This window comes from Sorghum bicolor, chromosome 3, assembly GCF_000003195.3.
Source record: "Sorghum bicolor cultivar BTx623 chromosome 3, Sorghum_bicolor_NCBIv3, whole genome shotgun sequence".
NCBI classification, from domain to species: Eukaryota; Viridiplantae; Streptophyta; class Magnoliopsida; order Poales; family Poaceae; genus Sorghum; species Sorghum bicolor.
Genome location: NC_012872.2, coordinates 65601709 through 65721786, shown reverse-complemented (window position 1 = coordinate 65721786; position 120078 = coordinate 65601709). Strand labels below are relative to the sequence as shown.

Below are 120078 nucleotides of genomic sequence, written 5' to 3'. Positions count from 1 at the left end.
GGATAGAGTACTAGAATGAAAAAACCATTACTTATATAAGGAAGAGCCCAAGGTTCTCGCCCGTTCTCATTTCTAAATCAACAATTCGTAGTTTCTTGTGTACTCCTAGTGAACCAATTGTTAGCCATATTTTTAGGTCGACGTGAAAACACATGGATAAATGTATGATTTTGATAAGAAAAAGGAATGGATCTAAAGGTCCTAAATCAATCCGCTTATTCAATGAAAGATATATCTCTTACCTAATTAAAAAAATTCGCGAACTAAACAAGGCCTAATGAATGGGCAAACAAATGCCAGACGCACAGGTACAGTAGAGGATCGGGATTGAATCGAGGGGACTCTCCCTCATTGATGTTCCAACGGCCAGCGCTCAAGACGGACGGACGGACGACCACCGGGGCCGGAGTGTCCACGCTGCCTACAACGTCGAAGGCTCCCCGGCCCACACGTCTCTCAACAGCTCATCACCAAGGTTCCATCCATCACCCATGCTGCCAATTCATCGCGCTACTGTTTGCTAGTAGTACTGCTACTGCACAGCATTTGCTACCTTGTCGTCTTGTCCGTGCGTGGATCGTGACTCGTGACATGTGACCCAGCGAGAGAGAGACCAACAGTACCGGCGACATTGAACTGCATCCGTAGTAGAAAGATACCAAGACGATGCTACGTACTACTAGTACATAGCGTCACGAGCTCTAGCAAATTACAGTACAGGACCCCCAAGGAATTATTACAAGGAAACAAATCCGGAAGAATCTCGTGCTTGGCATAGTTGTTTTGTACGTGGTAATAAGTATCATAATAATAAATTCATAATGCACAAACATATATGTGTTGTAAGAATAATGAGGAAGGAATCACAAGTCTGATTAAGACGACGACTGGCAACAAACTCTGAGAGATGGTCTAGAACATAATCCCGGCGGCGGCCGTCACGGCGAGGGCGATGATGAGGCCGCCGGCGTTGACGCGTCCCGGCACGTGGCTTGAGGATTTGGCTGAGCCGGCCGGCGTGTTGGCTGCACAAACACAACAGCGATCGGAAGTTATCACAGCAAGTAAGATTCTAAAATGTGTGAGCGTGACAAACTGACGAATACTGATCGAGGAAACCTAACAGCACAATGAAACCAGTACAGGGCTTGCATCGGTTAACATCAGGAGTACAGAAATTAATTAAGAACTGTCACTGATGGATATTTAGTGCTAATATTCTCTTCTCTCTAATAGCATGCTTGCTTAGAACAAGTATTATAATGAATTGTAAGCTGACTAAATGTTGCGGTGGAGGAGAGAAGGGAGGAGAGAGAGGAGAAGCAGAGGCTATGTATTAATAGTGAATAGCTAATTATTGTATGGGTGGGCTGGGAAAAGGCTACAAAGAACCTTACAGCCAACAAGTGGGCTGTAAGGGGATGTATGGATTAGCGAGCAAGAGAGAGCTCAAAAGGGGTCTGTTTTTCAATATTTTTTAGCACATATGCTGGCATCGAGACCTATCTCAGTGTCAGTGCTTTCAGTGCTTTAGTCCTACGGAACTTTTTTTTAAAAAACTGTTAATCCTACGGAACTGGTTTAACAGAGATGTGCAAAGTGATACATCTTCAACAGAATCAAGTAAAATTACAACTTACCAGGCACTTCTGGGCCGCCAGAAGATGGAGAGAGGCCTGACACGGGCGCGGCAGTAGGCACCAATCCCGCGGGGATAGGGACCCCGAAAACTACAGATCAAAATAGTTCACTCAAACTTAAACGTAACCAAACCACGGTCTTAGTTATGTGAGATATCTGAACATAATTAGCTAGAGGAACTTCCATTTCGCAACTGTATCGTCGTACAACAACAAAAAAACAATGCATGGCTTGACACGCATGAGCAAGGAGGGGATTTTTTTATGCTATTGCTCCATCTGTTCTGAATAAATAGATTTCTAAAGCTATTTTAAGGCAGAAATTTTAAACTTAAAAAACATTCAGATTTATAATATTAAATTAGTATCATTAGATATATATTATAGAATATATTTTTATAATATGCTCATTTATATTATTTATGATAATTACTCTTTCGTATAAAGTTAGTCAAACTGAAGATAGTTTGGTTTGCACGGATTCTAGAAATTAGTTTATTTAGAGACCGAATAAGTAGTATCTGTTTTTTTTCATATTTTTGTAGGAACACTAAGCAAATTTCAGCTGTGCGAATTGATTTGACTGGCTGCATGTGGTTCATGGTAGCAGTGCGCGCGACCGCGCGTACGTACCTGCGCAGGCGGAGACGGGCGGCGCGGTGAGGCGGCAGATACCCGGGAGCGCGAGCGCGCGCTTGTAGTCGACGCTGACGCCGTAGGACTCGGCGCCGCCGGCCAGCAGCTGGCAGAGGCAGACCGGGTGGGACTCGAGCAGCCCGGCGAACTCCGGGCAGCAGGGCTTGTCCGGCTGCCGCGTCGTGCTCCCGGCCGTCACGTACGTCAGGCAGTCCGACATGTTGAGCACCGCGTTGAAGCACTCCTCGCTGATCCCGGCCGCCGGCCCAGGGGCGGCGGCCGGACCCTGCGCCGACGCCATCCCGAACGCCAGCGCCACGGCCAGCGCCGCAACAAGCACCGCCGTAGGCCGCGGCAGTATTGCCATGCTATGCTCCTACTGCTAATGGTAGCTAGCCGGCCGAGGCGGTGGTGTACTGGAGCCCTATGCGCTGCTTATGCTTGCGTTTCTGGAGCTTGACTCCTATATATGCAGCTGCCTGTCCGTGTGAGTGTGACTCTGACTGACGGCAGCGTGCGTGCCGGAGTCGTGCGTCCGGCCGAGGTGAAGCGAACTACCGATCGAGCAGGGCCGGGCCTGGTCGAGCTGCAGTTTGTGGCAATGTAGTTGCAGCGTGTCTTTAGCGAGCTAACCAAAGCAACTGGTGTCACTACCGGCCCCTCCGAAGCATAGAGTGTGCCTGACCGGTGACCGCGAGTTTCAACACATCAGAAACGTTGCCAGGTAGGTTACGTGCGAGGATAAGGATCATATACAGTAGTTCATAGGAGCCGGTGAGAATCATCAAAACTGCCCGCGATCCGCGATCGCGATCTCCATCTGCCACTGCCAGTGCACTGCAACTGTTTGCAAACTCGTGGTCGTCTCGTCGCTAGCCAACCGGCGGCGGCGCGGGAATGAATGCGGCTGCCCCTGTAGGCCGTGGCGCACCCACCGTGGAGCGAGACGGCGGAACCGGAGCCGGAGCCGGAGCGGGCGCCGGTGCCATGTGCGTGCGTGCAGCGCTCGCGCCCGACTTGAATGCCGCATCAATGCGGCGGTCCCAGTCCAGAGACCAGAGTCCATAATCCAGGCATGCCTGCTTGCTCGCGCACAGCGATGGCCGATTAGCGATCTACTACTACTAGGCTGTATCCAAGTGTGCGTCGCCTTTAGTGTGCTCTGAAAATCAGTTGAGGCCATGAGAGGGGATCAGGCGAGAAATCTCGGCTCCTCCGTCCGCCGGCATTCAAGCGCCGTCCTGGAGAGGGTGACTGAAGAGTGATGAAGACGGAGTAAAAGCACTCGGCATGGCATGTCTACACCACGCCACCGCGCCAATAGCGTCCGGCGTGCGGCGTTGAGCGAACAATATGGCTCTGAGCCTCTGATCATGCCTGTGTGTCTGTGCGTTGCATTTCGGAGCAGCAAAGCAAGGATCCATGCTAGTGCTCTTTTGAATCCGTTTAGGAACTATTTGGAACACAGGAAATTTACATGATTCACTCTGAATTTTTATAGAAATCAGTTGAATTTCACATGAAAAACGCATGAACAGGAACATTTTTTTCTCCCCGTGTTTCAAAGAGGCCCTTAGATTTGTATGTCAGGGCTTAGTATAAGATGACCTGAATTGGACTTGGCATGGTCGTCAAGAATATATTTTGACCTATAATTTCTCTTATGATATACTACAAAAAGTTGAATCACAAGAAAGTATTTCTGAATATAAATATAATATAACTGCTTTTATAGTATAAACTTCTTGTATGATTAAGCTATTTTTTAGTCAAAGACAACAAAGCTTAAATTTTAAAGTTCGTACATACATGCAACAAGCCTTACATGTAACTCTTTGCGCAGAATGCTGGGAGACTGTCCTGCGAGGGACGAAGGTCAGAGCATTACAAAGAGCATGCTGCTGTGTTTTGTATACATTCAGGGAAGGACAAAGAACACGTCCGCGCATCGACGAAATGTGATGTACATATATTCCTTGGAGACAACATAACAATTCAACTACAACAAAGTTTCTTTAAACACCAGACCTCTCCTGGAATATGCGAAGAGCTATAGAATGTGTTGTGCAGAGTCACCTTTACACAAGGAGAAGCGCTTTGTCTTTTTAATTTGGATACCCAGTTCAGTAAATAAAATTTTCAGACTGCAGTATCATCTTCAGGCTCATTAAACTGCTCTTGGTACGCATCCTCCTCCTCGGCCCCATCCTCAATGCTGCTGTCAGCACTAACGCCATCGACGTCTTCATCGTTGTGGTTGGCACTATCAGTATCTTCTTCATCAATCGAGCTCAACTCTTTACAATCACCATTTTCATTTACACCAAGGATGCTGTCGTTGGCCATCTCGGCATTATCCAAGTCATCTGTACCAATAGTACTTCCTATTTCAATCTGATTCACCTTAACACTAGGAAACTGTAGAGGCTTATCAGGCCAGTCCTTAAAGAAATTGTTCAAGGTCATGAATTTGAACACGTGGAGAAGTCTATGTCTATCCCTCTTTATATCAGAGCTAAGAAGCTTCTGCAGGAGGGTTGGTTCTCTGCTCTTGGCCATTGCATCATCAGCACAAGGAGTACGGTTCCATACCTTAGATCTTTTAGACTGAAAACCTCCACGCTCATACCTTGGTCTTTTGTTATTATTGGAACGATTTCCAAAATGAGAATCCCTGCATTGAGCTTTCCTATTATTTTTATTTTCAATGCATTGATCCCCAGTTTCTGATAGATAGCCAGGTGGTAGCTCAGGTAGGTCAAAACCCAGTTCTTGCTGCTTTGCTAGGACTTCCTTCAGTTCCTGCAGCAAATAAAACAGTAGCATCTAAGAGCCAGACCAACATACATTTCCTTATTGAAATAATAGAATCATACAATCAATATTTATGTGCCCACTACTCGAATGCTGTGGACAGCACTTATACTCCCTCCAGTCACAAATAAGTAACATTTTGGACATCAAGACAGTCTTCAAAACACAACTTTGACTAGTACCTTTTGCTAAAAAAATGTTTTATGAAACATTTCAAGACAAATCTACCCGTATCATTTTCGAATATCCAAACTCAACACATAAGAAATAGTATGAAAATTTTTTTTGTAATGGTTGACTTGTAACCCCAAAACATCAGACTGGAGAGGGAGTAATTAGAAATCATTTAAAGCCAAACCAATTCCATTTTCCTTCAAAAATGAGAAGGTACATCATGATCATAAATTCATAATAACAAATATAGGATAACCTGACGTCGTAGCTGGGCATCTTTGTCCTTGTTTTCATTATCTGAATTTATCTCAGACAACTTCTGCATTTTTTAGTATATAAGCAGCTGGTTAGTAAATGTTCCTTTCATGCAGACATGAAGTTGGTCAGGCCTAGTAAAAGGACGGTACAAGCATGGACCTTATGTACGTTGACACTTGTAGGGTAGTTCTTCTTTCGTGCCTCTACCCATCGTTTAACTTCATTTGCATCATAAATTATTCGAGGGGGCCTGCAAGTACATGTTTTCCGTAAGAAATAGGAATCTGTAACCCAATGATTAATTTGTGTTTGTACAGCAACAAAGCACGGGACGCTAGGCAGAGATACTACAAAGACACAAATAAAATGCACCAATAGAAAGTGAATGCAGAAAAACTATGAAGTTGAGGCTCTCTTTTTCAATGTCTTGTCCAAGCATATCAAGCTGTTTCTAGACATTAATAAAGGTATTAAAAAATCACCAGAGAAGCATGTGCTTCAATTATTCTAAAAATAAAGGCATATGAAGTTATGAGGGTTTGATGGCAACATAAGCATACTAACTGAGCTGTGGACGTTGTATCCAAGCTACCTAAGTACTACCTCCGGTCAAAACTACCTAACACATTTGACTTTGAATGGTCTTCCATGCATATCCTTGATCACTAATTTCTTCTAGAATAATATTCTTTGAAATCCTCAAAATTTAAGAGGTTTTGCAAGTATTCTGGATAGAAATACGCATATAAATTACATGTGCCCAAACTAAATAATGTAATAGTTATTGATGTTTGTAGTTTTCAAGTTAGACCAAATCTTGTCCGCAACAAGCTCTTGTGACTGGAGGGAGTACTTAACACGAAAATGTGGTAGAAGGCATAATAAAAAGTCATTTTAACTTCAAACAGACTAGAAGAGATGCCAACATCGCTAACACATAATCTGGTTCTTCTCAATCAGACACCTCTAGCCGGCTTCTTACTAATAGCAATGATATTGACAGTAAAATACACAATTTGGTAACTCATACTTTCGGCGTCCTCCAGATGCTGGAGCTGGAATATCACTGCAATGCCCTGATGCTGAACTTTTGCGCCCCATGAAGTTTGATTTTGTTTCTCCCCAGTTGGTGCTTCCTGATAAAGTGATGAAATAATCATGGCAGTTAGTTGGAGAGATATTATTCAATATGATAGACGATGAAATAACAGTGGCAGATATTGGAAGGGTACAAGTAAAATGGAGCTTAGAAAGATGTTTTCACGCAAAAAGATTCAAGGTTAAGTGGATGTGCATGCTAGTTTTACATATTGTAGGAAAAAGATTGCATTTCAGACTTGCAACGATGAAATAGGCTCCAGCTTGATGATTAACATTTAGCTTAGCTTCAGTCCAAAACATACGATGCCAACTCCTTGAATACAGAGAGAAGGTAGTCATTGTTTATGTTAGAAGAGTCAAGGACCTATTGGGCCTTAGCCCATTAGGGTTAATTAGTCGCTTTCTTAGGGGTCAAGTAAGTCTTGTTTGTAAGTAAGTAAACCTCTCTATATAAAGAGAGGAGATGTATCAATCTAATCAAGGAAGAGATTAGAAGGAAATCCCTTCTCTCTAGCCGGCCGTGGGCAGAGCCCCGCGGCTGGCGTTCCTAGCGCCCAAAACCCTAGCCTCCTCTCTCGCTCTCACAGCCGCCTCCCTGTGAACAGTACCCGCGGGTACTGTAGCGCTGGTACTGTTCAAGCCATCAGCCGCCGCTCCTTCGATCCCAATCCATCCCCCTCGATCCCCACCAGCCACATAACAGTTTAATTTAGCAATCTTAATGTATATGAATGTTCAAAAGCAAGAGGTGAAAAAAATTATTGTGTATGATTAACAGCATGTCATAGATCACACTACCTCTTCCACGACTTTGATTAGGGTGCCTTCCTCTGCCCCTCCCTCTAAAGGCACCAAATTGCCTGCCACCTCTACCATCTCTTCCAGCGCTAAATCCGGATTTCTGGTCTGTTATTTTGTTCCCACTTTCAGAGGCAAAATTAGATATGCCATCTGCTTTATTCTCAAAGTGATACACCTGTAATATACAACAAATCAGAAATTAAATGAGTTGTATATTCTTTAAAAAATGAAAAAAAAATGTCACTGAAAAGCAATAATCTAAAAAAAACAGAATAGGTTATGGCTGGCGATGTTAAACTTATCCACACAATTATTAACAGATGGTAATAACATAAGATGATACAAACACTTAAAAGGAACAAGGAAGTAAGGAACCAATCTAAGAAAAGTTAAAGAGCGCAAGAGGAACAGAACTAGACCACCAAAAGGTTCAAATAACCAATGTGCAAATGAACAAAAGGGCCATTTGGTGGAAACATCGATGGGAGAGCATGGTTTATCTCTACTGAAAATCGTGCTTGGAATCCAGCACAATGATTGGAATCTTAAGCATATGGAGTCGCCATCTTAATATCATCTCCTACTAATATCCATAGAGAAAAGGGTCTGCAGAAGAGAAAGCTATGCCAATGCAAATGCCTAGTGTTAGTTCATACCCATAGATCAATTTCAACAAATAACGGCACATGATTCAATCACCTCGCCATTGCCGTCAGCACTGCAATTCTGGTCCTTCCTCCCAACGTCGAGAATTGGCCCCGGCGTGCCACCGCTGCCAGCTTTGCTGTTGTGGTCCTTCCTCCAAACGTTAAGAATCGGCCTCGATGCTCCCCCGCTTCCAGCGTTGTTATTGTTGTTGGAACCGTTCCCCGCAGGGCTCATCATGGGACTGGGTGGCCGCGGGCCACAAAACCCAGGACCGCCAGGCCGAAACGCCCCGCCGCCATTGAAACCGGCAGGCCGCGGGCCGCCCGCGAAGGGCGCAAACTGATTGGGGTTCGCCGGGAACCCTCCGGGGAAAAACGGCGCCTGCTGCTGCTGCTGCTGCTGCTGGAGCGCGGCGGCGGCGAGGAATCCGAGATTCTGGAGCTGCTGGGCCTGGCCGAGGAGCTGCAGCGCCAGGAAAGGGTTGGCCGCCGCCGCTGCAGCCATTGGGTTGGCGGCGGCGGCGGCGAGGTTGGGGACAGGCGGCGGGAAGGCGGGGTGCATGGGGGTACCCGGAAGGTGAGGCGGGCCCGGGTCGCCGCCGGGCCGTGGGCGGTGGTGTTGGTTGGGGTTGGGGCGGGGAGGGTGGAAGGGGCGCATGGTTGCGCCGGCGTTTTTGGTCGGCGAAGAGATGGCCGCCGTCCAGTAACGGTGGGGGAGAGATTTTTCGTGTAGGGTTTTAGGCCTCGTGGGCACGTTTGATAGCTTTCCTGGCTCTCTCTGCTCTTCCTTTCGCGGAAAAGAACTGCCCAGTGCCCACCCTGCAAAAAAAAAATGTTATCTCACGCTGATAAGTCGAGCATCTCCTATTTGTTTAGTTTACCGACTCTCAAAATGATATATCAAATAAAAAAATGTCATTTCTAAATGTTTGACATAATTGACTTGACAAAAACTAAAATTATGAACCTAACCGTATTTGCCGCGATTTTTTTTCGCGTTGTATTTGGTCCCGCGTTTTTGATCGCGCGTGTTTCTTGTTCGCGGCATTTTCTCGTCACCCGCGCCGCCAGTTCGCGAGCATCCGGATCACCGCCGTTTCCTAGTACCTGTAGCCGAGACGCTGCAGGTCGTCATCGAGGGCTTGCGATGTCTTGCGGCACAGAAAGGCAGCGCGATCGACTTTGCCAAAGAACGACAGCGTGAACCCTTGCGGTACATAACAACGGCGCGGAGGAGGAAGTTTCTGTCGCGACAAAGTATGACTATATACGGCGCGAAGAGTCCTCCACGCGCGGGAGTAGCGCAGGAGGAGCGCCCGATCGATGTTTGCCAAGCGGTCCACGGCTTTGCATTTATACCAAGTTCCCTCCCTCAATTGCCAAGCTACCCAAATTACAAAACACAAATGCAAAACTATTGGATACCTTATTTCGATAATTTTGGCAAATTAAAACTCCAAATGCAAAATTGTTGGAGATGCTCAACTTGTTTAGTTCATGAAAAAATTTGGATTTGGTTATCATAGTATTTTCATTTGTATTTAGCAATTATTATCTACTATGGACTAACTAGGCTTATGAGATTTGTTTTGTAAATTACAGACAAGTTGTGTAATTAGTTATTTATTTATATTTAATATTTTATGTATACGTCTAAAGATTTGATGTGATAAGAAATCCTAAACAAGGCCTAAAAATGCGCATGAAAGCCGTCGGTTTAGCAGGAGTATCCAATAATTTTTTTCTAATCTATGATTTTTTGTGGAAAGAAGAACCTACTCTAACAATTCCAAAAAATTTACGAGAGTGTATGGTACGAAAACCAAGCTATTGTGCAAACTATAGAAACTCTAATGAAGACCACAGTTTTATAATCTGGTGGCTAGAGGTAAAGGTGAGTTATTTTAGCACTTAAACCCCCCCCCCCACCACTTATCCCATCCTAATCCTATTTTTTTGCAAAACGCCCCAACATGTCGAGGTAGCGCCGTTTCGGTTCCGTCTCCTGGCCGTCGCGATCTTGCGATCGTTTTCCGCGTGAGGATGCCATCACCCTGTTTTAGTTTTCTCAGCTTGATGTTAATAAAAAAAATTCACAAACAACGAGCTAGTAGCTAGGATGCTATTATGGGTAGATAGTACGTGTGTTGTTCCTGCCTGAAGCTAGCCGGAGAAAGGCCTCTCTCGTCGTGCCAGCGTTCCAGTACGGTGGCCTCTGGTAGCAATTCTGACATCGACTGACATAGACGACAATTCAAACTCGACTACGTTTTTTCCATCATGGTGTAATTCACGGCGACAGGGTCCTCGTCGTCGTCGAGGTAGTTGCTGGGGCTTGCTCTCGTCCCGGGGCAAGCTTCTTGGCGGCGGCGCCCTGGTGCTTCCGAAACTTGTTATTGCCCTGCGGTGATCCTAACGCACGAGAGCACGCCGCCGTGGAGCGGTGCTAGCGGGTCACTGATCTCGTACTCATCCATGATGGTCTCCAAGGCAGCAGCGGCAGCGCTGGTCTCCAAGGCAGCGCCGGTATCCATCGTGAGGGGCGCGGCGGTGGCCTCGCGCCGGGCACCGAAGAAGATCACCGCCAGGGGGCGACGATCGCGAGACGGAACCGGCTGAATGGCGCTAGGTCTGGGAGTGTTTTGCAAAAGCTGAGACTAGGATGGGATGAGTGAGGGTTTAAGTGCTAAAAGAACTTATCTTTAACTCTAGCCATCAGATTAGAGTTTTGTGATTTTGATTAGAGTTTTCATAGTTTCTATAGCTCCCTGGTTTTCATACCATACGCTCCCAATTTTTACATCCTAATTTTTCTAGCATTTGGGAAAAACCTCTCTAGCTCGTAAAGATCCATGGGCTCAAGGTCGCGCATATCTCTTTCGTGCACGTATAGGTCAGTCACTCAAAGAGCATAAGTGACTTCATATCTTTCCTAAATACGAGGAATTGAAATTTTAGTGAAAAACTACTCTCCAATAACTTTTTTAAATAGTTATTCAAATATAATCATCTTCTATTTCGATTTTTTCTTAGCCAAATATAGAAAATGAGAATAGCTCTATGAAATACGCATGAGATAAAAATTATTAGAGAGTGAAAAGCAGAAGGCAATCTTTATATAAATAACTCTCCAAATGATGATTTAGAGAGTGAGATGTCTATATTAAGTGAAATTGGAGGATCATCTCTGTGCCCACCTCTCTCTCCACGCGTGCATCCCTTGGTTGTCACTCCCGTAGCCACCCTTGTTGGTTTCCTCAGCCACCGATCACCGCTCCGACTCCTCTATGTGTGCACCCCTGCCCTTTCACGCCTCCCTCTCTATGCTTTCCCCTAACCCTAAAATTTTTTTGCAAAATAAACACCATATCACTTCGTTTATATTTGACAAATATTATCCAATATAGACTAACTAGACTCAAAAGATCCGTCTCGCAAATTACATGCAAACTGTAGAATTAGTTATTTTTTATCTATATTTAATGTTCCATGCATGTGCCGTAAGATTCGATATGACGGAAAATCTGAAAAAAATACAAAACTTTTTAGAAACTAAACAAGGCCTAGGAAGCGAGTTTTGTGAAGAACTGACGCAAGATGTTAGTCCTATGTACCCTATATAATCAGCTCATAAGACCCAATATAATATAACAACAATACAACATCCTACTTATACTCTCCTATACATGGTGAAAATGCAGCGTAACTAGCTGAATCACAAACACAAGGCAACACTTGCAGAGTTGCAGCGAATTGGTTATGCAGTGAACAAGCAAACATGGTCCTTTAAAAGGAAAAACGAGCAATTTTATGAAGAAAGAAAAAACATGGGTAAATAAAGATATTATCATAATTATCTTTTACTATGATGAGCATTAATATTGCCGAGAGTCGACATGCCCCTTTAACATACAAAGGTAACACCCATTTACTGAACAACACAACATCTGACACCAATATGAAATTATCTTTTGATGAACATCTTTTTACTATATTTTTAAGGAATAAAAAAGGGTAATGAACCAGTCATTTGATGTAAAAATGCCAACCCTCATTCACAACAGGGTTTAACAAGAACACAACCCACGGGCAAATGTTGAAATGGTGAAATAAATTTTTTATGCTTGACCCGCACTGCCTGCCAGAGATACATCAGTCCATGGGAGTATAGGACACAAGCTTTTCCTTCGGGCAAAAATTCCAGCACTCCTGCCATGTAGACTTCTATGCAGTCCTTTCTGATATACAAGAGAACGCGGACAATGAAATCCAAGACACATATTTACCTCAGGGTTTCAGATCCGATGCACATTTGTTTTCAACGCATCTAGTATAGTACACCTGAATATCCATTTGAGTTTCGACCAGTGCCGATTGCCTTCCTCTTCTGTCACCACTATCCAACAAAACACTCTTTACTAGCGCTCACTCAAATGGATTCCTAGGTGGAAAAGCTCCTTGATGTGTTGAACTCCTGTAATAAAGTGATGATTTAGAAAGTAATGTGCATTATCAACTATATGTGCAAGTATCAAGGAGCTTACAACATGTGAGAGTCGTGTCCTGCCACATAGGATAACCCTCCTGGACCAAAAATCAGATATGGTATTAACAGTGAGAATTTTCAGTCTTTCTGTGACTGTATATTTGTGCATCAGTGCATGAGGAGTTATATGAGCAAAGATTAAGTACCTTGAGGCCCAGAAGGAATATATGACATAGTGGAATTTTGAGAAATCCATGGCTCTGTTAAGGTTCCAGAATAATCTGTGGGAGTGTGAGGATCTGGTAATGTTTCTTGCAGTGAGGTCAAATCCATGAACTGAAAAAGGGAACCAAAAGGTGTCAGTGAATAACGAGAACAAAAAAAAAAGAGTATTAGGCAACATGGGAACAACTGCATTCAGGTTAGCATGTCAAGAACCAAAGAATAATGTACAGACTCTATTCCTGGGTTTGTATTCACAATATAAACGAAAGAAAAACTAAAATCCAATAAATGGTTTCCTTTTAGTCTGAACTTGTGTGTTATGAACAGTGTTTTCAAGACGTCCGATTAATCGCGACTAATCGTCCTGGACGGTTGGAGGTACTCGACCAGGGCCTCCGACTTGGCCAGAACGACCAGGAAACTGGTCGTCCGATTAGTCGTCGTCCAATCGCGATTAATCGTCCGTCCAGGTTGTCTGGCGTCCAGTCAGGAGATGGTCCAGTCAGTAGATGAGCTGCATCTCAGAGTTTGAGCCTAGCTAGCTGCCTTATATTTTGGCCCAAGCCCATTAGGGTTTATGTTGTCTACCCCTCACTCATTTCAACACAACACATTCATTCCTCTCCTCTCCTCCCGTCCAGCAGCAACAGCCACCTCCATTGCTGCCCTCCTCTCCTCTCCTCTCCACTCCTCTCCTCCCTTCTCTCTCCCAGCTCCTCCTCCTCTCCTATCCTCCCTTCCGTCTCCCAGCTGCTCCTCCCTCCCTTCCTCCCTTCCAGCTGCCCTCCCTCTCTTCCTTGCAGCTGCTGCTGCAAGCGTGCAGCTGTGCAAGGGAGGAAAGGGCTCTGCAGCTTTATTTTTCTATAATTTCAGTTTGGCAGCAGCAGCCAGCAAGACAAGAAAGGGCTCTGCAGCAGCCAGGTAAGTGGCCAGCTGACCTATCTAGACTCTAGAGCCTATATATATATATATATATATATATATATATATATATATATATATATAAAATGTGTATTGTATATAGCTACATAATATATGTGGTATATATCAGTCCCCATATGTGTAGGGGACGACCAGGACGTCCAGGGGACTCGTCCAGGTTCGATTAATCGTCCTGGACGACGACTAATCGTCCTGGACGACCTGGACGGTCCCCCGGTGTCCAGACACGACCAGCCGTCTTGAAAACATTGGTTATGAAGTCAAGACAGGGAACACATTTCTTCCAACGGCAGCCGAAGTCGCTAAAGGGATACTACATCTTAGGAAACTTTGGAGACTGAAAGTTCACGGTAAGTCTTGCATTAGGAGGGAGCCTATGGTCAAGGCCATCAAGAACTCAGATTTGAATTCCTTATAGCTCTGTTTGAATAATTGTAGGCTGATGTAGGTTAGTTGGCTCTTTTGCTTAATTTATTTTGTATGTTCATATTCCAGCCATGAATACTGTTGTTTCAAATAAGAAGCTTATAAATAAAAGGAACAAAATTACTAGCCCGCATTATTCTTAATACTATTGTAAATCTGAAAGAAAAAAAAATACCATGTCATTGGCGTCAACATCAGATTCAAATGCCATGTCAAATGGGTTTGTTGATTTTCCAGGATGAGAGACCATGCCACCCTGAAATAAAATTCATGAAATTGTTACCACAGTAAAATAATCCTGTTTTGACACTTGGGTAAACTGGTTCCAATTATGCACCAGCACTATGACAGGCAGATTACAAGAAATAAAGGGCATGCAAAGAAGTTAAATGACATTCGCAGGTGCCCATTAGGGTGATGTATGCATTGTGGGAGCCTCAGAATTCATAGTCCAAATTGTCTTGGTAAAATGTTCCCTCAATGTTTATCATAAGCTAGATAATGCCATGTCAGGTAGACCCCACAAACAAATATACATTATATGTTGAAGGGCACAATTTTAATATGTCTGTTCATGTTTGCGCTCAGTAAAAATGGAACTGTTGCCAAACAAGAAAGCTAACTGGCTATCATAGAAAAGAACCTTAAATCATGGATGAAACATACCAAATGGGGCTGGAGTGATGAAGGAAACGATGGTCCAACCACCTCAACATGTGAAACATTGAAGCCAGAAAACATATCCCCAGGAGTTGGCCTTTCAGGCTCACCCCTAGCTAAATCCTAAAGAATGATTCAGAATATTAAGTCCAGTCTTCATTGAGAAATATGCTTTTTGAGTCATTAACTGAAACTTATGTACCTGTGGAGTTCTGGCTTCAACATATGGACCACTTGGCATAGAGAATTGATGAGCTTCTACTTGAGGCATAGTATTAAATGTGAACAGATTATTTGATGTGCTCTGAGTAGATTCACCAAAAGCATTCCAAGACTATAAACAAGCAGGAGAAAGTTACTAAACATGTGAAGCTATAATAATCCATTAACAGCCTCATATGTCAAATGACAAAATTACCTGAGAATTTTCTTTGGGGACAGGGATCTTCACTTCCTCAGCATTTAAACTCCAGTTATCCATCATAGCTGGAGAACTTTGTGACCCAATCACATTTGGTGGCGAAGTTGGTAATGTTGATTGACCAATTCCTTTACCAATACCATCAGATGGAGGGGAAGGGGATGCAGCAGGCACCTGACCTTGCACATTTGAAACAGATGTCAACGATCCATGTTGCATGTCCAAGAAAGCCCATCCATCATTAGCAGGCAATGGAGCTGCTGATGGAATTTTCTGAACAGTAGAAAAATGTGACAAATGTTGGTCAAAGTCAGCAAATAGATCTATTGGCTGAGAGGATGAGGATGTTGCTGGTTCCTGCAAAATTGACAGACTGAATAAATCTTGGTGCACAGCATGAGACGTGGCGAGTGCTTCAGCTGATGGTACCATGCCCTTCTGAACAACACTATGGGCAGGTTCTTTAGCAACATCAGAATGACTGGATACATTATCTGTATTATGAGAAGCTGGTAAGTGTTCATTAAAGCCAGCAAACAGATCTATCGGTGCAGCAGATGTGACAGGCTGTTGCACAGTTGATTGGTCAAAGAGGTCAAGAGGTGTGGAAGTCATTGGCTGTACTGGAGCATGTGCTGACACCACAGCTTCAATCTGAGCGCCACTATGTTGCACTGGTTTCCTGGTGGCAGCAGTTTGGCTACCTAAATCAGCAGGTTTCTGAGGTACCAAGTTGTGATTGTTGGGTGGCGAGGCATATTGTTGTGTCGAACAAGCCTCGGGAGAAGCCACAGTCTGATTGTTTACAGCACAATGGGCTGACTGTTCTGTTGGTGCATCAGGCGGGTTACCTGATTCAAATGATTTGTTGGAAACTGAGCTACCATCAAATGATCCAAAACTTCCAGAAGAAGCTGTTCGCTGCACATGGAAAGAATGAATGATTTATGTAATCTCCACTATACTTGGACGAGTTTTCTAAGCCCAAGAGGCCAAGATGCATTTACTAGAAAGGGAAGAGAACAGAAGAATCAAAAACCTGTGAACGCCGAACTCCATTGAAATCTATTTGCGAAGCTGCATTAGGGTATTTCTGGGATTGAGGATTGTCAGCAGAGACATTTCTTGAATGGTGGACTGAGGGACTGCTGTAGCCTGTCTCCTGAGAGCTAGGAGAAAGCACATCATTTCTAAAGTCACCAGTGCTTGAGGCTGAGAAGTCAGAAAACCTTGATCCTGAACTTTCATTAGCAAAACGGTCTTCATTCATCTGCTCTCGCAAACGACCTGGACTGAATAGTAAGTTGCCAAGTTTCCCATCGAAGAGCGCTCTATCTGAAGGCCTTCTAGCAAGTGTGTCGACTTGCTTACCATATCGTCTATCTTCATACTGAAAATCATAGGGCGGGCTCTGGGAATACGAATGATAAGAGCTAGGTCTTCTCATGTCATTGCCGTTGCCCTTGATACTCTGCCAGAAAAAAAATGGAAACTATAATTAAAGCATATTCGTGGACTATGATGGTTTCAGAAGGTATATGTGGACAACTATGGGAATTAGTTGGAATAGCAATATGGGCTATGGTAGTTCAAAGGTTACATAAATACAGCGCAATTACTTATATCTCCATATCTCTGTTCAATAGACTTATACAAAGGATAATACAATGTACTCGCAAGACACATCAGCTCATTACCTCACTATCTGTGGCTGGTTTGTTAGAGGATCCACCAGCATACTTCTTATCCACATAAACAGACCTGATAAACTCCCTTATCCTATCTGGATTGCTGAAGCAAAATATAGATGAGAAACATATCATTCTTCGGATAGCATAAAACATAAGTACCCATAAAAAATCAAGAATGAAACAAAACTCACGTATTGGCAGGCAACCTCATTCGTTGCCAATCCCAATCCTTTAGGTAGATGTCACGTGCTCGCTGCAGTCATGGCCCCAACTTTAAGTCATAAAAGGTGAATGGGGGGGCTCTAGAGGTACCAGATAAAATAGCTATGGGTTTTGTTTTACCTGGTTACCTCCCTGTTCAAGGGCCTGCACTTCTTGGGTAGTAAATTTGGACATTGACACCGACTTAACACGGTGAGTGAATTCACGGCTGTATATCACACCACAAGACGTCAAGAAGGTAAGAACATCAAGAAGATACATCAGAACTAAAAGCAGACTAAACAAACAAAGGTTAACAATGCACAACAGGACTTGATTATCTGCTTCTCCAGTTGAAAACTGATTGCATGTGCAAGTAAAATGTCCAGAGACTAGAATTGTAAAGTGGCATGATGAAAATTTCCATTTGGGAACTAACCAGAAAATAATGTGATAGCCATTAAATGTAGATTTTCAGCCATGCCTGGGCAGCAGACAATACCATTTTGTTTTTCATCTAAAGCACATTCTTATTATTTGCCTTGTTAGAAGTATTACATACCAAAACCATACATTTCCTAGCAAAAGTCAATAAGGTAGGGAAAAAGGTACTCACTGGATTCCACTACATGACAGGCAAATGAAGGTCCAGAAATTGGTACACACATATTGTGGCCCCTATATAACAAAACAAAAGTGGTTCAGGTGAAATCAAGAGAACAGTATATAGAAAACACTTGGGCAAGAAACTGAGACAAAATGCATCACTGGATAAAGTTTTGTGCTGAACATCAAAGGTAGCAATAACAGTTAACCAAATGGGAAAATCAACTCTACTGCCACACTATATATTACATAAACCGGTAAATGCAACACAAATAGTACTTACTGACAATTAAAATACTAAAAAGCTCAGCAATTCAGTCAACTAAGCAACTTAATTCTCAAACATAAACAGAAGGTGCAGACAAAAGTAACGAAACCATAAGTAGCCCAAATAAATCAAAAAACTACCTATCAACATACGAATCAAGCAATTGTGTATTAGGAAACAGTAGCAACATTTAGAGTTTCACAATCCAGAGCAGACCAGGGACGAAACAGAAGTACCACAAGTGATCAAAGTAAAATAGCAACGAATACGTCATGTTCTGATGTCGGAAACAACAGATAGAAATAATAATAATCTTCCAGCCAACAGGTACAGCTTGAAAATATAAACCAACGAGACAAAGTTCACAAAGAACTCTATATTTTTTAGCAAATCTGAGCTAACTGTGTAACATTCCAAACGACAGACAGACTCCACTGCCGCTCATGTCCGATCCGCGAAGTAGAACAGCAGACGCCTCCCAATCAGCTTAGTAATTAGTGAACCAAAAATGCGAGAGAGGGTTACCACACTGTTGCAATTGATGCACTTGCGGTTGGGCGGCAGCTTCATGAGGCCGCGGATGATCTTCTCGTTCCTCTCCTCCTCCCTTCTGCTCCCCATCGTGCGCCGCAGAAATCAAAAAAATCCCCTCAGAGTAAACCGAAGGATTCACCCGAAAAGACCGGCCGAAATTTCAACGGGCCCGGCCAGAAATCGGCGAGCCCTAGCTCGACTGAGGCCGGGATTCGGGCGCTGGTAGGGGATTCGAGGGGTCGGCGGCTAGGGTTTTGCGGAGGTGGAGAAGAGGAGGAGGAGGCGAATGGGAATGGCGGCGATGGCGAGCCTCGTCGAGAGAGATGGGAGAAGGAAAGGCGAAACGAGAAAATTGGCTTTGGAAATTAGTGGCTGAAAGCCGACGGATCCGGGAGCTTTTTTTTATATATAAAACTGCATGGAAAAAAAGGTTTTAACGGCGTCGTGACGTCAAATTGAATTCCTACGAGAAACCACCGCAACGTCGACAAGAGTACGCTCCGTGCGATTCCGTAAGCATAACGGTCTAATGCGACCATTTGTCCGTTTCGTCTGGGACCATGATAAGCAAAGCTGTACATGTCGGCTGTTTGTTTTGCACATGATGAGTATCTTCACCAACAGATTAACGGGGTGTTTGAAACTGCTCTGCTACACGTTTTTCAGCTTCGCTTCACGTTTTTTAGCCAAACGGTTTTAGCTTCATGCACTCAGTTTGAGGAAAAAGAGTGGAGTTGTGAGAGCGCCTAAAGAAGTACTCCACGAACTCCAGTTTTTTGTGGAGCTACTCTATGATGGAGTTTGTAGAGCAGAGTTCGTGGAGCAGTGCCAAACACCCTCTAAGGAAACAATTTCTTATATACGCAGCTAAAGAGGATTGACAAAACAGAACTTTTAGAGTGTAAGGTAAGTAGGTAACTATGCTCCAATAAATTGAGAAAGGAAAGGAGATTGGAGAAAAGGTTGCTAAATTGAGAAAGTAAAGGAGATCGGAGAAAAGCGTGCTCTCCTCTATTTAAGGGAATCAGGATCAAGAAGAGGTTTTGAGTAATGGAGAAAAATATAGGAAAAATGATTGAAAGATGAGATCTGTTGAAATAGAATTTTTTCACCTCTTTGTATGACAGACTTTTTTTCTTGATCACGCAAAAAATTTGTATGTCTTTGTATTAAAAAAGAATAGTTTAATTAAAATGAAGATGACTTAAGGATTTTTTAGCAGGCTCATGGTCTCTCCGATACAACGCGCTTAGCCTATTGTAGAAGACAACAAAGTGCGGAAGACAACCAAGTGCTTGGTGGCCTACACCCACTGCCCTGGCTTGATGACCGCCATTAGTGCTCGGACTTGAGTGTTTAACCATTAGAAGGACCTTGCATTCATTTTTTTTCCAGAGCTCCCAAGTAATCAAGTCAAAAAGAGAGTCTGGACCGCTCCTGCAATTTCTTGTCCACTACGAACACCAAACATCCCACCAATCAACAATGGAGTTGGACGGCAAGAGCTGATGTGTCTCACCTAGGCCTTGTTTAGTTCTAAAATATTTTACAAAATTGACACAGTAGCTCTTTCGTTTGTATTTGACAAATATTATCCAATCATGGACTAATTAGACTCAAAAGATTCGTCTCGTCAATTTCGACCAAACTATACAATTAGTTTTTATTTTTATCTATATTTAATACTTCATGCATGTGTTTAAAGATTCAATGTGACGGGGAATCTGCAAAATTTTGCAAAACTTTTTGGAACTAAACAAGGCCCTAGTGTCGTGCCGATGTCGCGTCAGACTTGTCTTGACAAAGAGCAGGTAACCACAATGTGATCGATCGTTCTAGCTCTTGGTCGCAGAGGAGGCATGTGTCGTGCATGTCAAGTCCATGTCGTCTTCTTTGGTCAGCAGTCCAATAGTGTCTTCGTTGAACACCAAGCCACAAGAACAACTTTACTCTTAGGTGCGCCCATGACTTCCTGACGCAACCTTGTACCGAGTGAAAGGCCGAGTGAAGCACTTTATACGTCAACTGTACTATAAACTTCTTGTCTGATGAGTGATGACAATCTCTAGATGAACTAGTCGGGTGCATCTGAAAGCGCCATTATCTGAATGGCTCTCCAGATGTACAGGTAGTCGGCAATGGCTAGGACAGAGATGCATTCCCTGATCTATCATACCCAACTCCTGTCGATGAGTGCCTCAATGACCATCTATCCGTTTATCACCCTCGTAGGGTAGGCTCTAACAGAGACTGAGAGACTCTAGATCTAGTTGTCCATTCATAATAGTGTATATGTGCCATTATCGATGACAATGTAGGTGGACATGCGGAAGAATGTGCGAACTTCATCTGTCATCTTTAATAGTAGTTCAGTCTAAGCTTTCTCTCGATCAGTCTTCAGCAACCAGAACCACTTAGCTTTGAACGCTGTCGTGGCCATGCTACCATGAGTTTTCAATTGTTCTAAATCCTATCATTTTAAGTTTAATCATTTTACTGAAAAAGATTATTAACATCTTTTATATTAAGGAGATAAAATATAAAAAAAACATAGGACTATTTTATAATGTATCTTTTTTGCAAAGTTTTTTATAACGTGTCTAATAATGAAGCTTATTTGGCAAATACCTAGTTCCAAATTATAAGTCTTGCTTATACTTTTTCTAAATACCATCATTTATCTGTAGGTTACATATTTTTTTTCCTATGCAGCTAAATATACGATATTTTTAAATACATAATAAAAAATTATGTACCTAGAAAAGCTAACTTGCGATTAACGTAACCTGTGAACATTTCTGCTACTCACATTGCCAAGAAATACAATTCCTATTTTTTGATAAATTAATTATTTTAAAATTTAACTAAATTATACAGAACATTAACAGTTATTATATAAAATAAATATTATTAACTTGGTTATGTAGTATACGTTTATAGTAAACTTTGTTAGAGTTACAGACCTTAGTATTATTCTATTTATAATAAATTTGGTTAAATTTAAGTTAGTTTGACTTTTATAATAAACTATGTAATTGTATTCTTTTTGGATGGAGGGAGAGAGTATTGCATTATCCGCTGGGGATCGTGAGAAGTACTCATACCTACGAACCACACATGTCAATTCTCGAAATTTCTCACAAGACTGAAGGCAGGCGTTGGCCTCTGCCTCGTGTCATTGCCTTCTAGTCGAACTGACGAACTGGCAGAGAGCTTTCAGGATAGACACATGGCTGCCGCCTTTACCGTCATCTCTCTCCTGCTATCGGTCTGCGTCCAGGGCGCGGCTCCCGTTCTCAGCTTCACAAGGAGCGACTTCCCTGAAGATTTCGTCTTCGGATCCGCCACCTCGGCTTATCAGGTAACGGATGAACCCGTCCGGGACTCCCGTGTTCATGGGGCTTTCTAGGCAACTAATTTTTCTAGTTATTTTTGAAATGAATCGCTGCTGCAGTATGAGGGTGCTGTTGCTGAGGATGGTAGGAGCCCAAGCATCTGGGATACCTTCACCCACGCAGGTTCGCGCGTCACTCGTCAGTTGGATTTCTGCCACCGATGAAAAAACAAAAACTGGATACTAGTGACGGTGATTCATGTTTAATAATCATGCATTGATTTAGTTACCGAGCAGCCTGAGTACCTGACTGGAGTATTACTGTCACTCTTTTTCATCCTTGATAACAGGAAACATGCCGGACAAAAGCAATGGTGATATAGCCGCCGACGGGTACAACAAGTACAAGGTGAAAAACTCTGGCTGCTATCGAGGTGCTGGTTTCTTTTACTATGCCTATCAAGTATCAACTAACCTTTTGTCTGATCTCTAAATATTTTTATTGAAAACTCTGTCATTAAATATAAAAATTGATGTCCTTAATCTAAACATATAATTTGTGGCATTGAAGTACTCTTACTACTGAGATCTGCTCATCTCTGCACGCTGATTGTTTCAGCATACGGAAAGGAGCATTCTTGTTTTGTTTCTTGCTTTGACCTTAACAATCTAATGTTTCAGGACGATGTTAAGCTCGTAATTGACAGTAACCTGGAGGCATATAGATTCTCTATCTCCTGGTCCAGGCTTATACCAAGTATAACCATCTTTTGTGCAGAAACATTATCATGTACAAATCAACAAATTTCTAGGATCTTCGATTAAACTTTCTTAAATTAAATACACAGATGGACGAGGTGCTATTAATCCAAAAGGGTTAGAGTACTATAACAATCTCATAGATGAGCTAGCTACACATGGTATGGCTATTGCAAATAAATTTTGAATGGTATTTATATCTGGTAATTGTATGAACATAAGCAATATCAGTAACTATTGGGTTCTTCAGGTGTCCAAGTCCATGTTATGATTAGCCAGCTCGATCCCCCTCAGATCCTGGAAGACGAATATGGTGGATGGTTAAGCCCAAAGATTGTGTAAGATCCAGTGACTTTAGCTGGTAACGATATTTTTCCCAAAATGAATTTATCTTGATCATCCATGCTACCACAAAATGCAGGGAGGATTTCACGGCATATGCAGATGTGTGCTTCAGGGAGTTTGGTGACAGGGTTTCACACTGGACCACTCTGGATGAAGTCAATGTGGCTGCACTTGGGTCCTATGATATTGGGCAAATTGCACCAGGAAGATGTTCTGATCCGTTTGGATTTGGAACAAAAAAATGTACAGTGGGGAACTCAAGTGTGGAACCATATATAGCAGCTCATAACATGCTACTGGCACATGCGTCAGCTACCAGACTGTACAGAGAAAAATACCAAGTGAGTAATCTTGTACCTGAAAACATCACAGGTCTCTTAACATTAGTCCTGTATTGTTTCTTTTTTCTCGAACACGCAGGAGAGCTAAGCATCATTCCATTAGAAGAAGAAATGCACATAGTGTACAAACACACCCACCCAAACACCTGTAAAATCAGAATCTTATATCGTGACATCTGAAATTGATCCTTATAAAGATCTTACATTTGAATACGTTTTGCTCATGAGCCAAGGCATCAGTTTCTCTTCTAACTACACCAACAACATTCCCTTTGGTTTCTTAAAATGTTTATCAGTCATATATTTACACGAGCATAAAATGACTGACTTGTAGGCTGTACAAAAAGGAGTTGTTGGCATAAATATATATACAATGTGGGCATACCCACTAACAAACTCCACTGCCGATTTAGAAGCATCTCAAAGATTTCTGGACTTCTATTGCGGCTGGTATCTTTTTAACTCTTGTTGCCTCACAAATATGGAACATTTACAGAGATAATTGAAAACAAGATGTATCAATTGTAGGATACTAGAACCATTGGTGTTTGGAGATTATCCAAGTGTAGTGAAGAAGAATGTTGGTTCTCGCCTTCCGTCATTCAGAAAAGTTCAATCTGAAGCCATTCGTGGCACTATAGATTTCATTGGAATAAACCACTATCTTTCTGTCTATGTGAATGACCACCCTTTAGAAAAAGGCATCCGTGACTTCGTACTGGACGTCGCTGCTGACTATAGAGGTAAAGCAATTTGTCACTTGATACAGGATTATCCTTTTACTGCTTGCAATTCTTTAGATACATCCCTGGGACTTTTGATTCATTCATCTAGTGTCACATACACAATGGCCTACGAAAATTCAACATGGTATCACATGGACCAAATAATTTGCTGATGCTTCTGAAGCATATTTTGCAATGTTACGAAACCTACAAGCTAAATGCTGCATCTAACCAAAAGATTATTTGAAGCAGTTTCGAGAACGGATCCGCCAGTAGGTCAGGTAAGGTTTTTCATCGACCTTGTACATAAATTTCTTTCGTCTTAATTGAGCAGCAGAGCTCTTTGTTTAAAAAAAAGGGTTTTCATCAACAATTTTTCAGAAATGCTGATGACTTGAAACTTTTCAGACATTAAGCTGTGCAATTAGGAATTCCTGTCTAACATGGGAAGTTAGATAAAAACACACTGAATGGTCCTCTTATTTGAGTGAGTAATATTTGGAACTTTTCAATGCTGTGACACATACAGCCTCTTCATTTTACTGCAGCATGCCCCAACATCTATTCCGGCTGATCCCAGAGGATTGCAACTTATGGTAGAGTACCTGAGTGAAGCTTATGGGAACCTTCCCATTTATATCCAAGAGACAGGAAAGTCTATTTCCGAGCTGCAGGCCTCAAAATTCTAGTTCAGATAGTCTTGAGAAGTACCTCTAAATGACTATGCAGATATCTGTTCTGAAAACAAAAAATGACTATTCAGACATCAATGCGTTCTATATACCTCTCTTTCTGGAACATATACTTTGTCTGGTAAAAAGTACTTTCATGTTTTTCTTACTTTTCATGATCTTCAATGGCTACTTTGACCACTATCATATATTTTAAAATATATTTATAATATAACAAAGTTATAAGACTAAAGTGCCTTTTAAGATAGGTCTATGTTATTTATTATGTTTTCAATCTAGTATATCAAAAGTTGTTGACAGTTAAGTTTTCTCGTTTCAGAAAAAAATATTGACAGTTAAATTTTAAAAAAGTTGATCACATCTTGTTCAAAACATCAATATTTATGAATTATGATCAGAGATAGCATTTGATTTATACTTTCTTCCCTCTCCTTTCTCTCTTCAGGTTATGCAACCAGAAACGGTAGCCTCCATGATACTGACAGGGTTGATTACATGAAGAACCACATAAACAGCACATTGACTGCTCTAAGGTGAGAGATATCAGATCACAGAGAGGTTTTTATGGTTCCTAGAAGGGTACCAAATTATAACTCGATTAGCAGCTTTCCAAGGACGGTAAAAAAGGCACAATAGTGGAACTCAGCAATGTGTGTCAGGCAGTCGACGACTTTTCACTAATTGTTCGATACATTTTTTTTTCAGGAAGAACTATTTTCCAGAGATTTATCCTCATCCTGTTTTGACGTGCAGGAATGGGGCCAATGTGAAAGGCTACTTCGCGTGGTGCTTCCTGGACGTCTTCGAGTACCTGACAGGGTTCAGTTCGCAATACGGCCTGTACCGTGTTGATTTTGAGGACGAGGCGCTACCAAGGCAAGCAAGGCTATCTGCTCGCTGGTACTCTAAATTCCTCAAGAAGGGGATCCGTGTAGAGGATGAGCTCGACGATGCGGGATCACATGTTGAGCAATAAGTTTTCTACAGCGATCCATTGATTTGTACATCCTTTAGCAAGACTATTGAGTATTGTGCATTGCAATGGAAGAACACTTGGCCATGTTTAGATGCAGTCAGATTGATATCAATCCACATGTATTAGAGTGGATGGTGGAACTTATGTTTTACTTAACCAACAAGGAGTTGTGGGTAAATTTTCATACAGAGACCTTCATCTTATTTGCAACATTCATCCTTCAGATCTTATTTCAGTCAAAACTGCATGTAACAAAGCGGGAGGTCGATGCATTGGTGCCACCAACTTGATCCTGGATTCTGATTCCTATACGGCACAGACTTGTTGAAATGTAAAGTGAATTGTCCATCTTCCGTTTCAACTTACTCTTTTTAAATTAAAATGGTTGATGCGTACAATTCAGGAGGTGTTTAGTTCTCTATAAAATACAAAATACAAAATACCAACTATTTTGGAATGATGGAATGCAAAATGTCAAAATTTGTAAGATTATGTTTAATTCTATCCAAAATATAGAATTTATTATCATCACGAGGGCCTCCTGAGGCTCTTTTTCTTTGAGAGGGGGGTGGCCTCTTCCAAAATGGAGACTAAAACTTTTTCTTTGAGAAGGGGAATTGCTAAAGGATGTACAAATTCTATCATTCCAAAGTAGTTGGCCTCTTCTAAAAATTTTGGAATGAGATTTTTTTCTTTGAGAGGGGGGTGGCCTCTTCTAAAATTTTTACATAGTGTTTAGTTTTATGATACAAAATGATGGACTAAAACTCAATTTTTTAAAAAATAGAAGAGGAATTAAACACCCCTTAATATAATATCAAAGTTAGAGGTCTCGAGTTAGTACAATTAAATTAAAATAATTATTGATCAATTGTTGATACTATGTATTAGTAATTAGAATTATTAGATCTATAACTTTTTGAAGTAGCGACTCAGTCACCTTTTGAAGTAGTGACCCACCTTGAGGTGTGGTAACGAACGCGGTTTTTTTGCCCTTAAGGGCATATGCCCTCACTCTCTCACCTATTGGATTCGCATTGAGAAGTGTGCAAACACACGTCTTAAAGCAGATTCGCATTGAGATGCGTGTTTTCACACTTTTCAAAGCGAATCCAATGGGTAGGAGAGTGAGGACACATACCCTCAAGGGCAAAGAAAACTTTACCGTATGGTAACTCTTCGCATGCTATTCTTCTTTGCAGTAGCGATCCAACCTCACTTTTAGAGCAAGCCCAATAAATCAAGCCATGTTATTTGGAGACTACAACTAATTTGTACAACAATTAGTCTTATCATCACCTCTAAAGTAAGTTATTTTATTTGAGTGGGGCCACTTGCATTTAATTCTTTATCTCACGAGTACTTCTGGCCTTGTTTAGTTAAAAAAAATTACAATTTTTTTCAGATTTCTCATCACATTGAATCTTGCGGCATATGCATAAAATATTAAATATAAATAAAAAAATAGCTAATTGTATAATTTACCTGTAATTTGTGAGAGAAATCTTTTGAGCCTAGTTAGTCTATGATTAGATAATATCTGTCAAGTATAAATGAAAGTCCTACGGTGTCTATTTTACCTATAAGATAAACTGATATGACTTATTATACCTTTTCTTCTCTTTTTCACGTCAGATTTTGCTGAGTTGTCTTGCCTAAACTGATATGGTTTATTACACCTGTTCGTAAAGTAAGAACCCACCCCGAAGTGTGATAACGCATCACATGCTTCACTCCAAATGTTAAATGAAACCCATCAGCTATCCTCCAGATAATTCCATCTTTAAACAATTGAGCCCCTTTAAAAAGTATACCACGCCATGTATGAGAAATATCTCGTTTTGCCTTTTCCTTCAAGATGGTTTTGCCTGGAAAATACTTAGCATCAAGCGCATAGAGTATTTGAGGACAGAAACCACCACGTTTGCCTTACTAGCATGGCAATGTCGAAAACATGTAGATCATTTCATAAAAAAAACATGTAGATCTCGAAAATCCCAAGCCCCCTCCACTCAGCACTTGGTCCACGTATAGTATCTGAGAACAGAGGAATCGCCACGCTTGCCTTATCAACATCACAACATGAAATCTTGAAAACATGCAAATCTCAAAATCCCAAGCCCCCTCCGCGCGCTCTTTGATCTTGTTATAGTTCCTCCCAACAGACCCAATAAATTCTGCTTGTCTTATCTTGCTTGCTCCACAGCGTCATATTATGGTTAAGATGTCTTACAAGACTTTTGGTCAAGTCAAAGCACGACATATCAAATATGGGTATCACTTGTGCAACTACCTTGATTAAAATTTCATTCCTGATTTTGGACAATAGCTTTTCTTGCCAACCTTGGATACAAGCCCATACCTTCTACTTGATGTGCTCGAACATGTGCTTCTTTTGATTTCCCTATATACACTAGCAAATCCAAGCATTTATTGTTGATTTCTAAATGAGATCTACTGCACCTAATAGAGGCATGGCGATGCGCATGATTGTGTTTACCTCGACGGTGGCTCCATTGTTGGGTTGGCGACCAGCCAGAGCCCGCTAGTCTGGATGCAAGTTTCATTTATATTGGGTTATTGGGTTAATCTAAAATTTAGGGAGAGGTTATGCCGGAGAGCGCACCACGGTTGCAGCCCACGCTCCTTCCTTCTCATCTCTTCCTCCTCGCCTCGCGCCACCCCCGCCTCCTCCCCCGTCGCCCAGGCCAGCGGCCAACCGCACTCAACATGATCCCATTGCTACGCTCCGTCCCACCCTCATCCCTATTCTCGCCCCGCTGTTGGCCACCACGTCCGCCTGCATGCTCTAAGATTCGCTTTCGCTCCGGGAGAACCCTAGCGCCCGTGGTGGCTGCCCTCTTCCCCTCCCCCTCCCGCTGGAGCTCCACCATTCCATGCTCGTCGGCGACATGGAGCTCGAGCTATGGCCATGGCGCCCTCACCCCTCCCTGGCTCGTCTGCTTTCGCCGCCACTAGGGAGGAGCTCGAGGGAGGAAGCGAGCGCGCCCCCAATCGCGTGACCTGTCACATAGTGGAGTTTTCGTAAAATTTAGAAAATGAAATATAATAGCATGACACGTAGTTAATTTATTAGAAGAGAGAAATGAACTAAAGTCGCAAGTCAACATAAATAACTTAGAGCATCTCCAACTATTTGGCAAAATTCATTTCTTAAATCTTGTTGTTTGCTAACTCCCAAAATAATATGAGGAAGAAAAAAGATCTCATCTCCAACAGCTTGACAAATTTCGTTTCAAAACTCAAAAACCCGCTAAAGAAACGAAGAGGCCCGCTAAGCATGCACAATGAGAAAGACCGATACCAAGCACGGAGCCCACACGTATATCTGCGCGCTGATATGCCAAGTTAGAAAAGGTGAAAAATTAAGATGTCAAACTGTTGAAGAGGATTTTTTCTCGTTTTGCTAAAAAAATTATAGATAGAAAATATGCTCTTCTGCAAAAATAGGGCCTTGTTTAGGTGCGAAAATTTTTAGAAAATCGACACTGTAGCACTTTCGTTTGTATTTGACAAATATTGTCTAATCATGGACAAACTAGGCTCAAAAGATTCGTCTCGTCAATTTCGACCAAATTGTGCAATTAGTTTTTATTTTCGTTTATATTTAATACTTCATACATGCGTCTAAAGATTCGATGTAACGGAAAATGTAAAAAATTTTACAAAATTTTCTAGGAACTAAACAACAAAGAGAGTGAAGGAATGGAAGGAAGAACTATATTCTGGGCATTGGCCGCTGCCCACTACCGTGCTGTGCCCGCACGGAGGCCGGAGCGGTACGCAGCCCCTCCAAAGTCCAAACAGCTCTAGTTTAGCACAGGAAAAACCCAAACACACCACAGCACCGTCGCCATGTCCGCCGCCGCAGCCGACTGGCTCCCGTCAGCGTCCGTGACGGCGTCCGGCCGCCCGGTGCTTTCCACTGGCGAGGTGGAGCGGAATCTCCTCCCGCTCGTCGACCTCGAGCCCGAGGAGAACCCGGGCCTCGCGCCGCTCCGCGCCTGCCTCCTCGCGCTCACTTCCCACCGCCTCATCTTCCTCCACGAGCCGTCCCGCTCCGCGCGGGGCCTCCCGCTCGCCACCGTCGTCCATGCCTATCCTCCCCACCGCAGGCACAGCCACAACCCCCTCCGCTCCCTCTTCTCCTCCTCGTCCTCGTCTTCCTCGTCGCAGCATCACCGCATCCGCCTCCAGATCTCCATGCCGCCCGCGCGATCGGAGGTCGTCGCCATCGTCGTGACCTGTAAGGCTGACGTTGATGTGTTCTTCGGGAGGCTTCTCGAGGCGATCCGTGCAAGGGCTTGGGAGGTGGCCCCCGTAGCCGCTCCGTCGAGCGGCACGCCGGTGGCAGAGGGGGCCGCGCCTGCGGAGGACATCGCGATCCGGATGCCCGTTGTTGGGGTCTCGGGGATACTGCGGATGGAACAGGAGTCATGGGAGAGCGCCGGGCAGAACTTGCAAGATGCGTTCCAGGATCTCAATGCCCTCATGGTTAGCATTCCACAGCTGCCTATCATCTGAGATTGATCACCATGGTCTAATCTGAACTCAATTATTGTTGTTTTTTATGCTCCAGAGCAAAGCTAAGGAAATGATGCAGTTAGCAGAGAAAATGAGGCTCAAGCTATTAATGAACTCATCTACTGAATCAAATTCCAATGATGAAGAGATGGGTTCTAAGCAAGACATGCAGGATTTGCTATTGAGTGTTGGCATTGTGTCTCCTGTGACGAAAGAAACTGCCGGTGCGTTGTATCATCAGCAGTTGTCACTACAGGTAACATGCAAATGCTTTCTTATGTAGCTTATTTTGGACTGTAAATTGGCTTCGATAATGCACGAATTTTGTAAGAAGTTTGTGTAGATTAAATCAATATTTTAGTTAAGGGTGTCATTGCCATATGGCTCAAGCACAATAATATATTTCCAGGACAATCTTTCTCCTCCATATGGTGGTAATCACAACTTCTAGTGATTAATAATTACAGATTTACAGTTCGTTTTCATATGTCAGCTAAACTCCTAATCCATCTGGTAATTTACTATTACTAGAATTTATTCAGGAGCTCTGGCCCCATCTTGTCAATGAAGATGTGTACATAGATCAAATATTTAGTTTGAGGTTGAGGTTCATCACCATATGGATTATGCATATAGTATATTTACCGAACAAATAGCTTGTGTTCACAGTTATGGCCGTGTTTGGCAATCCTGGTTCTTAGTTTATGTTTTTTTCAGACACAGTTCAACCCAAACGCACAGCTTATTGTGAGCTTGTCCCATAAGTGCTTCCACTGGTAGAAAGAGGAACATGAAAAGCTAAGGGCCAATTAGGTAGACCTCCGCCTGATTCTCGAGCGTTTTTTAGCTCCTAGCTTATAGTGTAAATGGAGAAGTGATTCTTGTCATGTCCCCACCAGAATCCAGTTGCATTTGAACCGAGCGGAGCTCTACTAAACCAGCCCAAGAAGTCGTCGTAACCCCGCTTCTCAGCTTTCTCCCTCAACTTGCCACACCTCCCTCCTCTACCCTGCTCTCCTCCCCGCGCGCTCCCTCTGCATGACTGCATCCACTTCCTTGTAGCACCGCCCCACATCGGCCTCCTCACAGTGCCGCCACGACATCCTATCCACCTCACCACAGCAAGCTTGCAGAGTCGTGGTCAACGCCACTGCCGCCAGGAGAAGGCACAACGTGCACCTCTGAGCTGCTGGCGACACAGCTTCTCCGCTGGCTCTTGCCCATGCTGCCCCTTCACCTCTTCTGCTCCTCTGCAGGCCAAAGCTCCTCCAGTGGCTCACTTGGGTTTGATTGATCGGCAACAGGCTCGATTTGTGTATTTCTTTTATTCGATTTACTGCTAGGTGCTCAATTTGGTTGCCTGGAAGGTTGATTTGGGGCAGCGACGATACCAATGTGGTGTCAACGTCAAGGTCAGGAGCTTTTGCTTCGCTCCCATGATGCCAAATCGGCAGCTTTTCCTATACAGTGCTTCTTAGAAAAAAAATGCTTACAGAGAAAACCGGCTTCTGTGAAAAGCACCTAAAAGTTAAGCTCTTCCAAACACCTATATCTTTCTCCTCCATCCAGTGGGAACTAGAACTTCTGGTGAGTAATTACAGTTCACTTTCATATATGAGTTAGACTACCATTTAATAATTTACTATTACTAGAACTTATTCAGGAGCTCTGACCCTATCTTGTCAGTGAAGATGTGCACACATATAGGGTAAGGGCTACATTAAAGGAGAAATATCGAGAATATTATCATTTACTACCTTTGTTTCCCTATGTTTGTCCATGGCCTTGGGATAATACATCCTGCAATGTTTATCAAGCGAGGATATCAAGAGTTTAAGTTGTTGCAACATTTCGAATCTCTATCATTAATTAAATGCTTTCAAAGAAGAGAAATAGTTGTGTCATGTTTTGTATTACTTCGATTTTTTTCTTGTAATTAGTACTGTCTTGGTAGTGTGCATGATGTGCTATGGACAAACATAGTGAAATGGAGGGAGTATATTCAATTGGCAGGAGGCAAGGATAGGAGTTTGTGCCCTCAGAGAATCAGAGTTTCCTTTTAATCTGAGAGACAGTTCCATATTCTCCATTCCCCCTTAAGTTTCTAGCTGCATTATACTACTTGTTATTTGCCAATGATCATTTTGTCCGTTCGTTGTCAGCTGGCGGACTTCGTAAGAATACCGCTTGAGAAAGCAGGTGGTATGATGGCACTAGTCGATGTTTATTGTCTCTTCAACCGTGCTAGGGGAACAGGTCTATTTTTTTCCTGTTAATAATATGTATATAGGATTCCCTTGATATTGTGTTCTGAAATGAGTTTTGTTTATTTGTTTCTAGAGTTAATCTCACCAGAGGACCTTTTGCAAGCTTGTTCGCTGTGGGAGAAAGTTGATGTGTATGTATATCATGCTTTTGATGATTACCAAACTAGCTAAGTTTACTTTTATGAAGACAATCCAGGATGATGGGAATAGCAAAGAGTAATTCAATGCCTTTCCAGCTGGCTCGTCACCAGCCATTGATCATGGTTTTGATGTTTTGCTTATAGATGTTGATTTGTAATGAGCAGCCCAGTCATGCTCAGGAAATTTGATAGTGGAGTGAAGGTGATCCAGACCAAGACACATAGTGATGAAGAGGTAAGCAATCACGACAATAAGTGCATACTGAATGCCCTCTAAACCACATATTGCAGCCAATCAGCATTGACTCTGTTAGTGGATTATACAGCCACCACTGATTCTGCAGTTGTCTATGTTTGTACTATGTACACTTGCCTCTAGATTGTTTTTAGCACTGCTACTAGGCACTAGCAGTCGCTGATTTTTTTTTCCTCTACGAACATAGGTATTTGCGAGAATCTCATCACTTGCACAGAAGCCGGATGCTCTTCAGAAAGGGATTAGCCCAAGTGATGCTGCATTCACACTGGGAATTGCTCCAGCATTAGCAAAGGAGCATCTTCTAAATGCAGAAAACAAAGGTACGTGTGGCTGTAACTTTCAAGTATTTTGCAAGCTACGTGTATGATCTGAAAATGAAACTGACTACCTCTATTTCTCTCAGGCCTGTTGTGCAGAGATGTTAGTCCAGATGGATTCCGCTTTTTTATCAATTTATTTAATGAAATTGATGCCCAAAATATTTACTCGTAAGAAAATCACAGCCCTGGCCCCCTGCAAGTTCCTTTTCAGATATTACGCGTTTATTGATTGTGAACTTTGCAGGCAAAAACCCCATGGGCTGTACAACGCGTGGATCTCCGTTGCGATGGCATCTCACTGACACTGGTTAGATCGACTGGGATATATGAAGACACTGGTTGATCAAGCTGGACATTATAGTATATTCTTTGAAAAAGTTCGATCAAGCCTGATATTGGTGCGATCATAATGTATCCTTTGAAAACGTTAGTCTGCATATCTCGCCATTATGTACCATAGCACCAAAAGATGTCATATAACAAATCCATTTATTCTGTTTAATGAAATAGCATTTGAGTGCGATGTATGAGGATTCGGGCTGCATTGGTAAGTGTATTAGCATGCGACCAGAGCAACATTTCTGTACTGCCTCCATCCAAAAATAATGCAACTCTGGTATAGTCCTAAGTTGAACTGCCTCAATTTTCATCCAATTCATTAAAAAACTATAAAACAAATTATGATACTAGGTATCGCTATATCTTTTGATAAAAGACAGAATCAGTCTCAATCCTTAGGAGATGTACATAGGATGTGTACGTGGAGGGTGTCAATCTCAATCCTTCGGATGTACATAGGGATAGAGGGTATATCCGTGTGTTTGTAGGGGTGAATGTATAGACATATACGAGCGTATATGTTGTATTGTGATTAAAAAACAATTAAAAACATCTTTTTGCAATGGACATAGTCAAGTTGGGCAGCCCTTCCGCATTGATAAGCTCTCCCCGTCTCTTTTTAATTGTCGCTTGCGCTTTCAAAAAACAATTACTGGCAATTATATGTTAAAAATATTAATATTTATAATATATAATTATTATCATTAGAAAGATCTTTGAATCTAGTTTTTTAACAAATTTATTTGGAGATGCAAATGTTGCACATATTTTTTACAAATCGAGTTAAACTTGTGGCATGCACACTAACAACGACAATTAAAAAGGAATAGAGGGAGTATATTTGTTATAAAAACCCTCCTCTGAGCTTCATCTAGATCACCAAATGCTTTCATCCTCTTCCTGGTTTTTCGTTCGCTGAAAATAGGAAGTGAAATTTTTCCTCTAAAGTATTGAACAAGATATAGTTTGAGTTGGCACATGTTTTGTGAAGACGTATGAAGAAATCTTCAGCGTTAACCTTGGTAATATGCAGATGTTTTGTAAGCTATTCTCATCGGACGACGACGTGGGTGCGTGCAAGCAGCGTCGCCGCCATCGCCACCCGGGCTGTCGCTGCAATTCGAGTTGATCAGTGTCCAGTGTCCAATGTAACAGTATATATTTCAGCACACTAGGATGGATCTGAGTGTCTATGTACAACTCTTTTAACCTCCTACCAGGACGCCCTTATGTTGTGTTGTATTAAATTTTCTTTGCCTTAATGTAAACAAGCAAACCTTTTGCATGATCGATAAAAAAATTAGCACATGTTAATGTGCGGCAGATATCTCCTCTTTCTCTTTCTGAAAAGTTGGCACATGTTAGGCCTTGTTTGGATGTTGTCGAATTCACCCTGATCCACATGTGTTGGAGTGGATTGGGGTGAAATTTAGTTCAAGTTTCACTCTAACCCACCCTAACACATGTGGATTAATGTCCGATTACATCCAAACAAGGCCTTAATATGCGACAAATATCTCCTCTCTTTCTGCCCGCTTTGAATTCCTCACCTGCGCTCCCCCGTCCCTCGCTGCCACCTCCAACGCTGTGCTCCATCAGACATCACAACCATCCCTAATCCAAGTATGTTCGACCACCTAACCGGCTACCCCCGCCACCCTCCACCGCCCCTCTGTTAATCCAGAGCCTCCTAAAAAACTTCTAAGAGTATCTCTAGGAGCCTTTTTAAATTTCACTAAGTTATTTGTATAAAAAATTACTTTCTATATCTTTTTACTCTCCAAGAGCTTTTCTAAATCTCATACGCACTTTAGAGAGTTATTATTTTCTTTTTTTGAAGAGCAAAAAATTCAGAATAAAAAATAACTATATTTAAGTAACCATTTAGAAAGACTGTTAGAGTGTAATTTTTCACTAAAATCTCCATTCCTAGCATTTAGAAAAAATATAGTCTCTTGGAGTTGCTCTAAGCCAGCAACATGGAAACCACCTAATCCCCAAAGCCTTTAGCTATCTTCGCCTCCCAAGTGTTTAGCCAAGCCTTCAACTAATTGTTAGCCAACTAGTTAGCCAACCATAGCTAATTCAAGCTAATTTTTTTGACCCATATAAGAACAAAATCTAGCAACTCACATGTCACATCTGGCACAGCACTGGATCGGTGAAGACATAAGGCATGTTACCATACCATCTCCGAACATAGGTAAAATATATGACTGACAGTTTTGTGAAACCGAACAGGCGATGATACCGACCCAAAAACAAAAATACAATCCAATCTAGTATCAATCCCTCAAAAGAGAGCTCTGAAGTTTTTTTTTCCAATAAGCACCCACACTATCTACTGTAGATTGTCTCAGTAATAATATGTAAAAAGAGCAGCCATAAGTTGTTCAGACGTCTTCCTCTTGCTAGGAGCCCAGCCGAAAAGCTTCAAGACTGCAAGCAGATGGAATGGAAACAGTCAGTTACCAGCAGCAAATTTTTTTTAAAGCAAAGCCACTAACAGCTATAGCCAATCATCATGTCCTAGGAGTTCTATGCCTACGCAGAATTGTAAGCATGGTAGTGCAGCCCCTCAAAATATATCAAAATAAAAGTATGGTAGTGCAGGATAGAGGAAAATGACTGCCTAAGACTGCAACTTTGTTCTATGGCTATCAAAGCACTGAAATCCCAACTATACTGAGGCAGCAACAATAGAGCATCTGTGTATGTCTATGTTACTTCAACTTCTAAGGACCATAAAATCAGAACAGGCGCATTATTTCACATATCCACATAAGCACATAAGACATTAGCATGCAGCTGATGTTACCTTGTTGGCGATGTTGTTGGAAAGCCAGTCAAGCCCCTCATACAACCCTTCGCCAGACGTAGCACAAGTGCTCTGGATGTACCTGCAACCCAGGAAACAAACACATTAGCATGTGTACATCTGTTAAATATTGAAGGCAATTGTGATGTTGGCAATTATTCAAGACAAGACAGTAATACACCAGTTGCAGAACGGAGATAAAGATTCAGCTCAGTCACAGTATCTAAAAGCAACTCCAACAGCTTGGCTATTCTTGTTGTGGAGGCTATTTTAGAACTTGTGTAGCAGAAAAATAGGCTTCAACAGACGTGTTATTTAGTTTTGTAAAATAAAAAGTTGGCTATCCCTTGATTTTCGGTGGCCATATATAGCCAACCACTAGCACTAGCTATCTGATTTTGTAAGATAGCAAGGTTTTTGTGGACTTCTTTTTTAAGAACTTATCTATTTTATAAAATGGCTAAACAATGGAATTTAGCTACTAATTTTAGCCAAGTTCTTGCTCTAAAGGGGTGCAGATTAATGCATCATTTGTGATCCCATACAACCTCACATCATGAAGACATGATGACTAAAAACAAGTGCTTCAAAGATATGCTATATATACTTGCAAATATGTCCAGTACAGATACACTAACAAATATCAGAATGCCAGGCAACATTGATTCAGATACAGGCAGGTAAAGGGCTATGAAAACAAAATTTCTTACCAGTGACGCTGGCGCAGGGAATGCAGACCAAGCTTGTCAGTAATTTCAGCAGCATTCATAGCATTAGGAAGATCTTGTTTGTTTGCAAATACAAGCAGCACGGCGTCACGCAGCTCATCCTACAAAATGGAAATATATTTACATCATTAGAGATTAGGTCAGTATGGATACAGGAACTGAAAGTTAGCTGTGAAATGGTGCTGCTTAATGTTTTAACATCCCTATGCATGTCTCATAAGCTGCTCTGACTGCTTTAAAAAACTTTGTTGGCAAGCAAGCTCATATAATATCCAAATTCATGATTCTAATGTTGCTGAAATACAAACTACTCATAGAGAAAGGATAGTTGCAGAATGGAACCTTTTGGGACTACTAAAGTCTAAAATAACACTACTATATTACCTCATTCAGCATCCTGTGGAGCTCATCTCTAGCCTCAACAACACGTTCCCTGTCATTGCTGTCTACAACAAAAATAAGTCCCTGTGTGTTCTGAAAGTAGTGCCTCCACAGGGGCCTGATCTGTTTGACATAAAGAGTAAAGAAACCGGTAAAGTTTATCACAACAGAATAGGTGCTATGGATCTTGAGTTAAAACACATTTGCAAAGAGTTGATACCACCATGATGGTCCATGGAGATATATATAACTCAATTATAAGCACATATGCTCACCTTGTCCTGGCCACCAACATCCCAAACGGTGAAGCTAATGTTCTTGTACTCAACAGTTTCAACATTGAATCCTGCAAGATTCCAAGATAAGACAATCCTGTCAATGAGACTACACTATAGTAAATACATACCATGCATTAATCAGTAACAAATGTATATATTTCATATTTACCAAGTTCCAATATACACAGAATGCTCCTAAAAAGATGACATATCATTCAGAAGTCCACTTTTGTCAAGTACTCAAGCTACTAACCTAACAATACATTTTTACACAAAAATGATGTAACGCAGAGGAGCAATATTCAGGAATCAGGATACAATTTTGCCAACTTTTATAGCTCAAACCAATATAGCCAGATTAGATTACTGTGAACAGATTCATTTTAACGAATTGATAGTAAATATACGCCCGAATGCATGGCACTACCTTCGAGGGTGCATTTCACATTTCGGAAATTGCAGGCCCTGTGCAGTTTTACTAGCAATTTCCCACGGTATAAGTTTAGCATGCAAAGCAGAACGATATGATGGAGGAAGGGCTCACCGATGGTGGGGATGGTGGTGACGATCTCGCCGAGCTTGAGCTTGTAGAGGATGGTGGTCTTACCGGCGGCATCGAGCCCGACCATGAGAATCCTCATCTCCTTCTTGGCGAAGAGGCGGCTGAACAGCTTCCCAAATGAGAGCCCCATCTCTTCCCAAAGGAAATCCTACGAGATCCAAAGCCAGGCGCGCGGGATCGAATCGGATTCGCATGAAAAAAATAAAACAGAGACACGCGAATGAACATACTCGCCAACGCTAGCGTCCAATCTAAGCTAATCATGCAGCAACCCGTAATCGCAGAGAAAAAACACCACTCGATCGGACGATCGAGACGATCAGATCCGCGCGGCGCGGGCGCGGGAACGAGGCGGAATTCTGAGAGGCGCTTCACCGGGAGCACTCACCGCGACTGTGGCGAACGCCTTCCTCCTCCGCCGCCGCGAGCTCCCTCCCTCCCCTTGGGCTCTGCGCCGCCGGGCTTCGGCGATCTGCGTGCGCGGATCGGCGGAGGCGGGAGCTCGTGGTGGTGCGGTCCGGTCCGGTCCGAGGGGATTGTCCCGAGGCGGGCTTCTTTCTCCCGATAAAATAGAGGAGAGGTGCGCTCGCGCGGGGCCCGGCTGAGTCGACCCGCATCGGCATGGAGCCAGCGTCATCAGCAGCCGTGGATGATGGATCCGTCGCTCCTGATCGCGACGCTTGGATCCAACGCGAGACCAGATGAAATGGGCCAGTTTTGTGACGCGGATTCGATCCTATCCGCGCAGCATTCCGTGGGCCGCGGAAGTGGCCAAGTTTGGTTCGATTTGGGCTTATATAATACGCGTATACACGTTTCATTTCGCCCGCTTAGACTGTGCTGCATCGGTGCATCTTGTTCTTTTGACCGGCCGTCAAAATTCAGTTGCCTCCGAGAGCATCTTGTTCTCCTTTGCTCTATTTCTTTTAAAAAATAATAGTTTGTTATTCTCATTTCTGTATGACTTGTGCACTCAACTAAACAAAATTAAAAGTTTCAGCCTCTAGCTGAAAAACAAAAGGTAGCAAAAAGCCAAACATTTTTTTGACCACAAAGTACAAATTCAAATAATAGAAACTAAACATTGAGCCTTTTAAGAAGACATCCACCTGTAGTTGGTGAAAATTTCCATGACAACTGTTTCCAACAGATTTTGTACGCACTGTGCCCACTCCATAACTGGTTGAACACTCTCCTTTTGAAATTAGGTCCAGAAGTGAATCCAGTAATAGCCCCGAAAATGACCTGCATATAAGATTTTTTTGTCAAGTGCAACATCATTTTTACTTAGCTAAATAGACCAACATATCGCACTCACCCCCACCCAAATTTGGGAACCCAACTTTTGGGTCTATTGTTTGTAGCCAATTCTCAAATAATTTGGCTACGTTATGAGGCAAGTGCTCTCCAAATAAAGTGGTAGTTGAGAATGAGATGGTACTCATGGTATTAAAGCAACTCCAAGAGCTTGACTATTCTTGTTGTTGAGGTTATTTTAGAATTTACATAGCAAAAAGTAGGCTCCAATAGATGTGCTATATGGTTTTGTAAAATAGAAAGTTGATTATCCCTTGATTTTCGGTGGCTATATATAGCCAACTACTGACACTGGCTATCTGATTTTGTAAAATAATAAGTCTGTTGTACGCTTCTTTTTTTAAGAAGTTTTTTATTTTACAAAATAGCTAAACAATATAATTTGACTACTAATTTTAGCTAAGCTTTTGAAGTTGCTCTCAGGGAGTTGTATCTTCTCTTTTATTTGAAGGAAGGTAAGAAAAATATTGGTGGTCATAAAAAAAAGAAGATGTAGTACTGGGGAACTACTGAAGTAAAAAAGTATAGCTATCATCTGCATGACAACCTTATGGGAATAGGAGGATGCATTGGGAAACTGCTGGATTTAAAAGATTTGTGTCTCATAAATTACAGACAAATTATATAACTAGTTATTTTATATTTATATTTAATGTTCCATGCATGTGTGTAAAGATTTGATGTGATGAAAAAATTTGAAAAATTTTGAAACTAAACAAAGCCTCAGTAATCTTTATACTCCTTAATTACTACTAGTACTTTGTAGATAGGTGTGTTGATTTGACAAATCAGTAATCTTTATACCATCTTCAGTTACTACTTTGTAGGTAGGTGTTTTGCATTTAACGAGCCATCAAAACGTCTGGACGAGGACGACTAACGCATTTTTTTTTCCAAAGCAATGATCGAGAGCGGTCACTTTACGATCGAGAGCGGTCATTGCACTTATTTAGTTTTTCCACCTAAAAACATTTTATTTATTATAGAGCACTAATATAGATGAAAAAACTAATTGCACAATCTAATTATAAAGTACGAGATAAATTATTTAAACCTAATTAATCTATAGTTAATCATAATTGCTATAATAACCTGCGTATGCTAAATTGCTAATAATATATTAATTAGACTTTCATCAATGAGTTTCTAGACAAACTATATAATTTATTTTTTAATTAATCTATGTCTAGCTGACATATCTGATATGGCTTTGTGCACCGAACATTGGTTGGGAGTTTAAAGTGTTAAAGTTTGACATGTAGTATAGCATTACATTATCTGATAATTAGTGTCCAACTATAAACTAATTAAGCTTAAAAAATTCTATCTTGTAAATTATTCTCAAATTATTCTCTAGCAATGTTTTTATCTATATATTTAGTTTTATAAATAATTTATATTTAATACTTGTGAGAGAGTTAAAGGTTAACAAAACCAAACAGGATGAGGACACGACATGGAGTATCAGAAACTTGTCATTTCAGTTGAGCCTATCAGTATCTTAGCTACTCCTAGGCCCTAGGCTAGCACTTTCGTTCGTTTGTGACAAATATTATTTAATTATGGACTAACTAGAATCAAAAGATTCGTCTTGCGATTTACAGATAAACTGTATAATTAGTTTTTACTTTCGTCTATATTTAATGCTTCATGCATGTACCGTAAGATTCGATGTGACGGGAAATCTTGAAAACTTTTTGCTTTTTGGCTGAACTAAACAAGGCCCTAGCTACGGAGAACAGAGCATCGTGCGCACACTTGTCACGGCCTCCAACTTGGACAGCCGGATGGCAGCGTCGTTGGCCGAAAAGTTACAAGTTACGACGACTTCCACAGTGGATCGTCCAAAAGTAGGAGCCCAACTTTCACGTACCCCAAAAGGTGAACTGCAGAGCGAGAGCGGCCACATCACCCGCATTTACACGCCAAAAGCACACGCTCAATCGCTGCCAAAACGGCACCCAAGCCCCAGGAAACCGACACGTCGTCACGGTGACCGAGTGCACGCCCCGGACGACGCCGCGTGGCGACGCAAGCTCATGGCCACCAGCGCGCGGACGCCAGCGAGCTGATGGTGGCGGCCGCGTCGGCGTCGACTCCAGAAACGTCAGTCACGACGGCGTGGAGCTGCACCTGGACCTCGCCCGTGCCGCCGCCGGGCGCGTCGAACAGCGTCTCGATGTCGTCCTCGAAGCGCACGCTGTCCGGCAGCGCCAGGCCGCGCAGCAGCTGGTCGTCGGGCGGGCAGCCGCCGAGCGCGCGGGCGCGGCGGGCGGGGTACCGGGCCTCGAAGTCGGCGGGGTCCATGCACAGCGCCGGCAGGATCTCGGCGATGGCGTGGTCCACGTCGTCGGCGTCGCGGAGCACGGGGCCGGGCGGCAGCGCCAGGGGCTCGCCCAGCTCGTACCCCGGCTCGGCCTTCGGCGTCAGGAGCGGCGGCGTCGGAACCGGATGATGAGCCTTGGGCAGCGGCGGTGCCTCGTCCACCGGCTCGTCCTTGGGCTTCAGAGCCGGCTTCCGCTGGACCGCCGGTTCAGGCCGCCGCTGGTCGTCCTTGTGCGTGTAGTTGCTGGTGTCGAAGTTGGTGACCGCGGCGTGCCCCCGCAATTCCAGAGCTGCAAGGTCGTATGCTCGGGCTGCCTCCTCTTGGCTCCCTGCACCAGAAGAAACATCCAAGAGGACCAGGGCCTTGTTTAGTTCACCCCAAAAAGTAAAAAGTTTTCAAGATTCTCCGTCACATCAAATCTTACGGCACATGCATAAAGCATTAAATATAGACGGAATCAAAAACTAATTACATAGTTTAGCTGCAAATCACGAGACGAATCTTTTTGATCTTAGTTAGTCCATAATTGGATAATATTTGTCATAAACAAACGAAAGTGCTACAGTACCGAAATCCGAAATCTTTTCGGAACTAAAGAAGGCCCAGCCAACAATTCAGAATAGTACATTCCGTGGGCCTTCACAAATCACAGCAGCAGTGGCATGCACAAAGGAAAGCCTATTGCAAGAATCTCAATGATCTTCAGAACAAAAGGCAAATAAAATAAATCATCCAAGATCATACATTGCCATATAAGAAATGAAGATATCAGAATGCAAAATGCAAGTTAATCCAGACGGATAAGACTGCTGAATGCACGATCCTGTAACAGTGATCCTGTATACATGGTCTTGTAATTTTTCGCGGTCAAGCCTTTGGACCCGTTTTTCATTTAGAATACAGTGATCTTGTAACAAAAATGCGGCTTCTTGCGATCATCAGCACTAGCAAAATACAGTGGAAAACCAGGACAAGAGATACATACCGAACGTCCCCAGGTAGAGGTATTTCTTGCCGCAAGCGTAGCCGATCCTGGCCTCCCACCTGCCATTATGGTGGTGCCTGCGAAAGTGCGAAGCAAAACTCTCATCAGAACTTCCCTAACTCTCAGCAAAACCATTCAGATTTGCTGCATGGCTTCACCGAAAAGAGTGGTGACGGCAGAAAACTGAAGATAAGAAGACAAAAACTCCATCCTAGATAGTGGCTTTGCTCAGTAAAGAATTGCTAGCTGGGTTGGAAAGATACAGAGATCCAGTGATATAGAGATACAGTGATATGCTGATCGGCCTAAGCACCGTGTGTGTTCGTGCTTACTTGGCCACTCCCCTGTACCCGGAGGCGCCCCTCGAGAAGCAGCTACTCTTGCGCCGCAGAGTGGCTAGATACGCCTCCCTTGTCATGCGCTGCATCTTGTCATGCTCATGCCTGTACGATTCCAGCTGCATTAATTTACCACCGTGAGAGTTTGGCCTGGTTTAGTTTCAAAAAATTTTGTAAAATTTTCCAGATTCTCCGCCATATCAAATCTTTAGACACATGCATGGAGTATTAAATATAGACGAAAATAAAAACTAATTGCATAGTTTGGTCGGAATTAACGAGACGAATCTTTTAAGCCTAGTTAGTCCATGATTGGACAATATTTGTCAAATATAAACGAAAGTGCTACAGTATCGATTTCCAAAAAAAATTGAAACTAAACAAGGCCTAGCACAGTTAAGATTATATTAAATCTTTACTAGTAAGCAAACTACTAGTACTACATTACTGAGAGGAATTCCATTACTGAGACAATGACAGATGCAGACTGAACTATCTCAACTTACAGGGAAGTTGAGAGTGCTGTCTGAGCCCCAGTACTTGAGTGCTGCGAGATCATAAGTACGGGCCGCTGCCTCCTCATTGTCAAATGCTCCTGAGAAAAAACAAGATCAAAAAAATTAATTCATGTATAACTGCCATATATGCAAATACCTAATGGTTTTGTGTTGGAGCACGTTTCTTAGGGGCCCTCTTGGAATTTAGGATTGAAAATTTTAAAATACGTAGGAAAAACACATGAACGGGATAAATGCATATGCAAATCAGAGAAATAGCCAAGAATTTTTTGTTGGAATAGATGTTTGAGTCAACGGCCAAAAAACACGTTGGTTTTTATTGTGGAATCAAACACCAAAAAAAAAAGATCCTAAAATTTTCATGTAAGCTATTTCTACAAACCAAGTTTTACCTCTCTCTCTCTACCGGGCTAATACTAGAGGGCTGTTTGTAGTCGCAAGAGTTAAAGTAGTCTAAAGTTCTAAATTTTAGACAGTGGGATCCAGACAGGACTTTAATCTATAAGAATGAGAATCCTACATTTTTTCCAACAATCCAAAGGGCCTTAATTGTGCAGCATAACAGGGGACAAACAAAATACAGTCCAAGTCCTTTCAACTTTATCCAAAAAGCATTTTTTTTCACCGCACTTGATCTCTCTTTTTTTGTTGAAAAGATGGGATAAAGCAGTTTTTTGCAGATTCCAAAGCCGAAATCAGTCAGAACAACGCAATGCAGTTCATTCGCAACCAGATCAAATAATTGCTGAATCATAGCGTGGGAAAGTTTATGAGCTTTTTTACAGATGGGAAAGTTTATCTTGACTCACCCAGATAAACTGTTGGAAGCGAGGCGACAATCAGTCATGGAACATCCACGTATCACACGAATGTCGAGGTAGCCGAGCACATATAAAAAAACCAAAACAATCAAGGAAAAAAACAGAGAATAATGTCAGCACATTTTGCTACAGCGTGAGAAATCAAACAAATGAAGATCATAGAAGAGATAAAAAGAATCATTTGTTCATCAGAGGGACAAGTAAACAAAGACTCCACCTTGCCGGCCCTTCTTGTTCTTGGTCCGGCTCCAAGCGTTCTTGTCCCACAGGTGCGCCTCGTACTTGCCCGTTCCCCTGTGCCTGCAGCACCAACGAACGCAACGACGCGACGCACGCTCACTCAGAAATCACAAGCGCAGAACCCAACCACATCGCGGACGAAGAGGAAGATTGAAACCTTGGCCGATCACGCACCTGGTGACGCCCCTGTAGATGGAGCTGGTCCTCCTCGGGGTCACCGCGGCGCCATTCTTGGCCCTCCTACGGCTGCTCCTCTGCTTCTTGCTGCTGCGCTTCGGCGACCACGGCGGCGGCACGTCGCAGGAGGCCGAGGAGGAGGAAACGCAGGAGAGCGAGGAGGCGGCCCAAGAGGAAGGGGAATGCGGCTTCGTCATTTCCAGTGTGGCCCAGGGCAGGGTTAGCCTGGAGCCCTGGACGGCGGCGGCCTCGCTTTCCACGGCTCCAGGCCCGTGGCTGTTGATCGCTCTCTTTGCCTTTGTTTGGACGGCTTGGTGAGGGTGGTACAGCGACCGCAGTGGAGAGTGGAGACTTGCAGTGGTAGGTGACTGCTTGCTACTAATGGCAAGGAGATGGGAGGCAGGTGAGGAGCCTGCCAATATATGGGGAGAGCGGAAAGCCGGAAAGAAATGGCCGACCCCCACCGCCAGTAGAAGCAGAAGCTTTTAGCATCCAGGAGGATTATGATTAGCTAAAAATATTTAGCTAGTAAATTATTACTCAATCCATTCTAAATTATAAGATATTTAATCTTTTTTATATTAAATTTAGTCACTTTTTTATTTAAAAATTTACGTAAAATATTATTTCTTTTATAGTGGCTTAGTTTATTAATAAAATTTCTTAAAAATGACTTAAATTTAATTATGTTTGCATAAACTTTTTTAAAAATAAGATAAATGGTGAAACTTAGAATTTAAAGACAAACGATTTATAATTTTAGAAAGAGAAAGTAACTTTTTCTTTGATATATAAATATTTTTAATTTGTTTTAAACTTTAGGGGCGAGCCTAGCCGGTCGTCCGGGTGGTCGTGTGGTGGCTCTTTCACCGGGAAAAAAAACAGGGCATTGTCTAGTTCCGAAAAAATTTCGGATTTGGCTACCGTAGTACTTTCGTTTTTATTTGATAAATATTGTCTAATCATAAACTAACTAGGATCAAAAGATTCGTCTCGCGATTTACAGACAAACTGTGTAATTAGTTTTTATTTTCGTCTATATTTAATGCTTAATGCATATGCCGCAAGATTCGATGTGACGAGGAATCTTGAAAACTTTTTGGATTTCGAAGTGAAGTAAACAAGGCCTAGTACTGAGCAACCTCGCTAGGACACCGTGTAGGCTGTATAGTTGACATGTGGGCCTCTGTCTATTTATTAGAGTCATTTTACTAAAAATAATCTCTACGAATAGAAGTTATCGAAGCTATAGATCATTATTTTCACCTTTTTTTCAAGCAAGTCTAATTAACTCAACCATAAGCATACAGTTCCTTTTACTATTAATTTCTCCTTGATCATTACGTACGACTCTAAATGACTCCAAATAGATGGAGGGAGTAATATTTTTCATTCACTACCCTGTCCACCACTCTTTCTAGAAGCTTGGACGATTAACCATGTTTGGTTCTCGCCCGTCTCATGTTGTCTATACGTGACTAGGCATCTTTCGTCAGTGAGACCAAAAACTCACATATTAATTTTAATTAGCTAACTAATCATTTTAACATACATGATAATTTTGTAGTTTCAGCTATTTGTCTAGAACAGTCTTTGTTTGATATGGTAGATGACTTTTCTTTTAAAAACAGAGTTCATCCTGACAAAGCCTTAGTGGTGCCCCTTCCCTTCCTCCTCGTGCCTCTCCCACTCCCCCTCTCCTTCACCGCCCCCTCTCGCGTGCGGATCCAGAAGGAGTACAAAGGTGGATCATGGAGGTGGATCCCGATGGCCACCATCAGATCCCACGAGGAGACTGGGTCCGGTGGTTGCGCGACCCCTACAACTAGATCCGGCGACAGTGTGCCCCCTACGACTCTCCCACAACCACCAGCGCTCCTCCCTCGGCGGCGTTAAGATCCGGCACCCCTCCCCCAACTGCAGGCGACGACATTCGGGTAGGGACCTATCCAGTGGCACTCCTCCCCCAACTCCAGCGTTAAGATCCGGTAGGGGCGGGAGGGACCTATTCGGCGGCGGATCCATAAGGCGTGGGGCAGATCTAGGGGCTGCCCTGGTGAAAGCCCAAGTTTGGTTTTGGTAATTAATGACACCAAGTTGCTAATGCCTTGTGTTTAAGTGATTTGAGTTAGGCATAGCAACACATGTGATGAAGGTACATGGTGGCATGGAAAGGTGGCCACATGATTACAAAGAGTTGAAGCATGATGTGGAGATCATGATGATAGACGAGGAGCAAAGTTATCAAGGCAAAGGTATAAACATAGGGTTTTACTTTTGCCGGTCTAAGATGAGTAAAGAAGTGATTGACCGGGTTTAGGATAGATAGCCGACTATCAAGAGGGGAAATCACGGTCATCTCTCGAATCAAGTGCTACTAGGTCCATATCTTGAGCATATGCATTAGGATCTAGTAAAGTGCTAACTTAACTCCTTTGGTGAAAATGTTTGTGAAAAGCTAACACACTTGCACTTTGGTGGTGGACACTTGTTGGTGTTAGCACATTTACAAAGGAGGTGGAGTTCCTCTCGGCGGGATTCGGCGCTTTTGAGAAAAATAAGTGTATATTTTCTATTGCGCCGGTGGAAATTTTGGAGAAGTCGCGGGAGTGTTTTCTCACTGAGAAACACTCACCGGACGCTGAGTGCGGAGGCACCGGACGCTGACCTCAGCGTCCGGTGTGCTTGACCCTTCTAGGGTTGAGCACCGGACGCACTCTGGTAGTGTCTGGTGGTTAGCGTTCGGTGTGAGGGTTTTTGCAACCCTCTCTGCGCACGAGTCCGGTGAGCACCGGACCGTCCGGTACCCATCGTCCGGTGAGGTCGCGAGTTTGACAAACTCTCTGCGCACGAGTCCGGTGAGCACCGGGCCGTCTGGTGCCCATCGTCCGGTGTGTTGCAGGTAGCCGTTAGAAACTGACACGCGAAATCGAGGAAGGACACGTGGCCAACTCTAGTGCACCGGACGCAGGGTGTCGAGCGTCCGGTGCTCACTTAGTAGCGTCTGGTGCCCCCGTTTTCAGCCCAGTGAAAACAACCAACGGCTAGTTTTCTTGAGGGGCTTATAAATAGTTGGTGGCCGGCTTTGGGAGGTTCTCTCTTGCACATTTGATTACTTGAGACATACATTGAGCTAGAGAACACTCCCTCCACTCATCTCCTTGCTTGATTGCTCATCCTAGTGATATTGAGTGAGATTCAAGTGCATTGCTTTGAGAGTTGCATTTAGTGGCACTTGATTTTTGAGTTTGCTGCGGATTTCTTGTTACTCTTGGGTGTTTCCCGACGCCCTAGACGGCTTGGAGCAGCGGTGGTGTTGAGCTCGTGATTGGAGATTGTTTCGAGCCTCACCAAGTGATTTGTGAGGGGTTCTTAAGCCTTCCCCGCGGGAGATCGCAATTGGCTACTCTAGTGGATTGCTCGTGGCTTGGAGGATCCCCATCTTATGAGTGGATGTGCGGCACCCGCTGAGGGTTTGGCTTTGGATTGCCAATTAGCTCGTGATCCATCAAGTGGGTGTATCGCCACAACGAGGAGTAGCTTGCCGGGAAGCAAGTGAACCTCGGTAAAAAATCTTGTGTCATCTCTTACCGAGGATTCTCTTGTGATTGTGAGTGATTGATTGGATATATTTCTACTCTACAACGTCGGTATAACAATCACTCTCCTCTCCTTTACCTTTGTGTATACCTTCTAGTTGTGCTTTCTTGTTGTAACTAGTGTTTAGCTTTCTTGCTAGACTTGTGTAGGTGGCTTGCATAGCTTAGTTGTGCTAGTGCTAGAATAGCTTCGCCTTTTGTTTTACTAATCAACTTGTCTAGTTAAAGTTTGTAGAATTTTTAAATAGGCTATTCATCCCCCCCTCTAGCCATTTGGACCTTACACCTGGCTGTTATGGCACACAGAGACAGCGGCTGTGGTGGCACGCAAGTGTGATAGCGTGAGGCTCAAGCCCAGGTCCAGACCTAGTTAGGGTTGGACTGTGGGCTTTTTCTTTTCTTTTTCTTTTTCTTTTTCTTTTTCTTTTTTGATTAACTGAGCCGGGTAGCAAACCGCCTTAAAAAATAGGCCATTTATCGTGACCTTTGATTCGAGGCGGTTGCAAAAACCGTTTCGGTTAATCGTTTTTGCCCACTTCTGTAAAGATTACTGTAGTAGTGAGATTTAAATAATATTATGCATCCTAGTGAAAAGAGTCTCGGTCCCTCCTTGTTTATCTCGTATAAATAATTTATATTCTCTTGTCAAACAATATGGTTTTATGGCTTTGGAGTATGCTTACACTTAAGACAAATAAGCACTTCAACATTAATATGTTGTTTCTCATATTGCACTTGGAGAATCTTTTAGGCACTTTCCTTGTACCATCATGTCTTGGCCATTAATAGGCTTTCTCTCATGTCGCAGGAAGGATACAAACACTCTTCTTTGAGTTTGGGTTGTCTCTCCATTCAACGGTTATTTTGTTGACACACACAATTATTGCACCCCACATATGCAATGATATAGGGGAGGCTTTCATTTGATGCAATATGTGCAATTGTCATTTGAGGGCATATTTATGAAATTCATTCATATGCACGTATTAAGGGGAGCCTCACATATATAATTGAATCCAAATTTTGAAATTTTATATATCATTTATTTCTTTATCAACCTTTAATTGAGGGTTGCAATCAATCACAAAAAAAAAAGAGAGAGAATTCGTGCATCTAGGTCCTAGATGGGTTGTTTTGATGGATCGAATAACAACACGAGTAAGGAACTAGTGAATTTCATGAGAATTGCAGCTATTCCATGGTTCAAGATAGCTTTTGTCACCAATCCAAGTCATTGATCTCTTCGTCCAATCTTCACATCAACCAATTAAACCAGGAGGCAAAGGAGGTGATCAAGATTAGAAGAGAGACATACAAAACCGTAGACTAACTCACAAAATTATATAAGATAGGCAGTAATTCCTAGCTCCTGCTTGTACTCTTGCGAGTCTTAGTCCATCTTACCAAGCTGTAATGTCAAAATGGCTCTTCACAGTTTTAGTTGGGGAGCTCTCACTTCACTCTGATCTTTACTCTTTACTCTGCCAGTAATGAATCAAGTTTGTCATTAAAAAAAAACAGAAACAACTGTGACCGTGGTTAATGAAATATAATTCATTCATTCATGGGTTTGGTGACTAGAGAAAGGGGATGTTTAGTTCTCCTTTCATCCAAAAAAATCTAGATTTTGATCCATCATTTTGTATAATAAAACTAAACACCATGTAATTTTTTTTAACAAAATTATTATTATTCTTCATTTTGGATTTTAGCCTTAAGAGGCAAAAAAAGCCCAAAAAAGCATCAAAATGAGAATAATAAATTCTGTATTTTGGATAAAATTAAATATAATTTTAAATATTTTTACATTTTTCATTTTATTATTTTAAAATAATTGATATTTTATATTGTATTCCATATATGTGGAAAACTGTCCCTAAGCATAGCAGAGAGCTCGACGAATGGGTACGTTGCCTGCATGGGTTTACGTGAGTGCGCGTGGCGACACTTGGAGTTGGACTGACACCACGTCAACCCATGGTGCCGATCGGAGGTGAGCCTTTTGATGCTAAGGTCTTAGCGACAGCCACGTGCACCTGTATCCACGCTGCAGGGAAGCACAGACAGGCAACAATCGCGTGTGGAGCGTCTGTGCCACAAAATTCTTACTAAAAATTTTCAAGATTTATTATCATATTAAATCAAAATATTAAATAAAAATAAAAAATTAATTATATATTTTTTGATAATTTATGAGACTAATCTTTTAAATTTAGTGAATTTATATTTAAATAATAATTATTAAATATAAAAAGTATTGTAATAACTTCCTAAAAAATTTCGCGAACTTAACTGCACATCGAGCTCATGACCAGGTATTGCGTACTACTCCCCATATCTCAAATTAAGCGTCGTTTTCGGTTTCCGTAACGCAAATTTGACTCGATTTATAAAAAATACGTGTAATATTTGTATCTCTAAATAAATTTATTAAAAAAACTAGATTTAAAAATCTTTTTAATAATACTAATTATGTAACATTAATATTAATATTAATATTTTTTTAATATATATTTAATTAAAGTTATTTTTGAAAAGTGAGAACAACAGTTATTTCAAAAGGAGGGAGTATGCAGCATGCTTCGATTCACGCACGGTTCAGAGAGAGAGAGAGGGGGAGGGCCGGAGGGGAGGAGAGGGCGAACTCTCTGCGCCGCAAGCTGACACGTACAACCGTGTGGGTACGTACGTGTTGTGTTGTGGACAGAAGGCACAAGTATACTTTGCTTATTTTATTTTGGCCTTGTTTAGTTTACCTCTAAAACCAAAAACTTTTCAGGATTTCTCGTCATATCAAATTTTGCGGCACATGTATAAAATATTAAATATAGATAAAAATAAAAACTAATTACACAGTATTTCTATAAATCACGAGACGAATCTTTTAAGTCTAGTTACTTCATGATTAGATAATGTTGTTAAATAAAAACAAAAGTATTACAGTGTTAAAATCCAAAAACTTTTCGAATCTAAATAAGATCTTTATAGATGTACATCACGTCACATCACATCATGTATTTATCACCAACCCGTGTAGACGGGAGATGATGCTAAGATAAGAGTACAGTACAGACTAAAGTTTAGGTCTCTATCATATTAAATATTTAGATACATATATAACGTATTAAATATAAACTATTTAAAAAATAAAAAAAATACATACTAAGACTCATTTACAAGACGTAATTTTTAAATCTAGTTAGTCTATAATTAATAATAAATTAATTTGTAAGTGCTACAGTAAAAATATGTTAAAAATAAATTAATTAGGTTTAATAAATTCATCACCCTCCTTGAGCCACCCATGTGACGCCGTCCATATACATCCAAACACCGCCTAAATTGTACCGTGTTTGAATAAGGAATGGACTGAACACCAGTGAACTCCTACAACAGAAAAATAGACCTTGGTTAGCTATAATTGTGTTATTTGTTCTACAGCCGTAGAAGAATCACTCTTTCATCTATTTTTGGGCTGCTCTTTTTACGATCTCTTGCTGGAATTAGATGCATTTAGATATGAATAGTTACAGGTGCGTAGGGTTTGCTCCGATCCGAAACGGGGGGAAAAAATGGTCGTTACTAAATCTTTGTCGAGTGTTGACTGTTGACGGACGCTGCTGCAACGAGGAGATGATCACTTTCCTGAGGCGCATGCGAAAGTGTCGAGTGTGCGGATGCAGATCATCACTTCATCACAAAGCTGGAGCTGGGCCGGCACCTGATGCCGAGCCCACGTTTCCTCGGCACCTCTCCTCGCGCGGAACAAGGCCGGTCCACTTGGACTTTCTCTGACAGCCTGAGACCTCCTATAGCGCCCGGCCGGTCGATGGGTCCAGGGCCGACACTTGGCGACAGCCGAGTGCGGGAGGCGGAAGGCCGGAACCGGAAGCCTCCTCGCCGTGGTGGGGATGGTGGCAAGTGGCAACCGCGCGATCGCTGTGGGGTTGTCGATCACTTGTCAGCTCACGTCCAAGGCCTTGTTTAGTTCACCCTAAAAACCAAAAAGTTTTCAAGATTATCCGTCACATCGAATCTTGTGGCACATGCATGAAACATTAAATATAGACGAAAATAAAAACTAATTACACAGTTTAGCTGTAAATCACGAGACGAATCTTTTGATCCTAATTAGTTCATAATTGGATAATATTTGTCACAAACAAACGAAAGTGCTACAGTATCGAAAACTTTTCACTTTTCGGAACTAAACAAGGCCCAAGACGCGCGATCAAGCTCACAGTGAAGCAGGAGAGCACCACCAGCGGTGGAATGAGGCGCAGCCACTGACACCGGAGCAATCATTATTCTGCCTGGAGGTGTCTAGTGCTAGCTCGCTCGAATGGCCGAGGAACTTTTCCCTCTATGACGATGCATGGAACCAGCTACATAATCAGTGCCTACAACAAGTTAACCACCTCAGATCAGCGATTTCCTTAAAACCTGACGACCGCCCAATAATCTTATAGCCAGGAGGCATGGGACGCGATGATGATGCCTCTCAAAGCCTCACGTCACGTGAAGAGGCAGAGCCAGATACGCATGCATATGCTTTGCTTCCCCGGCCCTTTCTCTATTCCAATACAATACACTAATACTAGTACTTAATCGTACATCGTCACCACCCTGCTTGGTGCTCTAGCTAGCTAGCCATTCCTACTGGGCTGGTTTAATTAATTTATAATTTGTCTAAACAAATAAAGCAGTACGTGCCGGCCGAATTTTTAAGCGCAATGGCTTATTAACAGTATTTATATCTTGATCGGTCATAAGGAACAGGCCGGCCTTTAGCCCTTAGTATTTGCTTATTAAGCTTCTCCTGTACTAGCAGCTAGGAGGTAGCTAGCAAGCATATATGCATGCCCTACGACGACTACGATATGTCATTTCGAGGAAGCAACTTTAGGCATCCAGCAAATGACGAGTGGCCATATATCCAGTGAAGTCAAGGAGGACTGCAGGACTAGCTAGGCAGCATCAGTAAGCACTTGGCGCCTTGGGGATTAAAGAGTTTTTGTTTAGATGGTCACCATCATTCTGCCACCAAGCCACTACTACGCTTTATTGTATTGCGAGTTTTGCGCTTGCTTTTCTTTCGTGATGATTGATGAATATTGTATTGTACTGTATCACCATATATCGCTGTCACTCTGTATACATTATTAATTTATTATTGCCAATGGTACGCATGACGCATAATTTAATGCTGACAGTCACAGCTCGCTTCTTGCCGTCTTGCCAAGTCTCCATCATGTCCCACGAGAAAGTTGCACCACCACCGGTCGGACAGAGATTTTTTTTTTAAAAAAACACACCAATCAGTCAGCTTAGAACGAGTATCGAACAAAAAATCCAATTTACATTAAATGCATTAGCAAATACTCTGCGTATTGTTTATTGAGATACATTAGTAAACACTCACATACATTAGCATACACTTAAATATATGAAAGTAAACACTCACGAGCCTATTCGTTTGTCTAAAAAGTCATAACAAAAGTATTGTTCTCTGATTTATTGTAAGAAAGAAAATATCATTGGCTAACGGAAAAAGTACGAGTTATAGAACAAGTGAACGAATCCCACATCTTCGCCTTAAAAAAACTACTATGTACTAAAAGAATAATATAGTTAAATTCTAGAATAAAGTTTAATAATATAACGTCAAGGTAAGTATTTGAAACCGTGCAAAAAGGTGCAAATTGAGCCGTATGACGTACGAGCTTAATAATTAATATATATATTGTTCCTAACTCTTACTAAGAAACACAATATACATCATCAGGAGGTGCTCACGATTATTTACCGTGGATATTGTTTGTCTAAATGTCAGTTTATGCAGTTTTCATGGTGTGCACAATAAACAAAGGTTGACCATATCGGTTAGACGCTAAACGATCCACAAAGATACTCCATAAATTATGAAAATAGCCTAGACAAAATGAGGTAATTAAACATGATTAAATGGGTTAAACAACCGTTTTAATTACCGTGTAGTCAACAGGAGAATTTGAGCCGAGCCACCACATTAGCTGATAACTAATAACTAATTAAGAATGTAAATATGTGAAGGGGCTAGGATTTAGTTTCTTTACCCAAAGTTTTTTCTTGCCAGAGTGCTTATTTTTACATGCACAAATATATATACTTGCTAGCACATTTAATTTTTACATGTAGAAATATGTACTCAATTTAGGCCTTTTAACTTTATTATGCTATTTAAACAGTATACACAAAACAATATATTTTAGTGGTACTATATAAAAATAGTTTAGGTTGTTTTTGTATTTATTAAACATTGTCTAAATGGTAAACAAATAAGAGTAACCGACTAACTGCAATTTGTGTTTAAGATAACACTGCCAAAAAAAGAAAAAATGGTCCAAGGATGCGCTGTCCCGATTATATTGGCAAGGGATCTAACCTAGAACTTCCAAACTCTTCGTTTTATACTACCTGTTGCATACATACCGAAAAGGCACAAAGATCAAACTAACAAGTTGGCATCTCGGAAGTTTGTTTTAGTATGGTTTAAGGAATCTAGAGTGGGAAGTCTCTACTCCCCCAGATGCCATATGCATATTACTTATTAGGAAAACTTAAATTAGCCATACACACAAAAAGAGACTGCTAGCAGCAGTATAGAAAGATATTTCTGATCTCCATATTCATGATCTTTATTTCTGGCACGTATTTTTACAAGATTTAATCATCGTATATATAAACTTCCGAATACATAGGGACCAAGAATTGAGTTGAGAAAAATGCTCACCCATGTTTTGACCAAACCACACGCGCGCAGATGTTTTGAGACAAAGAGAATAACAATAGGATTATAGGAAGTTGTTTGCCTTATATAAAAAAAACTATAATCTTTATAGAACACGTAGATAATCTTTGACATCCTTATACTAAATAGGGATACATATCCATGTCACTAAAAGTATAAGGAGGTTTAATTTGGAGTATGTAAAAGCAATAATTGGGCTAGTCCAATGAAGCTACAAAAGGAAAGACATAACATGTTGAGCCTTAAATATAGTGGTCATATAAAGGGGCTTGATTGATGAGCTCTTTGCTACTAATTTATCCGTGGTAGTGGTTTCATGGTTGAAATGATTCGTAGAATAGATTTAGGAGAAACTAGTCTATGTTTCCAGCTCTTAACTCCTACGTTCCAACTAGTTCACATAATCGACGTAGAGTCAATTCTCATTAATATAGTATTTGATATAACTCCTCTAAAGATTCATCGTGGAAGGTGCTATGGGATCTTTGTCAAACATGTTAAGTCTCATCGAGAATGGATCGCAATTTAGTCATAGGATATGCAGTTAAGGCTAATGTCTCTCTTGTTGCCTCCTTTTGCCATTCAAATGAAACATTGTAAGGGCGGTTCCTACATTGACTTATAAACTAGTTCTAAATATATTATTTTATATTCTAATAGAAATGAGAGAAAAACTATCCAAATACTTTATAGACACCATCTACACTTGCATCTAGCCGTGTCGAGAAGATCTTGGCCTTGTTTAGTTCAAAACAAAAATAAAAATCGTCACATTGAATCTCACGGCACATGCATGAAATATTAATATAAACGAAAACAAAAACTAGTTGTACAGTTTGTCTGTAAATCGTGAGATAAATCTTTTAAGTCTAGTTAGTCCATTGTTGGACAATAATTATCAAATAAAAACAAAAATACTGCAGAGCAGCCAAAACCAAAAGAATTTGAAGACTAAACAAGGCCTTATTTTCCAAGCCAGGAAAAGACAAAAGCTTGAACCCCATTTCAATTCTATTTTTTCTTATTCTGCTGGTGGGGCCCACGTCTTAGTTCTTATAGTTAACCATGTACAGCAGTTTTATTAAGGCTTTAAGTTAGCGTACTACCACTGCTGCTTAACACCAAACAAGATCTCTCAAGCCCCCGGTTTCCTCGCACACCCAACCAGCCACCACATGGCCGCCTCCTCCCTTTCCACCTCCGCCCCTAATGGCAGATGCTAGGCGGCGGCGCCCTTCTTGAGAAGTAAAAGGGAAAGATTTTTGCCGCCCGCCCGCGCCCTGCTAGGGCGCTCGGCCTCGGTCGGGCCACGGCCACACAAAGCGCCTTCCGCCTTGTTGCCTGACCCACTCCTGTTCCGTTCGAAGGCCCCAGACCGACGCAAGGCGCCGAGGCCAGTGGTCGACGCCCGCGGCGAGCTGAGAGGCGGTGTCGTCACCGACTCCGGCGCCGGCCAGGGTTGCGCGTCTCACGTGCAGGTAAGGTCGCTTCTTCCCTTCCCATGCCTCGATTGATGATTCATAATAATATTGACCCTTTTTCCCATTTTTATCCGTGTTGGGTTCAGTGGCAGCGGCCTGATGGCTCCCCCCTGTATTTTGGATCTGCAGGTTGTGATCTTTCTGCCCGTATATGTGCGATTTGTCTTCGCTTGATCTGAGTGACAGTAAAGCGGAGACCGGCTAGCGTTGTTCCTGAAATCTGTTGATTGATGGGGAGTCAGACAATGGCATCACAGGCTGGGGGAGGTGGTGGAGGCGTGGGTGGCAGTGGCGGTGCCGGCGCAGCGCAACGTGGGCAGATGCAGAGCCTGGCAAGACAAGGGTCTCTGTATAATCTCACCCTTGATGAGGTGCAGAGTCATTTGGGAGAACCCCTTCACAGCATGAACCTTGAGGAGCTGCTGAAGAGTGTCTTTCCTGATGGCTTGGACCCTGATGGTGGCACCACCAGCCAGTATGAGCAGAGTTCGGGCCTCTATCGACAGGGGAGCATCACAATGCCGCCTGAGCTCAGCAAGAGGACTGTGGACGAGGTGTGGAAGGGCATCCAGGATGCACCAAAGAGAAATGTTGGGGAGGGTGGTCGGCGGAGGCGGGAGCGGCAGCCGACGCTTGGGGAGATGACGCTTGAGGATTTCTTGGTGAAAGCTGGGGTTGTCACCGAAGGATATCTGAAGGACTTGAATGACGTCGGCAATGTGGAGCAGGTCGGTAGTGCTGGGGCTGCAGGTTTGACTGCTGGGGCACACTGGTTAGACCACTATCAGCAGCGGATTACAGCTATCGAGCCCCATCAGCACGGGCAACATAGTTTGCCAGGTGCTTACATGCCGGGCCAGTTAGCCCTTCAGCCTCTGAATGTTGGGCCAGGTGCTATTCTGGAGTCATACTCTGATGGCCACATTACTTCACCAATGATGGGTGCACTTTCTGATTCTCCAACGCCTGGTACAAAGCGTGGTTCCCCAGGAGATGTGGCAGACAAGTTGATGGAGAGAAGGCAGAAGAGGATGATCAAGAATAGGGAGTCAGCTGCTCGTTCAAGGGCTAGGAAGCAGGTTGCAATATATGTTTCCTGCCTTTCTATGTTTTAGCTAATTGATTGAGCTAGTTTTTCTTGTGATCTGTGAGTAAAATTTTAGAAATGATGACGCTGTTCTTCTTAAGCCTGAGTATTACTTACTCTGTATTTTCAACAGGCCTACACTAATGAACTGGAAAACAAGGTATCTCGATTAGAAGAGGAGAATGAGAAGCTAAAGAAGCAAAAGGTACTTTATTTCTTCAATACAATAGTACAATACCATCAGAATGTCACCCTCGTTTTGCTAACAAATGACTTTCTGCTTCTGAATGGGTGTCATTTTACCCTTATTGACATCTGCCTCTTTCTGTCCACTTTTAAGACTTGCATTTATCTAAACATCCCTAAACCCCTTGAAGGTTTTTTATTTTCCTTTGTTCTATCCTTTTTGCTTCCGTTGCTGGAGATAAACCAAATTCAGGTAGGTATACAAACTAAGATCTGATGTTCCACATGTGTTGGTTGATCCAATTATGAGATTTGTGCTGTTTGTCCCTTCAAATATTTATTGAGGCTCGAATAGCAAAGGGTAATTCTAATTCTTATTTACAGTTTTAGCTGCGAGTGTTTTGAAACCCTTCAGTTAATCATGAATAATCAATATTAATATACAAATTGTTCCCTGGGCACAATTAGGTGCACCGATTCGATTACATTGGCTAGTTTACTAATCAAGTGTTTTGAAACCCTTCAGTTAATCATGAATAATCAATATTAATATACAAATTGTTCCCTGGGCACAATTAGGTGCACCGATTCGATTACATTGGCTAGTTTACTAATCATTGACTAGTCGGCTATGTCTCACTGGCAACTTTGGCTTCAGCCCAGCAGTATCTCTGGCCCAGACCACATTACCTTGGCTTGTCACCAACTATATATACTAACACAGCTGCAGCTTTGTTTTCGAAGTAGCCGATCTTCACGCACTGCCTGTAATGGAGCAAAAGTAGGAAAGGGAAGTTTCTCCCACCCGACACCTCTGTCTACAGCTTGCCACACTGCAGCCACCTCCGCTTCCATACTGCGGTGCACCTCCGTCTCCTTCCAGCATAGGTCCATGCCACAGTGTGTTGCACGTATGCCCCGACCTCTTCTCTCTGGTTGCCGGTTGTTTCCTCTGTCCTCTCTGCAGTCTGCACCCTGATCTGTGTGATAAGCTTCTCCATCTAGTCTCTACTAGATTTGCAGTCAATGATACTGGGATAAACTTCTCCATCTAGTCTTGCAGTCAATGATACTGGGATAGCCAACCAACTAGGCAATAGGTTGCCCTGGGCCAACTATTCAACTAGGATGGCTAGTCCTAAACTAATTGTGACTCACAACTAGCCAGCTAGTTGTTCCCAGGTGACTAGACTCGATTTACAATTTGGAAACACTAATAGCTGCTTATCTTTTATTTACGCAGTTACCCTCAAAAGGCCACCAAATGTTATTATACACATTCAAAGTAATCATATATGGTGAATGATGTGCCAAAAAAAATGGATAAACATGTTCATTTAAATTCTAAGAGAGCCATTTTATGTTCTTGCTGGATACAACAACAACATTCTGATTTACTGTCTTGCATCAGAAGGGTGCATTCCAAGCCCGCTATATCTAGCTCTAAATTCTTAGGGTCTGATTGGTTGCCTGTATAAGCTCAGGCTTGCACAGTATACTGCATAAGATTCGGTCATATTACACAATGCAGGTTTGCACAACCCGATGAGCACACAAAAATGAAATATTCTCATCCCTCATACTTCTACTAGAAACATGAGACCTCAACTCGAACGTGGAGGTGACTACATGCAATTAAAAGTAAACAATCAAACACAATTTTATCAAATGTTGCTTGCCGGTACAGAACATCCAAACGCCAAGACATTGCATACGTTTAGGTTATGCTGCACAAGGTCTAATGTAGGCTAAGGCTAATGCAAACAACCAATCAAGCCCTTAGAGTAGAAGAGAACTATAGCTCTATGGACATATGATGTGTATTTATAATAGAGAGCTCTTGGTTGCTATTATCATTTGTTTGTGGAAACTATATTTTCAAGTTTTTCTAGATAACTCAAAAGTTTTTAAAATTTAAGTTCTACCAGTGTAATTTGGATATTTATATGTTAAATAGTTTGCAAAAATGTCCAGGTTTGAGTTCTGTTTTATAAAACTGTGGGTTCAGAGTTCAGTCATTTACACAGATGAGTTAGTGCCATCATAACTAATGTTCTTTTCTTTAGATGCTATTGTTGATGGGTGATATGTAACTAGCTATTCAAGTTTGTACTTGACATCTTGGTCTTTATTGCTACATCTTGATGACCACTCGATATTGGTAACTCAATAGTTTATACAGCCGCCTGTTCATTCTTCAGTTAGTATGTTTGTAGCCTCAATCTCAAACTTTAATTTCTATCCAAGTGATCTTGTTTAGTTGGTTGCAACTTTTTGATCTTTTATTTGGTGCTTATGGTCTTAGATGGCTATTATGTTACTGAGTAATTTCGTCTTTCATATTGTTGTAATTTTATCAGTGAATGAGCAGGTTGAAGCAATTTCCTGACATCGTATTCTGACAATCAATTTCTCATGTGCCAAAAAATAAAAATAAAATAAATCAAAACCAAGACACTGGTGCTCTACTACTGATGCAAATGCTTAGATAGTTGCAAACAATCTGTTGGTCTGATTTCTTGGTTCTTTTATTTAATTCAATACAGTTCCCATGGTAGGTAAGTAGGTTCTTGTATTCGTGTACTCTGATGGAGTTAATGATGGATTCTGTTGACTCACTTACCCTGTTCTGTGTTATCTTCAGGAGTTGGAAAAGATACTTTTCTCTGCGCCTCTTCCGGAACCCAAGTACCAACTCAGGAGAACAGGCTCGGCGACTTTCTGATTGTATCCAGAATATCTTGTTTCGTAGTTTTTAAGTCCTGTGGCTTGTAAGTTTTTGCCTCGTCGGTTTAGAATCATTTGCTAGCTTGGGAGTTTTTGCTTATCCTAGCTCGATGGTTTGCTCTCTCCCTCAGTCTCTGTCTAGACTAGCAGGAGCCTAGCATGTGCTGTTCGAGGCCTTGCTACTAGCCTAGTATGTAAATCTGCAGGACACATGTAGGTGGTCGTAGCTTGTTTACATGGTGTGAGTTAACCCTGCTCTTGCATGTGTGATATTCTGTGCTTGCGAAGCTTGCATTGTACCAGATGGATACATATAACTATGAGCAGTATGGAAACCCTTTGGTAATCTTTCCATCACCTTGTATTGGGTTATAGTGACAGGAGTCAGTTTCTTGATGCATCTTCTGGGAGAATTGCTTAATACTGAATTCTTTTATTTGTCGAAATGCTTTGCTGGGCACAAGGAATCACTTCATGTGTACGCCATTGGGTCATCCTTGCGGCCTTGCCGCATATCTGTTTGGAAATTTTTTTGGTCTAACTTGTGAAGTTGTGGTATTGCAGTTGGTCCGGGTTACTTACCCTGACCCCACTGCATCATATTGGGTCTGATTGGTTACCTGGTGACCCCACTGCATCAACTTGTGGAGCCCCGGTCTCGTGCTGATTAAGCCTGTAAGTGTTCAATTATATGCTGGTGAAACGTCGCGTACAGCCCGATAAGATGCTGATGTGTTTCCTTCTGAAAAATGGTGTTGATGTCTCTGTTTTAGTAGCATGAAATGTCAATTGTTTCAAATACAGATCGAGAAAACCCAAAACCAAATGCCGATTCTGAACCTCGCATTACCAGGGCCTTGATTTCAGATGTGGGTTTAATTTAGTGACTAAATTAATCATGCTCATACCTCATAGGAGTACTACCTTCTGATGCGCAAATCGGATGATTCATATCACATAGAAGTGTAGAACAGTGCGCTTTCCTGACACATTGCGAATTGGTTGGGAACCGTGATAGGCTTCGCTAAACTCGCGTCAGATGCGTAGTAAGTACGTTTTGATTCTAAGAAGGCGTAATCTAGTTAGTGTGGGTCGGACTGCGTGGGGAGCAAATGGTCAAGTCCTCACCTTTGGACGAGGAGGAGCGAGGGTGCGAGGGAATTCACTGGGAATGAGCGCTCAACTTCCTCCGCCGACGGCGAGCGGCAACCGCCTCGCGGTCATCGCGTCCCACTTATCATGCCCTCCGCTCGGCAGTCCGGCAGCCATGTCCGGGGAGAAGGAAGCCGCCCTCGCCGCCGAGCCCATCGCCACCGGCACCCCTACCATGTCAGCTCTCTTGATTCTCTCCAAATCCTGTACCGTCAATTCGATTTCGTAGCGTCATGAGGGAGTAATTAACTTCGATTTGGTAGCGTGACGGCGAGTAATTCGTTCTAGTAAAATAAGCAAAAGCAGAGAGTACCCTGGGATTTTGGATCCTTGGTGTTGGACTTCGGTGCGGAGCTGTGCTGGTCCCAATGCGAGGGATGGTTCGTCATTCGTGTAGTCAGGATCGTATTCTGTTGAGGTTGATAGATTTTATAGGAGACGCCGATGTGCTTAGATTATCACTCAATTGGGTGAATCAAGATATCCGAATGCAGTATGTCCATAGTGCTGATTCAGATGGCATCATTACCTAAGGGCCTTGTTTTGAGGTATGCAATTGAAACCACCAGTCCACCACATGCAGGAGCAGGAGCAGGAGCACAACCTCCTCTCCTCAACCTCAACCTCCACAGGAGCTCAGTTGTCATAAGACATAAGCTCATTAGTTGGGCCATGTTTAGTTACCTCACATCATCTAGGAAAGCAATCCCACACATTATGGCATGGCATCTGGTGGAATTTGTTATTGAGCTCCTGAAAATATATCATTGGCTTGGCAACATTCGTTTATCCGTCACGATGCACTCATCCTATGGCTAGTGAAACTTGCAGAAATCTTCAGATAACTTCGCTGCATAGCAGTCCCTGTTAGCTAATCAAGCTTCGGCATCATGCTTGTTGCTTAGAAATGTGAAGTACATGCTAATTGCTAACTTGTGCTAAATTCAAACTTCATTATTTTTTACTAGAAAAAGCATCGGTGTTGGCTGTTCTGGTAATTTTTGTATATGAATACTATTTTATCCTCTTCACACATACATGCTCCATTCACATGATTACCTCTCTGCCTTTTGTAGTTTTGACAAAATTATTCGGAAGGAGATCCCATCTCAGGTGGTTTATGAGGATGAGAAGGTTAAATATTATCTATGCTATCAGGATAGAGTGCCTACTGTTTCTAATGCTATAAATGTACACTTTTAAATTAATGATGCCTCTGTCACCTTGGTGCTATGGTGATGTTCCTCCTTGTCTCCTTGATATGCCATTCGTACAAACTCAAGAACCACTTATCCGTAGACATTCCTCCTTGAAATTCTGGGCTCCAAAATCTGGGGAAGTTTGCATCTCTATCATCCTTGCTGCCATAGCAGAGGATCTCGCATTCAAATCTTTAATGCTTAAGAAGGAAATGAATCGGTCTATGCTCAAAAAATTGTGCTCCTGAAATAACACCTTCCTTGGCAAGCCAACAACCTTCAGAAATGTGTCTTTATGGATATCAAGAATCAGATTGAAATATTAGTGTAGTATGTGATTACAGTTAAATTTTTGTGATGTCACATTTGTATGCCTATAACTGCAGGTTCTTTCATTTAGAGACGTATCACCACAAGCTCCTACACATATTATAATCATTGCGAAGGTTAACGATGGGCTGTCTAGGCTGTCGAAGGTATGCATATTCATCTATTCCCCATCTTTATGGATTGTATTTTGCCAAGTATTGCGCCTTGTATGCTGACAGCTTTTATCGTGGAGTACTAGATGTTTGAAATATGATCGGTTTACCTTATGCTTTGAATGTTAATTGATACATGGACGTTTCTATGTTCATGAATGATTATAACACTTCCTTAATGATAGTAGTTTTCAGCAAGTCACTAATTTTTGTGGTAACAGTTTGTCATAAGTGTACCAATACATATGAAGGTTCATTTATCTGTCCCATTTATTTTATTCCATTCGTTTTTTTTTGGGCAAAACATGCAAATGGACCCACCAGTTCAGTCCTTGCCATGATTTGTGCCATTTGTGGCACAAGAGCTTTTGAGGTTGCAGTGAGTAGAATACAAACCAGCTTTATGCAAAGGCCCATGGTGGCAGGAACCGGTGTTTGAACCTTGGCCAGTCAGCCCTTAACTGTACTAAAAGCTTGACCAACTGAACTAAGCGTGGTTCCCTAACACGAGAGCTTTTTAGAATCATGACTTGCTAATTATCATATTCTGGAATATAGCAGGCTGATTTTCAGTACACTGTGAGGAAATCTTTATCTTTCTCCACAAGCCTGACTAGAATAAGAAACTATTAAAATATTTCGTAATTCACCACCTCACAACCATTTATGTTTTTTTTTTATCACCACAACCATTTATGTTTTGTGGTATTGCTATGAAGACCTTGCCTCTCGGCACCCTGCACCTCATAGGCTCATAACACTTGAATATAAAGGACAAAATAGCAGTTTAGGACTTATTTAGGGATTCAAGGTTCTTGGCGCATATACTGATGCACAAATAATGTACAGTAACTGTAATGCATTGCTGTGCTTGTTTCCAGGCAGAAGAAAGGCATGTCGAAGTTCTGGGCAGTCTCCTGTATGCTGCAAAGATTGTAGCAAAGCAGGAAGGGCTTGATGATGGCTTCAGAATTGTCATCAACGATGGACCCAAAGGAAGTGAGTATCGGTTCACTGATTCTAATAGAACCCATCTTGTTGGTGCCCTGGTGGTTTCGACTGATTTTTGTCTTCTGTTATTACGTAGCGCAATGGGTCTACCACCACCTGCACGTTCATCTTCTCGGTGGACGGCAGATGAATTGGCCACCGGGATGAGTTGATATTGCAGAAGGGACTTTACTCCTGTAGAACTATTGTTGTAAGACCCAGGCAAAGGGCTTCGTGGGAGTGGGACATGTTGTACACTCGTTAGGAATTCATAAGTCATAACACACCCTCATGCGCAGTTTGCTTTGTGTTGCAAAACTCGTTTTGAGTTGGAGTTGGAGAACAGTCATCCGTAGACGCTGCCCCCTGTTCCTGTTATGATTCCGTGTGCGGAACCCACCCGTTTCGTTGCTCTCTGTTATCCGTGTTAAAAGAGCAAAGGATTACCAGCAGTAAATCATGACCTGTTTCTCAATTAATACCTGGCGGTAGTCTAGTACAATGTTTGTCTAAAAAGCCATAACTGAACTATTCACTAATTTATTGTGAGAGAAAAAACATTACTTGCTGATAGAAAAAATATGACTTATAAGCGAACAAGCCCCACAACATCTAACAAGAAACCGGACAAGAACTCCCCTCAATTATGCCTAATCATGCCACTCCTTAGAGCCAAAACCGGACAAGAACCTTATTTTTTCTTTTTGTCGAAACCATACCTCCTGACAAATTGAAACCCAGCCGTTTCGAAAGGAACAGCGAAATCAGCAACACGAGATGCTCCAAGCTCGCGCACTGTTCAGCACCCAAACGCCAGATTCCAGCAAGCAGCCATCTCGTAGTCGTAGGTGGACGCACTCACGGACAGGTGGTCGCCCGCACGAAGCACCTCAGAGCGCAGCGCACTTGAAGTCCCCACCACCAACCCCCCCCCCCCCCCCCCCCCCCCCCCCCCCACCAAACAGCTCGGCACTACTTCACTCCAGTGACCAACCCCCAAAAGGCCAAAACCCTTCCCCATCCGAGGCCGTCTCGCCCCTACTCACCTCCCGCACCGCACCGCCGCCGCCGTCTCGCACGCGGGGCACACAGGACGCGCGCGATCCTCTCGCGTCCGGATCGCCATGGCCTCCACGGCGTTCGCCGCCGCCAAGTTCTTCCCGGCGCACCTCGACTCCTCCCCGCGGATCGCGCCCCACCGCGCCGCGCCCACCGCGAATCTCACCTTCTCACCGCTTTCCGCCAACTCCTCGTCCCTGCTCCGCCTCCGGTCCCCCTGCCCGTCCGGCCCGGGGGGCAGGCTGCCCCCGCCCCCGCCGCCGCGATCGTACGGCGGATCTGGCGACGCCGCGGGCTCCGGCGGCAGCGGCGACGGCGGCCGCCGCGGGGGCATCCTCGGGCTCTTCCTCGCCGGGTGGGCCGCCCGCGTCGCCGCGGACCCGCAGTTCCCTTTCAAGGTGCTCATGGAGGAGCTCGTCGGCGTCACCGCCTGCGTGCTCGGCGACATGGCCTCCCGCCCCAACTTCGGCCTCAACGAGCTCGACTTCGTCTTCTCCACCCTCGTCGTCGGATCCATCCTCAACTTCGTCCTCATGTACCTCCTCGCCCCCACCGCCGGCGTCGCCGCCGCCGCCTCGTCCGCCGCCAAAGCGCTCCCCAGCCATATGTTCGAGCCCGGCCCGTACTCGCTCGGCTCCCGCGTCGCCACGATCATGTCCAAGGGCGCCACCTTCGCGGTGGTCGGGTTCGCGGCCGGGCTCGCCGGGACAGCCATCTCCAACGGGCTTATCGCGATGCGGAAGCGCATGGACCCGGCGTTCGAGACGCCCAACAAGGCTCCGCCCACGCTGCTCAACGCCGCCACCTGGGCGCTCCACATGGGTGTCAGCAGCAACCTGCGGTACCAGACGCTGAATGGGGTCGAGTACCTGCTCGGCAAGGTCGCACCGGCGCCGGTGTTCAAGGTGTCCGTTGTTGCTCTCCGCTGCATGAACAACGTGCTTGGTGGGATGTCCTTCGTGCTGCTTGCCAGGTTGACCGGGGCGCAAAAATCAGATAAGCCAGCCACGGTCGCGGAAGAGAAGGAGAGGTTGATAGCTGTGGGCAATGCCGCAGCAGATGCCATCAATGAGGCAAGGGATGGAGAGGGTAAGTAAATGGTAGAGGAGAGGGCGAGTGCATCGTCCCAGACTCGTTTGCTGCTTCTTGGACATAGACCAAGAAACCTGTAGAGTTGGTTGGAATAAGGAGTGGAGTGAGGCTCAAAACTTTTTCTTTTAAGTCAGTCTGTGTTTTATCGGTGTTGATGATGGCATGCTTAGTGATCTTAGAATAAAGTTTTTCTCTCATGCTCATTTGATCGTTGACTCAATGGGTAGCCTGCTTGTTATACCTTCAGTTGCTTGATTTGCATGCAATATATATCATTCTGAATGATATTATGGTGTAAAGATGAGAGAGGACTCATTGACCTAAGGGGGGGGGGGGGGGGGGTTGTTGATGAGATCTAGTGTTTTCATAGGTGCATAGGAGCCAGGTCTTCATGTAACCAAGCCAGGGGCAAAATGCAAATTCAAACTTCTGCTCAGATGTTGGAAACCGGTTCTTTTGTTGAACACATCTAAAACCTGATGTTTGTTTTCCCCCTGACTTTGCAATGGCTTATGCTCACCTAATAATCAAGATTCCACATTGAATGCCTTACTGATGCAGTAAGGCCACAAGGCCATGCCAAAACAATGCATGGGTCTAAGTTGTTTGCTGGAACTATATTTCGGTATTAGTGCTACATTTCATTGTAACTGTCATGCTTAAGATCAAGTGGGGAAAAACTTCTGGTCTTATGACACCTGAGATTTTATAGTCAAGTTGGAGCATGTGGAAAATAATGAACAGGGCGGGAAAGAATTTTGGTGTTATCAGATTGCATTCACCTTAACCAGTAGGCAGAGCTTTATGGTTCATCAGTTTGTATTGTATTTGATATGTACATACAACTGTCCAGTAACCGATATTTACTTTTTTTGACTCTTGGTTAATTGATTGGTTGTTGGCATATTGTCATCCTTGGCAGTACAAATTGAACCGAGGATTCAAATTTGTAATTTTGGTGGGAGTAGACCTAAAGCTCCAAGTTTCATGGAAGCAATGCTATAGCTTTGTACTGTATGTATTAGTTGACATCGGGAGGATATATATTTTCCTGTTGCTACCAAACGTGACAATCTCGATAGGTTCTAAGCTTCATTGCGACACTCGAATAGGAGTGCTTCCTGTTGTTCATGCATCATTTCACTTAATCTGGCTTGTGTAGTTGTGTTTGTGTTGGCTGTGCTTTAGTGCTTATTCATTTTTTAAAAAATTCTGAATAAACACAAGCAGGAATAGTTTCTACACAATGGAATGGTTTGACATTTCGTTTTGGCCAATAGGATTCCGACACTCGATCTGGAGTTTGTTGTGACGCTGTTGTTGGTAGACAATGAGGATTTTAGGTCCCCAAATACGGATGCCGCCGCTCACCGTTGTTGGTAGTAGACGGCGACCTCCAGCGACGATTGCTGGTCCAGCCGGGTCCACGACTGTGAGCTTTGACAGGTTGTACTTGCTTGACGTGTTACGCTTGCTAGGGATCGCAATTTTGTTCAGTCGTGGGGTGATCACCCCTCGAAAAAGACACGCGACGACGTCAAATCACCAGCAGATCGGCTCGGCGCGGCGCGGAGATTAAACATGTGTGTCTGCACCTGGCGTGCATCGACGTCCAGCCTGAACCGGACGCGCGCGCGCGCCAGCGGAGTCCATGCGTGATTGCCTGTCCACGGGCACGGTCGCATGAAAGCCTTTGTCACAGTCACAGTGGCTGAACATGGACACGGCAGTAACGGCACTTGGTTGCTGCGGACTCGTCGTCTCCTTCACGTCGCCGCCACCTGCCTACGGTCCTCGTCATCCGTCTGTAGCTGCCAAAGCAACTTTGAGGAGAGCCTGCCTTGGAAGGCTTGCCCGGAATCCGGATGGCCTGGACTAGCCAGAGGGAGAGCCGGACAGGCAATAATCTACTACAGGTTTCGTGCCGAATCAGCTGCAATTTTTTTTGGCATATTCCCGCGGCCGCGGCGCAGGCGCTGCCAAATGCGCGGTTCGGAGACGGGCTACTTTTTTTTACTCGGCAGCTGGCAAGAATTCTGCGGCCCGCTCTTTGTCTTGTCCGTTTGGGTCGCGCCGGCGCTCCAGCCATTACGCCTTCAAGTTAAACATGCAGCGCGACGCAGCGCGATCACGGCTTGTTCTAATGTTCTCGTTGGAAATCACACGTCAGACGGACATGCCAAAATTGCCTGCGCTTGTGATCCAGGCAGTACAGGTCGCATCAAACTGCGATGGAGTAGCCTCTCAAGTATTCAGGTATTCAAACCGGTTTGCCATAGTTAGAAAAAGAAAAGTTATAAAAAAAACCCCGGTTTGCCACGAACCCGTCCAGACCATCTAGCGGTCTAGGCAAAAAATAGACTAAGGCGCCCCGTTCGGTTAGCATGTTTCCGACCTGGTTCGGGCAGGAATGGTTCCCGCGCTACTCAGAATACTGAAGAAATTACGGGCCTGGAATAGTTCCGGGGCAGGATCAATGATAACCGAACGAGGCCTAATTGTGCTCGTGATGATTAGCGTATTTTCCCTCTCTCTCTATACTACAATATATCCCGGTTTGAGCAGATTTGTGATAAACGGGTTCATGCACCTTAGGATATGTTAGGACTTGTTCTGAAGGAGACAACGGTGTGGGTGAGGCAACAAAACCAATGATTAGCGTGGTCAAACCGGTGAGTCCAAATGCTTGGGGCCTTTTGAGATCTTGAAATGGATCTGTCATGTTGCCTGTGGGTATGGCATGTGGATGTTCACTCCTGCCACTTTTCTCCTATTATATTCTAGTAAGTTCTAATTGCACCAGATTTGGCGCCTATTACTCTCCAGTCACATTTTCTTTTTCTCCCGATACAATGAACGGTCCAGTCACATGATTCGGAGGGACTGTACGTCAGGTATACAATTGCTGATTTATCATGACACCGCTGATATCTGGATCTAGAGCCACTCATCACTCGTAAAGCAGCTTTGTAGCAAGCATCTAGCAAGGACCACAGCAAAGAAGAGCAAAAGCTGAATGAATTGCTACAGTTCACTGGTCCCAATATACCAAGAAACCATTTCTCTGCAAGTTGACAGGAATTGGAGACTAAGATTACACAAAAATGTTTATCTAATCTCACAATAAACAATAATTGAAATCCACGAAATAAAACTCATGCTCATGTTTTATAAAAGACTTTGTTATAGAAAAAAAATACGTGGAGAAGAGGGAAAGGTTGATGGAATCTATGGCTCCATGTGCTGCCCACAATCGCCGAATGGGCACTCACACAAAAACATAAAAACGGGAGTTGGTGTACTGAACTAATCACATCACACATGCACATGCTGAATCAAAACACAATCATGAGAGCTCCTGAGCTCGGATCTCTGATCTCTCGGTGCTGACTGTACTCACATGGAATGGAAGTTCTTATAAGAGCACACCTGAGTTCCCAGTCCCCATTTCTCAGTTGATCTCATCATTCATCAGTAAGCTCCATGGGAGCCATCAGCGTCTGCGCTTTCAGCCTCCTCTCTGCCTTGCTACTCCTGCATTGCCTCCTGGCACCTTCTGCTGAGGACAGCATCCAATCAAGAAAGCTCTTGCAGAGCGTACTCGTCAGCTCAGACTTGGAGAAAGCGCGACGAGAGGTGTTCCAGGCAGCGGCTAAGGCGGCAAACAAGGTTCCTGGCGGCGGCGACGCCGAGGTGTCCGAGAATCTAAAGAAGCAGACGCCGAGCAGGTCCAACCCGATACAAAACTAGCTGGAGTATACCAGAGTTTTTGAGCGACTCCGGAAGGCATTCTCTGCAGGCTGCCGATGTGAAGTCTTTGTAGGCTTTTTCTCTCTCCCTTTTTTCCCTCTGGCTAGAATAGGAACATTTGTTTGCTTGTACAGTAGAGGATGCTGTAGTAAAAGTTAGGTAGAAAGGGGATTTTCCATGTTGTCTCCCTTTCCCAATTGTTCATAGATTTTTTTTGTTCTGTCACATTCATGTTTTTCCTGTCTGTGAAACCTCATTTTAGCAAGATCAGATTCTACTCACGCCCTCACATTCCGTGAATTGTTCACAGGAAAGGTAACAAAAACGCTAGGTTACGGATCAAGAAACCATACATGCCATCTTATTGATCGAAACATACAACTCCTTGCCACCATATGGACGTCGATGTTTGAGTGACCATTTACAATATCCATCGAACAGAAGGTCTCCATCCTCGCGTTGATTTCTCGGATTATCTTGTCATAAGGTCCCATGTCATTTCCACGCATGCTTTTAATCATGTTCGCACAATCGATCAGACAGTGGCGGAGGACTCGGTATCACCATTCTGATCAATGCCAAGCGCCAAACCTTCGCATTGAAGGTCTCCATCGTCACGTTGATTTCTCAGGCTGTCTCGCCATAAGGTCCCATGTCATTTCCACGAATGCTTTTAATCACGTTCGCACAATCGATCACCATTCTTATCAATGTCAAGCGCCAAACCTTCACATTGAAGGTCTCCATCCTCACGTCGATTTCTCGGGTTATCTCTCCATAAGGACCCATATCATTTTCCACGAATGCTTTTAATCACGTTCGCCCAATCGATCACCATTCTGAATAATGCCAAGCGTCAAACCTTCACGATAGGCCAGAGCTTTCATATTAATTTGTTTGGGTCTGATATTCCTATAAAAGACGAGATTGATAAAGTCACCATAGTCGTCTCGTTATCGATGGAAATGTCGTCTACCACTAAAAGCACAAAGTTGTTAAATCTTAGAATATTCGTACCCGCAGTGAGTCGAACCTAAGACCTGATGTGCTATTGAGACTTATAATTACTTAGGAATATGATCTGAATTACAACGTGAGTCTTACAGCGACACCTGGAGGACCGTGGTTCAGATTATATTATTAGCTGATTTATTTCTGTATTTAATTGTAGTCGGTCCATCCTTATTATAAGCCGCACAGGAAGAGTGAAGACGACTCATTGTATTCCTTGTGTTTTGTAAACTCTCTTTGTATAGTGAAGATCATCTGTGTTTTTTTCGCAAGAGTTTTGCATGTAAAATTCTGTGCTTGCCATGGATAGTCTGACGAGAACCTCTCAATGAAGTAATGGGGGATTTTTTTTTTTTTACCAACAGAAGTAAAAGTAATGGGTTGATAATGGACTTTGGAAGGAATGATCGCATATCCCCTGTTTTCATGCTTCTTCATGGGCCGAATCTCACCCAATCCAGGCTGAAAGTTCGGTTGAAATTCCTGGACCATCTGTATGCATTGGGCTGAGATTTTAGCGCTGACCCCTATATTATATCCTAATTTTCCTGGTCGCTGCGCCCGCCCGCGTGATCGATCAGTTCAGTAGTATGCCACGGTATCCGATTATTGTACGGGACTCCATAACGGTGGACGGGTGGAGAGGCTGAAACAAACACGATAACGCAAACGCGTAATAGTGCTGTAATCGGATTGGAATCGAAACAGAACCGAGAACACTATCATTGTACGAATAAAACTACGCCCGAGGGCACGAATTAGGCGCAATTTTCAACTTGAGCGCGTTGTTCTGGGTCTAGTTTTCTTGATTGATCGTCTCGCGTTGCGCAAGACAGCCAGCCTCGCCGCCGGCGTTTAGCGGATTGGTCGGGATCATGGACGACGACGACGACGCCCGCTGCTTGCACATCGTCGAAGCCTGTGTCGGCTTGTGCGGCTGCTGTTGCAGAATAAATTTCGCCTGCTTGTTCATCGGGGTGGCGCTCATCTGCGTGCTCGTCCCGCCCTTCGGCGTCGTGTACCCAGTCCGCGCCGCCGTGAAGGACGCGTCGGTGTCGCGGCTCGCCCTCGCCGGCGCCAACGGCACGGCGCTCGCGTACGACCTGTCGCTCACCGTCTCCCTACGCAACCGCAACTGGGCGATGCGCGCCGAGCACTCCGCGCCGCTCGACGCCGAGCTGCTCTTCGCGGGGAGGCGCCTGGAAGGCGCCCGGCTGGCGGACGCGGGCATGTGGATGGACCCGCGGCGCACGGAGGAGTTCCGCATGCTAGCCGTGTCGTCGTCACCGGGATTTGCGCTGAACGGCGACGAGGCGGCGGAGTTTGCGAGGGAGACCGTTGCCGGCGTGGTCGAGTTCGAGCTCAGGCTCACCGGGGCGTTCAAGTACCGTCCGGTTCACGTAGGCGGGAGTCGAAGGCTGGACGTTAAGGCCCTGTTTAGTTTCCCACCCAAAAATTTTTCATCCATCCCATCGAATCTTTGGACACATGCATGGAACATTAAATGTAGATAAAAAAATAAACTAATTAATAAATTTGTCTTGCAGTTTCCTGACGAGCTATATAATTTGTTTTTTTATTAGTTTCTAAAAACTCCTCCCGACATCCTTCCGACACATCCGATGTGACACCCAAAAAATTTTCGTTTCCAATCTAAACAGGGCCTAAGTGTCCGCTGAAGTTGCCCGTGGCGCCACCGCCTTCGCCGTCGTCGACAGGGACGCACTTCATGTCGACGGTGTTCGACAAAGTCAGCATCACGTGCTATTAGCTACATGGCTGAGTTGTGTGCCGCCACGTCCACACTATTTGATTTAAGCCTTGTTTAGTTCCCAAGAGTTTTTAGATTTTGATATTGTAACACTTTTATTTTTATTTGACAAACATTGTCAGGCTTAAAAGATTCATCTTGTGATTTACATGGAAATTGTGTAACTAGTTTTTTATTTTCATCTATATTTGATACTCCATGCATGTGCCGCAAAATTCGATATGACGAAGAATCTTAAAAATTTTTTGGTTTTTAATATGAACTAAACAAGGGCTTAGGCAGGTAGCATGGATTTCTAGGAACAAGACACACGATATAATATTTTTTTAATGACTACTCGTATGGTAGTTGGTTTGTCTATGACTCATTTATTTCTCTTATAAAGCTTACTTTTTAATTCTTGCATATAAGTAGGGATGAAAACGGTACGGATATTTTCCGACCGTATTCGAGACCGAATTCGTTTATAGGAGTTCAGATCTGTCCGTATCCGAATCCGAATATTTAACATCCGATACCGTATCCGTATCTGAATACTTAAATCGTATATTTATGATGTCGACATCCAATTGTATCTTATCCTATATGATTGACATTATCCGTATTCGAATCCGAATCCGACAAGAAATATGAAAACAAATATGATATGAGTGACATCCGTCCGTATCCGATCCGTTTTCATCCCTACATATAAGAGCTCTTACAGCTACATCCACCAATAGAGAAAGGATTTTTAGTTCAGCATATTAGTCCCACTTAGAATTGAGTTTGGGATTAATGTCCTTTAGTCCCATATAGTGTTATCAGAGTATCTCCAGTAATGCTACCTAAATCAGACTACCTAATGTCTATTTGGGTAGCCACCTATTTTGATATTACCTAGATTTTGCTCTCAACTCCAGCAGTACTATCTAAAATTAGCTACCCATTTTTGTCTTAGCAGAGGATGACTTCTAGGTCTGACAACCAGAGCATGAATGGGAGAGAGAGAGAGAGAGGCACGTGGGTGGGGAAAAAAGATTTGGGTAGTGTTCTTGACCCAACAGGAATGAGTAGTGGAGAGGGGGATTTGAGTAGCCAACAAATCTGTTGGGTGAAATAGGTAGTCTGCTAGAGTGGATTTTTAACCCTCCACTACTCAGATTATGGATAGGTAGTCCATTTAGGTAGCTTGCTGGAGATGCTCTCAACTCGGACAAAGTGACCTTTTAGTCTCAGTTGATGTCATCGATTCGGAGTCTCTCACATGGAACTAAATGTCCCTCATGAGTAAATTGTAAAAATGAGAGCGTCTAAAATGTCAAGTTGACAAAAACGTTACTCGTGAGGCAAGAGGGCCCTGGGTGAGGATGGGCCAAGGACACGAATGCGAATAAAATTCTGATCCACCGTACCCGGGGGAGAGGGAGTCCGGAGTCCGAACGTGACGCTATGGTAGGACCGAGCCATCCACGAATTCATCCATCCATCTATAAATGTGGACGATTTCAGACCACGAACACGAGGATCTCGCCCACCCGTTTCCGCAGCAAGACAAGATTTTCGGAGAGATCCCGCCGCCGTGCCCGTGCGCTCGCACGCACGAACGAACGAACGAAGCCAAACGGGCGATCATGGGGACTGCGGCCTCCCGTCGCCGGCGCACGGAGGAAACCGCGCGGATGGCCATGGAGCTCGCGGCCTCCCGGCGCCGTGCAGCCGGCCGGCACCCAGCAGAGCACCAGCGCGGTGGAAGCATCCGCAGGAAAGAGAAGCCCGGAGGGTACGACTACGACCCGACCCAGCGGCGTGGACGACGCCATGGAGGCGAAAGGCGACGAGATGGTGAAGCAGGCGCGGTCGCGGAGGCAGCTCCACGTCCTCTGGGATCGCGTGACTTCTCGTCGGGCCTGCCAAGGACAGGCAGGGCCGCAAGGCTACGCACCCTGCTACTTTGCTGACACCGCCGAGGCCTTCAAGCACGCCGACGGTTCGACGAAGTCATCTAGCATCGCCAGTCAGCGCCCTCGCCACTTCGCTAGGAACGGACGGACGGTGTTCCACAAAGTCAGCATCACGTGCCATTAGCTGGGTTGCTGGATTCAATGACGAACGCAGTTTTTTTTTTTTCTTCAAAGACATGTGCTTCCACTCCCTCTATCACTGTATTCATATTGAGACGTGCATACGTCTTTATTCTTGTATATATGTACTCTAATCTAATATTATTTAATTCTTAACAGATTATAAAAATATTTAAAATATAAAAGTGGCACATATATAAGTTTTCCGCATATCATATACCACAAGGCCTAAGTGTATGATTAATCTAGACGAATTAACTCCTCCAAAGTGCCAATCACATGGTAAATTTGTCCCAACTACCAAGCTTAAAATATAGAAAGTAGTACAAGATCTCTCTGTAGTTAAAGAAGGATTACATGTGTCAGCTATTTCACCAAATAATATGTCTAAAACTTTTATGATATCTTTTATTTAGGGACTGATGAATCACTTATTATAAAGTGATTTTTGGACCTGCACGAAGAAGGAGACCGGAGTGCAAATCATGCTGGAGCAAGTATAGAGTCTAATTGGTTGACTGCATTAGCATGTATACTTATACAGTGCAAGGCTTTTATGCGGACTTCTAGATTTTTATTTACTCCCTCAATATAAAATTTAAAAATTATTTTGGACAAGATTTGAGTTAAATATTGAGAATTAAATTATCAACAACTTTTAAATTGTCGACTTTGTAAATATGAAAATTATATGGATAGATTTGTCTTGAAAAAATACTTTCATAAACATATACATATATTATTTTTCTAAATATTTTTATAAAAATAATAGGTCAAAGTTTTATTTTGGAGGCATATTAAATTTCATCCTTGACCGTATTTTCTTGTCCGTTGACTGTCAGAAATAATTTCCATGTGAATTTTCCCTATTTCCTTGACTTTTTTTTGTAACACAAGGCATTTCAGTTTCTATTAGTGGCAAGACATTATATATAGGGGATCTAAAAAATAAAAGTAACATCTTGTGCTGTTTTGCATTTCCCCCCCCTTTATTCATAGACAAACAGATGTTGCAAATGATGGCCACCAGTAAGTAAGGCCTTATTCCTGGGGTAACATACACGCAATAAGCACTTTATTTACTAACTACTCCACGTGCTTATACGCGTGTGTATAGTTGTACTCCACCACGTACGGCACTACTACTCATGGGCAGAGCACGATCTCGTAGTTGGAGCCCTTTGGGCAGGTGAAGGTGCTGGTCTGGTCGTCCTTGGCGTAGCTGTAGGCGTCCAGGCACAGCCCCTTGAAGAACCTGGAGTAATCCGTCGGCGGGCACTTGTCCGTGTATTGGCCCCGGCAGCAGTAGGTGTCGCCGCCGAGCTTCTCGCACGCGCTGGCGCAGCCGCCGGGCACCTTGAGCTTGGCGGGGCACTTGGCGTTGACGTCGGCCTTGCAGCTCGGCCCCTTGCCGCCGCACCGGAAGGACATGGGCACGTTGAAGCCGTCGACGAGGGAGATGTCGATGTAGTCCGGCCCGTTGTTGTTGAGCGTGTACTCGGCCAGCGTCGCCGGGGTCCTCCCGGACACGGTGCACGCCAGCGCGCCGCCGCAGTCCCCCGTCTGGCACGTCCCGCGCCCGCTGCCGTCGAAGCGGCACCCCGTGCGCGCCCACATCCGCGCGTGCGCCGTGCCCGCGGGGACCTGCACGGTCCACGTCTTCCCCGGGTCCAGACGCGCGCCGCCGCCCGGGAGCGCCGCCGGCCACAGCGTGTCCTTGCAGCGGTTGATCACGTTGAAGGTGGCCGCGTCGACTGACGCAGAGGCGGCGAAGAGGGCGACGAAGGCGGCGAGGAGGAGAACGGAGGACGATGACTTGGCCAGAGACGACGCCATGGTTGTTGATTAATTATTTGCTAGCCGTGCACGGTTGTGCACGTACTGTCAGTCGGTCGCTCACAAGCAAGTTCTGAAGCGCAGTGTGTGGGTGCTGTGACTTGTGAGCATGGAGGAGGGGGTTCATGTGTTGCTGCGTATTTATAGGTGCATGCGGTGCGTCCGGTTGGTAGCATGGCATGTGCATGGTGTGGTTGCGTGTGGAAAATTCAGAACAAATTCTTCCACAAGATGATGCGTTCGTGTTCGGCATGCTGGGGATGAGGTGTACAATGCACTACAGCTATTGATCAGGTCAACACGTCTACGCTCCAGATTACACGTTGTAACTCTACGTACTGTGTCGAGGCCTCGAGGGTGTACAGAAATGCTGCTGTCTTCCGCCGCGCCGGTTAGGCGTGTTACGTGTATCGCTTGGTACCTTTGGCCCTGCATCGGCTATTCGGCTGGCACGCAGGCACGGCCAGATCAACGTGTCAGGGCGGCAGTACGCATGGTCGGGCTTCGTCCATGAAGACTTTTAGGCGTATGGAGCCGTAGGCGACTCAAATATGGTCCAAGTTTGTCCATGTGCGGGCACCGTACCGTTCGTACCAGAGATGATTTGGTTTGAAAGGAATTAGAAATTAGAATGTTTGTAAAAATTTGTTGCTTTTTGGTAACCTTATTATAAAACCAACTCATCCGACATTTGTTCTTTGCATATCGATAGTTTTTTATTGGCATACTATACATGTTCCACCACTACATAATATACACATGCACGATTATAAAAACGAAAGATAAATGACAAGAACCGGCGATCTGGCCAATACACATAATTCGTACTACTACACGATGCAATAATAATTACAACATCGAGAAAGAGAGATGGAGAGAGTAATGTTTTCTAGCTTATGGGTGGTCTTTTTTTTTCTTGAGACTTGAGATTAACCTAAACTTTATAATAGCCATGAGCAAGATTACAATCATCATCAATGGTAACCGGTAAGCTTGGTGGAGCTATAAGTCACTCATCCACTGGATTGCCACGAGAAACCAATTTAGCACACTCATAAGCTAACCTATTATAGTTTCTACTGACAAAACATAAACTGAAATCCTCAGAGCTCCAGCTAAGATCCACCATTTGGGTATAAAAGCTCCTGCTAAAGAGACACGGATAATTGAAGCAAAAGCTTTGTACTTCACTTGGCCATGAACTTGCTCTTAGGTAGTTATTAGGCGACATCTAGTGGCGAAGCTAGAGCTCTTAGGTAGTTATTAGGTGTCATCCAATGGCAAAGATAAAGCAAATTTTGGAGGGATGCACTTACCTCTTGTGGGTGCATAGATATATCTTATAGGACTGCATATGTGACGGCTCACAACAAATGTTCTCCATGCATGCGCGGATCGCTTCGGGAGGGCACGATCGAGGACTGAGATGACGACCGCAAAGCCACGGTACCAAACAGAAGTACAATGGGTCCCGCCAAGCCACGACCATCTTCAATGGCAAGGCGGGTCGGTGGAGGCAGCAATGCTAGTGCAGGAGGTGCAGTCGGCTCCATGGAGGGCACAATGTTGAGGCAAAGCTGCCTTATGTACACGGGTGCACATACCCCCCCCCCCCCCCCGAAATTTTCAAAAATAGTGAGTTTTTTAAGGTAAATAGGAGGAGTAAGCCTCCTATTGTGCTTTTATGGATTTTGCTAAAAATTACAGTTCCTGAAACACATACAGGGTTTATTAATAAGATACAAAGCTTACAAAGAAAATCAAAATAATTATACAAAAGCTTCTAGCCTTAAATCATCATGTGGACGGAATGCTTCTAGCTATAAAAATAGTGAGTTTGATTAGAACTCCACCATGTATGCGTCTTTATGAGACATGTTTTTTACATACACACAAAGTATAAGTGTACTTCTTCTAATTTGCTCTGGCTAGTTTTGTCTCTATAGAAATTCTCAAATCAAAGCTTTTCTATACGTGTTATATATAAAAAATCTGCACCATTCGTACCAATACCAAGTGGCAAATACCCACGCGTTAGCCGCATGCCGTAGGCATATATAGGCCGCACGACCCGGCGGGATCGATGGGATGCATGGCCCTCATGGGGCATGCATGTCCGTGGCAGCTAGCCACGTACCCGTACCCCGTGTCCAGTATGCCGCACGCCGACTCTGTTTTCTTCACCCGACCGGAGAATTCCTACGGGATGTCATGCAACCTCATGAATCGTCAATTCAACGGTCAAGAGAATTAAAGCTATCTCTACCTATCTTCTACAACGACGTCGTCTATAGCTAAGGCCTTGTTTAGTTTACCTCAAAAATCCAAAACTTTTCAAGATTTCCTGTTATATCGAATCTTGAGGTATATGTATAAAATATTAAATATATATGAAAATAAAACTAATTAAATAATTTGTCTGTAAATCGTAAGATGAATCTTTTAATACTAGTTACTCTATGATTAGACAATATTTATCAAATAAAAACAAAAATAGTACGGTATCATTTAAAAAAAATAGAACTAAACAACGGCAGGACGAAGAAGGCGCCGATCCCTTCACACCCGGCGCTCCACCATTCCCCAAGGATTTTCTTTTTGCACATTTTGTAGGTTCTGAATTCGCTTATGCCAGTTCATCAAGGATCTGAAGACTCTTCGTACTACAGCTGGCCGGTTCATTGACAACTCATCACTTTAAGACCTAGGCCTCGTTTAGTTGTAAAAAGATTTTGGATTTTGACACTGTAGCACTTTCGTTTGTATTTGACAATTATTGTCCAACTATAGACTAACTAGGCTCAAAAGATTCGTCTCGTAAATTACAGATAAATTGTGCAATTAGTTTTTGTTTTCGTTTATATTTAGTGCTTCATACATGTGCCACAAGATTTGATGTGACGGGGAATCTTGAAAAGTTTTTGAATTTCGGAGAAACAAGGCCCTATATATATACGATCGATAATCTTTGTAAGAACGTTCATTATTCCTATTTCAAGAATCCAATCAAGAAAATGAAAACATCAAGTACATTAAAAAGTTGTCATAGTTGGATTTGAGAGCAAAGTGCTTCATGGATAACTAACAATAAACTGATTGTTAATTTGTGCCCACTCTCATATCTTGGTTTTGGCAAGTAGTTGGGATAAAAAGTTAACAGACATAATAAATGATAATACACACAAGACATTGTGCTCATGAAAGAACAAAAAAAATTGAAAAAATGTATTGCTCTAGTTAGAATGCCCAAGTAAGGACCTAAGTCTAGTAAGAAAAGTCTAGGTCTAACGTGCAAGAACTGTTAGAAGCCGATCTAAGGCTACCGCATGGCTAGGCTGTGGCTCAGGGTGTGCAACAGCCTTGTTTAGTTCCTGAAGTATTTTGTAAAAAATCTAAAACTTTGAGCACCCCATCAAAATTCTAACATTAAATTTTTTTGGTTTTGATGTTTACTTTCAAAAAATTTTGTAAATTTTATTTTAAATTCTCTGTCACATCAAATCTTTCGGCACAAGTATAGAGCACTAAATATAGATTAAAAAATAATTAATTGCATAGTTTATATATAATTTGTGAGACGAATCTTTTGAGCCTAATTATTTCATTATTGCACAATATTTGTCAAATACAAACAAAAGTGTTATAGTGTCCATTTTGCAAAAAAAAAGAACTAAGAGCATCTCCAAGGGTTTTGCATTTGAGGTTTGCATTTGAGTAATTTGCCAAAAAGCTCCAAAAAATGTATCCAACGGTTTTGCATTTGGAGTTTGCAATTTGGACAACTTGGCAAATGAGGGAGCAAACTTGGCAAAAATGTCAAGCCGTGGACGGCTTTGCAAACCCGATCGCGCGAGCAAAGTCACGCGCGAGGAAAGCGCGCACGCCTGGAGACATTCTATTTTTATCCTTTGCCAAGTCCAAATATCAATTCCCTTGGAGATGACCTATTTTTATCCTTTGCATTTTGTTATGGGAGTTTGCAAATAGCAACAAATGCCAAGTCAATTTGCCAAAGCCTTTGGAGATGCTCTAACAAGGCCTTAATGTCCCTATTTAATTTTGCAAAAAGTTTAGGACCAAAATATTTTGGACATGTTTACTTCGCAAATGCAAAATAGCCCAAAATATTTTGGAACTAAACAAGGCCAAAAGGCCGGTTTCTAAAAAAACATGGGGCCAGGGCTACCTAATGGACATGATCTGCCTATTTTTCCCTCTGGGAAAAAATCCCTTGACTTCCTCAACTATTATCGAAGTCTCATTTACCTTATCCATGTGAAAAATTGTACTTCATTTATTCTAAATTATAAGTCATTTTAACTTTTTGGAGAATCAAAGCATCTCAAATTTAACCAAAATCATAGAGATAATTACAAAGATTTATAAATTAATGAAGAATTTAATCATACTTATTTGATATCATAAATGTTATTATTTTATTATATAATTTTAGTCATACTTGAGATGTTTTGACTCTCAAAAAAATTATAATGACTTATAATTTGGACAAAGAAACTATGTTTGTCTCGCCAAATCGACTATTATTTCATCCTAAACTGTTTTAATAGTTTGTTCCATGCTGACAGTAGGTTTCACATGTCACTCTTCATCCTTCATTCTTCCTTCCTAGCATGTGAATGACTTTTATTTCATCTAAATGGATTTTACTTTTAGGCCTCGTTTGAATGTTATCATATTTTAATCTACACCAACACATGTGGATTAATACGAATCCGACTAAATCTAAATAAGGTCTTAGAAGGTTTATCCAATTTTATTATTGTTCGACGAGGAAAACTAGATTTGATGATAATCCACGGAAGCTTCCTCGCAAGCCATGAATTATATTCTAGTTTTTGGGTTCCCCGCGTCTTAGGGGGTGTTTGGTTGAGCGTGATAAAATTCAATAGACATTGTAGTATTTTCGTTTTATTTGATAATCAGTATCTAATTATGGACAACTAGGCTCAAAAGATTCATCTAGTAAATTATCATCTAGTTGTTGTTTTAGTTTTGCAAATAGTATATATTTAGTACCAAACAGCCTTAAAAAGGATGGCCGGGTGCCTGGTGATGCCTTGTTTGTTTGGCTGATAACCCATGGCCTGATTTGTTATAAGAGAAAAACACTGCTAAATGGGCTTATAAGCTCAAGCCATTGATGCTGCCGGTGGAGATGAAAAGGATGTGTACGGGGTGGGAGCAAGTTAGGAGAAGAAACGATGAAAGGTAATCGTGGACCGGTGAGGCGGTGAGTGCGCCTGGAATCTTGCATGGGCTGGGCTTATATTGCAGGGACATGAGAAGAACGACAGGAGTTTTTTTTTTCTTTTTGGAAACAATATGTAAGAGTTTATTCATTCAAGATAGTTACATCATTGTCATTGATCAAGAAACATCTCCTCAAAAAAAAAAACGAGAGTTTACACAACATGGTACATCTACTTTGAACTGGGGTATACGTACATTCAGGCATGTGAACGATAGTAACTTTTTTTTAGGGATGACCAACAGACATTACTAGGCCGCCTTCATTGCAGCACTTCCTGGGAAACGTATCCTCCTTCGACGCCTTTCATTGAGCAATGGGACACGCACATACTTCATGCTACACGTGTTCTCAGCAGGCACAAACGGTGTGCTCCACCATGTACAGCGAGACATCACAATTCTCTACGGATGCTTAGCTTAGGTAATAATAATAATCTGATATCATATCATCCGCTATGATGGTTATACTGTATGTACAAAGATCAGACAGGAGATAGATGCCCCTCTTCATAGAAAGCATCAAAAAGCAAGATATATGGGTCTCTAGAACCCATTCATCTCCAGGAGATAGGTGCGCCTCTTCATCAGTGCCTTCGCAGCAAACCTCAAGGGTCCATCGAACGCGCCTGAAACAAAGGCGTCAACTTCCTTCCGATTGCCATGACCACTGCTGCTACCATCGCTGGCAGGCTTGATGACAAGCAAGGTTGCACCTTGCAATGCCAAGCCGCCAGGCAACTCGAGGTACTGAGCGTACTTCAGCTTCATGTTGCATGCTGGCACCTGTGTCCTGTTAGAACATGGCGAGGCTGACAACTGGTGTTCCCTGAAATCCTTCAGCTGCTCTGCGCCCATGGAGAGTGCGCCCTGCCCCTCGGCATCTGCCAAAACCAGGCTCCTCAGTGTTGGATGGTCATTGATGATTGATCGGAGCAAATAATGCCTCGTCGATGCAGCAATCAAACAGCTGATAGTCCATACAACACGGAGTTTCAGCCCACCATTGGTATAGAAAGATTCTGGCATGCTTCCATTGTCATCAGACGATGGCTCATGCCCATTGCCAGCAGCCTTGCGATCAACCAAGGTTCCTCCAAGGATCACACAATTCTGAAGTGTACTGCCATATTCAGCTCGCCACTTCAGTAGAACCCCCTCCTCGACAGCAACATCTCCAGAGGGGAGCTCCACCTGAAGATTGCGAACATGGGAGAAGTTCTTCAGCACCTGCACAGGCGAATGCTGGGAGAGCTGAGGGAACAGCGGCCTCCCTGTGCTACTGGGACTGCGCATGTCATGGAACGGCTTGGCGATCGCGAACAGCATCAGCTTGAACAGATGCGAAATGATGTTGTGGGGCTTTGGCGACGATAGGTTCAGAGCGTCATCAGAGTCCCCATCCACAGTCACAACGTGGTCAATCTTGACACACACATCGTGGACGAGGGGAACCAGGCCGCTGAATCGCTTGGACACGGCAGAGCACCTGCCAAGTGAACGCACGTCCTCGAGCTTGTTCAGGATCAGCAGCACAAGAGAATCAGGCAAGCCGTCGAATTGGTCAAACTCCAGGACCGGGTCAGCGTGGATTCGAGCCTTGGTATGCATTGCCCGGTTCAAAAGTCGTCCCTATCTGCTTCTTCAGAAATTGCTAAGAAACAGCTGAATCTTTTATTGTCGAAAATGGTGTGCGCCAGCTAATAAATCTTCAGGTCCTCGAATTCAATTGGTTTCCTGAAACAAGAGAGGCAACGAACTATATTAAACAACGCATTCGACGGAGAAAGCAAGCTAGTACAAAACAACATGCATCACACAAGTTTGATGTAGGAAACGAACTGAACCAAACTATAAGCAAAGCAACATCACATATCTATATATGTGATAGAAGACGAAAAATTATCACTAAAATCGCCAGGCAGTACTACTACTACTACTTCTAAAATGTAAACAATGCTTGAACACGATGGCAAGCCATTAAAACTGAGAAGGGAATTAACTATGACTCGGCGGAATAAGACAAGGATTTGCCTCAAAAAAGCTCACCACGAGTGCAGCTACGGACACCTCAAGACTCCCAAGTATTGTCCTGCTTCAAGAACGCGATCTGTCGCCGGAACCCAGCCGGATCCAGACCCGCCGAGCGGTCACCACCACAGCCCCGCCGAAGACGACTCCAGCAACGGCCGAAAAATCGGCGCCTTCAGGCTGGAAAAATCAACGAATAGCTCGCGGACTGGCGCACAACTCAGCTTCGAGACCCAGCAGTCCGATTGCCGCTCCGATTTGGGAGGCCGGTTGACGAATTCGGGAGGAAGAGGGAGGGTTTCGCGCAAGCTGCAGGAGGAGGTTGCGGCCTGTGGGGGAATTTTTTGGCTTGGGCTTCGGGGACGGTTTCCTTTGTTTAGCGCGAGGAGAAACGCGCCGGCCGCTCGGCTCGACGCGGCTTTAATACCAGAGTAGAGTGGTAGGATTCTCGGGGGAGGTAAAGCGCGGGCCCCGCCAGGGCGTGGTGATTCGTTGGCGCTCGCGCGCGCGACGGCGTGGCGGCCCCGGGACGGCGTTACGGGGATAACAAGGACGGACGGAGAACCCGGTGGGGTGACGAGCTCGGTCATCACGATCGGCAGATGGCCTTGCCAGATGGACAAATTTCCACGTTCTTTTTTTTTTACTTTTCTACCTTCGAGAGCCCTGTTTTGACAATGACAAATGACAAAAGATGGCAAATAATTTCGTGACGGTCCTGACAACACATGGCACTGGACTTTGTTGAGAAAGGAGAAACACAGTTTGAGTTTCTATCCATCAAAAGAGGAAATAAAGTTTCTTTGGGAAAGGTGTGCCGTTGAATGATTTTTTTTACATACATATGCAGGAATTCGGTATGTTTCATGTTTTGTAGTTGGGGTTGCTCCGTTTCAGCTTTTTCTAGCCAAACAGGTGCGACTCTACAAAATATTGCTTTAGGGGGAAAAAAATAGGTTTGATAGAGCACCTAAAAAGATGTATCAGAAACTCCAAAATTTCTTTACAGTATAGTTTATAGAGCATAATTGGTGAAGCAGTTTCAAATAGGTCCGGATGTTAGCGTATATTCATCGGCACGATGACAGCTATCGCAAAGGATAATAAAGTTAAATGATACAGATTGTTTTTTTATCGAAAATTTACATATTGTTGTTTTAAGAATGGGCCAAATTGCTTATCCCCATTAACATGTTAAATTTCCAAACAAAGAAAACTTTGTAGTATAAAAGTTATTGTTTTGATTTTATTTTATATTGTTATAGTTTGTAAATAATCCATATAGTTTAGCTCTCTTTGTTTTAAATTATAAGATGTTTTATTTTTCTCTAGATGCAATATTTTTTATTTATCTAAACATATTGCAGGTTTAAATGCATGGCAAAAGTTATGTATCTAAAAAGTTAAAATATCTTATAATTTAAAATAGAGGTAGAATGTTTTTAAATTGATTATTCACATTCTAATTTGTATGTTAAACACGGATCTATAGGAATCGATGGTCAGAAGTAGGCATGGTGACTTAAGAAAAAGTTAGAAGCGCAGTCTTTGTAAAACAGATGGGGTAGTAACAAAAAGGAACATATCACATCAAGGTGCTTTAGGGCTTCCCCAATGCAGGCTAATATGAACATAGGCCTCAGACTAAAGTAACATGCCATACAGATTGAGCTACCAAAACTCCCAATGCAGACTACAAGTCACTAGGTGCTCTGGCCTGGCCCAGAAAGTTGTGTCACTTTTCCTTTCTCTCTGTTAGTTTTCTCTCCACTTCCGTTCAGAGAAAGTTGCGTTCCGAAAGATGGAGACTTCAGCTCCGCAACGCATTCTCGGATTGTGTCTTGCCGCTTTTGTCAGACGAAGCCATCGACTCCTCTGGAAGCCTCTCTGACACCCTGCGGGGATACTGAAGCCGGTGATCTAGACGCTTGGTGCTTACCTAGACGACGGGGCAGTACGCCACAGTGGAGCGATGGGGAAGCTCTTATAGACACCACTTGGGAATTGCACATTTAAAAAGCACAAAAGCAAACCAAGAGACCTGGAGTGCTGCGGAAGTTCAGATCAAGGTGCTTAGGGAATTGCACATTTCCTTTGCTAGCTTATACCACTTTGGAGTGCTGCGGAAGTTCAGAGAGTACATAATGTTTAGCTCACCCCGAAATCCAAAAAGTTTTCAAGATTCTCCGTCACATCGAATCTTGCGGTACATGCATGAAACATTAAATATAGACAAAAACAAAAACTAATTACACAATTTGTCTGTAAATCGCGAGACGAATCTTTTAATCCTAGTTAGTTTATGATTGGACAATATTTGTCAAATAAAAACGAAAGTGCTACACTAGCGAAATCCGAAATTTTTTCGGAACTAAACCAGGCCTAAACAGCAATCGAGGTAGGAGTAAAATACTGGAGTACTATACTGTAAGCACCATACCTCAGCAGCGAAATAGCGAATGGCTGTGAATTAAAGAACCGTATCTCCCATCACCACGGATGAGACCTGGAATGAATCACAGCAATAAGCGCGAGTCAAAGCGTCAGGAATGGCCGGAACACCGAGATACTAGCTGATGATATGGACTTCTTTAAAAATCCATGGTGGTAGGTTGTAGTACCTGACAACGCATGATCTCTCTATAAACAATACACAAAATCCTTTACCATGCCATCCTTAGGAATGGCCGGAACACCGAGATACTAGCTGCTAATTTGAATATCCTGCCCGTAGCGCCATGATTTGATTTTGTAGAGTAATAGTAGATGGAAGTCGGCAGAAGCCGGCACGACGCGCACGGGAGGATAACGACGTACGGGAGCAAGCGAGAGAGATGGCTTCCTTTTGTTTACTGGTCGGCTCTTACTTTGGAATGGCCGAGAAAAAAAAAAGAAAACTAGCGCCTGTGCACGGATGAGATTGAGACGTGGACAAACTTTCAGCAAAAACCCCAGTCAAACCGCAAGGAATGGGCAGAAGGAGATAATCGACAGGGAACTCCTTGCAATTCCATGGTAGGTTGTAGTGTTCCCGTGCGTGACGACGCTCGATGCTGCTCTCTCAGTCTCCGGCCATACCATCTGCGCGGGTATCGCAGTCAGACGGCTTTGCTCACATCGGCATACTGTACTGTTCATGCATGCATCTAGCAGAATCGAGGTCGAAAAAACGGCGGGAGCAAGTGAACCCACCCACCTTGTCGCGTCACTCGCGCTCGCGCTAGATAGAAGCCGACGAGGCAAGCAAGAGACAAGGACCACGAGTGGTGCTGCAGTACTGCAGACGTTTTTTCCGCCCAACTGCCCAAGGCAGGCTGCAGCAGGAAGAAGAGTCGCCCCCGTCCCGTCCAGACAGCGCCAAAGCTGGCGGCGCCGCGGGAAGGGACGCGAAAAACGCCCGCAATTTCGGTCGCCTCCCGACCCCTGATGGGCGGGCGGGCGCCGATGATGGGCAACGTTGCCGGCAGCGCACGCGAGAAATAAACCAGCGGAGCCACGAGCACGAGCACGTCCGTGTTTCTTTTCCTGTCCTGCGGAACGGACAACGGAGTACGTACAAGGCTACAAGCTACGTGCAGTATGCTGTATGCAATCAAACTCGTTCGGATGCAAGCGAGCCCATTCCCATCGGCGTAGTACGATCTCGCTGTAGCACCAGCAAGCACGGATCAGAATCATCAGTGCAATGATTTTTTGGCTTAATCAGCAGCATGACGCGGTCCCATCAACGCATCCGACCGGCGTCCAGATCAGAGACGCTATCCTTCCCCCTGAGCCCCCAAGCCAAGCCTCAGCGAAGCGAAGCGAACACGCCGCCGAAAAAGGGGGCGATCCTGAACCTGATCCACCCCCTCCTGGCAATGGCAATGGTGGTGGCCCGGCATTATTGCCGAAAACGACCCAGGCGCTGACGCACGCGGCACCACGAGCATGTCTGCTCCGTGCGCGCGGCAGCAGCAGCCACGCGCCCACCGCATCTCTCTCGCTCGCCTCGCCTCGCCTCGCCGCACCTGCATTGCACATGCCGCCGGGCCGCGGCGGCGGGTCCATTTCTAGTTGGTGCCCGTGGTCTTTTGTGATGCGAGACCAGGGCCGAGGCCGAGGCGGAGGCGGATCGCTGGATGAGGTTCAGGATGGCGTCGTCTCGTCCGCCCACAGCGACATCATCGTCGCATCGCTCGCCGCACGCTAGGGATCACACGCTGACGCTGCGACGCGCGACGAGCTACCAACCTGGGTGCAGAGGTACGGGTGCTTATCCGAAGTCATCTGCGTCTCTTTGTATTTGCGTTTGCTTCAAATAATGCCAATCATGCGCTGCATCAGCCTGTTGTCTAGCGTAGCGAAGCTGACTGAAGCACATGGTATCCTCGTGCTCTACCAGTTTCCGACGGCAATGGGAGTCCGGGACCACTGGGAGCCAGCCACTTGGCTTTATTTGAAGAATCAGAGGCACTTGTGCTTTTTTTTTTCCCGCGCTAAATCTCATCAAGATTATACGAAAGTGAAATCTTTCTGTCTGTATGTACTATGTGTGCTGCACTGCTGCTAGGCAAGCGGCTAGCTGCATCGTCGTTCTGTTTGAAATCTGCGTGTTCATGTTGTACGCACGTCTCCTTTTTGAAAGCTGCGTGTACGCCGTAGCAATCTGTTGCATGTAGTACTGTTGAAGCTGGGTCGTCGCGTTGCATTGTACGCATTATAAATCTTGTTTAAGGCTCACGCGGTCACGCGGAGGCTAGCTAGAGATCACAACAGCATTGTCGTTTTGGACTGAATTATTATTTTGAGTTGAGGAGGTTCGTGGAGGCGCACCAATGTGTTCAGAAAATCAGAACTGGAAGCGGATATGCAGATCTCAGCATTCAAATGCAAAAGCAAGGAAAGAAAAAAAATAACAACAAAGCTCACGACAATTTCTTTGGCATAGATTGGACGATAATCCGGGATTCCGAGCGCGACCACGACGTGGATGGCAGTATCGTTAGCTGCCCGGATATCACGATTCACGACAATGAATTGACCAACAACCAGTCTTATAATAGAGCAGAAAAAAGGCTCTCTGGGCAATTCCTTGTTCTGGCTTTGGAGATGGATGGATGGATCGAAATGCTTTCGGTATTTCAGAAATTCACCTCTGTTGTCAGTCTCACCTATGTCATCAGACTCTTCCAACGTGTCTAGCTAATTCCTTGCCACAGGAAGAGCATTCCATTTCTATAGTATTCAATATCTGAGGAAAATATGTAAGAGTACAGTGTGCAAAGTTTTTTTAAAAAACCGATCCATTATAATTAAAAAAACTAAAAAATAAGAATCATCTCCTTCTATCTTTTACATTTATTTATACGATAAAAGGACATTTTATATGGGTACCAATACTCCCACATCTACTATATATTTTTCTTCTTCTCTCCCTCTCCATCCATACTCTCTGTCGATCAAATGTACAATCCTTACCCACCTTTGTCGCAACTCACAATCCATCATAACAACGTCATAGTAGCCTGTCCTTTCCTAACTTATTCCTTCTTCATCCCCCCTTCTCTTCTCTTTTCTCACTATGTTACCCTACCACCACCTGTTTGACCACTGTCTTTATCGTTTGCAACCTCACCACCCCACCCCCTATTACTAACACCTCCACTATGCCCATTGCCTAATGCCAATTTGGAGAGAGGGGGATGATTGTCGACTCTTCCCATCCGGTTGTCTCCCCGCCACCTCGCTCACCACCTAACGAACTGCCACCACCGTTGAGCCCCCTTCCTAATCCTAGAGGACATCGGAGTTCCTGTCACCCTCCCCATAGGTCCAAACTTCTATGGATGTCACGGGGAAGACGTCACGTTGTTTAGTCCAATGATGTATTAAGGCATAACTTCAACGTGCGCGCCAAATAATGATTAAATACATCTTCTATCTATTTTTTCTTTTGAAATAACATTCTTAGCTAGAAAACATATTGACTTTATTTTGTTTTTTTTTGTATCGTCCATTTTCATATTTGATTTTCTCTATCATCGCCCACGGGGTTTCCTCGCAAAGAATTTCCACATAAATCATATCTTTATATATGGCTACTTGTCTTTCAGCTTTCATTTTTGTCATATGAGTTGATCGGTTGCTATCTTGCTTGTTGTTTGTGTTATTTATTGGAATTGTTTGGGTTAAATGACATGTTGTTGAGTCATTTGAAATTTAAATCTGCCCTTAGGGGCATTTGCCCTAAGGGCAAACAAAACCCGCCTATTGATGATATAGAGTGACACGTAAATTTATAGCCACAAATGTTTTAACGCGGGAGCACATGCCCGAAGAGCAAACAAAACCCGCCTATTGGTGATGTAGAGTAACACGTAAAAATGTAGCCACAAATGTTTTAACGTGGAAGCATATGCCCTAAGGGCAAACAAAACCCGCCTATTGATGATGTAGAGTGACACGTAATTTTGTAGCCACAAATGTTTTAAATCGGCTTCAGCTCTATGAATTTTTTGCTTGTGGTGTCTTCCACAGTTATGCAAAACTTCCATGGTGCGAAACTAAAAATATTTTGCGGAGCCGTTTGCTATTTATCGGTGTCTGGACTCATGCTTCAAATGCTAACGAGTAAATATGTGTATGTGTGCCCTCAATCCATATGGTAATGCGGGAAGAATACAACATATTTATACTGGTTCAGACCTAGAATGCCCTACGTCCAGTGTGAAAGAGTGACTTGTATTATCCTGCACCGGAGATGCTCGTAGTAGAGGTTACAAGCAAATTGCTTGAGGAGGGGTCACAAGCAAGTCGACTTAGCTCGTGTTTGCGGTGTGATTGTTCGTGTCGATATGTGTTTTTTCTCGAATGAGGCCCTTTCTCCCCTTTTATAGTTCTAAAGGAAGGTAAGGGGTAGATATGTTCATGTTATGGCATCGTGTCGTCGATCCGAGGCGTGGTTTAAGGTATGACGTAGTACGGGGGTGGTAAGGCGCTCTATTCTTGACGCTATAGCTGATCGTGGTTGGGGTATTGATGCTCCTGTTGTTCCTGTTGAGCCATGTAAATGTTGTAAAGAAGACTCTTGTTCCTGTACATGTCATGCCAACCTTTGTTCTTCATTTGCACTTTCCTCTAAGGCCTCTTCCTCGTGATCCGCTGACAAGTTCGTGGTTGCAGTGGTTCGGATTGACGTTGCCCATTTCCACTTTATTACTCGCTCGTACGTGCGGTGGCAGGGGCAGGTGTTGTAGTGACAGGAGTTGGTGGCACAGTACGCGTCATGCCTTGCTCTATATGGGCGTGGAGCAGATGTTGAAGGCGTGCCCCGCGTCCCATCCGTTGTATGACGACTCCTGGTGTGTATGAGAAGCCAGGAGCGCTTTACTATGGAGAAGACGTCTGAGCCTGGGCTCGAGCGAGGCGGGAATCGTCCGAGGCTTGGCCTCGGGCGAGACAGAGATCGCTTTATTACGGTCGGAGGCTTAGCCTAGTCTCGGGCGAGTCGCTACCGTTCCATTATTGCCTGAGGCTTAATTTGGTTTTATTGAGACGCTTTTTGGCGGGTCTATTTGTGGTGGCTTTTGTTATTTTTGTTTCAAAAAGGAGACTAGGGTTGTTTATGATCCCAGTTTGGTTACCCTGGTTTATGGTACTCGGCATTATTATTGCCTATTTTTAGCTCCTTTTGTTCTGCTATTTCCCTATGTTGTACCCACCAAATTTGAGCAAAATCAAGCAACAGTCCACACTGGAGCATAAGAATTGTTCTGCCTTGGAGTACAAATTGGTTAGATGATACTCCTTCTATCCAGAAAACAATGTAATTATGGGAAATGTGCTAGTCAAGTTAGCCTAATTTGATCAAATTTATAGTAAATAATATTAGCATTTATGTTTTAAAATAATTTATTACAAAAATATATTCTATAACTAACTGTTGATACATATTTGATATCGGGAGTGTTAGTATATTTTCATATATTTTTAGTTAAAGTTGAAACGCTTTAACTTTTCGAAATATGAGAATTGCATTCTTTTGTGAGCGGAGGGAGTAATTGGGAACCTTTAGGTCATGGTGCAAATTTGAGTTGTACTTGGACAAAACATTGGGGTCAATTCACTTGACAGATTTATCCAATATTCAGGTGATCATGTCAGCAACACAACAGACGGTGTTTGGAAGTGAAGTTACAACTGGAAATCATGCCGCCAAGACCTGAAATCAGTTTCAAGTGTTAACAATCAGTTTTCAATAGCGTTGTCGGTTGTTCAGGTGCAATGCAAACTAGCAATGGTTTCCTCAGTCTTGACTCTTGAGCAAAAGAACACAGGTGGGCAACTCAACCACATCACAAGTCGCAAGACAATTTCACAGCATCCATGATATGATATTACGATGATATGATCCATATTGCTCGATCAAAACCAACTTACAAATGAGGAAAAATGCATCCTAAAACGAACAAGAACCTGTTTTGCTCATGTAATCCGCCATCGTCAATTCCTCCACGACAGGAGGTGCACCTTGACGTCGCACGACCTGGACACCACCTTGGCGTCGGCGGCGAGCCTGTCGACCGTCACGGTGCAGTGCACCCGCACCGGCACGGCCCACGTCCTGACCTTGCCGAGCTGCAGGCGCACGGGCACCTCGACGTCCACGTCGAACGGCACCGACCGGAGCCGCTCCGCCGCGGCCATCTGCCCCCGCACGCGCTGCGAGAACCGTATCCCTGACCCCTTCGCTTTCGCCACGAACACCGTCACGTTCCGAGGCCCCTGGTAGAACGCCGGCCACGCGCCGTCGCCGTCGGCCAGGGGCACGCCGTCGTACGACACGGAGACGCGGCTCCGGCCTCCCTCGTAGCGCACGCCGATCCTGCCGTTGGGGTTGTCGGCGCGCACGGTCGCGTCGAACCCCGGCGAGAACGCAACCGGGGAGGAGGAGGAGGAGGAGGAGGAGGCGTTGCCGAGCCCGGCGAGGCCGGACACGGCGAGCGCCTGGACCGTGTACGCCGGCTGCTTCGGCCTGAGGACGAGGTACGCGACGCCGGCGAGGGCCGCGGCGAGGACGGCGAGGGCGACGGCCCCGGCCAGCATGCACGCGCAGACGCGGGCGCAGGAGCGGCCGCGGCGGCGCTTGGCGCGGCGGGTGTAGTGGTCGAAGAGGCGCGCGTTCTCGGGCGGCGGGACGCGGAAGACCTTGTCCTTGGGCACCTGCACCACGTACGCGCCCGGCGGCGGATGATGCTGCGGGACGGGCTTCTCGAAGTGGAAGCTGTAGAGCGGGCTGGAGGAGGGGTCGGACACGGACTGGTTCATCTCGCCGGAGAAGTCGGAGCTGGAGGACGCCGGGTGGACACGGCCGTGGCCGTGGCCGTTCCCGCCGTGCATCATCGGCTGCTCCTCGAGGGAATCAATCTGCATGCAAATGCACCGGCGCGCGGGGTTATAATGAGGCCATATTGATTAGATTACTCAACGGTGTGAATCCTACGATACATGCATGCCAGCCTGGGTGTGAAACTTTTAATTGGTTGTTTGAATGGAAAAAAAAAATTAAAGCATGCCGTGTTTTTATATAATAATAAAGAGAATTTGGAATGCCATGTGCTGGTTCCAACAATTAATCTGCTAGCACGGTATACATACGTCCCTGGCTGGCTCCCTGCACATTGCACTCCCAATTGATAGTTTCAGACTTTCAGTCCAAGGATAAACTCTCCGAAAAGGAAATGGAGAGTAGAAGCCCGGATAAGATAAACTCTCCTATTCAGTCAAAAAAAGATAAACTCTCCTACCGCCATTTCGCCTTTGGAAGAGCTAGCATCTTTTGCCTGTCGCCGTCGACAAAATCTGGTGCGAGAGGAGGCTACAAACTGATGGATGTGCGCGACGAGAAAACGTTGGCTCCTCATCACGCGCAAACGAACGCAGAGGGCGGCAAATCAATCCAAAGATGAGAGTGGAGGAGACGTGTACCTTGCCCGGCCGGCTGACTGCTAGTGCTCGTCGTTGCCGATGCTTCTTCCTTCTCCTTCTCGAGGTCGTCCGGTTTGGTGTCTTGGGGATTCAGAGTGGCGCGCGCGCGGCCGCGGCCGGCCTCGACGCGAGAAGCGGCGGGTCGGACGTGCGAGGAGGTAAAGCTGATGGGGCTGAGCTGCAGAGCTGGTGCGGACGGGGAGACGGAGACGGGGGAGAAGGCGGCAAGGTCTCGGGGCGGAGGGGGCGGGCGTTTTTATACGATGCGCGGGCACGGGGGCCTAGGCGACGACGCGCGATCGCCGACCCATCGGGTGCGGTGCTCAGTGTTTTCCAGGGAAAGAAGAGTTGGAAGTTGGAACCGTGTCGTGCGCGGCGACAGGTTTTAGGGAAAACGAAGGAACCGGGCGTGGACTGATCTGGGCCGGAGCTATGGGCACTGAGCTGGGTGCACGTGCACGCGTGTCCACAAGTCACACAGCCCCTCGTATCCGTGCTCTGTCGTGCCATGGCAGGCTTATCCGTTTCACGGTAACGCGGCTCCTCCTCAAGCGAGACGACAGACATACAAAAAGTACTCGTACTAGTAACCGAAATGCAATCTGCAAGCTGTAGCCGTTGTCAAGCATTTCGGGCGGCGGTGGGCTGGCCAGCTGCTAACACAGCCCAGCACGCGCCTGACAGTGGACCACGCGGGTCAAGGATCAGACTGCTACACGTAACCAAGCGATATCGCAGTCGCAGGAATGTTCGCACCGCGAGTATGCGCGCCACGCTCGCGCGGCCGGCAGCCGGCGAAGCCTGCGCCCGCACGTCTCGTCGTGCTGGTCCACGATGCCAACCCAGAGATAAACCAGTTCATTATGTCCAGATAATTGGCAAAGCAATCATATATACATGCAGTGCAGCAGATAGTATCATGGACCTTCACATTTTTCATCTTGTCATGCACTCAAACGCCGTAACAGCTTCCACGTAACTGAAATCGTTGGGTATTGTGTGGACTCCATGGTATATGTGACAATAGACAAATAAACAATGTAGCAGATGGGCAGCCATGAGACGTGCGCTAGCCTTTTTGTTTGAGTTTATCAGCTAAATCCACCGGTCATTAAATAGTACTTTTCTCTCGCAACAAATCAGCGAGCATTACTTTATGCCATGGTTTATCGGCAAGTGCTGCTGATGACAAAGGCCCGAGGTCACGTCCTCATCACGCACACTGCTGCCAGCAGCCTAGACTTCAAATCAAATGCAGTATATATTAAGTTGGATATTTCAAGTTCAGTATTCAGAGTTCAGCCTTGTTGATTTGATCACTTTTGTCATCTCGACCTCACTTGTTTTTGCAAGTCAATCACAAATTCAACACTGCCGTTAATCATCGATTGCTTGCTTGGCATTCCCTGTCAATCTACAAATCTTCAGTTCAGCTTTCAAAGGAAAAAAAAAATCTTCAGTTTGCATGCTAAATTAGAGGAGGGTGGTCAGGTCGGTGTTCCTAAAGCATCTTGTTATAGAGCCAGCATGATGACGCACAAAGATCTATAAGGTTCTATTTAACTTGTAAGCACCGGCATGATGGTTAGAGCCTTCGGGTGTTGTTGCTGTTGTCACCACGGTCATCTCCCCTCTCCGGCCTCCGCCACGCGCACGGTCAATTAATTAATCAGTTGGGAGGAGGCGAGCAGGAAGGACTGGGCCACGACAATGCGTGGGATTGCCAAATTGCGAGCCCAAAAGGCCCAAGTGATCAAACCGAGCAATAGCATGCGCACGCGCTGCGCTGTGCGGTGCGGCGCTTCAGTTTAGTCCCACCTCGGCGGCTTTGGGCGAGCGGAGACGGAGGAAAGATATAAAAGGACACCCAGGGTGCCATACCAACTCATACCTTTCTCGGCCTTTTGGCTAAGATCAAGTGTAGTATCTGTTCTTATCAGTTTAATATCTGATATGTGGGCCATGTGCCTACTTCGATATTAAGTTTATTTTTTGTGGGGGAGGGTCCACTACAGTGGCTTGCCACCGGGGCCCTCGTGTGTCGCTCGGGCGTTGCACTACTGCCCGAGCCTGGCGCTCCCCAACCAATTCTGAATCGAAATTTTGTTGGGCCAGCACCCTGAACCCATAGCTTTTTCCCTCCTCCTACATTGGAGGCCCGGTATTACTGTTCGTATGGGTCTCTAATCAGCTATGAGCTCTCTCCCAGGAGCAACTATCCCATATTCCAAGTTGGGAAGAAAACGAGCTCCAGAGTTGTATGAGATTGGGAAAAGTTTTCCCGTTCTGTAAAAGAGCATGTTTTCTACTTACTCATGCAAATCCAGCTATATACTGTGGAGGAGGCGAAGGAAAAATAAGAACATTGCAACAGCTAAGGGGCTGAGATTCATCGAAGGAAAAATAAGAACAACATTGCAACAGCTCAAGGGGCTCCTCTTAAGATTCAGGATGAAGAAAAAAAAAGTGATGAAGGATAACGATCTCATGTCAGCACACTATTGGACCGTAGAAAATTTCATAAAACAACTTCAGCCCAGATAAATCTTTACAATGAAAATACACAGCCGCCGTGTCTGATCTCAGATTTAAGAAACGTAAAATAATAAAATTACATGCATTTTATGATTTTAACACAGAGAAGACTTTTCACAGAGGCGTGCCACACTTTTACATTTCTCGGTTACTACTTTTACTATGGACGTACTGAATAGAGGATGTTATGGGCACACTAATGAAGCCATTTCTTCTCTAATTAATATAATGTATGAACAAGAGGTCACCATTGCTTCGTCAACAGACTCCTGTCAGCAGGTTTGCAAGACAACAATGGAATCCAGACGTAGTAGGTGCAGGACTCTAATTAGTTCATCGATGGAATGCATCCGTTATGAGTTTTCTAGAAGAATACTTAGAATAGATCAGAATACTTACACATATGCTAGATGGAGCAGCAGCAGCAAACAACACTGCCTGCACAAGTGCAGGAGTGCCCTGTCACAATAGCTGAAAGAAAAATTTACTCACTGAACACTTTGGCAGTCCAAAAAAAAAAAACTAAAAAAAACTCGACCAGGGGGTGATTTTCGTCTTAAGAAGATGATGTCATGATTCGAACCCGGGCTGGCTCAGTCAACCGCTTCTTTGGCGTGTTGTGCTGACCAGTTACACCGTAAGAGTGTTGACGGCAGTCCCAAAATGACATCTTGTATTCTTTCTTTTGTGTCCATGAGTCACGGTCAAATATATATTGCGGAACCAAAATTTGGAGAACATGTAAAACCTGAAACCTATTCAGGAAATGGCAAGAGCACCAATTCTAGAACTATAACTATGTACCAAAGAAGAGGCTATAACAAACCTGAAATCTATCGAGACTATAACAAGAGCACCAATTTCTGTACTCATCCTTACGGAGTATGTACTTTATCTCTACAACTTCAATTTCCTCTAAAAGCCTGCAAAATCTGAAGACGGTTTTAGTACATCCGTCCTCATTAGATTATGTCACTAATCAAATGAAAAAAAAGCTGGAATTTTTTTTGCATTATTCTATTAGTATCCACAACCTGGTCATGTAATCAAGCTTTTCCCAGCCATTGTTAGATTATTGATCTGCCTTTTTCTCTCTGGTGGGGATCATTCTTAGGAAGCAGTCTACAAGCTTAGTAATAAAGAATGAAACATCACTTGTAACTCAATATTTCACAGTAGCTCTGAAAAGAAAAGGAAACATACTTGCCATTTATTCTAGGAAGAAACTTTTAGCCGAAGGGAGGGAAAAAATTTCAGGCACCTTTTTTTGTGTGCTCTCCATTTACTACATTTTATCATAGGAAACAGGTCAGGGCTACAGACCACATCCACATTCACTTGAAAACCAACTCAAGTATACGGACTGCAGAAACAGTTACTTAAAAAGCTGTGCTATGAAGGGATGCTAACCGAATTGTATCTGCAAAGATTGTCAATGTTGTTTGCTCTTGCCTGATGAACCAGCGATTCCCAAACCTGAAATGTAAGGCATGAAGTTCATGAATGATTTGCCATGTTTTCTTCCCAACAGAATCATGCAATCCAAATGAATGGTGTGTACATAAAATGGGTTAGACTGAGGGATGAAGACAAAGTGGTCCAATCCCGGCTATCTTACCCGACACTATGGTTTTGAGCTCCAGCTAACTTGATGAGCAGGAAGTTTAATTAAACAGAAAATCTCCAATAATAGGCAAAACTAATTAGCGAATGTAGCTATCAAAATAGACAGTGAATTGGGGCAAAGAAGATCCGACACCATGTTTTTTTTATCTCAGCAGTTAACTCGATGAGCAGGAAGTTTAACTGAACATAAAAATCTCCAATAATAGGCAAAACTAATTAGCGAATTGTAGCTACCAGAATCCAATCAAATATCATGAACATTGCAAAATTGCTACGAAAAGAACATTTGAAGACCTTTATATTTTAATGAGAACGTGTATGTTCAGATAGCTACAAAGTGTGAAGGATAATTAAAACAAGCGCTCAGAGCACAAACCTTATGAAAGCTTTGATGCTGTTGTAAATAGATCTTTCTTCATCAATTGCAGATGCCTCTTTGGCAACCTGAAACATTAGAGATTTGTTTTAAAAAACACACTTCAAATTATAGCATGGCAAAGTCATAGTTTTACAGATAAATCTTCGTTGTAGGCACAACAACATATAAATTCACTTCCTATAAGTTTCCATTGCCTATATTTATAAAACAAGAAGCATAAGGAGCAGTTATTCTCTGGTGGCCTACAGCACAACCCTTCCAATAAAATCAATCCTTGGAATTGAATTGTCTGAAAACAATTCTCTATAGGCTTCTCAAGCAGAATTAATATGGCAACTCAAAAGGCTGTCAGCTCTATGTCCAGGACACTCACTAAGTATTTACTTGAGTTCCAGCAGTGCCAAGCAGAATTAATATGACAATTCAAAAGGTTGGCAGGTCTATGTCCATGAAACTAAAAAGATGTGATTTGAGCTGAACCTAATAAGATGGAAACCTATTTACCTCAGTTCCAATAACGCCCATAGGTAATCCTCCAGAGCCTGCTAACAGTACCTGAAACTAACCATCCAGCATATGCATAGCTAGAAGATGATCTGCAAGATAAATGCTCGAGTAGTTTTAGTTTCGATTTGTAAAACTATATACACCTTGGAGTGGGCTGCAGGCACCTTTGTAGGTGAAATACAGGTTACCAAAATAGGTTAGGAAAACGGTAGGAAGTAAGCACATGTTATGCAACTCCTATAGAATCATTGACATCTAGCTGAGATACAAGAGGGCATGGTCATGTCAATACAGGTCAAAGAAATTGTAGAGGTCGGTCAAAGAACAGCCTTGCAGATGAAATACAGGTTAGCAAAGCGATAGGTACAAACCACATATCACATCGGCATTCCATCGACATGTTATGCAACTCCTATACATTGGCATTCCATCGAACACATGCTATGCAGCTCCTACAGAGTCATTCACATCTACCTGCAAATACAAGACGCCATGCTCATCTCAAACACAGGTGAAAGAAATTGTAGAGGTTGGTCAAAGAACAACAAATCCGAAGAAAAATAAAAACCTAACACGCCGTATATGTGTTACCTCCAAGAATAAAATATAATCAAAGCGGTTGGAAACAATAGGACCTGAAGATCCATCCATACTGCTGTGTGGCCCTCTGTTCAGGAGAGAGGCTGAAGAGCGATGCCAGGTGGCTCGCTGCCGAGGGTCCCTAGGTGCGCGGCCGCGAGCAGTCAGTCTCAGTCGAGCTAAACTCTAAATAGTCAGTGGAAGCAGTGGAGTATTTTTGTTCAGGAAAAGCGAAAGCTACACGATTGGCAGTAGATCTTGTACTGTCAAGTTCTGAGCTGTACTGTACATGAGGTACAGGACAAGTGCTGACAAATAAGCAGATCACTGTAAATTAAACAATTTATTCACAGTAATGACACTGTAAATATTACCGACTCATTTCAAAGGTAAAATTGTACCTGTCTAATTCTTCTATTGCCAACTTCACTAGTTCAAACAATACACCAAAATCTCAATTCACATGGTAGAACAGATAGTTCTATGTCCCTGGAACCAACCAAACTGTCTGAGCAAAACTTACACCTCTTCAAATTACAGCCAAAGGAGGGGGGAATCAATCTAAAACAAACCCACCAAAACCTCAAAAGAATAAAAGAAAGTTAAAGAAAGCGCATTCACAAAAGGTCTACATCAAAACTTTTGTATTTTGAATATGTGAAGTATATGCACAGTGGCAAGCCCGTGAAACTTAACAATAGCGTTCCATCAATGCTTTGCTAGCTCCTTCAACCAAGGAGTATTTTTGTCTCATTCATCTCTGATGACATTCTATCGTTTCCTTTCAGCAGTCAATCCGGTGGTATTCATTGATGTTCACTTTCCTCTTCTCTTTCGTGAGAAACCTCTAACTCCACTGCCTGTGCAGTACTCTTGGCACTGCTATGGAAGACCTTATTGGATGCCGCATCAATGTCATCGTGACTCTCTGCTTCACTAGTACTCATATTGCCTGTACCCTCCACTGGTAAACCCTCCCTAGCATCTCCTAGGTTGTGCTGACTTTCGGTATGTATTGCTTCAGTAAGTTCATCAGGTTTCGTGGATTCTGCTGTCTCTACATGTCCATACTTGTCTTCATTTTCTTCAAAGGAACTATTCACAATAGCATCGAAGTGCTTCTGGAAAGCAGCATGCATGTCATCCACAGATTTTGCATCAATGACATGCAGCTCTCCAGCAGCCTCTTTGGGCTCTGCAGCATCAGCACCTGAGATATGCAAAGTTTCAGTACCCATGGTGGCCTCAGAAACCACACCATCACTAACTAGCTTAAAGGCAGTCTCAATATCCTCCAGAGACTTTGCATCTAGAACAGTAATCTCAGGATCAGTTGTAGATGTCAATAACCCATTTATAGTGACCTCTGGCTCATTTGATCCAGCTGCTAAGGTTTCTGGTGATGGTGTATCATCAGCAGGCACTTCTGACTCATCGTGTGGTGGCTTCAACTCCATGTTCATTGATTCAAAGGGGCTTGCTTCGAGGATCCGTCTCCGAGGATTGTATACAGTCTGCTCAGGGTCATTGTGAGATGCTCCAAATGACAGGCCAAATTCAGGGCCATTTAGGTCATCAACCAATGGAGACTGCTCCCTGGAGTCTTCAGCACCAACTTCTGACATGGTCAAGGAGACGTTGTCAGATGCCTGAGGGCTAATAACGGAATGTGCAGCAACACTATTGGTAGGGATATCATTATGGGAAGCCTGATCTGTCACCTGCTGGTCCAGTCTCATTGGTTCAACTCCAAAGTCTCCCACTGCATCTAATTCCGACAGGAAACTTTCATCAATTCCACTGCCCTCCATTGGCTCAGGATAGATTTTATCAGCCTCGTCATCAGAATCAAGTATATATCCTGCACCTGCAGTTGCTTCGCCATACATGTCACTTATATCCACCTTAGGTTCAGTAGCCATCAAAGCAAAGGGATTCAAGATTTCTTCATGTTCACTTGATGCAGATTGGATGACATCATTAACTTGAGGATACGAGGAAACAACTTTAGAGCTCAGAGTTCCATCAGATCCAACATCAAAGTGCTGTTCGATTACATGGCCAGTCAAGGCAGCAGCTGAATCAGTAAAAATTGCTGTTTCATGCTTTTCTTGCATGTTGAAGTTCTCAACAACTCTCTCCTCTGGGATAGGGTGTAGGTCCCGAGATATGACCGGCAATGTTTCCGTGACAAATTCAGAAGGCAGCTCCATGGACCCATGAATCAGGTTATCTAATGGCATTTCATTGTTTGAATAGGACATGAGATCAACATTTCCACCTTTCTCAGATGTATTGCTTGCACCAAGTACAACTGTGTTTGAGCTTGATGCAACTTCAGTGTCAAGGTACTCTGGAAGGTCCCCAGAATGAGATTCACCCTCCATAGGTGGCCTGGAGGATGAAACCCATTCTGCGCATTTAACTTCTGTGTTAAGTTGGAAAGAAGGTTTAGCACCAAGGCTGTCGCTACCTGCATGATGGGACATGGTTCTGATCAATCTGTGAAAACAAGTACACCCTCCGTTCAATTTTACAGGTCGTTTTGGCTTTTCTAGATACACAACTTTTATTATGTATCTAGATGTATCATATATCTAAGTGCATAGCAAAAGCTATGTATCTAGAAAAGCCAAAACGACCTACAATTTGGGACAGAGGGTGGTATTAAGCAATCAAACGAAGTGATCATATCAAACTTGCTTACCATCTCCATCTTCCCAGCTAAGCAGGTCAGGAACTGCATGAAATGGCATCATGGAACTCCTGGCTGACTTGGGCGTATAATCTTCTTCCTGATCTTTTCCTTTAGTTGAAGCAAGATGTGCTTCCCTTTCTTGCGATCTTTCAAAGACGAAGTGCTGTAGAGCAATCTCACGGTCATCAATGTCACTGTTGTCTAGTTCAACATCTATGGAGTTGATACCATCTGAGCCTTCACTTCCAACATCTGCAAGGTCCTTTTCATCATGGTCCTTGTGATCCTCCTGATCAGCAACTGAAGAAGTAATATCAGATTCAGTAACAGAGCTCATTTTAGACTCACTCTTATCACTGAACTGTCTTTGGAAATTGCTTGCATTCCATTCCACAGTTTCAGGGACAAAATATGGCTTTAGTCTAGAAAAATGCTTCTCCTGGATTGCATCCATCCTTCCAAAGTTAAAGCTTTCATGCCTTCTGAAGATCATGTCACGACGAGGAGACATCGCAGATTCTCCAGAGTTTAAACTATCTGGGGCAGGGACGACAACACTGTCATTCAACTGTTCAAGGGGAAGATCAAATGGGTTCTTCCGTGCATGCAGAATTGAAGGAGCTGAGCCAGGAATCACTGCTTCTTCAGAATCATACGGAAGGTCAAAAGGGTTCCTCCTTGGCACTGCAATAGGAGGTACAAGTGCACGGAAGCGTGACAAATCATCTAAACTCCTACCAGCACCATTACTATCAACATCTGTCAGGTTGTTATCAATTTCGAACTTTATGTTCTTCCTGGATCTTCGTCTAGCCATCAAAATTTCCAATCTGCGGTTCCTTTCCATCTCAGAATACCCAAGATCCATGAGATTCTTTTCATCATCTGCTGTCCAAAGAAATGCAGCTTCCTTCCCATCATTTTTATTCTTCCCCTCCACATTATCTTTAGGATCAATGTCATCGCCCTCATCATTACTATCATCGTCAATTTGATGATCCTCTGAGACATGAGAATCTGTGTCTGAATCATCCTTGGGAATAGGATTGGGGCGATTGGAACCAGCACCCAAAAGTGGGTCAATCTCATCAAGAACTGGAGCAATGTCAGTCATGGAAGCATCAGGAGAAGAACTCTCAGCCTGATCAGAGTCAAAACCAGATGAACCATCCTGACTGCTAACTCTTGCCCATGGTGAGCCAAGAGAGGAATCAAGCAAGCTGTCCTCAACAACATTGCTAGTATCAACATTAAGCTCGCCTTTCTTTTCCCATTGGTGAATAGGGACAGAAGCATCTTGTTTGCTAGTTCCAGCAAGCTCTTCAGTTTGCTTCGCTTCAGAAATAGCTCCCTCTTTACTAGCTGCTGAATCTGCAAATACTAGATTTTCCTCCATCTCAGCATGCTTATTAACATTATCGCTAGAAGAAAACAGACCAAAGGGTGTAACTTTGTCATTCAGACCACTCTGACGGACCCCATCAAATAGGCTTGTCTGACAGTCAGCCATATCCTGAATGAAACAAGGACCTTCCGATTGTCTTTTCTTGGTGAAGTTGATGTCCTCCCCGATCCCAGACTCTTGGCAAAGATTGACCATAGAAGGAAACGGTGTAGGTGTTCTAGGTATGTTACGCCGATCAGCTCTCTCATCTTCTTCATCAGTTCTCTTCAGAAGAGGGACATAATCATCAACATCAACATGCTCACTAGCCCTCTCTCTGAAGGAAACTGTCTGTTTAGCTTCCCTCTCTTTGAAGTTTGGTGCATTATCCCTAAATTCAAGCACTGAAGGTTTCTGATTTTCTTCAAAGTGGATATCACTGGACGAATTTCCAACGTTGGAAGTTGAAACTTTTGGAGTGCCCTTGTGATCTTCACTAGCCTCAGGAAGATTAATTTCTCCATAACTCAGTAGGATTCCAAGAAGAAGAGCAGTGCATATAATTACAGGTGAAGAAGAAAGCAGGAACACAAAGAGCCTTGGTGATGATCTGTACAATAGGTAGAGCAAAACACCCAAACCGAAAAGGACAGGGTGTTCGGACACAAATGTATAGCTTTTCCTAATGGACAACCTCAAAACTTTCTTGAAACACAGAGCAGCCTGTTTTGCCGCAAGGGCCATCGCATGCAACCCTCTTAGCCTCCAACACAAACCTACCACAATAGAGAAGAAAATAGGGAGGTTATGCTGAGTAGAACAAAGCGGCAGTGTATGGTTTAATGGGAAGATACAAATACAACAGATTTTGGAAGCTTCTGCTATGCTAATTTACGAGAAATTTTATAGTGCTTGGAATAAATTAGAGTCATCCATTTGAGTAGATCTAAAGGTTATAAGATAAGAAGAACCAATATGGAGGAACTTAAGTTGTGGACCGGAAACAAAATCATGTGGGCCAGGAACTGGTTCTAGATTAAATTTAAAGGGTAGATCAGTACTTTTGTGTCTCTCCTCATCTCACCGTGCGCAGCTCCCTCCGTCTCTGAGCGTTGGTGGCGCGACAGCCTACGGTGGCCATGGCTCGGGCGCAAGCACAGGCCCTGCAATTCCCTTCATCTCCTAGCGCAGGCGGCGCGGCGGCCAAGCGGCCGGCGCGCGGGCTCCTACGTGCACGGCTCGCGCGAGCACAGGCGCTAAGCTACGGTATTGTTAGCCACTTGGTCCATCTGCTGATCAAGCAACTATATGTTCCGTTGTGCTCGCCGTCAATGCTCTAGCAATCATGTTGCTACTTCTTCTCGTGGAAGCTGTTTGTACTAATCCGTTTGAAGCCTGCAAGTACCATTCCACAGATCGGCTAACAATACAAAATTCAATGGTGATTTAACAAAATGCATTGCTCGCAGATCTGCTAACAAATAACATGATCAAGCAATTAGCTGATTTAGGCCTTGAAATAATTCTGTCAAGAGGAAGCTAGCAATTGGGTTTTACACAACAAACCAGTGGGCTCCAGGTCCTCCATAGCCAATGGCTGGTAGAAACTGTCGAGCCCCTACCACTGGCCAATCGAGCGACCTGCAGGCTCCAACAGATGGTTGGTGCAGAGCTTGTGAAGGTTGCCGACGGCGATTGATCCAATGATCCGAGGTGGTGATCCCAGGTAGTGGCCCCTACAGATGATGGGTGCAGAGCTCTTGCAGATGGCCGGCGGTGATCCACGTATAGGTGGCCAGCACCGGTGGCGTTTAGTTCTAGTTCATCCGATCCGATAGAGGGAAAAGATTGAAGGAACCGGCCAAACTTAGTACCTATATTGGAATGACCAAATTAACCATATGGCTAAAAAAATTCATGAAGAGGAACCACGGGTTCCTCCCAAGCACCATAACAAACCTCGCTAATTTACTAATAAAGCCAAGTTAAGTTCCGCCGCGAGTTAAATAATACAGCGCCGGGGAGGGGGGGTCTCAAAGGAAAATCAACAAAGCTAACGCAGATTAGATGAAACGACAGTAACTGTAATTAGAGCCCATGTCATCGTAACTGAACAAGTCCGGCCTCGAATTTACAAGGTGAACTCTAGATCAGCAGCGGCAGGCACTTGTCGGCGAAACAGACCAAATCTAGCTCTGAATTTATAGACTCAGCACCAGATCACCAGCGATGGTATACCATGATTCTAGCAATAGTTTCAGATTCTAATATCCAAAACCTAATCCCCAATCCGAGGCCTAAATAAATCCGATCCTGGCACACGAACAACTGCTGAGACGCCGCCACCTTCAATTCTGATCAAGCAAAGGACAAACAGATCTTTCACCCTAACAGCTCAGCATCATGGCCCAAATCCACAGATCAGCGAAGCGAGATCATCCATCCCAGAGCCCAGCCGAAGCTCATCAAGTACAACCCCCAGTTCAATCAGATGGTATCTAAGGAAGAGCGCACGTACCTTTGAACAAACTAAGCAACAGCCCAGCCGCTGCGAGCGAGGCTTGGGGAAAACTCCAAAGGGCAGCAGCAGAAGGAGAAGAAACGGACAACGGCAGTGAACCGAGACCCTGTGGCGATGACAGCAACCAGGGGTAGGAAGCAAGGAAGCAACGGAGGCGAAGGCCGAGTCAAGAACAGCAAGGGATCGCCCCCGAGGTCAAAGCCAGCAGAGCAGTGGCGTACTGGCGTATGCGCGAAACGTGCGCGCGTATCCGCGCGACGGGATACTACTAGCAGAGCAGAGAGACGGACAGCCGGACAGGGAGACCAGAGCCCAGAGTAGTGGGAGGGGGGCTCGGGAGTTTGGGTTTGGACCACCGACCGCCCCGCCACTTTCGGCTGCGGTCGCGGCGGGTGTGGTGGAGTCAGGAGTGGGCGGCGGGCGGCGGCGATGGCGATCGCCCGAAGCGGAGGGGACGGGCACGGGCGAGTAAGGCCTTGTTTAGTTCACCAAATAGCAAAAAGTTTTTAAAATTCTCCATCACATCAAATCTTACGACACATGTATGAAGCATTAAATATAGACGGAAGCAAAAACTAATTACACAGTTTATCTGTAAATCGCGAGACGAATCTTTCGATCTTAGTTAGTCTATAATTAGATAATATTTGTCACAAACAAACAAAATTGCTACGGTATCGAAATCCGAAATCTGTAGCACTTTCGTTTGTTTGTGACAAATATTATCCAATCATGGACTAACTAGGATCAAAAGATTGGTCTCGTGATTTACGGCTAAACTGTGTAATTAGTTTTTGTTTCCGTCTATATTTAATATCTTATACATGTGCCACAAGATTCGATGTGACGGAGAATCTTGAAAACTTTTTGATTTTCACGGTCAACTAAACAAGGCAGGGAAAAGCGGCAGCCGGGAGTAGCATGCCAGTAGCGGCAGAAAGCCGGGGCAGAGTGGCGGGCCCCGCCGTTCCGTCTGCGTGCGTTGCGGCGTTGGCGCTTGGCCGCGGTGACGGTGACGGTCCCGTGCGGCTGACGGTGGTGGCCCGACGCGTGGGGCCCGGATACAGTGGGTCGGGCGACCGTGGGGCCCGTGGCTCTGCAGCCGCGAATGGGGCGGCGAGGCGAGCGTGGAGCGACAGCACGACAGCGGTGAGAATTTTCGGTGGTGTGCTGGCGCAGGCTACGCTGTCGGATCGGAGGCGGGCCGCGCCGCCGCGGGCTGACGCTGAATGCTGCGTGCTGACGGTGACAGACGACTCGGTCCGGCAAACGGGCAAAGTGGCGCGTCCAGATATGCTTAATTGTACTGCACGTTAATTCTTGTAATTCATCTTAGCATTACACCTTGTTTTTTCTGCGTCCAGATATGCAGAAAAGCACCGTGGATTGGTTGTATTTGTGAACACGTCAATGCCAACTATTTAAGCAAAGAGCGCAACACTGTTCATGCAAGTTTGTCTCCTCAGTACATGTATGCACGCAATGCAAGCACGCAGTTGGCATGCAATGCAACAGACCAACCACGCGCACACAGGACCTTTGGGAATAGTCAACAGTCGAGAGTGGGTAGAAGGCCGTTTTTTCACTTAGAGATTGAAGTATATGTACACATATTTTAGTGTAGATTCATATTAATAAATATACATACACACATCTCAATGCGAATTTAATGATCCATATGCTAAGAACACATCTCCTTAAGAACATATTTTACTTTCACAGAGTAGGTATTGCGTGCTGTCATGGGAATCATAAACATCTTAGACCCCTAGCCCCACGCTCGCCTCACGGATGCACGTCTCTCTACCTTATCCCCTCCACCGGGCTCGTTAAAAGGAGTCCAACCACATCAGCTATCCTCTCCGAAAGCTTTTAGCCACCATATCCCTTAGCCACACGCTCGCCCCACCACCTCCTCTGCTCGCTCGCTGTGGCTTCGTCTCCTCAGCACCTTCTCACTTCCGAAACTCTCCTTGCAGAGGATCACAGCCCTCGTGGTGCTCGACGCGCATGGTGACAGGCCTGCGGCGACGGCGGCACCCTCGCCACATGCTTTGCCGCCTCTTCCTCTTCCCTTGCACCTACACCGCGCAGATGTGCGGCCTGTGCATACATCTTCGCTTCTCTGTCGCTCCCATAGCCCACCCTTAGTCAAAAAAGATTTTGTGCCCCTACATAGCGAGATGAGGACAGATCAGCATCGACCCCCCGTCACTAGCGTAGATACAGGCGTACATCCCCTCTCAACTATGGATAGCAAGTAAGAGCAATCATTTAGGTTGGCGTTCAGATTGTGTCGACGACAGGCTATGCACAACTGTCGATTGGTCCATCCTAGGACCACATTGCCCAAGCTATATTGTTCTATGTTCTCCCAAGGTTGGTTGAGTGGACCGGCCAAGTGACTAGGAAAGCCCTCACAAAATGTTAGAACTCTACTTTAGAGTATGTCTATACCATGCCTTCTAGGCTTCAAGAACTTCTTGTGGGCAAATGCTCAAGCGGTGGCCGATCCAAGCTGACAATATTCTATAAGTTTTCATGCACTTCAACAAATGTAGATATTAAAAAAGTTTATTTAAGACATTAAAAATATGGTATAAGGATAATAAATAAAAATGGCCCACAGAAAGGCCTATGCGGGTGCGCTCGTTTATTTTTTACGTTGTCACGTCCCCTTTCGTCCGCTGCATCCCTACTTGTGCGTTCTGTCGACATACCCTCTCCAACCGTCCCATGGCTGCACGACAGAGAGGCGACAAAGCGACGCTCGTTTTCTCGATCTCCGTCGATGGAATCGGTGGTCTTCCTTGCCTCCAACAGCCATCTTGGCATCGGGAGGCGGGGAAGACTGTGGATCTTCCACCGGTCGGTGGTTTAGGTCCTAGATTTTCTAGGTGGCAATGGTGAGGCGGGTGTGCCATTGTCGCTGTGGAATAAGTCCCTTTGGCCTCATCCTTGCTTCGTCAGTCTCCAGTACCAGTGAGAGGTCAATATGGGTGGTGACTACCGGATCTTGTGCCTTGGCATCGTTTCCTGGTGGCTCTTGCACAAGAGTCTTGTCTCATTCGATGCCTCAACTAGATCCAGTGGTGGCAACGGCGTGGTGGTGCAGAGTTTACAAAGAGGCTGCTGGAGGTTTCCTCATGTGTTGGAGAGTAGAGCTGCTTTGCTTTTTTGCTGGTCTCCGACAGCATGAACGATTCTAGGATTGGTACACATGGGGTGTATCTCCGGCCGATGCATCTTCATGTTTTGTTCATTCCCGTCCTTTGGGACGGGTGACTCTTGCGGCTCCCTTTAAAGCCTTTGTGCAATGATGTATTCTTGATCCGGTTTTGTGCTTGCTGTCATCATCTTCTGGTGATTTCTTCGGCGGAGACGGTTTGTGATGTCAGGTTATGTGTTTGACAAACACAAAAGCTCCTACAGACTCACTTGCAATCTTTCGTTTTTCTAGGAGCATGTGTGTTAGTTTGGTGGGACAGTTGTTCCTTTATATCCTCTGTATTTGTGTCTGTACTTGTACTCGTCTTTGTACGTTTCTTTTAATGTACTGCAGGTATGGTCTTGTTTAGATCCAAAAAGTTTTTAGGTTTTGACATTGTAGCACTTTTGTTTTTATTTGACAAATATTGTTCAATTATGGAGTAACTAGACTTAAAATATTCGTCTCGTGATTTACAGACAAACCGTACAATTAGTTTTTATTTTCATCTTTATTTATTGCTCAATGCATGTACTGTAAGATTCGATGTGACGAAAAATTTTTGAATTTTTTTTAATTTTTGGGGTGAACTAAACAAGGCCTATGTTAAAAAAAAAAACTCGTGCGTTCTGTCGCCCCCTCACGTTCTCCGACGACTGGTGCCGCGGCCATGTGCTGAGGCCCTAGATGGTCTCTTCGCCGGCGACGAGCACCCACCAGGTACTTCCACCCCTTTTCTTCCCTTCCCTTTCAAGCTGAGCACCGAAACCCAAACCTAAAGCTATTAGCTAGTATTTGACAAGCCACACGGCCACACCAAACTTACGTTTTTCCAAAAATTATTGGGTGCACAGGTGTACACCCATGTCCCTTTACTCGATCCGCCCCTGCAAGCGGAGCAGCGAACAGGGAGAGGGAGGCGCAGTAGCAGCGGCGGCGGCGGCTGGCAGAAGCGGAAGAAGAAGGAGGTCTTCATCTACGGCAACTACAAGAACTACTACGGCTACCGGGTGAGCGCGAAACCGCTTCCGTTTGTGCTTTTCCCTGGAACTGCTACTCTCCAATCAGTGTTCACGCGCGGTCGCCAGCTGTTCGACGATATGCCTCACAGTAGGTTCAGGTGTTCGTGGGGTTTGAGTATTTCGGTTCAATTGGGTTGTTTTGAATTGACCCATGACACAGAGAAAGTTAAACTTACATCCCTAAGTGCGTGACTAGAGATGGTTCACGGGGATGAAAGCACTGGTACTGGCCTGTAGACTGAGTGTTGTCGGCCGGACTACTGTGCAGGGATGAGTAGATGAGCTCTTTTACATGTACCTCCTGACCTCAGATTTCCCAATATTTATTCTGTATAAAAGCATTAGCATGCCTAATGACTAGTGGGCAGGGATGAGTAGATGGAGCTCTTTTACATGTAACTCCTAACCTCGGATTTTCCAATATTTTATTCGGTAATAGCATGCCTAAATGCTATTGGGGTGGGAGGGGATTTAACATTTTCCAGCTGATATAAATTATAACTTCAATAATTCTACAGATTGACCGTAATGTTGGTGAAGATCCTCGCCTCGAGGCGTTCAAGAAACAGTGGTTTGAAAACAAGGATTGTCTCGATATTGGATGCAACCAGGGTTTGGTAACGATTGGCTTAGGTAACCTTTTGATTTTGGTGTATAAACTCTTGATTTCATTCGCTACATTCTTATATAGCATGCTTATAGGTGGTATGTAGTTCTTGTAGACAAATGTCTCAATCCCCAAGATGAGGTCATTAGGTTTCTCACGTTTGTTTTCTTAATCTTGTGCAGCCATGAAATTTAATTGTCGAAGTATTCTTGGAGTTGATATTGATTCAGGTTTTTAATCCCCCCTTATAAACTCCTGTTGCGTGTCAAGTCTCCTCTCATGTTCTGTCATTGAATATTACTTGAATCAAATTCATTTTTATCTTTCCCTGTTAGGTTTGATCGAGACTGCTAAGTGGAACCTACGAAGGATAATGCGGCAGGATAAGGTGGCTACAAAAAACGTGAAAGCTCAGGAATTGTCAGATTCTCCTTCTCAGAGCTCTCCAGGAGAAGTGGCATCTGAGTTATCAAATGGGAATAGGCACCAAGATCTTTTTAAAATTGTCTCTTTTCGACGGGAAAATTTTGTAGACAGTATGGATGGATGTTCAGAACAGTATGAAACCATACTCTGGTAAGTTACAGATTAACGATAGCGATCTCTCAAGAATTGAAGCTTTCTTTGTACTGTTCTTCCCACAGTGCCACTAGCTTATTTTTTAATTTTTTTGTGATGTAGTTTGAGTGTGACAAAATGGATCCACCTGAACTGGGGTGATGATGGCCTAGTTACTTTGTTTGTGAAGATCTGGAGGCTTCTTAGACCGGTATCTATGCCTCTCTATTTGCTGGTCTTCTAAATTGCACATGGACGGTAAGAGGAAAATTACATATTTTTCCCATATGTAATTTTGCAGGGAGGTGTTTTTATCATGGAGCCTCAACCATGGAGTTCATATAAGAATAACAGATTAGTTTCAGAGGTTGGTTCTTTTTGTTCAGATTATGTGACCAGCTAACCCTTCTTGATATTTTTCTTTACACTGCATTGAAACGGGTAATGTTAGTTGTTTCTTAGAAGGAAGTTGTTTGTGAAAATCTTGCTGCACTTTCCATTAATTAGGCTAAATGTGACTCTTGACAAGCCTGTGTTCTTAGCTGCTGCACTCTTGATCCTAAGCTCAAGTGAACATACCATAAATGATCAAAATCCTCTGCCAAATTTAATACAAATTCTTGATTCTTTCATGTTGTAGACCTTTAAATTTCCCTTCAATGCCTGTTTTCAGCTTGCCAAAGAGAACTTCAACACCATCTGTATATACCCAGAGACATTTCGGGAGATTCTTCTAGACAAGGTATTTTATTTTGGCTGCCATCTCAAAGTTTTGTTCTTGACCCTTTCAGCAGAATTTCAGTAAACAATGTGGTGTTTGTGCTGCCAGATTGGATTTAGGTCGGTAGAGTTGATTGCAGACAGATTGGTGGGTACCGTCAGTGGTTTCAACCGCCCAATAGAAGTTTACCACAAATGATGATACTGGGTCAAGGATTGTCACATCCCTGCCCAAGTGCATACTCCCTGACCAAATGGATTATGTTGAGCTTTGAAATGCTCGCTGACTGACTGGGTACAACAATGAAGGCCTTGCATTTGCAAAGGAGAGTATCAGATGTCAAAGATCAAGATGGAAGAGTGGTGGTAGGATGTTGTGTTCTCTAGATGGAAGTGTTGGGAATTTTGACAAATGGTTTTGTTCTTGTATAAAAATGGATAATGGACACCACCGTACCCTGAAAGGGAAAAGGAGGCTTTCATGAATATCAATTTTGCCTGCTATGAACATCATGATTGCTCTTGCATATTGATTTTAGGGAATCAACCCCAGTCAGCATAGCTAAATAGTAAATACCAACAAGCATTTTACAGCATTCGGATGACAAAGCATCTCGAGTTAAGCAAACTTCCAAAAGAACACGTAATCCTACGCTGCCAGCTACAAAACAGAAACTCAACTAAAGACCGATCACACAGAGTTCTTGATCTTGGACAGATCCAACCCTCCCAACTCGCATCTGAACACAGGAGCGCTTGAGGTTAGTTTTAGCGAGTGAAAGAGTGTCATACTTTCTTAGTTCTTAACAATATAATAATTTCTTAATTTGAGTGAACGAAGTCAAACTTGCTGGTGCTGGCAATTTGTGTGCGCGCCCACAGTGTAAAGCTAGATAACGAGCTAGCTCGGCTTGGCTCATTCTGCCTCATTAAGATAATAAGCTAGCTTGACTCAGCTTGTTATCTTAATGAGGCAGAAAGCCAGCTCAGCTTGGCTCTTAAGCTCGTGAGCTAGGTATAAAAAGCACATAAAATTTTAATATTTATATTTATCTAAAGCTTAAGAATAGTAATAATATAAAAATAATACATCCATTAGCATTAAATTGAACAAAATGTTTATATGTGCTAACATATCAACCATTTGTAAAATCCAAGACATGAAATAATACAAAATTGGATGACTTTTTTCATAGAACCATGTCTCGTTTAGCTCGCAAACAACTCGCGAGCTAGCTCAAATTAGCTCGTTATAGCTAAGCTAAAATCTTATTTTGGCTCGGCTCGTTATCATTACGAGTCGAGCTGAACAAGCTAACGAGGTTCGAGTTTACCGGCCACTTGTAGCTCAATCTTAAACTGTTTTTCTATGATGGCTTCTTTAGTGCAGACCAAATAATCAACCTCCTCATGTACTGTACATTTCGTCATTCGTTGTGTGCGCTTCCTGGCCGCCTCTGCATCGTCGCCGTTGGCTGATCGATTCGTTGTTGATCAGAGGTTCAGAGTCCAGGAAATGGCTTCGGACGCCAGCAGCAATAATCGCAGTACCTCCGGGCTCCGGTCCTCCGCCACGGCCGCAGGTATGGGGTGCGTGCGCGTGCACGGAGCCTGCGTGCGCGCGCGGCGCTGGCCGGCCTCGCTCTCGCTCGTGCCGAAATCATGCCACGCACATCGCGTGATGGCCTGATGATGGATGGATGGATGGATGGGTACGCCGTACGCCACCGTGCACCTGCAGGCGAGGCCGCCGCACATACATCACGCTGCGCGGAGTACGCGCGCCACCGCACGTCTCCGTAGACTCGTACGCTGCTGCTGCTGCCTTTGTTCGGATATGCTTATATGGGCTCAATTTTCCTTTTGATGACGACAAAGACCGGGGTTCCATTTTCCTCGCGTCTGTAGAAGTTTGTTTTTTTAGTAGTGTAAAACTAATAGAAATTCGGGGTGGATATTATGCTGAGCATCTCTAAAAGCTTTGGCAAATAGACTTGGCATTGGTTGCTATTTGCAAACTCCCATAACAAAATTCAAAGGATTATACATTACAGGATCTGATTCGTGCATCGCCATAAATTAAATTAAATATTTATATAGTGTAAATTTAAACTATTTATTTCTGTTCTGTGATAAAAATAAATAAATAAATAAAACATTTATATAGTGTAAAAGAAAACAAAAGATGGGGGATGTAGCTTAATTGGTAGAGCATTAAAAGTGCTTATTATTACTTATTATAAAGGTACGGGGTTCTATTCCTTGCATGTCTCTTTTGTAAGACAAAAAAAAATAAAAAATTAGGATAAACTATATATCTTTTTGTATTACAAAAAATAAAAACATTAGGAATTTAGGAGATACTATATAGAAGTTAGAGATATAGCACAATTGGTAGAGCTTTATTCTATGCGTTACAACAAAAAGGTATCTCTTTTGTATGACAAAAAAATAAAAACATTAGGAGTTTAGGAGAAACTATATAGAAGTTGCAGATACAGCTTAATTGGTAGAGCTTTATTCTATGCGTTACAACAAAAACTATAAAAACATTTAGGGCTAACTAACAAAAGCTATAAAAACATTTAGGGCTAACTACGTAGAAGTTGGGACATAGCTTTCTCTCAGTAGTATTTAATTCTAAAAATAAAAACATTAGGAATTTATTTAGGAGAAACTATATAGAAGTTAGAGATATAGCTCAATTGGTAGAGCTTTATTCTATGCGTTACAACAAAAACTATAAAAACATTTAGGGCTAACCAACAAAAGCTATAAAAACATTTAGGGCTAACTACGTAGACGTTGGGACGTAGTTTCTCTCAGTAGTATTTAATTCTATAAATAAAAACATTAGGAATTTATTTAGAAGAAACTATATAGAAGTTGAAGATATAGCTCAATTGGTAGAGCTTTTTATTCTATGCGTTACAACAAAAAAAAATATCCCTTTTGTATGACAAAAAAACATTAGAAGTTTAGGAGAAACTATATAGAAGTTGGAGATATAGCTCAATTGATAGAGCTTTATTCTATGCGTTACAACAAAAAATATAAAAACATTTAGGGCTAACTATATAGAAGTTGGAATGTAGCTTTCTCTCGTTAAAGTATAATTATATGCATGTTCTTGCTGCTCCAACATAATTTTATTTTCTCTCCATGTCAAAACTTACACAATTATGTACATGTACTCTTCTTTATTTATCATTCACAATAGAATAAATATATAATTATAGTGCAAATTTATACAAAAGTTTGTCAATGCCATGCCTTTTCTGGCTCACGCCGGACACGACAGTTCACACTCACTGAGACAACTTTTAGCTATTTTTAGACTACTAGTTTTTTTACTTCTCAAAAACCAAACATCTCCAACCAGATGGCTTTTGGCTTTTGGGGTTTTCTTTGGCTTTTGAAAGGTCCAAAACCTCCTAGGAAGCCTAAACAAACAAGACCTAAAACTATTAAACTATATATTCTCTCTTTTTTTGGAAAATGTAGTCACTTGGTTGTTTTGTTGCGCACAACTATGCCTCTTTAATAATAGTCATGAAGCCGCTTTGGAAGCAACCTCTACACATGATTAACCAAATATTCTATGGACGGAACCACGTGCAAGAGAGGAAGTTGAAAAACAAGCTCTGCAAAACTTTATAATTCTACGTGTTTGTGTGAGCCCACCCAAAAAAACTCTCCTCTGCGAGCCGACAGTGGTCAAGGCAGAGCGAGACGTACATCGTGACAATGTGCTGAGCGGGCCGAATACAATGCATCCTTAGTACATCTCCAAATAGTCTCATTTTCTAGCTCTAGACGAAGAATGGTCACATTGAGGTACTCAGTGATTTAAAAGCACCACTAAGCACAAACAATTAGCTTGAGAGTTAGCTATCACCTGCCTCTTGTAGGCTCCTCCATGTCATTGCCACCTAGGCTCTCTTCCTTCTTTTTCTCCATGCGAGTCTATCACTAGCGAGAAGGAGATGTGATCCATCTCTCATTTACAATAGTCATTTAGATCTAGTTTGTTAAGGTTTAGTCTAAGTAAATCTACTGGTAAAATGATATGATTTTCTTGGTTGGGAGATTGTTGCCTATGATGACTTCAGTGATGGCCATGCGGACATCGATTTCATCCGCAAGAGATCAATTTGTAGCCATTATCTATAAGGGGGGAGAGAGAGATGCTTCTGGGCACACTCTTCATGAGGACAGGTAACTCTAGGTTGTTGACCTCATCGTGAACGATCGCGGACATAAAATCAATTGTCCAACATGACATATCAAGGATTGGAGGTGTTGAGCCTATGCTGTACTCGATGGTTCAACCATCGATGTTTTTTCGTTAATGTTCATGTTTTAGAATCTTAATTTTTCTTAATATAAATATAAAACAATTCATGGATATTTTTTTGAAATAAATTCATGGCTAATTTGATTCACGCATCTTTAGTGGCTCCATTAATTCAATGATAGCTCCCTTTAAGATATTGTTCAAGCTGCACCACTACCTATAGTTCATATAGAGTATTGGCGTCAAAAGCCCCCCTTGGAACAAATAATTGCTGGAAAAATTATAGAATTGTAATTTGAGAAATTTTACAATGGTTCGAAAAAACATGGACCATCCATTGCGTGAGATCGGACGGTGGAAAAGTAGGAAGAACCGAAGCGGAAGTACGTGGAAGTACCAAATAGTAGGAGGAAGTACCAGATTTGATGGGGCCGGTACCAAAATATGTGGGACCATATCTTTTTTTTTATTTTCATTTTTTCGAATAAGGGCTATTCGGTCATTTCAATGTGGTCATTAAAGGGTAGAAAGAGATTTTCCATGTCTTTTGTTTTTGTTTTTATACGAAGGGTCGTCCGGCTTCTCGTACTTGGGCATGGCGTTGCATCTCTCTCCCCACCGGCAGGTGTGGCCAGAGCGGAGTGCTCTGCAGTGCAGCGCAGGGGAGTGCGGGGCGGGCGGGGCGCCAGATCCCGAGCGAGTTGCTACTACCGGTGAGTGCACCCGCGCCCGCTTGTTGGATGCGCTAGGACGCGAGTTCTGGTGGGGCTCGGTGGAGGTGCGGTGGCCGGAGTGCGACGGGGACGGCTGTGACTTCGGAGCGCGGCGGTCTGGGACTCTTGAGCGCGGCGGCCGATGCTGGGCGCGGCCCCGATGGGCGTGGTCGGCGCGGGCATGGCCAGGCGGGAGAGCTGGGCCTAGGATTGCGCCGCTCCAGTCCGTCGTGAACTGAGCGAACGTGGGGAAATGGAGGCTTCCGGCTAGCCGTGGCAGCTAGTTGCCGAGGGGTACAACGGCGGCGGGCGGACGACGGGTGCGGGTGGCCGATGGAGCGGAATCGCGGCAGGCGCAGGCATCTACGCGGGCGGACGAGCGGCGGCGTGCGGTCGCAGAATGTCATCTCCGTGCGGTAGAAGGAGGTAGATTGGGCTAGTAGGTTTAGGGTGATAGGCCCACGAAGTCTAATTCTAAAAGAGCACACCCTCAATTACTAAAATACCTACTGTAATATATTTCTTATTTAATTAGAAAAAAATGAAAGTACCAGGAAGTACGTCGGTACTTTCCCAACCATTGTAAAACATCTCTTGTAATTTTATAGAGATATTTTTTGCCGTCCCATGTGTCCCTTTAAAAAAAGGAGTGATGAGCATATAATAAAAATCCTACAAAATTCCTATGGCTTAATCCATAGGAATCTTGGAAATCTAAGATGGGGTTCAACACTTGGAAAGTTTCGTTTGTGTATATTGTCTTGTCTTCTTTAATTCTTCACGTGTACCATCTAAATGCTTCATTAGAAAGATACCTACCTTCCAAATTCCGCTAGGATTACAATTGACAACTAGTTAAATCATCTCTGTTTAAACTATTACTACTTTTGAGAGTCCTGGATTCAAAATGGAGTCCGAAGGGTGACATGGCTTGCACCTTGCAGGCCCAATGACAAGAAAAGCGTGATAAAAAAAATAAATACTAAGTACGAGGATATGCAGCACAGAGAATGAACGAATAAACGAAATTGATCGTGTGAAACCAAAAGGACGAATCCAACGCAAGAACTGATATCAGAGCAGTTAGGTACACACTGTTTGCGACCGTGCAGTGTCGCGGCCTCCTAGTGTCGTAGATGATACAACACCTTTTGGGTTCCAACTCTGAAGCCACAATATTACAACCTTAATTATTCATCACCTGGCATCTTATCCTTGCCTTTTCCTTCAGCCATCAGCTAAAGCTAGCAGATTTTCAAAGGCAGGGAAAGCTAGAACTGGTGGTGCAAAGGATTGGCGCTTTCACTCAATCAGGACTTCAGGAGCACAAACATGAACATGCATATAATTTCTGAGTTTCATATTGCAATTTAATGGACATCTAAAAAACCATCAATATTGCACAAACGATGTGCCAGCAGCAATGACGGTGTATACTTAAACAAATTGCTACCCACATGCAAATGCACCAGGGGATAGCACACAGCACAATATCAATAACCGATATTAAATTGTTCAAACAAAAATCATGACACGTTTCCAACATAATCCTGACAGGGATGACAAAAACGGTTCTCTAATACAAAGCAAAAAAAATATTATCCGGTTATCTTCATGCACTTTATTAGACAAAAGGACTATTCACATGAAGATAACATGGTAGCCGCTGCACCTGCACGCCCTCAAGGATCACTGTCAGGAATGCAGCATCACAATCAATGAGGCCTTCCATGATATTGACCCCAAAACAAGCAGCAAGAAGCCCTTCAGAATCACAAAGAAGTACATGGAACTCATTTGAATTCCGTCATTTGAAAAGCATGTGGCATGTTGTTCCACGAGGAAGAATCGAGCACAACTCCATCACCAAGAACATGTTTGTACTCAGCATTAATGCCATTGCCCATGAGCATTGCTATGGCATTGTTGAAAATGGATGGATCAGCTGTGTTCCCAGAGAATAATGCATCAGGCCTCAAGTTTTCGGGATGAGGTGAAGCTGCTGACTCATGTTTAGGCTCTAACGCCTGCTCACCAGAGCCCATTGAAGGGCTTTGTGCTGCAAATGAATAAGCCTCTAGTAACTGAGCTAATCAAATCAATTATTGAAAGAAAGGGT

The 120078-nt window shown here is 43.7% G+C and overlaps 16 protein-coding genes and 1 long non-coding RNA gene across 24 annotated transcripts in view; 7 read left to right on the top strand and 10 right to left on the bottom strand.

The window, feature by feature from the left end:
- On the bottom strand, positions 629-2986 carry LOC8055286 (non-specific lipid transfer protein GPI-anchored 2). The gene is made up of 3 exons (XM_002456480.2): positions 2274-2986; positions 1641-1730; positions 629-1025 (listed from the first exon to the last, which is right to left on the bottom strand). The coding sequence occupies exons 1-3, from the start codon at positions 2641-2643 to the stop codon at positions 913-915; spliced, it is 573 nt and encodes a 190-aa protein (XP_002456525.1). The 5' UTR covers positions 2644-2986; the 3' UTR covers positions 629-912.
- Positions 4062-8842, bottom strand: LOC8055285. The gene is made up of 6 exons (XM_002456479.2): positions 8124-8842; positions 7422-7599; positions 6553-6658; positions 5682-5772; positions 5521-5583; positions 4062-5078 (listed from the first exon to the last, which is right to left on the bottom strand). Exons 1-6 carry the CDS (start codon positions 8727-8729, stop codon positions 4416-4418), a joined length of 1707 nt encoding a protein of 568 aa, XP_002456524.2. The 5' UTR covers positions 8730-8842; the 3' UTR covers positions 4062-4415.
- Positions 11158-18914, bottom strand: LOC8083775 (probable ADP-ribosylation factor GTPase-activating protein AGD14). Of its 3 annotated transcripts, none has more exons than XR_002451016.1 (14): positions 18523-18914; positions 17740-17801; positions 17265-17352; positions 17114-17175; positions 16929-17022; positions 16271-16702; positions 15229-16152; positions 15013-15144; positions 14817-14933; positions 14326-14406; positions 12764-12893; positions 12616-12655; positions 12358-12545; positions 11158-11410 (listed from the first exon to the last, which is right to left on the bottom strand). XR_002451016.1 is itself a non-coding variant. In XM_002456478.2 (13 exons), the coding sequence occupies exons 1-13, from the start codon at positions 18616-18618 to the stop codon at positions 12497-12499; spliced, it is 2307 nt and encodes a 768-aa protein (XP_002456523.1). In that variant the 5' UTR covers positions 18619-18914; the 3' UTR covers positions 11900-12496. The 3 variants fall into 3 exon arrangements, 1 of the variants encoding a protein (XP_002456523.1); XR_002451015.1 differs by lacking the exon at positions 11158-11410 and adding an exon at positions 11900-12280; XM_002456478.2 differs by lacking the exon at positions 11158-11410 and having other exon boundaries at positions 11900-12545.
- On the top strand, positions 21643-25988 carry LOC8082425 (beta-glucosidase 5). Of its 2 annotated transcripts, none has more exons than XM_021457564.1 (13): positions 21643-21892; positions 21986-22049; positions 22216-22274; positions 22547-22622; positions 22714-22785; positions 22875-22962; positions 23046-23310; positions 23645-23760; positions 23839-24053; positions 24288-24316; positions 24584-24686; positions 25173-25260; positions 25433-25988. In XM_021457564.1, exons 1-13 carry the CDS (start codon positions 21761-21763, stop codon positions 25701-25703), a joined length of 1578 nt encoding a protein of 525 aa, XP_021313239.1. In that variant the 5' UTR covers positions 21643-21760; the 3' UTR covers positions 25704-25988. The 2 variants fall into 2 exon arrangements, with proteins under 2 accessions (XP_021313239.1, XP_002458667.1); XM_002458622.2 differs by having other exon boundaries at positions 21645-21892; positions 25481-25988.
- On the top strand, positions 29480-33761 carry LOC8055284 (vacuolar protein sorting-associated protein 36). The gene is made up of 8 exons (XM_021455970.1): positions 29480-30218; positions 30304-30504; positions 32411-32504; positions 32589-32646; positions 32821-32890; positions 33099-33234; positions 33318-33402; positions 33479-33761. Exons 1-8 carry the CDS (start codon positions 29580-29582, stop codon positions 33534-33536), a joined length of 1341 nt encoding a protein of 446 aa, XP_021311645.1. The 5' UTR covers positions 29480-29579; the 3' UTR covers positions 33537-33761.
- Positions 35728-38889, bottom strand: LOC8055283 (ADP-ribosylation factor 1). Of its 2 annotated transcripts, none has more exons than XM_002456477.2 (7): positions 38729-38889; positions 38323-38488; positions 37776-37846; positions 37504-37623; positions 37102-37220; positions 36392-36473; positions 35728-36012 (listed from the first exon to the last, which is right to left on the bottom strand). In XM_002456477.2, the coding sequence occupies exons 2-7, from the start codon at positions 38468-38470 to the stop codon at positions 36007-36009; spliced, it is 546 nt and encodes a 181-aa protein (XP_002456522.1). In that variant the 5' UTR covers positions 38471-38488; positions 38729-38889; the 3' UTR covers positions 35728-36006. The 2 variants fall into 2 exon arrangements, with proteins under 2 accessions (XP_002456522.1, XP_021311647.1); XM_021455972.1 differs by lacking the exon at positions 38729-38889 and adding an exon at positions 38571-38691.
- Positions 41332-45426, bottom strand: LOC8082424 (AP2-like ethylene-responsive transcription factor At1g16060). Its single transcript, XM_021457810.1, has 7 exons — positions 45060-45426; positions 44863-44945; positions 44634-44642; positions 43813-43901; positions 43301-43425; positions 42969-43045; positions 41332-42311 (listed from the first exon to the last, which is right to left on the bottom strand). The coding sequence occupies exons 1-7, from the start codon at positions 45257-45259 to the stop codon at positions 41695-41697; spliced, it is 1200 nt and encodes a 399-aa protein (XP_021313485.1). The 5' UTR covers positions 45260-45426; the 3' UTR covers positions 41332-41694.
- Positions 56558-61328, top strand: LOC8082423 (ABSCISIC ACID-INSENSITIVE 5-like protein 2). Of its 2 annotated transcripts, none has more exons than XM_002458620.2 (4): positions 56558-56929; positions 57062-58011; positions 58153-58224; positions 60850-61328. In XM_002458620.2, the coding sequence occupies exons 2-4, from the start codon at positions 57163-57165 to the stop codon at positions 60928-60930; spliced, it is 1002 nt and encodes a 333-aa protein (XP_002458665.1). In that variant the 5' UTR covers positions 56558-56929; positions 57062-57162; the 3' UTR covers positions 60931-61328. The 2 variants fall into 2 exon arrangements, with proteins under 2 accessions (XP_002458665.1, XP_021312577.1); XM_021456902.1 differs by having other exon boundaries at positions 57019-58011.
- Positions 61674-65174, top strand: LOC8082422 (14 kDa zinc-binding protein). The gene is made up of 5 exons (XM_002458619.2): positions 61674-62261; positions 63161-63218; positions 63670-63759; positions 64647-64764; positions 64853-65174. The coding sequence occupies exons 1-5, from the start codon at positions 61972-61974 to the stop codon at positions 64921-64923; spliced, it is 627 nt and encodes a 208-aa protein (XP_002458664.2). The 5' UTR covers positions 61674-61971; the 3' UTR covers positions 64924-65174.
- LOC110434210 (protein RETICULATA-RELATED 3, chloroplastic-like) lies at positions 65718-67191 on the top strand. The gene has a single exon (XM_021458023.1). The coding sequence runs from the start codon at positions 65880-65882 to the stop codon at positions 66909-66911; it is 1032 nt and encodes a 343-aa protein (XP_021313698.1). The 5' UTR covers positions 65718-65879; the 3' UTR covers positions 66912-67191.
- Positions 76449-77447, bottom strand: LOC8055281 (pathogenesis-related protein). The gene has a single exon (XM_002456475.2). It carries the CDS (start codon positions 77335-77337, stop codon positions 76648-76650), a length of 690 nt encoding a protein of 229 aa, XP_002456520.1. The 5' UTR covers positions 77338-77447; the 3' UTR covers positions 76449-76647.
- LOC8055280 (F-box protein At5g46170) lies at positions 82885-85028 on the bottom strand. The gene is made up of 2 exons (XM_002456474.2): positions 84655-85028; positions 82885-84342 (listed from the first exon to the last, which is right to left on the bottom strand). Exon 2 carries the CDS (start codon positions 84214-84216, stop codon positions 83152-83154), a length of 1065 nt encoding a protein of 354 aa, XP_002456519.1. The 5' UTR covers positions 84217-84342; positions 84655-85028; the 3' UTR covers positions 82885-83151.
- LOC110434122 lies at positions 88523-89420 on the top strand. Its single transcript, XR_002451603.1, has 2 exons — positions 88523-88881; positions 88963-89420. It is a non-coding gene; the product is annotated as an uncharacterized LOC110434122 (long non-coding RNA).
- LOC8055279 (NDR1/HIN1-like protein 13) lies at positions 92606-94954 on the bottom strand. Of its 2 annotated transcripts, none has more exons than XM_002456473.2 (2): positions 93094-94050; positions 92606-92839 (listed from the first exon to the last, which is right to left on the bottom strand). In XM_002456473.2, the coding sequence occupies exon 1, from the start codon at positions 94048-94050 to the stop codon at positions 93121-93123; it is 930 nt and encodes a 309-aa protein (XP_002456518.1). In that variant the 3' UTR covers positions 92606-92839; positions 93094-93120. The 2 variants fall into 2 exon arrangements, with proteins under 2 accessions (XP_002456518.1, XP_021311398.1); XM_021455723.1 differs by lacking the exon at positions 92606-92839 and adding an exon at positions 94606-94954 and having other exon boundaries at positions 92980-94044.
- LOC8082421 lies at positions 100613-107244 on the bottom strand. Of its 2 annotated transcripts, none has more exons than XM_002456472.2 (3): positions 106832-107244; positions 102939-105089; positions 100613-102704 (listed from the first exon to the last, which is right to left on the bottom strand). In XM_002456472.2, the coding sequence occupies exons 2-3, from the start codon at positions 105055-105057 to the stop codon at positions 101038-101040; spliced, it is 3786 nt and encodes a 1261-aa protein (XP_002456517.1). In that variant the 5' UTR covers positions 105058-105089; positions 106832-107244; the 3' UTR covers positions 100613-101037. The 2 variants fall into 2 exon arrangements, with proteins under 2 accessions (XP_002456517.1, XP_021311522.1); XM_021455847.1 differs by lacking the exon at positions 106832-107244 and adding an exon at positions 105375-105708.
- On the top strand, positions 110625-113459 carry LOC8055278 (probable RNA methyltransferase At5g51130). Its single transcript, XM_002458617.2, has 9 exons — positions 110625-110762; positions 110897-111052; positions 111583-111697; positions 111854-111901; positions 112007-112247; positions 112353-112440; positions 112531-112596; positions 112903-112971; positions 113059-113459. The coding sequence occupies exons 1-9, from the start codon at positions 110730-110732 to the stop codon at positions 113146-113148; spliced, it is 906 nt and encodes a 301-aa protein (XP_002458662.1). The 5' UTR covers positions 110625-110729; the 3' UTR covers positions 113149-113459.
- Positions 119336-120078, bottom strand: part of LOC8082420 (transcription factor GAMYB) — a 3854-nt gene continuing 3111 nt past the window's right edge. The window contains exon 4 of the mRNA XM_021457731.1: positions 119336-120018. Within this exon, the coding sequence (XP_021313406.1) occupies positions 119753-120018 (266 nt within the window). The 3' untranslated portion in view covers positions 119336-119752. The remainder of the gene's footprint in view (positions 120019-120078) is intronic.

What these genes read in the sequence shown, in the direction of transcription:
- LOC8082422 (XM_002458619.2), top strand. Translation starts at nt 61,972, where the DNA reads ATGCGTAGTAAGTACGTTTTGATTCTAAGAAGGCGTAATCTAGTTAGT. An exon ending in GGCTGTCTAGGCTGTCGAAG is followed by an intron (nt 63,760 to 64,646) that starts GTATGCATATTC and finishes GCTTGTTTCCAG; the next exon opens with GCAGAAGAAAGGCATGTCGA. An exon ending in CAACGATGGACCCAAAGGAA is followed by an intron (nt 64,765 to 64,852) that starts GTGAGTATCGGT and finishes GTTATTACGTAG; the next exon opens with CGCAATGGGTCTACCACCAC.
- LOC8055285 (XM_002456479.2), bottom strand. Translation starts at nt 8,729, where the DNA reads ATGCGCCCCTTCCACCCTCCCCGCCCCAACCCCAACCAACACCACCGC. An exon ending in GCATCTGGAGGACGCCGAAA is followed by an intron (nt 5,773 to 6,552) that starts GTATGAGTTACC and finishes ATGTACTTGCAG; the next exon opens with GCCCCCTCGAATAATTTATG. An exon ending in CAAGTGTCAACGTACATAAG is followed by an intron (nt 5,584 to 5,681) that starts GTCCATGCTTGT and finishes TAAAAAATGCAG; the next exon opens with AAGTTGTCTGAGATAAATTC.
- LOC8055283 (XM_002456477.2), bottom strand. Translation starts at nt 38,470, where the DNA reads ATGGGGCTCTCATTTGGGAAGCTGTTCAGCCGCCTCTTCGCCAAGAAG. An exon ending in CACCACCATCCCCACCATCG is followed by an intron (nt 37,847 to 38,322) that starts GTGAGCCCTTCC and finishes GGAATCTTGCAG; the next exon opens with GATTCAATGTTGAAACTGTT. An exon ending in ATGTTGGTGGCCAGGACAAG is followed by an intron (nt 37,624 to 37,775) that starts GTGAGCATATGT and finishes TATGTCAAACAG; the next exon opens with ATCAGGCCCCTGTGGAGGCA.
- LOC8083775 (XM_002456478.2), bottom strand. Translation starts at nt 18,618, where the DNA reads ATGGGGAGCAGAAGGGAGGAGGAGAGGAACGAGAAGATCATCCGCGGC. An exon ending in CTGTCATGTAGTGGAATCCA is followed by an intron (nt 17,353 to 17,739) that starts GTGAGTACCTTT and finishes TGTGATATACAG; the next exon opens with CCGTGAATTCACTCACCGTG. An exon ending in ATGTTGACGCCAATGACATG is followed by an intron (nt 12,894 to 14,325) that starts GTATTTTTTTTT and finishes TCCCTTTTTCAG; the next exon opens with TTCATGGATTTGACCTCACT.
- LOC8082423 (XM_002458620.2), top strand. Translation starts at nt 57,163, where the DNA reads ATGGGGAGTCAGACAATGGCATCACAGGCTGGGGGAGGTGGTGGAGGC. An exon ending in GTTCAAGGGCTAGGAAGCAG is followed by an intron (nt 58,012 to 58,152) that starts GTTGCAATATAT and finishes TATTTTCAACAG; the next exon opens with GCCTACACTAATGAACTGGA. An exon ending in AGAAGCTAAAGAAGCAAAAG is followed by an intron (nt 58,225 to 60,849) that starts GTACTTTATTTC and finishes TGTTATCTTCAG; the next exon opens with GAGTTGGAAAAGATACTTTT.
- LOC8055279 (XM_002456473.2), bottom strand. Translation starts at nt 94,050, where the DNA reads ATGCAGATTGATTCCCTCGAGGAGCAGCCGATGATGCACGGCGGGAAC.
- LOC8055278 (XM_002458617.2), top strand. Translation starts at nt 110,730, where the DNA reads ATGGTCTCTTCGCCGGCGACGAGCACCCACCAG. An exon ending in CAGTATGAAACCATACTCTG is followed by an intron (nt 112,248 to 112,352) that starts GTAAGTTACAGA and finishes TTTGTGATGTAG; the next exon opens with TTTGAGTGTGACAAAATGGA. An exon ending in GGGAGATTCTTCTAGACAAG is followed by an intron (nt 112,972 to 113,058) that starts GTATTTTATTTT and finishes TTGTGCTGCCAG; the next exon opens with ATTGGATTTAGGTCGGTAGA.
- LOC8082421 (XM_002456472.2), bottom strand. Translation starts at nt 105,057, where the DNA reads ATGGCCCTTGCGGCAAAACAGGCTGCTCTGTGTTTCAAGAAAGTTTTG. An exon ending in TAGCTGGGAAGATGGAGATG is followed by an intron (nt 102,705 to 102,938) that starts GTAAGCAAGTTT and finishes CCCATCATGCAG; the next exon opens with GTAGCGACAGCCTTGGTGCT.
- LOC8082424 (XM_021457810.1), bottom strand. Translation starts at nt 45,259, where the DNA reads ATGACGAAGCCGCATTCCCCTTCCTCTTGGGCCGCCTCCTCGCTCTCC. An exon ending in GGGTACAGGGGAGTGGCCAA is followed by an intron (nt 43,046 to 43,300) that starts GTAAGCACGAAC and finishes GCACTTTCGCAG; the next exon opens with GCACCACCATAATGGCAGGT. An exon ending in CCTCTACCTGGGGACGTTCG is followed by an intron (nt 42,312 to 42,968) that starts GTATGTATCTCT and finishes CTTCTGGTGCAG; the next exon opens with GGAGCCAAGAGGAGGCAGCC.
- LOC8055281 (XM_002456475.2), bottom strand. Translation starts at nt 77,337, where the DNA reads ATGGCGTCGTCTCTGGCCAAGTCATCGTCCTCCGTTCTCCTCCTCGCC.
- LOC8055286 (XM_002456480.2), bottom strand. Translation starts at nt 2,643, where the DNA reads ATGGCAATACTGCCGCGGCCTACGGCGGTGCTTGTTGCGGCGCTGGCC. An exon ending in GCCCGTCTCCGCCTGCGCAG is followed by an intron (nt 1,731 to 2,273) that starts GTACGTACGCGC and finishes TTTGATCTGTAG; the next exon opens with TTTTCGGGGTCCCTATCCCC. An exon ending in TGGCGGCCCAGAAGTGCCTG is followed by an intron (nt 1,026 to 1,640) that starts GTAAGTTGTAAT and finishes GTGTTTGTGCAG; the next exon opens with CCAACACGCCGGCCGGCTCA.
- LOC8082425 (XM_021457564.1), top strand. Translation starts at nt 21,761, where the DNA reads ATGGCTGCCGCCTTTACCGTCATCTCTCTCCTGCTATCGGTCTGCGTC. An exon ending in CTGGACTTCTATTGCGGCTG is followed by an intron (nt 23,761 to 23,838) that starts GTATCTTTTTAA and finishes TATCAATTGTAG; the next exon opens with GATACTAGAACCATTGGTGT. An exon ending in CATTTATATCCAAGAGACAG is followed by an intron (nt 24,687 to 25,172) that starts GAAAGTCTATTT and finishes TTCTCTCTTCAG; the next exon opens with GTTATGCAACCAGAAACGGT.
- LOC8055284 (XM_021455970.1), top strand. Translation starts at nt 29,580, where the DNA reads ATGTCCGCCGCCGCAGCCGACTGGCTCCCGTCAGCGTCCGTGACGGCG. An exon ending in AGGATCTCAATGCCCTCATG is followed by an intron (nt 30,219 to 30,303) that starts GTTAGCATTCCA and finishes TTTATGCTCCAG; the next exon opens with AGCAAAGCTAAGGAAATGAT. An exon ending in GATGCCCAAAATATTTACTC is followed by an intron (nt 33,403 to 33,478) that starts GTAAGAAAATCA and finishes TGAACTTTGCAG; the next exon opens with GCAAAAACCCCATGGGCTGT.
- LOC8055280 (XM_002456474.2), bottom strand. Translation starts at nt 84,216, where the DNA reads ATGCATACCAAGGCTCGAATCCACGCTGACCCGGTCCTGGAGTTTGAC.
- LOC110434210 (XM_021458023.1), top strand. Translation starts at nt 65,880, where the DNA reads ATGGCCTCCACGGCGTTCGCCGCCGCCAAGTTCTTCCCGGCGCACCTC.